This window comes from Rhipicephalus microplus, chromosome 8 (genome assembly GCF_043290135.1).
Source record: "Rhipicephalus microplus isolate Deutch F79 chromosome 8, USDA_Rmic, whole genome shotgun sequence".
Classification (NCBI taxonomy): domain Eukaryota; kingdom Metazoa; phylum Arthropoda; class Arachnida; order Ixodida; family Ixodidae; genus Rhipicephalus; species Rhipicephalus microplus.
The window spans coordinates 22,932,592-23,076,770 of NC_134707.1; the positions used below are offsets into that span (position 1 = coordinate 22,932,592).

Genomic DNA, 144,179 nt, shown 5'->3' on the forward strand with positions numbered 1-144,179 from the left:
GTGCTAATCTAAAACAAAACAATGTACGCGAGAAACATGTAGATTTGGGGAAAAAATAAAACATACACTAGAGAAAAACAAGCCACCCGCACCTTTTCACGGGGGGAACTCGAGTAAACACGTCGCAGAGTTGGGGTATCGAGAGAACCATGCGTAATTGAATATGGTTTGGGAATGCTTAGTAGTTATTTCGCATTTACTATTCTTATTTTTCGAATGAAGGAGAAGCGTCGCGTTCAGCGAGTGGTGGGACGCTGATGTTGGCTTGCGCCCCACTACTGGTTGAAGGCAGTGGTTGAAGATACTGTTGCTTCCATCGGATCTACTCGAGTCAAGTAAGGCGTCAAAGCAAGCGAAAGTCAAACAATGACCCTCTTGTATGAATTCCGAACGCGCGCTCCGCCGCTTCTACACACCACCCACGTTCGAGGAAGAGCAGTACGGGGAAGAGGTCCGCACCCCCGCTGCTTATGCTCGGCTTGCTGAAAGCTCGAAGTGTCTTATCCTTCAATGGTTCCTGGAGTGACACAGTTGTGCGGGTGTCTCTCTGGGCCGGCACGAGATGCGAGAATGCGCAGTGGGGGTGCAGACAACGCAAGAACACAATGACGGATTCAATGAATGTGCGGAAAGATCGTGCGTGCGTGCGTTAAACCAGTGTACTGGCTTAGCGAGAACATTCACCTAATTTGAAGCAGATACTATTTTATGCAGAAGCATATTGCAGCAGTGGTACGTAAGCTTCTGCGGTCTTAGCACACACCTCTGCACGTCTGCCTCCAATCAACGACGTATGCATCTGAAGTAGACCATAAATCTAATAAAATGGCCAGGACCACGACATCACATACAGCCTGTTCCAAACCCTGTCAAAGCTCTCATCAAAGACCAAACACCCACAATGGCGGCCTAGTGATTATGGGGTTCGGCGGCTATCCGGATGACCCAGGGTCGTATACCGGCCGCGGGGCCCGGGACTCCCTTAGATGGGGGCCCGTTACTAAAAGCCCGTTTGCTTAGATTTTAGACTCACGTTAAAGAAATCCGGCTGGTCAAATTTGTGGGGCCTTCTATTACGGCGTATATCACAGCCGTATTGAAGTTTCAGGACGTAGAACACCGACAATTATTGTTAAATCTGCACTAAATGAATATATCCAAATTGTCTTCATTACTTTAATGCTAATCTTCTTGGAGTTAATTATCCCGTATTCAGCTTCAGAGCTTCTGGGGCACCACACACTGATCGCCGACTGAGGAAAAGGGATATGGGTTAAAAATAAAAATAAAACGTGGCTGAATGAATCGTGCCTTTTCGCGCTTGTCGTTTATTGTGCTAAATTTCAACGACCCTTTAAAACACAACATTTTGGCCACTGGAACAGACGAGGTTACCTCAATCGCCGAAACGCTCCACTTTTGAGTTCGTGATGGCTCATCTGGAGCCAAAGGTAAACAATAAATAATGATATGAATTGAACTACCAGTTTCTCTCAACTGGTTGCGGAGATTATGATGGTGTGGCACGATTTATTGATGTCATGCAGGCTTTCCCATGTCACATCCTTCACACAACATTTGTACGAGCCATGTGAACACTAGCGCGCAGAACATTTAGTGCATAGACCCTTCTTGTCACTGCTGCTATCGAAAGATATCGAGTCAGCTGTGACCGTTCATCACGGCAGACAAGGCATCATTAAACGTCACCGGCCAAGTCCCAGCTGTTTGCACTGCAAAGTCGTATACTTGAAAACAGGTTGAGACCTAAAGCACAGCGCTATCACTCGAACGCTGTACATAGACCTGCATGTACTTTTCAGCTGACCTAGGTGTATTTTCTCTTGTTATTTTTAGTCTTTCATAACACCGCGGCAACTTTCTGTGTCAGCGTTGTTGCCAGACGCGTCACCGTGCGATAAATTAACGGGCTGCGTTTATGAGAGCGGATGTAGATAGTACGCCTTGCGCTATGAGAGTGAAAAAAAAAGTAGTAAAACCTGTGCAGAACAGCACCTGGAGTGTCTGGTGTCACGCGCACATTGCGCACGTTTTTCGTCGCATGATAACCAAGGTTCATGAAACCTGAGCACGGGGCAGTTTCAGCAAATTGCCGATGAACTTTGGGGAATGGTTATGCAATTTGGGGGCAAAAGATTCCTGTTTTGCCAATGGAAGCCCATCCGCTTAAATACGACGTGCGCTTATACACGTGTATTGTTCGCTTATTTTAAATTCCCTCACCTTAAGCCTTGCTTCTGTCCTGAGTGTGAGATTGAGTCTGTAACCATGCAGGTAATTCAGTTGTTAAAGCGAAGCCTCAGATTTCACATCACACGAAAATGGACCGCCGCCATCGGCGTCCTGCGGTGTCTGCGTCAACACGAGTAATGCAAAAAATCAAGTGATGTCACTACGACATCACATACAGTGACATCAAATTACAATGACGTCACACGACACCGTAAATGGTCATTGGCCAAAAATGGGTGGATCACGGAAGTAGTAAAGAATCACGTGAAGTGCAGAAAGTTTTCTGAGGGGGGCGAGGACGGGTCTGTACATCCACCGAGAAAGAAAAGAAGATGGCTTCGAGTGTGCCACTAGTGTAACGTGCCGGCATATATTTATTACGTGTCATGCATCTCCTGCACAAAGTTTTCTGTGCAAAAGTTTGTTCATTTACACTTCAGACTGGTTTTAGTGGTTGATTGGGCGTGTTGGTACGACATATTGGAAGGAAACAGCGCGAAAGGCGAGAGACCAAACAAAGAAGGACACATACACAGCGCTGACTTCCAACTAAAGTTTATTCTTCAAAGCACGCATACATACAACGCATTGGAACGGAAAAAAGAGAAACAAAAGTTATAGATAAAGATAAATGAAAATTGAACATGATAAAGTCATTATCAAATCGTGTTGAATCTTCCTTTTTCTGAGAGGGCAATGAGAAAGCTGCTTTTCTGTGAAACGTTTTATTGTCGTGCGAAGGGATTTTTCGCTAAAGTTGGGTCATCATCAAGTGCTGCTGGCGGAATCAGACAATACTTTTTTGGTATTCAAGGAACATCTATACGAACTTGAAACAATTGACAGCCAACCGTAGCACCGCCGTTCTTCACTTTGTAGTCGACAGTGATTGCCGTTGGTGCGCGCTGAAATAGATGGCAAAAACTGAGATATAAAAAAAATTCCAGAAGCCCGTTTCACAGTTTCTTTGTGTTGGTGAGCTCTTCAAGTAATTGGCGCCATTCACCTACGCTAGTAATACTTTTTAAACCTTGATGCTCCACATTACGTATGTAAAATTTCAGAAAATTTGATCTCTCTATGTCAAACAAACATTTAGTGTTGAGTAACTAATATTGGCCTCAGGTTTTGTTTTTATCTGGTTTGTAAGCAGGGCACGCATGCTTCTGTATACACTGAAAATGACAGCGCTGTTTCCTGAAATGGCCATAACTAAATGGTATACGACGCATATTTTCATAGAACATCTGCACCATGTTTTGATGATGCGCTGTTCAGCTATTTTCGATATCTAACAAAGTCGTTCAATGTTCTTTGTTTCAAATAATTTGTGCCTTTCATAATGGGAGAAACAAGAATTAGTTAGCCTTAGGTTCTAGTTAACCTTATGTTCTTCCTTATGAGTAAAACCCAATTGCAAGTTTTAACCTGTCCCGGTGAGCCGTCGTAGCCAGTGAAGCCCTGGAATAGGATCCCACCCGACATAACAATGAACAACGAAAATTTGAGAAAAAAAATTTATCCCTGTCTAGTCTCTCTATCTTCAACCAGGTGTTTTAATGTGGGAATAACAACTTCGAAATACGCCACTTATGCCAATAACAGCCTGTATTGTTGGGTGCAGCCGTGCGCTGGTGGACTCCCGAATTTCGGTCGAGGGAACCGGGCACTCGTTGTTCCACAACTGTCCGAGGAACTTCTCCTCGTTTCTGATTCCCCCACAAAGCCTGTATATGCTGCAATAGGGGAACGCGAAAGTTTCTTTCTCTGATAGTTGGAGCTCTTATATAGGACGTTCCGGTAAGGAGGTCACACGACACCCGTGTTCCAGAGAGCTGACGCAAACAGAAGAAATGTTTACAATCCGCTCTTCAGCGCACCCGTGTGTATCACTTGATATACGAACTTATCACGAAATTACTGAGTGAATTATATGATGCCTGCAATCAAATTCAGCGTATGCTCAACAGCATGATTAACTTGTTAATGGCATCGTAAGCTCGACAATGTTTAACACGAGCATACAACGGGCGGTAAAAGAAAGCATGAACAATATCATACCACGAGCCTCCCCGTTGAGGGCGGGAAACTTTCCTTCCATTCTGCTTGGCGACAGTCACTTCCAGTTTTGGTTAACCCACAAGTTTTTTAGCCATCATGAGAGTAAAATTCACTGTCATCTTTCTCCCGATTGTAGCATCTTCGACGGTGACGTCACTAAACCTAAACTTCTGGTCACCTGCAAAGTTTAAATATTTCCACACACAAGCACTGCCCGTTTCGGAAGCCATTCTCCCTTTAGGGATCATCATCATCATCACGCCCACCTCAGGGCAAAAGCCTTTCCCATGATCCGCCAATCAATCTGGTCTTGGGCTTTGTGTTGCCACGTTATACCTGCTAACTTTTTAATCTCATCGGCCCATTTAACTTTCTGTCTCACCTTCGTGCGTTCGCCTTGCCTGAAAATCCAGTAAGTTCCCCATATTGACCAGCGGTTATCCTGCCTACGTGCTACGTGCATAGCTCTTGTCCACTTCTTGTTCTTGATTTCACCTATGATATCCTTAACCACTGGTTTCTTTACTGACCTACTCTCGGTTGCTCTAAGGTTGCTCTAAGGTGTCTAGGTATTAGTAACCACAGAATCGTGGCACTTCCCTTTGTACTTCTTTTTGTACACGATAGATATAATGTACTTACTTGACTGACAGTCTGCTGGCTAACACGTCATGACGTGACGGTGCTGGCAAACACCCGAGCCTGTCAGCGCGTACAACGAAATGTGTAAGGAGCATTGCCTCTTAAATGTGCTGCCCCTGCCACAGTTCTCGCTATGCAGGGTCCAAGCTATCACTCTCAGGCATATACAAACAAGCATCTACCCGAACCCGGCAGCACTGCCCACACTATACTCCGAATGGTTTTCGGGGTACAAAGTCTGAGTCCGACTACGCATAACCACCGCACACCTATGTGGTGGTTAGGCGGACTTCGAGCATGTCCTGGTGGGCTTTCCCCAAATATAAAATTAAGCCCCTTGAGGCCCAGAACTTGTCCTCTGAAATCAGCCGTCCAGGGGCTCGCGTGAAGGATGTCAGGGTTAACTTGACGATTCTGAGTGGACCTAGCCAGGTGACAAAAAGCTTACTCGCGTCTATTGTGGACCAAATAAGACTGTTTCGCTCACTCACTCACTTACTTCGATCGGTGGCTTCCTTATGCAGCGTATGATTGGTTGATTGATATGTGAGATTTAACGTCCAAAACCACCGTATGGTTGTGAGAGACGCCGTAATGGAGGGCTCCGGAAATTTGCACCACCTGGGTTTCTTTAACGTGCACCTAAATCAGAGCACACGAGCCTACAGCGTTTTCGCCACCATAGAAAATGCAGCTGCCGCTGCCGGGATTCAATCCGGCGACCTGCGGGTCAGCAGCCAAGTGCCTGATACACTATACCACCACGGCGAGGCTATGCTGCGTACAAATACGTATGTATGTAGTGACCGGCAACTGAACTTTTTGTATTTCATGTACGGTTTCTCTTTATCGTCCGCGTGCTGTTTCTTGGAAACCAGCGTGTAAGGGATAACAACCAGACGAGGTAACTGCGGGATCCTTCCAGACAAGGCTGCTACTTTTTGCTATACTTTGCGTCAGTTTGGCTACTTTTGTAGGAGGTTGACGACCGAAAAAAATGTCTCGGTTGCTAGTCTAATCTTTTGTTACTTTCTTGTTCGCGCGATTTGAAGCAAATGACCGATATCTCGTCGTGGTGTCCCAGCCGGTGGAACTATAGTAGGCGGTGTCAAAATATGGCGTGTAACACGTGTTTCTGTCTACCAAACTTAATTTCGCGCTTTCGTAAAACAAAATGACAGACCTTTGAATATGTGGCATTGACTGGAGCTAAAGCTCTTCGATGGGTCGTCACAAGTCACACCATATATGACTGACTTTACACCTCAATTGGAAGTGAATTAGACAATGGAATGAGAATGCGCTTTGCATCTACGATGTACTGCGCTCATCGACACTGGACTTCGGATAGCAGCGGTGAACTGTCTCGTATTTCTCAGCACGAGGTACGGACTCGGGAATGTTAACTCCCTAGACTCTCTCTTCACGCGAGAAACTATTGTTAAAGTGGATACAGTATACGCTACGATAAAAAAAAAACTCTGATTCTGAGCATCGATATGTAATACTTTTTTTATTATTGCCGCAATGCCGATACTTTCAGTTCTTTTAAATTCTCGCAATACGTGCGAATAGATTGCCATTTCTTTATTGTCACCACAAACATCTTCATCCTGCTCAAATTACTGATGAATTCCGGCCGTCATGCTTTGTTCTCCGTATGCAGTGATAAGTTCTTAGTGTGCTTAATCCCATTTATACCAAGACGGTTCTTGCACTTAGCCACCCAAGTAAAAACGTCCCTGTAGCATTCAGACAGGCATGGCTAAGTTTGACAATTTTTCCTTCGTTCAGTCAGTTCAAAATGTTTTTGGAGCTACTTTGTCTTGCTTCTTGACTTTTTTCTGCCATTTTCATGAGTCACGAGTTATAAATTTTCTCGATAATCCCCTAATTCGCATGACATGATTCCAAAGCACTCACTGTTACATTCCAAGAAAGAAAATAAGGGAATGCTTTGATTTGAGTTGGCTTCAGTACTTAAATTTATTTGCGTAACTAAATATCTAGATATCCTGAAATCAGCCAGCTCCATATTTGAATAAAGAATAAAAAATTAGGCCTAAAATGCATGCAGAGTTTCTCATGTTAATTTCGTTTCGACAGAAGAAAAAAAAGTATTGACAATGGTCCTAGAACGTGGCACGTCGTACAATCGTCGAACACGGTAGTGTGTCGAGCAAAGGGATCCTCTGCAGCAATAAGCAGCCTAATGAAGTTAAATGATCGCTGGTTGTTCGCTAAGGAAGCCTGCACGATTGTGCAAGCTAAGTTTCAAGTCATTTCAAGAAACCCGCGGTGTGTCACGTGTCACTGAAGTTGTCGTGTACAAATGTACACATCATGATTGAAAGGTGGAGATGCGCTATAGTTACCCGTGTGACATATAGACCCCTTATCGGCGGCCGCCTCTCCTTGATATCAAATATTGTGGATCAAAGTTTCACACGAAATTTTATGCAACGGTAACTTTCTTTGTTGAGACTATTTAGAAACACACTCTCCTGAAGGATGCTGAGTGGTTTATTTTTGTCTAGTTCAAAGTCGAGATGCACGCGAATGCGACAGTTCAAGTGGATGACATGAAAGTCAAGGCATGTCCATATGCGACGACGAAATGAAGCAAGCAATGAGTTTGTTTCGCATGGCACTTATAACTGATTGCTAAGCCATGCGTCAAGTTTTTGCTCATTCCTCCAAACCAACAGCCTTCTCCTGCATGCCTCCGACTAGTTTCTGTTTACCGCGTCTTATCTCCACTTTAAATGACTGACAACCCACGGTTTTATTACCGTTAGTCACTTCAAATCGCATGGTAAACTTCGTTGGGGCAATCTGAAAGAAAGATAAAATGGTATGAACATTCATTTCAGCACAAAGATGCCAATAGCAACAAGGCCAAGCAAAAAACCAGGCTAAGAAAAAGAAGTGCTCTTGCATTCTATGCAACAGAAAAGTGATAGCTGAATACCACAACAAAGAATTTTAAAACATGTTATTTGGCCCCTACTTCGCAAGCTTATTTATTAGAACTTCATTGGTAGTGTTGTGAAAGGAAACCACGTCACAACATAGCTGTCATGGTCGAGCTTTTCTGTGTGTCGCAGATAAACCTCTCATCATCGTGAAACGATGTGTGGCGTGTTCATCCTCTTCAACGTGCCCCCACCATCGTCCTCGTCTTTCTCTTTTGGTTCGCTCCCACAACACGTACACAGATTTGTCCGTCGTGCCCTGATGATCGAGAGAACAAATACCGAGGGAAAGAAGGAAAGAAAGAGAAAGAGATAACGGTATTTTCGGTGAAAAAAATTGCTTGGCAAGACAAGATTTCAACCCCCCTACCCCCCAAAAAATCTGATTGCGCCCAAAATAATGGATGGGCTAATCAGGCACTCTGGCAGAGCATAGTAAAGTTTTTTTATATAGTAGTATAGCAAGGGGGCAAAAAAATTTTGATAGTGAGGGGAAATATGTGGGGGTGAGGAGGAAGGAAAGGAAATGTGGAAGGCAGAAAGTAAAGCACAGCATAAAAATGGTGAAGGGAGAAACACAGAAAGTGAAAAAAAGAAGGACAGCGGGAAAGAGAGATAATAAAAATACACAAAGAAATTGAGCAAGAGAAGGACATAAAATGAAAGAAAAAGTGAGAAATAGACAGAGATAAAGAAGGAGAGGGATGTTAAGATGAAGGCGAGTAGAAAGCGCACGTCATAAAATGAAATAGAGGAATAAAGAGATGATTCCAATAAAACTATGACAAAAAATAGAGCAAGCATAACCCTGTATGGTACAACACAACAAAGGGTGAGAAAGAGAGAGATGAGAGGGTGAAAACCTAGCGAAGACTGACCAGTTAGGTTACTACCAGATCTGCGGTGGCACAGCCAAGCGAGCTGCGATAATCTTTCTTTTGTTGTAATTCTTTTATGTCTATCTGGCACATGGTGAGTTCCTTGTCCGAGTTTCATTCTGTCATTTTGCTCTTCAAACAAAACTATGTCATTACAGGCTCTCTTTCAAGACATTGCGGCAATACATTTGCTTTTTTAAACAATTATTGATTGATTAATTGATTGATTGATTGATTGATTGATTGATTGATATGTGGGGTTTAACGTCCCAAAACGACCATATGATTATGAGAAACGCCATAGTGGGGAACTCCGGAAATTTCGACCACCTGGGGTTCTTTAACGTGCACCCAAATCTGAGCACACGGGCCTACAACATTTCCGCCTCCATCGGAAATGCAGCCGCCGCAGCCGGGATTCGATCCCGCGACCTGCGGGTCAGGAGACTAGTACTTTAGCCACTAGACCACCACGGTGGGGCGGCAACTCTGTCTGAGGCACTTCCACTGTTCCCCCAGATTATACCATTGCAACTTTTTTTTTGGTTATTCATGAATACATGATAACGTAGTTTAAAGAATGTATGTGTTCCATATAAAAAATATGTGGTTCGGCGTTCCAAGGCTAAGACATGCCTTTGAGGCACATCGTGATAGTATTATGTGAGATTTTACGTCCAAAGGCCATGATATGATTATGAGAGACGCGGAAATGGAGGGCTCCTTGAATTTCGACCATCTGGTGTTCTGTAACATGCACTGACATTGCAAAGCACACGGACGTCTAACATTTCGCCTCCATGGAAACGCGAATGCCATAGCCGGGATCGGACCCGTAACCTTCAGATCAGCAGCCTAGCACTTTTACCCCTGCTCTGTCGCACCGGGCAAGAGAAAAATCGTACGAAAGGCATCCCATATTAGGAAAACCCGGGGACCTTGTATCGACACATATGTATTTATAACTACTCGGAAGTTCTCGCTTCTATAGCTAGCTGCGAAATACAGCTTTGGTTTAGTTTCTTCCTGAGCTGACTATTCGTACAGTGCAGATAGCACATGAACGTCACCGTGGTAGAAAGCGCACCCGTACAACAATATGGGTTCTCGAATTATGTATATAATACGTTTGTGAATTTAAGAGTTTAACTGCTTTTATAGCAGAGGAAAGTAAAACTCTGAAAGATTGTTTGCTCATAAATATCGTCGTGTATCTGTGCAGTCATGCTCGTTATATATTTTTTTTCTGAGAAAAACAAGTAACTGTAAAGGTTATCTGCTTACGAATGGTGGGATGAGTTTGCGCATTTACGCTTTTAATCATTTGCATCACTCAAAAAACATGGAACGTTATACCGTTACCACCTCACGAAAATGTTATAGGTAAGTGCATTTACACCTGCTATCATTTGTATAACAGGAAAACTAAGAATCAGCTCACAAAAAAAATGATACAGTTATGCACTTACTCCTATGATCATTTGCATAGCCGGAAGTATTGGGAATTGTATTACTGGAGTCTCTTCGAAGGCAGGAACTGGACAACGGTTCCCCCACATTCTCGCTAAGGCTTGTTCCTGTTTGGTTGTTCCTTCACAGAGCTTATATGTGCTGAAAAGAATCGTTGTAGATAGGTGTCACCAGGGCAACATACGCTATATTCTAGATCGCTGATCGCGGTTACAAGCACGATCGTCCACTTTTAAAGGTATGCAAACCGCTATATTTTCAAACATGAATGATTTCGCACATGTTTTCTTGCACTGTCTTGGGTATCGTACACTTGCACTGCTTATTAGGATTCTGCTGTTGCAGTATTTAGCGCACTAGCGTGAAAGAGCTCGTTTCGCAGAAATTCTGGCGTCACTGTCAGCGTCGGTGTCGCGTTGGTGTCGGTGTCGGCGTGGGCATAGTTGTGAGTTAACAATCAAGAAATGTGTAAATAACTTAAAAAATGCGGATCGAGCTTAAGCCGTCTGTGTGGAAAACAGCTGTATCACCACAGAGAGACAACATTGGTTGAAGCTTGGTAGGAAAAGCACACTATATGAATGTCCTGTGCGGACGGAGTCTCAGCGTAGAGTCGTGCCGGGCTTCAAAAGATGTAAGTTGAGCCGGGTGGCTATTTACGGGTGGCTATTTTAAAAGCCCGCCCATTACAAAGAGCTCAGAAATACTTATTCATCATCAACAGCAGAACCATCCACAAAGTGAACAGCCGTGTATAGGTTCACGTGTTGCCCTATGAACGCTTAGTGGCCGCTTCATAGATTCACAAGATCAGTAAATATGGCCTATAGTCGGTACTCAACATCTCGGCTTAAAGTAGGCGTTCAATGATGCTTACAATGGTCACTGTTACGAGAACAGTTGTTCCTTTCTTGACAACATGGTTGAGACCTACACCATGGACCGAAGCAGCCTAGCAGTTCGGAAGGCAACACACACGAGGTCCGATAGCGCCATTGCGATCCACTCTTGAATGCGAACCTAAAGCGTCCTTCATTTTTTTAAACTGATCATAGAGGACGTGGCAGCGTTCTCGGCGAATCAGTCCCATTCGACAACAGCGCTGTTGTCGAATGTTGTATCCAAACCTCTTGACGCTTGTCACGATTGACGCCATGTTGCATCCAAACATCCACATACGTACGTTGATACAGATGTGGATGTTTGACATGAGGGCGGGAACTTTGTGTTTCTAGCTCTTTCATATTTGCTCCAGCTTTTTTGTGACGGGGCGAAAATTGCATTTAGAAAGATTATGTGTTAAAGTAAAATCGTAGAATGCTTGTCAGCGTCCTATATTCTCATGCACTAATCATCTACAACCTTTAATGGAGTATTCAGCATTTGGCGTGGTAAACAAGTTTAATCGACTGTTTTGTGGCAGATCAAAAGGCAGCGCACTTATTCTGACTACAAATAGAGTAAATTTATTCTCACTTGTGCAGTCTATATCAGGGTATCTATGCATCGACAAAATTTGCGTGGAACGGGCCGCGTGTTTATGAAAAAAAACTACTTAGGCAGATAAACTGGCGACTGCATTAGCTATGCTATCAAGCTTGCTCGAGTGTTGAACAATCACAATACCAAATGTTCACGTGAAAAAGAGTGTGTAAACAAAACCTGCCAATTCGTCGCTCAACTTGCAAATCGCAACTCAAAAGGAGAAAGGTGCAAACAAACGAAGTGTTCCTGTTCATGTGCATGTACTTCATTATTTTGGAGAAAAGTGGATTAGCTGCTAGTAAGTAATCATCAGCAAGTATGAGAAATTTCTCACTATACATCACTTGTATAACCATTATTTGAGCAAGTGGGATGCTTAAGTTGTTTGTAGCAGGAGCCAAGCTCGAAAGTGTGATATACTTTGACTGTATGTTTGGTTTCTGGCAAACAGACTTTTCAAGTTTGAGAAACAATTATGACTCCTGTTGTCGTTACTGCATTGCTGTTAGCTTACTGTGGTCACACCAAAGCTTTCAAACTGCTTTGGCAAGAGTGCGGGGACTTCTATAGTGTGAACCAGCTATGAATCCTCTATAATCTGGGTCACTCAATAGAGTGGCAATAACAATTAAGACGTGCATGTTTTGTTTTAAACAATTACAGAGAAAACTCTTATGAGATCACAACAACAGCCGACTTACGTGGTGTAGTTGTCCAATGTTACCTGTGTTCTTAGCCACTATCGAGCGAAATAAAAAGAAAAAGGCAGCTTCTACAAAGTCGCACGAAACTACATTTCAAGTAGAGCTGTTGAACACCTACCCTTTCCTGGATTGGCTGGGCTTTTATCCTCCAATCTCTCTATTCCCCATCCTTTCCTGCTGTATGCGATGCATGGCTATGCTTGTTGGCTTTTTCTTTCTTTGTCCGTTTATTTGCATTTATTTCTTTTATTTCTAATTTTATTCAAAGCATTTCCCTTCTTTATTTCCATCATCTCTTTGTTTTTTCTGTCCTTCTCTCTTTGTGTCTGTTAGTTCATTTTTTGTCTTTTTTATTTGTACTGCCATACTCTTTCCCCTCCTTGGTTTTCTCCTCCTCAGCGTTACTTCCCTTTCCCAGCTCATTACGATGCTATACTGTACAGTGCTACGCTCTGCTAGCCTGGCCGGATAGCCGATTTGTTAAGACGCTTGCCCTCGAATCTCTCCTCGCCAAAAAGAACACCAGAGTACCAGGAGACCCCAACTTCTGTTGATGCTTGCCACTTCGTAATATTGCACCCACATGATTACTTCTCTAATTCCATTCACAGTTTGTGGAACTTGAACAAATAAACTATCATAATTTTCCTTCGTGCACTTTCACAACATTTCACAATCGCATGAATTAGACTTTAGCATATGTGGTACAATCAGTGCGACTAGTGGCGATACATGCGGGAGCTTGGCGTCCTTTCAGATGTCATAAACACTTCTGCTGCGTAAATGACGTGTCAAAAAGGTGTTTCACAGAAAGTGTCATACCAACTGCCGTATCCAAGTAAGCAGGGAACTTTGATACCACTCTTTTTCCTCAATGTTAGTTTCAGTTTTGGTTTGTTTCCTAGTGGTTTTGTCAGTGTGAGCGTAAACCTGGCAGTCGTGAGTTGAGAAATGCTTGCGTCTGTGATGATGATATTGCTCACCCGGAAAGTCTGTAGTTCTGCAGGAAACAAGTAATAAAAAAGGAGTTATTAATGAAAAATAATCATGAAATTACACAACAGAAGCACTGTTTACATATCCGGAACATGATGGCATTAATCTGTGAGTAGCCAAACCAAGTGTATTCACATTTACAGTACTGTAGTACATATCACTATATTCAAACATGATGCAGTTAATTGTCTCTTTGAAAACACGTCCAAAGAAAACTATTCTGGTTTGCCGACAGACTGCACAACACATGCTGTTTCTGTGGGAACGGAAATACAATGCGTTGTCACCTACTTGACATACATTATACGAGCTTTGTGCATTAAGACCGCGCGAACTAACTGAAGTACTTCCATGTAAACCGGATGAATTTCTATGTATACTGGCACAGAATACACACAAGGTTAGAGTTCACGGGGTGGGAACGTTGTTTAACTTCCCTTCGTTGCTGGCTCGTCTCATCGACAGAACGCAACAAACGTTACACAAGGCCCCGCATATATGAGTATTACAAGATCATCAGCTTTGTTTTCAATAAGCGAGATTCGCTCGGTCAAGCCAGGAATCTCTAACCTCGTTCATGTTTTGTTGTTGCAATAGATGCGTAATTTATTCGTCGGCGGATGCAACTAAGTGGCCCGCGTATTAATGCTGCAACAAGGGTATGGAAATTTCAGGAATGTTTTTCATGTCGCAGTGAGTTTTTGTGTAATACCTATGAGCGATAAAACGACCCCCGCGTTACAAATATATATATTCTTTGTTGTGTACTTGTCATTTGTATCGTTCAGTATTGCCTGCATAAGTATGTACTAATACGTTTCAATGGTGCGCCTTATTGTTACATTGGTGATGTTCTCGTATATGTATTTAATTTGTTTTATTGATTCTGCTAAGCTTGCTACCGCACTGTATACCTTGATTTTTTTTTTTGCTTCCCTCCCACTGTAATGCCACTAGGCGCTGTAGGTTCGACATTAAATAATGAAAATACATAATTAATTATTCAAAGGCATAATACGAGTCTACCTTCTGGTCTAATATGCGATTGCACAACAACAACCTTCAAGTGCGAAAAAAAGGAACAATTTGTTGTAGCCCCATAACATTCATAACGATACTTTTCAAATTTTGCTCTCGCAAATGTCACCATGAAATCCTAATTGTTAGTGGATGTGAAGTCCAAAGATTTGGAAACTTCAGCTTCTCTTTTCTGGTTAGCTCTAAAATTTTGGACACTTCTGCTTTTCGCTTCTGGATAGCTATAATATATTCTTAAGTGCTTTTCTGGTGGTTTCCCAAAATGTGGACAGTAATGTTTGCTGAAGCCTGCCTTATGTCAGTATGGAAACTTTGTGATGCAGTGCGATTCATCTTAAGCGACAAGGTGTGACGTAGGCCTTAGCAGCCGCCATCAAAATTTATGCTGCCACGGTGTGTTTGTACGAGTACCTCAAGGTGACTTGATGACCTGTGTAATTTCTTTCTTCCATTGTCTCCCTTGTGAAGTGTCTATCAGAGCAAGATCGTTGTTCTTGGTGTTCTCAATAAGAAATTTTAATATTGCAACAATACCTCAATTCACCTTAAGGTACCGTCAGGGGGTCATATAGCGGTTTGCTTGAAACGCGACGTGCCCGCCGATTTCATTGATTCCTGTTTACATTTCCTATAATGGTGTTTCGCGTGCTATGGACACGCAGCCCTTTCAGGTTTCACCCTAGTTCTCAGTGACTGCGTGTTTCTGATTGAAAAGCATTCATCAAGTAGTTCCCTCCATTATAAATAAACAAAACTGTCCAAACATCACCGTTTTCCTCACTGGCACTTCACTTGGTTCGTCCGATGACAGACAACATGAACAGCGTCCACACCATTAAAATTCCTGCTTCTTGAAGATTAACAGAAAAAGAACTCTTTACCTGAGCACTCTTTTATCACGGGTCTCTGTGTCCACGCCCCGACCAGCAGTAAGCGCGCGAGGCATATATAAAACAATTCAGCATACATATCTCCAATGCTAACTTCAAGTTAGTGGTTGCTCTGTCAAGGTGCCGGTTATTCAAGGAAATGTTCGGCGCATCAGAGAACAGGCATTGCAGGCGACATAAAGATGTTTTTCATGAAGCAATGTATGCAATGGCTGAGGTTCACCTCTACTTCTGTCAAATTTAGTTTACTGAAAGCGCGACTCGCAGCTTCAATGTCATTTGAATTGAAAAGAGGCACAGTTAGTGGCCTTTTTTTTCTATTTATTGCTGACGCTTTCACAGCTGTTCGCTGCAATGCTACTGGGAACTAGGCATTGTTCTTTGTGGATAACACGCTACAATAAAGCGACAGTGAAAACTATTGCGCAATGAAATGTGGAATAAAAAAAACAATCGACTTGATATTTCCTGCTGACAATGAACTTGATAGCCATCGAAATCCCCGCTTCGCATTTTCACCTGCGTATACTTCACGGTGGTACAGTGATTGCGGTGCTCATGGTAATAAGGGCTGCAGCGCGAGCACGAAGGTGCTAGAAGAAACGTGAAATGAAAGGCGAGGCAAGGAAAGCAAAGAGGACAACACGAGCGCTCTTTGCTTTCCCTGCCTCGCCTTTCGTTTCACGTTTCTTCTAGTACCTTCGTGCTCGCGCTGCAGCCCTTATTACCATGAATTCAAACCAACTAGCCCAAATAGCCGTTCTTCTTCCATTACTCTGCTCGCCTGGTGACCCACGATCCAGGCCTCGGCGCTCACATTTCGGTGAAGGCAACATGCAAGAGACTTTTTGAACTCTGTGACATCCGTGCACGTTAACAAACGCCAGATGGTCGAAATTTCGGGACCCGTACACTCGTGTTTCGTGGGTTATGTTGACTCACCATACATTTAAAAGTGAGGAATCGTAGTTCCTGAGGGGAGGTGTGGGGGCGCTTTCCGCGAGATAGAAATAAAAGCTCATTTTACGGGCGAAGCTCTTTAGGGTGTGGGTTGTTCCCTTGCAATATGCTGCAGTAGGCATTTGTAATTAGTTTTAAGAATTCCTCACTAGATGGCGTTGTGTGCATACGTCCTTGGAAATAATCACCAGATGGTGCTAGTGGTTTTGGTATAGTGTAAGATTGAAGAGGATAGATAGCGTTGTTATATTAGGAAATTGGCAGCATATCTAAGGAGGGAATAGTCATGAGTGAGGTGAAGCATCTATTCGTCGGTCCGATGCGTGCTCTAGGGTGATAGGAGTGGATGGGCGGACGAACAGACAGACAGGTGACTAACGGACGGACAGACGCTTCGCCCTACTCATCATCAATGACTACGTGAATATGCTGTGAATTTTTTTAAACAGTTCTCGGCAATCCATGATGTCACCCTAAGGGGAAAGAGCTGCTTATTCTAGGAGTCCTTTGGCTTTGACTGCCTTCTTGACCCTGGTGGCCAATGGTCACTGGACTTTCAGATCTTCGATTGTACGAGTATTCTCCAGCATTTCGGTTGGGTGGTTTTCCTATGTTTTTCGTGTTGTTGCCTATCGCTGTTTGCATGATTGTAGTCAAAATTGTGCCGAGGTGTGCATTACGGTGGAAGTTGCAGAGGGGGAGGGCGGATAAGAGATTGCACATCAACACCTTATGAGCGTGTGCGAGGTTTCGTTTAGATTTCAACAGTAACTTTATTTTTAAGCATTCCCACCCTAAAGAGCACACTCTCGTGCTTTGTTTATGTATCATCAACATCTTCAGGATCACCCATTTTGTATATCGACTTTAAAAGACTAACATCCAGCGGTATCCCCTTCGTTGGTCACTCGAAACTCCACAGTTAGCCTCGTTGGAACCAACTGTGAGAAAACGGAGAAAATCAGAAGAAAAAGAAGCGTTCATTTCATGGCACAGTTAAGGGACAATGTTGAGCAAAAACGACTTCGTAGTAGAAGTTCTCCAGTTGGAATTTTCGGGGGCCTAAAATATGCATGCCTAATGTTCTTCATAAATGTTGGTCGCGTCATTTTTATTTATCCCGAGATTCCACGGGTGAAGAAAACTAGTTGTACGCATAGTTACGAACTTTAGTTAACAATGTATAAACTTAGCATTATTTAAGAAAGGAATGTCAAGCTTTTCACTTAGTGAAAAAAAATGTTGTATTTTGTTGAAAAAAAACATGTGCTTGTTTTTTATCTTTGTTTTAGTTATTACTTCTCATGACATGGAACTGATGAAGGGGAGGGGGATGTCGTCTAGTTGTAGAATTCGCCTTAATTGTCGTACATATAATCTCAGTACGACAAACTAATCTTTTGTTACTTTCAACAGAACGTTTACACAATGTAAGTATCTATATTGTTTTCATGCATCCTTGATCGAGAAATAGGACAGAAAGAAGTGTTCCTTTGAGGCACTGCTAAAAACATGGCTGATCCCTTTGTCACAGGAATCGGTATATAAAAAAAACGTGCCTTCACAAAAGTAGGTGAGCTTTTATTGTGCATTGTCTTGCGACAATGGCGAAGGAGTGAAAGCTATACCAACAAATAATAGGGAGTTTCAGAATAGCGCACCGCGAGCCCTTGCGGTGGTGTCGCTGCGCATGCTTCGTAACGCGAGTCCCCGTTCGAAAATCGGAAATAGCGGGAGGCGTGTGCGGCCGGCATGCGGCCCGCAAACGCTGGTGTCGAGGCTGTGTGCAGTTTCCGTGCATTTGAGTTTGCGGGGCAGCTAAAGTCCCTAGATTGTTCTCTAAGAGTGGCAAACATTCTGAAACTCATATGGTGCCCGCTATACCCGCAACGCTCGCAGCGCCTGCAAACGTTATTCTAGAACTTCCTAACAATGCCGTACAATGAACGGCAAGCAGCTCCAAACACACAACGCTCTGTTCAATAAGATATTGCCACGTTCGTTCTTCAAGTTTTCTTATCACCCCGTACTGTATCTTATCACCCGGTACTGCTGCAACTGTATAGAGACTATTGAACATCTCTTGTGCCACTGTGCCCAATTTGATGAAGATCGCCGGACTCTCCAGTGTGCCTTAAATAGACTCGATGACCGGCCATTTAATGAAGCAAAGATCTTAGGAGCCTGGTCGCGCAGCACATCAGCACAGAAAGCCACACGAGCCCTCCTGAGATACTTGTCAGCAACTTCATTGAGGGACCGCCTGTGAAACTCGGCATTGTGTGTGTGATGTGACATGTGTCTATCCTTCTCTCTCTCTTTTACTCCCCTCTCCCCTTCCCCATGTGTAGGGTAGCAAACTGGACGCATAGTCTAGTTAACCTCCCTACCTTTCCTACATTCCTTTTCTCTCTCTATCTCTCTTATCACCCCGTTATGCTGTATATGCGATTCTCACCGCAAACCGCGCCAACAGTGTTAGAGAAGCTTCAGGACTGCAGTAGATAATTTAGTTGAGATTAGGCCCACTTCGTGAACATTTCAGATTATTCAGGAACCTACGTCGCCCCTAGCGATAACGCTAGAATGTTCGATGGCACCCCGCCGCGGTGGTCTAGTGGCTAAGGTACTCGGCTGCTGACCTGCAGGTCGCGGGTTCGTATCCCCGCTTCGGCGGGTGCATTTCCGATGGAGGCGGAAATGTTGTAGGCTCGTGTGCTCAGATTTGGGTTCACGTTAAAGAACCCCAGGTGGTCGAAATTTCCGGAGTCCTCCACTACGGCGTCTCTCGTAATCATATGGTGGTTTTGGGACGTTAAACCCCACATATCAATCAATCAATCTCAGGCACCCATTCCTCACTCCTTACAGTGCACACTCCAGGCCACTTTGTCATCTGCTATTTTCACGACAAGTTACACTCTTGAAGAATTATCCTCGCTCCTAACGAAACTCCATGTTAATAAAAAAGGACATCGCCACATACCATGAACCGTGGCCAATGATTCATCCAATCTTTGAACCGTCCTTCCTTCGCATGCTCACTTTAACCCTCGGGTCTTCTCCCAGTTCGTTGTTGACTGCCAGTGTAAAGTTAACGGTCATTGTCTTCCCGACGATCGCGTCCGTGACGTTAATGTTGCTCAGCTCCACGTCTTTCACAGCTGCGTTATAAGCCTCGTTCCCCTCAATATGACAGAGGAGCATCGCATCGGACAGCTAGTGACGTACTTGTACGAACACTGACAATCCACTACAAGACGCATCGCACTGATTTGCAAAAAAAAAAGGGGGGGGGGGGTTCTGCCGGTCCGAGTTGAGACGCGGGCCGTAACCTACGAGGTTTGAAACCATCGTTAAATCTAGCGCAATAAAACCCCAAAAAGGCACACACGTGCACAGCGCTGTTCCTGTGTTTTCCGCTACATTTATTGATGCTATTCTACCAACTCACCGAGCATGATTCTCTCGTGTGAGATTGGAAAGGGTGGCCTCCGTGCATCTTTCGTTATAATCCGACAACACATGACGGCAGGGTAAGGGCATGTTCGGGAGAGAATGCGTTTCATGTAAATGACAACGCACCGCATTTCCTGTGCGTGCTTTCTAATGCGATGCGCTACAGTCGCATTCGTGCACACACAGCTATAGAGGACAGACGCAGAGCGCCAAGTGCTTTAGTTTCACACGCCATAACCATGACATTGTTATGAACCACCCGCCACTGTGGTGTTGAGGATAAATTTCAACCACTTAAAGTGCTCCTAAATTTAGGCACGCGTATGTTCTGACACACAGTTCCCATGAACCGAGTGTTGTCACGTTATGTGGTGCTTTGCAACGCGATCAAAAATTATCGGAGGCGCCCACTGCAAAATTACTCAGTTAAAGTTCGAACTATTCACAGATTCAACTCTCAACAGGGAGACAACTATAGGGGTAATTACGAAGTTGTTAGGATTGTAAATGTAATTAATTGGTCATGATTATTGGCTGGTAATAAAGCTCAAAGCTAACACAAGCATGAGTGAAGTAACCACCTAAGAAATCGTTCGTATCATCTGTTGCTTTGTGTTTTCTCTTAGCGCATATGAGAAAATAAACTAAATAAGAAATTAAAATAATGTTCTGGCAACGGTAATATTGTCCCAATAATGCTCAAAGATTACATGATATTTACCTGAGCCCGATTCAAGCGTAAGATTCTGCAGCCACACCCCAACTAAACTAAAGTAAGGGTGGCCGTGTTAAAAAGCAAAATCACGTTGAACATGTTTTCTCTGTTTCATATAGATACACAGTAGTGCCCAATCTTTTCAACACCAACTCTGCTAAACTACTTCAGCCAGTGGTATCATGATTCATTAAACCACTTCATCGTCTTGATGAAACAATACGAGTCAAGGTGGTTACTTTTGCATAACACTACAACATTTTTCACCGCGGTGTCGTTGTAACTTTTGCAGCTCACGGGAACGTGTGTCACGCATACCGCGAGTATGCATTACGCAGATCCACTGCAACTTGCTACCATAGTAACTGCCATGCTGACGTAATCAGATGAAAGAGTATTTGCGTCGTGCAAATGTGCGATGTCTGACGACAGCGGCGTCTCGTGTGAGCCAACCTATTACATAGTTTTAGTGTTGCGATGGCGAAATAAGCACTTACTGGCGTTCTTTCATGGCACTCCACTTGACCCAAAAACGGTGGCGAAACAGCTGAAAGCGAAAAAAGATGTGCCATCAGAACAGCAGGCTGAGCTCGTTGTGGAGTACAGTATACCGCCAAGAAGGAAACATTGGAGAGACAGAGATAAAGATGAGGGAAAGGCAGATGAATTGACCAAAGAAGACTCCGGTTTGCTACCCTTTGTTTGGGAACTGAAAAAGAGCGTAAAAGATGAAAGGGAAGAATACTTAAGGACAATAGGAAAAAAAATGTAGTGACGGGAGCACTGTCCGAACACTGTATACAAAGCGACGTTGTCCACGAAGTCACAGTTTGTCTCTAAGGCCGGCTGCTTGCAGGAACCACAGCAACGCCCTTATAGAGCAGCTCGTGATGCAGATCGGAAAGCCAGGGGCCCCATGATCTGGTTCTTTGTCAGGGGGTGGTTGTCCAGCTGTGCTAGTGCGGTTTACAGGGTTGCTCTTTCGCAGTTAAAGCGGGTTAAGTCACAGAACAGGCACGCTACAGTTTCGCTGCGCCCACATACTTCATATGATGGGATGTCAGACAATCCAATCGTAAATGAATAGGCATGAACGCCACTTCAAGTCACGAGTGAGCTAGCAAGGTAGTGTCACGTTGCTATAGGCTGAGTGGGAGACGTAGCTAGAGGTCAGGGTCCAAAGTATGTTGCCATGCACTTGTGAAAGTCGGTGAATGCCATAAGTCTAACGTTAGACGATGGGCTAGCACAAGAAATCATTTTGCGGCGTCAGATCTTGAGGGCAGAATGGCAACACTGCTGACAATGTCGATGGCGGATCGGGCAGCTCCGTCAGCTTTGTCATTGCCCTGAACGCCACAATCACTAGACAGCCACTGGAATACCAATTTGTGCCCTTCTTCAATGAAACCGTGGAGTATAACCATGAAATACAGAACCTGCATGCTTTTTTCTTCTATTGACTGTGTTTACTTTCCGTGGGGGTCCTTCGAGAACACTATGAAAGTTGGTCACCAGTCCACAAGGCGTCAAAGGCCATTTTATTGAGAAGGCCTTAGGTTCCTCACGAAACGTGAAAACTCATCGGTGTCTCATGTCAGCGGTGTTTTCAAATTCCCATTCATTCATGCATTAATACTGCTAGCCCTCAAGAGGGCTGTTACAGGGCGTAAGGTACAAGTAGGTTTCAGGCAAAATTTGCAACAAAAGGTCACCTTGAAGAGTCGATTACAGCAGCAGCAAAAATACACAAAAGAAATAACAAAATCAGACTAAAGAGTACGAATAAAGAGAAGAATTAGGTACATCGTGCAGCCCACGAGTGAATAAAATAGACAATAGAACAATAAAAAATTATCTGTTACGTCATAAAAAAAAAACTTTCATTTTCATGATGCGCACGCGTGCATCCCGTTCTTATTTCGCACAAGAACCATGCAAATTTAACACTTTTTGCCATGCTTAAACCTTGTTCCTAATTGAAATCGGGGCCAAACTTCCTGCTTGTCACTGCCCCCTAATCCGAATGACAAAATCCTGAAAGGAAAAAGAGCGGCCATAAATATTCTCCTGTGAAATAGCTGCAAGACACGAAGGCGAACAGCTCATTGGCAGTGAATGAAAGCGCAAGCCAAGCTCTCAAAACCATTCCGGACGAGCGCCAGAGGGAGCTCTGCCTCCCTAAAGCAGCCCGGAGGGAACGAAAACACCCCCTCCCTCTCATACTCTCCGCTTCTGCTTCCAGATTACATGCACGCAAATGTCCAAGACAGTGGCTGAGGCAATGTCAGTCGTCATATAGCTTGAATGGTGAATCATCATACGTATAACCTAATTGTTCTTAGTTTTGATTGATTGACATGAGAGGTTTAACGTCCCAAAACCACCATATGATTCTGAAAGACGCCGTAGTGGAGGACTCCGGAAATTTCTACCACCTGGGGTTCCTTTAACGTGCACCCAAATCTGAGCACACGGCCATACAACGTTTCCGCCTCCGTCGTAAGTGCAGCCATCGCAGCCGGGATACGATCCCGCGACCTAAATGTTCTTGCTTTGGACCCCACCGATGGTAAAAGTGTTTTTAGTCTGCTTTAATCAGTTTCATTTATGTGATAAATATTGAGCCAGAGTTAAAAAGTTGGCAGTGACATAGCTTGGCTACGCCAGGATATACGTAACGTTGGCAACGAACGAACGAACGGACAGCCGGACGGACGCGCGGATTGATGGATGGACGAACGATCGGATGAAAGTACGGATGGACGGACAAGGCTATGCAGTAGGAGTCACGACCATTGTGCTCATAGCAGCGTCTGTGAGCATTGTAGCGTCTGTGACGTCACGCGTTTGACGGAAGTGAGCCCACGATCCCTGCTACGTCATCCTGCCACAGCACGGCATGTACGCTGAAGGGCAACCGGTGATGAAAAGGGCGCGTTCTAAAATGACGAAACAAAGGAGGATGGGTGAGGTGCGCTACACCTGGCGAGCATCGGAGGAAGCGCGTCCTATATGGGAGCCCTGTCTGCTTCCGTATTGTAGGTGAATGTTGTGCCATCTGGAACACAGCTGGTGCAACGGAAGAGAGAACCGGGTGAGAGAGTGCACGAAGAGAAAGACATGACGTCAACATGCCACATGTTGCCACCTGTGGCAAGGAGGGCCTCATACTGTAGTGGATAGCATTCTATCGTTTTCAAAAGCCTATTGACCGTAGTTAGAATTAGGGCATCGCGGGACCTCTTCCTTGTGGGTGGTCTTCCTACAGATATATAATACATTTGCCCATCTGTCCACTACGTGTGCATGAGAACATTTCTGCAGAGAGAAAGAGAAAGAATAAACTAAGAAAAAGGCAGGGGGGTTAACCGGAATTGTAGCATCCGGTTTGCTACCCTGCAACGCCAGTTCAGAAGGTTGTGCTGTGACGTAACGCGGTTGTAGATGTTGTCAGAGCGGGTAAACTGACGCACCATGCTTTATTTGACACCAACACGTGTCGGTACACTTGTCGAGTAACCGAATATGTGTCCCTGTTTGGAACTCGTGAGGCTGTAGCGTGCCCATGCTAAAATTAAAAATAGAAACAATGAAGGACGCGAAGATGACAGGCCAGCTTTAGAAGTCAGTAAAGAGTTATTTTATTGGTACTCCATCAAAGATTTGTGGACATTGTTCCAGTTGACGAGGCTTTTCATCGCAGCATTCCTCAGCCTGTAATAAAAGGAGATAGTTTTCAGACATATTCACCACTGGTTCATGTAAAAGCTACCGCCATAAACTTATAGATAATTGATTTTTAAGAAATGAAAAATAGCCTCCAGATACCCCATTCCAAACTGAGTACTCAGAAATTAGTGCAGGAAAATTGAAAGCTAGTTGCTTTGTAGGGCTATGTACCGTTCTCCAAGAAAGCTAAGAATGCCAGATATAACTAGAGGTGGTGTACAGTTAACAACCCATTATCGTTGCAACTACGTAGATGAGCAAACCGGCAGAGCTATCAAGTCTATGGAGGACATACGGCACCATGTACTTATTGTCAAACGCCGAAGTTAGTACGTTTCATGTTTGAAGTCAAAACCGTAAACTCCAGCTCATCAATGCGTAAATTAGGTGAATAGGTAGGAGCACGAGAGCTGGCGCTAAGTACGGCAGGCACTAACCAGATCAGTTAGCTCTAATTTATATCGTTATTTGTAAGTTGTAGCACGGGGGTTTAGCCAGTGTGGAAAGACTCACCCGCAATGTAAGGCAGTGGCGCGACGTACGGGTAGGCTGCAACCACAGGATGATGCACCTTGTGCGAGTACTGGTACGAAACGGCAGAGGGCGCCGCCAAAACGGGAGCAGGGGCGGCCAACACGGGGGCTGCAACCGCCGGTGCAGGGGCCACGAGTGGTGCAACAGCTCCGGCACGAACCGACACGGCGCAACAGGCGGCCAAAATGGTGAAGACAAGGATCAGGGACTTCTGGAAGAATACGAAACCGTGAACACGAGAAATGTAAAATGATAGCATGCGTTACAGGCACCGCAAGTCGCTTCTGCGAAAATCGATAAGAGAAAGTAAACTTTACAGAAAACTTGAAGCAAGTTTAGGCTTCGCATTGACATCAAGAGCACCAGCTTAAGAGCACCGAATGGGGACTACGTCCCCTTTCTTTAGCTTGAGTCAACCGAGCCATCGTTGCGATTTAGATGCCTGCATGATGTTCACGTTTCGGAAACCGTCCGTTCCATTGCCACCCTGACCCTTATTTACTCGATTTCCGTAGTGACATAATCACCTAAACTTGCCTGCACGAACTGCCCTGAGGAATGTCGCGAAAGTTTCAGCCTTTATTGCCTATCCAAAATCTTCATTTTGTGCATCCACAGGTGTGTTCTTTTTCGCACACAGACAATGACGTCGATGACATTGAACTGGTTGGCGTATGAAGCACTTAACCTTAAAAGGCAAAATTGTTAAGTGCCCGTTTGTAGCACAAACCTACGAGATAAGCTCCTACGGATTTATCTAGAAATAAAGGTGGAGATTAGAAAATAAAGTTTGTCCTAGTACGTGGTATGAATCTATAGTTTCAAAGTAATTTCGATGAGGTCGTTTTAGGATGCAGCCTGAACTTGCCAATCCGCCATGCAAAAGCAAATCGCTGGAAACCTTCAAGCAGGTACATCGCATCTTTCTAAAATGTTATGCGAAAGCCCTAAAGGTGAAAGATGGTTGAGAAAAACGATAAAATTTTTTACTCAACCGTTTGTTGCACAAAGTCATCAAGCGAAATTAGGCAAGCTTCAAAGAAAGAAACATGATTTTCAGGATGTTTCGTTGCTTAACATTGTAATCGCTGACCGAAAAGATACAATACCTTCCCTATCAATACTTTTTTGCAGACTAGTTGGTTCATACTTGAAAAATTGAATTGGTGCACAAACTTGAAGGAAAACAAGGGAGACAGGAAAGAGCGCAGTTTCGCGCTCTTTCCTGTCTCCCTTGTTTTCCGTCAAGCTTGTGCAGCAATTCAATTTTTCAATCCTTCCCTATCATTTCATTTTGGTTTCGGTTCTGTTTACGGTGAATTTCTTACTGCGTGTAGCCAGACGCGCCATTGCTTAAGCCATCCGCAAGAATGCCGTATTTTAGAAAAAAAAAAATAAGGTACAGCTATGTTCTATGTGGTGGAATATTGTAGAAATTTGCGACGTTGTCATACGAGTATTAGGATAAACAACATGGTTTGTCAACTTTCTAAATCTAATACTTGGCTACGCTGTAGATTAACTTACCATTTTGATTTGGGTGAACGAAGTACTCGGTTACGTCACGGAAGGTGCGATGGCACTGAAGATCGAGCGATGCTTCTTCCAAACGTGGCGGCTCCCGTTATATATACCCGAGAAGACACCTTCTCAGACACCTCCTCCCTGACGACCCCTCGTCACTTTTTCACCCAATACCACACCGGCGTTCAGGCTGACCGCGCAATTAGGAAAGAAACTACGAAAGGAAGAAAAAGTCTCCACGGACGCAGCTACTGGGTGACACCTTCCGCGGTGTCATCGGGGGTGGGAGGTCACGCTGTCTCGCTCATCCAGGTTCGCGTCAGTTACAGCCGCCGTTTCGTAATCACCGGGTGGCAGTAGTTTCACACCTTAACTCCTACGTACAAGATATTCAAGTGCACAATGGCTCCGCAGGGCATAAATGTTTTTTTTTTTTGCTCTCTTTTAAACGACGAAGTGATTAGTCCGGCATGGTCTGTGTCAAGGTAAATGAGCTTGTGTAGGGACTAGTTGGAACATACTGCATAATAAAGGCAGTGCTGTTTTTTGTGTTTCGAACTTTGCAACACCGCCTTTTTCATCCTGCGTCAAAATAGGGTAACCTAAAGATTTCGGACAAACTTCTGCACAACAACAAAAAAAAAATTGAAATTGGTCTGGTTGCTACGACATTTATGTACTCAATGATACGTTTGCCGCTCTCACGTTGCAACTGAGCTTAGCTTTGGGAAGATTGATGCCAGTGCGTGTGCGCAGAACACGACGAATTCATACATCGGCCTAGCGGGAGCACCAATCAAGCCAGTGTCCTTTTGAAACGGCTGCTGGAACGTGTCGCTCAAGTTAAAAAAAATTCCTTCCTTTCTATGGGTCATATTTTCGCCAGTTTACGTGCATGCAGTCTGGTATTGACTTCCTCCTGAAACATTTTACCACCGGGGCGAGCATTGTGTCAACTAGTTGCATTATGGATATACTTTTTTATGTATTCTGGTGATTTCTTTAGGGACACTCATGTTGCCAGATATGGCATGTGTCGTCGTTCCTGTCTTTTCTTTATTTGCCTCCATGTTTTATTCATGGCGAACATATGAACCACATGCACTCAAGGCGTGTTCGTGTCCACTCCCACATAGAATTTCTTTACGCTACATTATAACTAATCGTCTGTCTTCTTGAAAATTCACTATATTTTTCTGTGCACGCGTGCGCAACACTTGTGACTAGTCGAATAATGACAGTTCGACACGGCTCTTCCGCTTATGTCTGTACAGCGCATGTACGATGCACGCCCTTTAGTATCACTCTTTTTTCTTTGAAGGCCTCTATTGAAATAAAACGAGATTAATGTTCGTTACTTCTGCCTCGTGTGACTCCGTTACCATTAATTGTCAAGCCACGGAGCCAAGAATGTAATCCCTTCGCGCGTACGACACCGTGTCGCCGTTGAGCATTACGTCACGGGCTAGCGGTCACGGCTGACGGCTCACAGGGAGTCAACGGGGAGCAAAACGCGCGTCATATAACTCTTCCTGGGGCGTCCGCATTTGGCTTGCGTAACGAATGCCGGTGGCTTTCGCACGTAATCTACACGGAATAAATCACACGCGTGTTGAAAGCCAGGTCACGATGAAAGCAAAAGCGAAATGCTAAGCGCGTTACTTATGTCTGCCGCGCTACAGCGTTGAACGGAATAGAACCAAAAAACGCGTGACATGAGAAGGTCATTTGAAAGTCGACGTTGCGGGCATGCGTGTGTGCGTGCGTTCGGGCCGCAGAAGCAGCTAGAAGACACGTGCAATCTGAAGTCACAGGAGACTCGGCATTGCCGCCTGGAAATATTTTGAAACAGTTGCGGAATGTGCAAAAGAATTGCGTTGCTTAAACCCGTTGCTTCAAGGTGAGTACCGATCTGTTATGCGTAGTGTGCGACGACTGTTTAAAAGCCACCTTTCGCAAATGCAAACGTCTTCCGAGAGCACTTACCGATTACGCAAAATCGCTGTCTCTCTGAATCAAGTTTGGTTAGGTTACGCTTCCGGGTATTTGCAAATTCAAGTTTTACTACGGCTGGCTAGCGAGCTTTTTAACGCGACATCGTTTAAAGAGCACATCTTGCAGAAATTCTGGTGTCGGTGACGTTGGTTTTGAGCGAGAAGTTACTCACTCTCCGTGGTTCAGAATCGCGACCGATGCAGATAACGGAGACCTTAAGAATTGGGGCCCCAAGTTACTTTGCGAGTCACCAGGACATATGAGCAGAAAGGAAGCTGAAGGCTTGCACTTTTGCGATCGTGTTGTTACTGTAGATAGCTTGCACCTGACGTCATGGTCGCAGGTCCATAAAGTACTGGCTCATCAACGTGGTGGCCTTGAGGACGTAGATGAAGCAATATCACACCACGCTTGACTTGCTTCAATATAACAACATTGTGGCCAGAACTCCATTATCATGTATCCGTCAATAACCAAAAAAAAGTTGCAATGGTATAATCCGGGTGAACAGTGTAAGTGCCTCAGACAGACTGGCCGCCCCACCATGGTCATACTCGGCTGCTGACCCGCAGGTTGCGGGATCGAATCCCGGCTGCGGCGGCTGCATTTCCGATGGAGGCGGAAATGTTGTAGGCCCGTGTGCTCAGATTTGGGTGCACGTTAAAGAACCCCAGGAGGTCGACATTTCCGGAGCCCTCCACTACGGCGTCTCTCATAATCATATGGTGGTTCTAGGACGTTAAACCCCACACATCGATCATCAAGACAGACTGGCCGACGTTTCGATAGGTGGACCTTTCATTTTCAAAGGTGACGTGTCATCCTTGGCGTGTTTGTTTTTGAAGAGGTTAGTAGTGACGTCATCTCGTGGTGGTGGCGCGTGTCCCTGCTTATAATCGCCGTCTGAAAAGAAAAAAAGAAACCCATAAAGCAGAGCAGTGCAGTCCTCGCTTCATTTCAAGTTTTTCATCTTTTTTTTTTCTTTTTCAGATGGTCATTATCAGCAGAGACACGCGTCAACACTAAGGACACTACTAACACCATTAAAACTGCCACGCCAAGGATGACATAGCGCCTTTGAGAAAGATAGGTCCTCCTATCGGAACGTCGGCCAGCCTGTCTGAGGCACTTCCACTGTTCACCCTGAATTATCTCACTACATGGCTCCTTTAAAAAAGTGGCAAGGAATATTACACTGAAATTAACGCGCGACGTTGCAAACCTTTCGCGTGTCACGCCGTTCACCAGCATGGTGGTTTGAGTATAGCGTCAGTACAAGCAATCTGCACCCGAAAATTGAGAATCAGCGTTGGTCCGTTGCCAGGCGTGTTTGTTTGCCAGCAGAACAACGCAGATGCAGTGCGGGCCACAACGCAGCATGACTCCTGTTTCGCATGATATTATGGCTTTCACTGGTAGATCTGGAGTAACTTTTTTTCTTATTATTTTGCTCCGCAGCGACGAATCCGAATCTCGCTGGTAGATTTAGAGTGGGGCCACGCTTTTCACTGTTAGTTTCCGAGCAACTCGCTCCTAGCCGGATGGAGCTCACTGCTCCGCCGCTAAGTTGAGGATTCGGGCGCAAGTACGACGAGCAGCATACGTCACTTCCGTCATTGTGTGTGGGCTTACAGCTTTGCGAAAATGTCTGCGTTCGCTGCATGCTGCGAAGGAACTGCTGTCTAGCGTTGAGCGCGCGCCCAGCAACAGCCGACGCACAGACGGAGAGATTTCCTGGTGCTCGTGTGTATATTTGTCCGCGCAACACAAGAACAGTTTACCGCTAAGGTTAAGTAGCGCAGTTTTTAACAAGCACAAGATGGATAAGAAGGGCACGACACTTGCTATACACGCGCAGCTAAATTTATTGCGGAACGGCCTCCCGCGAGGTGCTAGTGCGTTTCACTGGCAGATTGGACTTGGCGCAATCAGACCTCCCAATCCGGGATTTCATTGGCCCCGCCAGATCTCCCAGTGAAAAAACGACACTCCCGTGTGGCACCGCGTGTGTTTGAGCCCCACGCAGCCCGCGTTTGACCCAGTTCTCAAACTCTGCTGATCCTCCGAACGAAAGAGCACCCTACCCAATGCAGCTTGGTCCCCCCAGCGTCTCGGACTCGTGGTCCGCCAATTGTCTCTCTTAAACTGCGCGAGAAGACGAAGACACAAGCAAGAAAATGACTAGAACACTGCTACTACATTGGTGCTCTCACTGTTCTCTTACCCGTGTCTTATTCTGCAGAATCCCAAATAATAAAGAACCGGCTGTTAGAGCCGGCGTGAAATTACCATTGTCTTTTACCTATTCGCCTAAGGAGACCCGAATGTAATTCATTCTTCCGTGTTTCGCTTTTATTCCCAGTCGACGGTATCGATAACTGCGCCTTCGAAGTATTTCTGCGCCTATAGCCTAGTTCGGCAAGTGCTCCGACAGCGGTAGCAGTGCAAGCTTTCTGGTTTTCGGTGTCTCTGAAATCGGCCCATCTATATATGTGACCGAGCCATGATGTAACGTGACAACGTCTGCATGGGAAGTCGTAGCGACGTCGTTAAATGACGATGTTTTTGTATCATTCGTCTTGACGCCATGAATCACTTTTCGCGTTTGATCACTCATCATCTAAGGCCGGAGTCGGTAACTTTTTGAGGCGCAGGGCCAAGTTGCATGAAGCCTACAGGACGGAGGCAAGAAGGTACATCCTGACACTGGGGTGGTGTCCTGAAGGCAAAGAGAAAGAATTCAGGAAATTGTTATTAGTGCACAAGGAACGTTAATAATAGATATCATGCTTATTTTACTCTTTTCCTGTATGACCTTAATTTTATTCTCGACTGACATGAGGTTTTTCAGTTAAGAAAAAACAGGCACCATGCGGCTTGCGCATCGCATGGTGCCCTTGTGATATGTGGTTTTCACCTTAATAGGAGTGAGGCTTGCTTGCATTCATTCAATACATGTTGATGAACGACACACGAAGAAAGCAATTATTCGCATGTCATGACTCCTACTTCTGCTACAAAAAAAACATTGTAAATAGATGGGCGACTAACAATATGGTATATTATCACGGTCATTCACCTACCGGCAGACCACCCTGTCTACCACTAGTACTTTTTTTTTCTTTCGTGAAAGCTGTGGAAAAAAAAAAGCACTCCATTTCTCGAAAAGAGCTGCTGCGTTTACTTTATTGCACGAATAGGAAAGTTCAAGAGTCACTCTTTCTTGAGTTTCATGCGAATGACGTAGCACGCCAGGCATTCGTAGCCCTCGTGAAGTTGCGCTTGAACGGTGAGAAAGCCTGTCCTCTGAAAATTTGTGACAAATATATTAAAACTGCTAGCGTTGGCCATTTCGTGAGGAGAAAGAAGAAGTGGTGGAGGAAAAGCAGAGAGGTTAACCAGTCCTGGAAAATCCGTTTGCTACCCTACACGTAGAAGCGGGAACGGGGAGATGGGAAGAGAGAAAGAAAAGAGTGGAAAGAGAGAGTAACGATAGCGCATAACACATCACACACACACTATAATGCAATTAGTCTTACGTCCTTCACGCACCCGTGATAGACATGCTGGGATTTGATTCGCCAGAACAACGACGTCATTACCATGCAGGCTGTAATCGAAGCCTCTGGATTAACTTCACCTACCATGGATTATTCATAGGGGTATTCACACGATTATGAGATATCGTAAAAGGTATGCTTTTGGTTCCCTAGGTTTTGCACTCTCTAACGTTTTCCAAACACCAGAGCCGGGAAATGCGAATAAAACTTCATATTTAGATTTTGAAGATTCAGTCAGCCAGAATCTAGAAGCCGGCCCAAACGCAATGGGCATTGTCACGACGAGTAAACACAGAATTGTAGAAAGGTTGATAGGTGGGCTAGGTGGTATATATTCATGATGAAATATAGGGAGCGCGAACTAACGGGACACAAGAGAGGAGACAAACGTGCGCAGACTGAAACCCGGTTTATTCATCGAAGATAATATATACCAGAAAGGCGAGAGAAAGAGAGATACCGCCTTCTCTCTTGTGGCAGGTTATATATTGGGAAGACTAGGCGCTGCCTGAACGTTGGCCTGCGAGAACGCTACAATGCGCTAAAGTCGGCCCCTGGTGTACATATGTCCGCCCATTGCCCGAAGTGTGGCTGCGCACCTGCACTTTCTCGCACGTATATATTATACACCCATCGTGACACAAAAACTAGAGAGATTGCGGAAGCCTTTTTCTTAAAAAGAAAGAATGTTGATTGTTGTATCAGCTCAGCGTCTGTATCACTGTTACATTGTGAAATATCGTTTCTGTATGACACTTGATCATGGTGGAACCTTCTCGCTTGTATTTCCCTTTACCTTGTCTTTCTGGTATTTATTGTCTTCGTTGAATAAACCAAGTTTCAGTCGGCGCACGTTTGTCTCCTCTCTTGTGCCCCGTCAGTTCGTGCTACCAATATTCTATTATAAGTAAACACAGTTTCACCGAGTTTTCGAACTCTCTGATTTGCACGCAGCCTCAATCGCAGAGATCTGCGTTGGTTTCACTGGACGATAATGAATTCATCATTGTTTACGTCTGCCACGAAGACATGACAAATCTGCCGCTAATACGCTGCTGGTTGCTGCCTCGTCGCGGTATCACTCTGCCATGACACGTTGCTGAATAGCAGGCCCCTCACTATCCAAATAGAAAATGTTTATTCAATGCAGCGCTCTTAAACTTATATTTCTACATTTCCAAGCATCACAGTACCTTTTTTTTCCTCGGTCACAGTGATTTTATTCAGAGCGACAATGGAATAATGAAAAATCGTGTCAGTACTCTTTTAAGGTGCACCTCAGTGTCGCCAGTTACCAAGCAAACAAGCGTATACTCTTCCCAAAAGAAGTCCAACAAAAAAAAAAGCAGAAACGTCAGGAATTGTCTTATTCTCGGAAATATTTTTAAATATAAATAAATGTACAAATGACAGTTAAAAATTACCTTATAGTTGCGTATAGCGAAAATATGCGCAACCATCAACAAAAGCACTTAGTTACTTTTTAACACTGTTAACTGGAGCGAGATAAAACAATGCTGGTTGACCTCCTTGTCTTTCTTTCAGTTTATTATGTCTCACCTGTACGCAGTCTCCATTCGAGTAAAGGCACGTTTTGCCAACTTATAATCAACGTCACTTGTTTATTCTCTGAACGTAAGTTTGGTTTCAATATTTCACAATAGGCGTGTGCATGGTAGTGTGGGGTTGGAGGGGGGGGGGGGGCTAACATCGGCCTTGTACATTGACTATGTAGCATGAGGGGAAGCGCTCCTATGAACTTTAGGCCTCCTGGATAGGCAACCCTGCAAACGCCTACACACTGAACTACTCAATGCCATCGACAAACACGCTACTATGAATTACAAAGCGGATTGGTGAACGTGATGACCACAAAGATAACTATGTTTGCTGGGAAAACATAAGTAGGCTAAAGAAAACGTAACGAGTGACTCGACGAATTCACAATAGACTCGAAGAAAAAAAGAGAACATCACATCATATCGACGGTGTGAATGGTGATGACTGATGAGTGGGGCAAAGCGCTCTTACGTCCGTGCATGCGTCCGTCTGTCCATGCGTGCGTTGGTCTTTCTGTTTGTCTGACTGCCTGTCTGTTTGTCTGACTGTTTGTGTGTCTGGCGACTAGCACGAGATTCCGCGTCCAACACTTCACTTCGTCCATGTCCCGCCGACAATCTCACACGCACGACGATGGTCCAGTAGACTAAGAGAGGCACTTGTTCCCCGCACACCCACGCACAGCCCGCGCAGCAGCAAATGGAAGAGTAGCGGTAGAGTGCCGTCTAGAATATCCTCAAGCAACTGCGATTTGTATGTGCTTCTATGAGACAGTGCCAGCTGTTATTACTTTTCGGGAGATACTATCGATCCCGCGTGACGTGGGACAAGGTTAAGACAAAGAGGTGCTGTGCTTCTAAAAAAGCCAAATACGCTTATCATAAGCAGAACTGGCCCCTTTAGTACACCTACATCTTATCACACACGTGTTTCTTCCATTTGTGAATAAGTACGCCGAAGGTTGCGGAGTAGTTCCGATAACGATGCTTCATGGTCTTTCTTCAGCATTGTTCGCGATAAACAAGTCGTCCCATGCCAGAATGGCCGTGAAAGTTGCAGCCCTTAAAAACTTCAAGCACTCTCAGAAGTATGCATACAGAATAGAACTATGTTTATCGAATCGGTATTTCACAGCATTGCCGAAATACGCACCGTTTTTTGGTTTTCAAGTGCTTGCCTAATCGAGTAGGAAAACTCGTAGTGGTATCTTCCAGGAGCTAAGGGACATCTCCCTCCCCACATTTTTGTAAGCCGGAGCTCCTGCGGCGTTTCCGGGTCGCACAACTTGAACGTGCTTCGAAAGAGAAAGAATATATATAAAAATAAATTTTAGACGCAGGCATACCAGTCTCGGCCACTGATTACTTCACAGACAGCGTTGCTGAGAAAATCAATCGGGACACTTTTCAACACTGCTCGGAATCATCATCGTTTCTGTTGATTCCTCGTATCCGAAAATTTGACTAAAAGCACGAATGTGGCGCAGGTCGCATATTGGAAATGAGAATCTCTTTTTCTGGCCAAGAGGCGTTGAGGTTTTGGAACCCTTGCAAAAACTATACTGGTTTGGATGTGGAGACCCGCATAGGAGCAGCGAAATAATCATTCAGCGATGTTGTTCCTCTTGATGTATTGACAAGATGAATTTCTATGATAAATTGTAACACTGCATAAAACAGACGCATGTACAACACTGTTTCTGTGTCCATTTGCACTTCGCTTTCACATGCATTCACACATATTCATGGCGTGCCACGCTCGTCCACGCTCTCACAATTGTTAAAGTCTTTCTTTGGACACTTGAACGCATAAAGTTTGACTTGTTAGTCTGTCTTTCTGTCACACTATTCAGAAACCTGGTCAAAGTTTGAGCACTTGCTGAACGCCCACTTATCTTGAACTGGTGGCTGCGTTCTCACTTATGAGCATTTTCTGTCAAAAAGGAAATATTACTCATATCTGAGGCGCAACATCAGTACGTATTTGCTGGTGTGTTCCTTTACTAGAAAATACCTAGATACGTAATTCTAAAGAACTAATTCTAAAGAATTCGATTTTTTCATCGCTTCATTTGGGTTCTTACGCAACGATTAAGCGCTCTGCGCATAGGCGCGCTTAGAGAGAGGCTGCGAGGTGAACTTGAGGGCGGGGAGTGGCCGCAGACCCTAGTCATCTAAAAGGGATGCCAATTTTGTCCTATGTTTTTTTTTTCAAACGCCATTTTAGTTGCACAGAGTTATGCCTACCCCCGTAAAGACTTGTGTGTATCCGTGTACTGCTCTTATTTGTGTTTTACCTCCCTTTTTACCTCCCTTTTTACCTCCCAGTACAGAATAGCATACCGGACACTAGAATCTGGTTAACCTACCTGCCTTCCTTTTTTCTCGTTTCTCTCTCTCTCTCTCCTCATGCAGTAGTGAATTAACTGTTTACACCTCGCCTTTACCCAGCAAAGCTGGGAACTGATGAGACGCCTCCGTAACAACCAGAATACCGTTTTATCTACAGAAGTGTTCACTGTTAAGGAGAACACCTGAGTGCATAGCATGTTTGTTCACTGTCTTACGGAAGCACAGTAGCTTAGATATGCATGACTACTGGTGATTGAATTTTTTCAGTCTTTTTCACACACTGGTGATGTGCGTGCACATTGTTTTCATAATCTTTTACCGGCCAGCAACACTGATGGTGTGCATTCGAGTCTTCCCTTTAAAAGTAATGGTACTTTACACTACCACTTCCATTGCGAAGTTCAGTTTCTTGGGACTCGGGGGTGTGTGGAGGGGGAGGCGGCATTCAAACTTACTCCCCTATCGTTGATCCCCACACACGTCAACGCAAGCAAGGTTGACACTAATATGGAGGCAGCTAAACTTGCCGACAAGTTTGAGCTTCATAGGATAAAGCTTGGGCAGACATTTTCAACGCGCCAAGTTCTCTGGTCCTTTGCACTACCCATCCTGGAATACGCAAGCATGTTTATTCCTAGTGTTATGACCGTCGTCAGTAGGCGCCATGCTGTCACTGAGAAACGAAGCCGGGAAGTGCTCCAAAGCCCGGAACCCCAGTTCTCTCGGAACCAGTGTTTAGCGGCGGGGAGCGACAAAGGGATTATAAGACGGTCCGTGAGCCAATGTCCCCGCAAGCAATTCCTCCGGGCCGGCTTGTTTAGCGAGACGGCGAAGCAGACCGACCGCACAGGTAGTGTCTCCCCGATTCAAGTGTCTACTCCTTGGCTGCCCTTTCAGGAAAAGATGGAAGAAGCAACCCAACCGCCAAATTGTTCCGTGAGAGAACCCCATTTCCCCTCGCCTCAGAGCATTGCGCCAAGAGGTGCAATAACTATTCGGCGGACCGTGTGTTACTGACTGATGCCCTGCGGGTGGTGTCTTGTGTGTGTGATTGGCGTTCCACAATCAAGGAGGAGGAGGAGCCCGACAGGGTATACAACGATGCTGCGAAGTGCGGGACGGCACTCTGAACCACGTAATGGTTCAACCACCGCGCTCGTGATTTGTGAAACTCCCAACCTCTCTATGCTATAAATAAGTGTAGATAGTGCCATAAACCTGTTTTGTTTTTCGTATCCCCATCTTGTCAGCGTTTGTTTCCTCCACCCAAAGTCACACCACGTTACCACAAGAGACCGGGTAGACCCCGGTCCGCAACAACTGGTGATCAGCGCTGGTATTCTAAGCTACTTCTGGTGAACAGTGCTGAGATCCACAACACTAGTTATAAGCCAATCCTTGACCTCTCTTGGTCCTTTGTGCGAGTCATGAAACGCTTATTTTTGTGTCACGCGTCTTTTTACCTGCTTCTAGGGGTTCTTCGCAAACGGGCAGTTTCAAGCAAAAGCGATTTAGTCAACAAAGTTGCTTGACAGGTGCACTGAGGTGTTCTGGTGCCATGAAGTGTTTCCATGACTTCGCCAATGTAAGCTGAGGAAAGCGTGTAAGCTACACCTTCGTTCTGCCAGTATACGCATACACATCCAGTGGAAGATCTTTTGCGGTACTTCGACTCCATTACAAGCGTTAGTTGCTCCCCTTGTAACGCATGACGAGTATAATTGGATGGCTGTTTTTGCAAGCTCAATGTCTGCTACAGTATGAAGCATCTAGTTGGAGTCCGTAATAAGTTACAGCGTGAATGCTGCTTTATCTAAACTGTTCCCAACTGCCACCTATTCTGGCAGGGTGCACGTACCATCTTAAATTGTGGCTCGGTTCTTGTGTGGCGTGCATGAATTTTTTTCCCGCACCTATTAAAACTTGAGCTTCTGTTCTCAAGACCGCATGGTGAACCGGCGGATTTCTATCAAGTGTGTTTCGCGGTTCTCGACCACGCCGCAACTCACCACGACCTTCTGTTCCAGCACTGGTAGCTGAACGTCTCCATGTCCGTTACATAGAAATGGAGCAGTGGATTTTTGCGTAAGTATTGCGTGAGATTAAGGTAGACGCTGATGTTCCGGTAGGGGTCCGTGAAGCGTTCCGAAAGGACGTTCACATGAAAGAAGGAGATGTATGCTTTGTTTCGTACGGGCGGATCGAAACCTGCGCAAGCAGAAACCACGTATTTGTAACGACATATTGCAATTCTTTCATCACTTCGGCACTTTCGTTCCACTTAATGTTTCGCATATTATAGATGGACCAAGACTTTCACCTCAACGTATTCAAAACGATGGTGGTGTTTGAATTCTCATAGTTAGCTGCTGCGCACATGTGACGTCGTTTTAAGCACTTACCCCAGCACTTCCTTGCCCCTGCACACACCTCCTGCCTTGCTTCTACGCGTTCGACGCGACCAGAAATCTCTGCACATTTCTCGCGACCCGCGGCCATGGTCACTATGGTTATTTAGCGGTTATGGTGCGTTACCAAATCTGGGTGCATTTCTGTGGAAGCAAAATCTCAAAGGCTCGCTTGCTTCGATTTAAGTGCCCGATGAAGAAGCCTCGGCGGTCTAGGAGCCATCCACTTCGGCGTCGGTCACAAGCAAGTCGTCGTTTAGAGACGCAGAATTCCCGAAACTATTGTTTTGCCGAATACCAGGCGCCGGCATCGTTGGCTGTGAGCGAAAGAGGAGCGTCGTTCGAGAGTGAAAAACTGATAACTAAACATGCTAAAAAAGATAAATACGAAAAATCAAGAAAAAAACGATGAAGTACACTATATCTAATAGAAAAGATGAGTCGACTAGTTCACTTGTGACTGCAAGATATCATGTGCGACAATGAATACTGATCACGAGAAGCGGACATTATGAGCGTTTCCACTTATGCGAGCACAATGTGCCAATTATTTCATCTGCATACGCTCATGCAGTGAAAGAGGGAGAGGATAAGACGGCAAATAACTGCCTTCTTGAGAGCACAACGCTCTCCAGGTGGCATATTAGTGCACAAATATGTGCATGCTGAGCGCGTTGGTGCATGTATGGCATGTTAAAGAACCCCAACTTGACGAAATTTCCGGGTCTCTCCATTATACGGTGATCCTCTTAACTAAGTCGTGCATTTGGGAAGTTAAACCCCAACAATTTGTTGAAAGGTACAGAGTAGCCCCGCCATGGTGATCTAGTGGCTAAGGTACTCAGCTGCTGACCCACAGGTCGCGGGTTCGAATCCCGGCTGCGGCGGCTGCATTTCCGATGGAGGCGGAAATGTTGTAGGCCCGTGTGCTCAGATTTGTGTGCACGTTAAAGAACCCCAGGTGGTCGAAATTTCCGGAGCCCTCCACTACGGCGTCTCTCATAATCATATGGCGGTTTTGGGACGTTAAACCCCACATATCACATAGAAAGGTACAGAGTAGCCATGTTGTCAGCGTTCAGACATCATCAGAGTTCCGACAGGACGCGTACCTTGACAATCAAGCACGGTTGCGCCTTTCTTGCGCAACGCCTCTTCTTCGTCCAAGCTGGTTATCACTGGCACGTCGTTAAGCGCGGACTCATTCCGGGCTGAGCCGTAGTCCTGTTTCGCAGAGATAAAGACGAGTGACCCGAAAAGCAATGCTACACAAGTCCTCATTCTGCGGGACGTTGTCTGAGCGCTTCGTGAATCGCTTGCCTCGAGCGCTTTTGCAAAAGACCTGCCTCGCTTTTTAACTGCCGGCCGAGTCACGCCGAACACCGTGGTAACAGATGTGTGCTTTATTGCGATATGCAGCAAACTCGTTTCTTTTCGTCGTGTTCTGTTTGGTTGCCGACATAAAAGAAGGGATCCAGAAAATTAAGTGCTTGGAATTGCAGTTCAGCTTTGCTGACCACCGACACAATGATAACGACGATATTGCTTGAGCTAAATACGTAAATGGCTCGTCGTAATGTTAAAATACTAAGACTTAGTGATTGCATTTTTATTCAACTGAGCTGCGAGTAACTCTCAAGAAAAGTGTCACCGCGACTGCTATAGGTGGAACACGGAGAAATCCACTGTATTCTGTGCCACATGGAGGACTGCTGCAGGCTTTTGGAGATAGGGTTCAGGATTATGGTGAACTTCAGTTCTCAGGTGAAGCAGGTGTTTCTGCTGATGACTTTGTTAGACTCTTAGAGTTCTATTTGTCTTCTACTGTTGTGAATTTTGATGACAAGTTTCATGTTCAAAGAAAGGGCGTATGTATTGGTTCAGCTGTGGCTCCTGTGTTGTGTGATTTTTTCTTGTCGGTCTTTGGTTGCCGCATTCAGGATAAATTGCAAATACCACAGGTTGTCAAGATCTTTAGGTATGTGGATGATTTTCTAGTAGTTTTGAATGATGTTGATGGCCTTCACATAGTCATCCATGATGTTTTGCATGTGTTTCAGAGTGAAAGTCAAGGCCTGAAATTTACGCATGAAAAGCCTGATAAGCAAGAGTTGCAATTTCTCGACATTAGCTTGCTTTTTGGCGATAATCACATCTGTTGGAAGTATAATCCTAGATCCAAGAAGCCCTTGTTACGTCATGACAGCGCCCATTCGAAGCTTGTTAAGCGAGGCATTGCAGTGAACTGTCTGCAATCAGCCCTAAATAAGTCGTGTGTACATGCCATTTCATCTAGCTTTAATGCACAGGTTACCAGATTGAAGCAGGTGGGTTACCCTATTGAATTAATTTCTGCGATGTGTGAGACCCTGCTACGGAACACGAAACGCGATCAAACAAGGCAAAATGATAGTACCAAAAAGAAGAAGCATGTGCAAGTTATCCCTTATGTTTACAAATTCTCGCATAACTTGAAGAGAATTGCATCGAAGCATGACGTGCCCATGACCGTGCGCGAGGTATCGCTCACCGCGGCGGTCCCGGCGGATTCGCAGGCGGGGACGCCGGAAGATACAGGGACTCGCTACTCACTTTCCACGAGATCATGACTCATTATCATCTATCTCGGAGGACTTTTCCACTTCCTCATCCTAAACTTACGCGACCGCAATCATCGGCGTACAGGATGCTCCAAACGGGGTCTTTCCCTTCGCGAGGCCGGTTCAGCCATTTTTCGCCCAACATCGAGCCGCATTGTCCAGACTGCGGTGAGGCGTATTGCTCATTACCTCATATGCTCTGGCAATGTCCTGCGTTACGTGACGCAGAGTTGAACAAAGAAGAGGACTGGGAGGAAGCCCTTCACAGCGGCGACCTCCTGGTTCAACTTCGGGCTGTCCAGAGGGCCTGCGAGAGGGCGGAGGGCCACGGTCTTCCGGTCCCTACGTGGGAGCGGCCCGCGACTGCTACGGATTCCCTTTAAACGGGGCCGTTACTACGCAGTTCCTCAGGACCTGAATAAAGTTCTTTGTCTGTCTGTCTGTCTGTCTGTCTGTCTGCAGGTTGTACTGTCCGCGCTCTTCAAACTCTCGAGGTTATGTGGCATGGCCTACAGAGGAACACGGCCTGGGTGTGCAACCCAACACAGGGACAAGTTCACAGATTGTATTTCCAATGTAGTTTATAGGTTTCTTTTAAGTTGTGGACTTGAGTACATTGGTCAAACTGGCAGGTGTTTTAATGAAAGGGCGAAGGAGCTTGACTATACTGTACGCAATACGACCAGTGGTTTTCCGGCTGACCATTGCAGGCGTTGTGGCTGCTCTCTTGACTTTCGTAGTACTCGGTTTTTTAAAATGGGGAGGGATAAGATAGAGCGCGACATTGTTCAGGCTTTCTTAATTCATGAAGCAGGTGAGAAGTGCGCGAGCAGGCCTTCCATATCCTTGTCTGACGCTGAAATTAGTTATCGTAGAGGCTTTCTTTGGTTTTCCGTGTCATTTGCTTTATCTTGACCTGATGCATTCCTCTCATCACGCCTGCGCGAGTTCCTTTGAAGACTTTATGGTTTGCAGTTTTTTATCGCTGGTTAGAACCAGCCTTCTTTTCTTGCTTCTAAACCTCCTCTCATTCACATTTTAGGCACATATATGCACCGGTGATGGCAATAAAATTTCAGTTGTTAGTCAGTGCTCTGTCTCTACTGTCCTTCTTTCTTCCCGAGTTTTTGCGCTGCCCTTTTTATGTGAGCACTATGAACCAACTAGCCCAATCCAAAGTACTTCTCGAGCACTTACATCTGTTACTCACAGCAAGCCTCGCTTTACGAACAGTTGAACCCATTACGAAACATCGCCAGACACGGGCCGTCAACAAGCTTCTTTATTTTGCACTTAGTATAGTCGAGTGCAGTACGGAGCCATAAATCGCGACATGATTATCCACAATCGAAGGGTGGTTACCGCGTCGTGGCATCGCAGTTATCGAGTCGTAATGCTATTTTTCGGGTCTGACCGTCGCAGACACACGGAAGCAGCCGATGAGATCATCATCTTCCACCACATTTACCCTTACGATCACTGCACGGTCCTGCAAACGCACAGAAAATATTGATTACTGAAATATTAAAGCAAATCGTCGCAACATAACTCATGAGTGTACTCTGACTGGACGGCTTGTTGGTTTCGAGCCATCCAGCAGGTCCGCTAGGGGGTGGTGTGGCATGGCCCCGACGCCCCCATGGGGGACACCTAAGGCCCCGTTGGCAAAGTCACTGCAGGGCTACCTATACAGTGTTTACCAACCAATCAGTAACTGAGCCATTGAATTTGGAGAGTGAGAGAGAAGGAGGAGAAACAAGAGATAAAGAAAGGCTGGAATGCTAATCAGTCTGGAACGACTCGTCTTTCGTTCTTTCTTTCTTTCTTTCTTTCTTTCTTTCTTTCTTTCTTTCTTTCTTTTTTTCATTCTTTTTTTTTCTTTCTTTTTTTCATTCTTTCTTTCTTTCTTTCTTTCTTTCTTTTTTTCTTTCTTTCTTTATCTGCGAGCTAGCGCAGCTGCAAGTGAATTTCTATGTGCATTGCAGTCGCAGAAGTGGTGTTCTAATGTCTCCTCGCTACCACAGTTGTCAGAGAAGAAGTTGCCAGCAGCCATTTTGTTAAGAAATGAGAAGGACTTCCTGAGAGCCACTCTTAACCATAAACTACACAGTGACATCATTTAGGCGTAGTGCAGAAGGCATCTGTAGTCTTAAAGTGTTGAGCTGTAGTGGAGTTCATTATGCGGTCTGCTTGTATTCCAAGGTGAGATAGTAATTTTCTATGTGGCCACTCGAAGTTGGCTAGTTGTGTCAGCCATTGATAAATGTATTGCCTGAAGTATGTTGCCTTGAAGCACTGATCGAGCAGCATTGTCAGCGTGTACATTGCCTATCACGCCGTTGGGCCTTGGCAGCCCCTGAAATATGACGTGGTGACCTTTCCGAAACCCAGTACTGGGAATGGAAAAAAAAGGGGGGTTGGTTGTTCAAGAAGTGGGAGAGAAGTAGATGGTCAATAGCTAAGTTTTCATGGAAATAGCACTATCTCAAGACAACATACGAATGTAATTACTCGCTGAGCTTTCACAATGTGCCGTTCAGTCCTGTTTCTTGAAGACGCAGCAGCAACGTTCTCATTGTGGCTCGTATTCCCGTTGGAGAAGGCGAGTACCCGAGAATTTTGTTTCCTTTCAGAGGGAGCAGGAAAGGATAATTAGGCACGTTGAGACGACACAGCGAAAATGAAATAGCAGAAACAGCGCATCTTTCCGTTATGCCATAGGGAGATGGTCCAGGCGACCCAGTGCGACTGAGGGGACTAATCATTCGGGTTTAAAACCATATTTGGTCGAACGAATGTCAGGCTGTATCTTTCTCGGTGTTGCCATGTCATATCTCGAATTAACAGCCTTGTAGCGTGCGAAAAGTGGCAATGTACTCTGTGGTATTGTAAACGCATCGTCACTTCGCCAGCGTTGTACTTTGCTGTTCTCCATATTTCGCTAACATTTACTATTTTATCCTTTGTTTAGTAGAGTTCCTTAGATGAAAAATCTAAGATGAAACAATAATTTGGGGTCGTCTTTGTCAAATTCATTACATGCACTTCTAATGGCAGGCTGCCTGGCTAGCCATCTCTACCCGACTAACCTAGATTGAGCATAATTATGCATCATCATCCCCATCGTCATCAGCCTGGATGACTACGCCTGACGGACAAAAAATTTTCCCATGTTTCGCCAATCGACCCAGTTTTGTGCTGGCTGCAGTCCCGTTTTTCCCGAAAACTTCGTAATCTCATCAGCCCCACTTACCTCCTGCCTCTCTTTCGTTTACTTGCCTCTTCTTGGAATCCTGTCTCTCAATCTTACTGACCAGTGGTTGTCGTCCTCGCGCTACGTGTCTTGCCCATACCCATTTCTTCGTGATTTCTACACAGGTGTTCTGAACAATTGTTTGTCACCCTAGCCCACTCTGCTTTCTTTTCCTTTATTGTCTTCATTTAATTTCATTTGCACTGTACTGTTGCATATGAACGCTTTGGAGAGCTATGTGCAACACTGAGAGCAATTTTAAATACCGTATATAATTTTTCTATACCCGAGATGAATATCACCAAAAATAAACTTGCATGTTATTTCTAGCCTGATGTTTTATTGTATTTACATCAAAGCTTAGCATGAATAACTTCAGGATAAGTACATAATTATTTACAGTACACATGAATTCACATACCATGAAATTGTTTTTGTTGCTGTATAATACCGAGTGTCTTGAAATAAAATTTGATTGGTTTGGTGCATTTAGAGGTAATTCTTTATAGGTGTAGTCAGAAAGGGTCAAGGCCACACATCTAATTTTTTTTTTCAAAGGCTGGCTATGTCATCCTCAATATAGGTCGTCAGCCTCCAGGTTTTTTCCCCACACACGTGTACCACTGACATGCAGCTGTTATATGCTTTTATTTTGGGAAATACTGCAAACAATCATTGAGTTTGTCTTGGTTAACCTCCTGGTCTTTCTCTCGCTTTTCTCTCTGTCTCTCTACGAGAACGTCAACCATTTGTGGCTATATAGAGGTCTTTCATTATTTGTTGTAACAAGTGAGATCGCATAAATGTCTAAAGCAGCCCTAGAAAACTTTTTCAGCAAGGTCAGAAAACATATCCGATCGGCCGTTGAGGGTCCTGAGAATACTCAAGATAAATAATATAGCCCTGAACGCCACCTGCAATGTACAATATATTCTCAAAGTCGGCGAAAATCTCCCTTTTCCTTCTCGTCAAGTGATGTTGAATACTAAAGAATCATTGCACCACAGGCCCAAGTATCACGCCAATGGCTGGTTCAAGCATGGCGCGCGTGGTAGTTACTGGGGCCTACGCGAGAGGGCGCGATATGTCCACGCGTGCGGGCGCGATCGCACTGACAAGCCACGCGTTCAAAGAAAAGAAAGAGAGAAAAAGTTCTGAAGATCACGACGAACGCATCGCGTATTTCCTTCCCCCGAGCCATCTCTCTTGCCTTAGCTTCCAGTGCTTTTGTCGAGACGAGTGAAAAGAGGAAGCATTTGTGGTCTGCGACAAATCTTCGTAACTCCGATCGCACTGGACATGCTCCTAAAGTTTTGCAGCGGTCAATTCACGAGGCGATAAGCTCATTTAGTGAATTCATTTCGTGGCTACTTGAAGAAGAAAAAAAATTGCAGGGTCCGTTTAAGAATACCCAAAATGTTCTATATTAGCTCACCTTCAGAGTATTCCAGGCGGTTGTACTCAGCTTATGGCTGAAGTGACCCGTGAAAAGACCTTGCGGTGGAGGGCACTCGTTTCCCCAAGGGCTGCCGATTTGCACCTCCATGGAGTTTCTGGCGTTGCAAAGACTGTATGCGCTGTAGTGCGTGTGGCAAGCAGGAAATCAATCACGAGAGTCATGCATAAATTCATCTGTGCATCCTCTTTCAGAACAGACCACACACAAACGAAAAAGGCTGACTAATTTTATTTCATTGAACGAGGGTCTCGTACTGGCAGACTTGGTGTGTTTAGGTTGTATAAGAGGGACAATTAATCAGCTGCCCGCTCATAAGTTCACGTGCTACGTGACGCCAAACATGCGCATAAGAGTGTTTTCACACTCGTTTTGGCTCATAGATGGCGCTTACTGTTATTCCTACTTCTAAATTCACATATAAACCCAAAAATGTGGATGGAGGGAAGGCCGCTGTGGTAGCTCAGTGTTTAGAGCATCGAACGCGTTATTCGAAGGTCGTAGGTTCGATTCCTGCTCACAGCTGGTTATTTTTAAATCCACTTTTCTTTCTTCTTATTTACATTCCATTGGTTCTAATAACTTCCCCTGTACATTCCTTGGCATTACTGTCTGTTAGATCTCATATATATATATATATATATATTGACTATCTCTACTGCCAATGTTGCGTCTGTGGCCCGGCATATAGAACAGAAGCCATTCCGCCTAGCGAGATTTCCTCTGCCTGATCTAAGCCAGGATATGAAGAAATCACAAATCCAGTTGTCCACAGTACAAATGGTCCAAACAGCGAAATGCTCTCGTGCCAACTTTAGTCGCCACTCACGGCAACCGGCTTGTTCCTCAGGCATAAGAGAAGCCTTGTCCCTCTTCGGTGAATGTATTGGCACCGTTAAACCCCCGTTGTTGTACCCGTAGCCGGTCACGACTTCTCCACCACACCTTTCCTCCCCACGCCCAGCGCGGATTCGCATTGCTTATGGCCTCTCCGGCGCGCATCTTTGGCCAATGTCATTTAAAAATACGCTTCGTCTAAGATAGGGTGCCTTGATGCCCGTGGGCTCCGCTGAGGGTGAGGACAGCCGCGTCGTCTGCTACGACCGCCGCCATTGCGCCTCCCCACCACAACTCGACCGTATGCGAAGCCCGCTACGCAACGCTCGTGTGGTGCCCTGATACGCCCGGAAACATGTGCAAGCTAGCGAGCTTTTCTTCTTATTGAAGCTTGGACATCTTTTAGAGTTAATTTTGCCTGTATGCATGCAGGGAGCGCATATTTCATGTAAGCTGACGGCTTGCGCATGATTTATGCGCTAGAGGCAGACGCTGACTCTTGCATGTTGAAAACAAATCCCTACGCCGGTTACCACAGAGGGGATTCTAAATCTATATCGGTGGTGTCGTTTATATGCTTTCTTTGTTAGTGTTAATTATTATCTGAGGCTTTTACGTTCTAAAATGACGCCTGATTGCAGGACTGCAGCAATTTTGACAATCAGTTTTTTTTTTGCCTGCGCTGACACAGTACATGGGTGTCCTCTGGTGTTTTACGTTATTCAAAATGAGACCGCCGTGGCCTAGATCGAAAGCGTGAGCCTCGCGTCAGCAACCGAGCACCGTGCCCACGGTACCACTGAGGCGGACGCCTTTATTATTGCATTAACTATTTCTCCACAATCTTTTCATCGCACAACTTGACTTGTTTTTTTTGCGACATAGCTTGTTCATTCTACACAGCGGTGCCCCGTCTTGTCTTTATGCATCTTCTTTGTATAGACGCTTCGCGAGTACAGTTTGCATAAGCACTTGCGTATGATCCCTGATAGCTCACAGTATTAATAAATAAATTATTTACTTAAATAGTAATGCGTGCTGAAAGAGTTTAAATACTGACGGTGTGTGTGTGTGTGCGTGTGTACACGCCTGCCGTTTTCCCTATTATCATCCAGTGTAGAAATAATTTATTTTTGCGCATTAATGCAGCGCTGCCAGAAGCAATTCAAATTATACGCTCCATGGCAGAATTCACTGAGTACTGTCACTAGTTGCTTCGCAGTGGTCGTAAATGATTAAAAAAAAACAACATCAATTGCGTAATGATTCGAGACAGGACGAAAAGAAAACTTGAAGTACAGGAACAATGAAAAAATTTGAACGGCACACATTCTTACAAGGGTCATCACACCAGCATAGAAGGCGTACCTAAACCGAGGAAAAGATCGTAGAAAAAAATAAACTGTGTGGCTTTGTAATGGTTTGGGCGCTCGAACGGTCGGTAATCGAATTCCGGCAGCAGTGGCCCCACTTCGATGGAGATGAAATGCCAGAGTTCTTAAACTTAGGTGCAAGTTACGTAAAAACACCTGTTCAAAATTTCCGAAGTCCTCCAATGTATACCGCGTCTCTCGTGATCATATGGTGATTCCGGAACGTACACACACTCTTTAAACTTCAGTGGGTACGACACCACCGCTGCGCAAAGCTTTATTCCCACAAATGAATGCTACGAAAAAAAAAAAAACAAGGATATCATCTGCAAAGAAACACGTGTAATGTATATTTAATAATAAAGTTCTCATCGCACATAGTGAAACCAAGAATGAAGGGCAGATACAGTACCAACCAAGAGCACCAAGCAATGTTTACGAAGTGAAATACGCGATTCATGCACACGAGAATCAAGCATACAGCCGTCAGCGTGTCTGTTGCTTACACGAAATTGGTGCCGGTAGAAATTATGCATGCGGAATACCGGCTGGAAACTTACGCTGTGAATGGATGATCTGTTTCTCGGATGCCACTTGTCATATTTGATTTTCACTGTTGAAAAGGCCTTCATTTCGGGTCTCTTAGGAAACGATACAGCTTCCAGAGTTTTTGCAATGATTAGAGCCCTGCGGCACGCAATACTCGCTACGGTGACGGTTGCGAGCGCATTAAACCGGAGAAAAGCGAGCGCCAGCACAATTATTCGGGCGCAGCGAACACGCAGAAGTGACTGAGTGGAGTCAAAACGGCGGCCATGCCGCCGCTAAGGCCGAGGAGGCGGCACCTGCCCTTACAAAGGCTGACACCACTCTAAGCGGGGGCGCGCGCATCGAGGCACTCTAGTCTAAGACCAAGGCGTACGCCATCTGTGGGTGTTTGTGGAAACTTGAGATCGACAGGTGCCGCAGACAGCCCTCTGTCATGAGGTCGAGACCAAGAACAGCTCCGCTCCTGAAAGTACATAGACATCACATTCCTTGAAGGGCAACTCACCGGGCCCCATACCGAATTTTAGTTAGACCATGAAAGTTGTTGGGTGTCCGATGAGGAACATTTTGCCACAAAAATTTTTTGAATCGGTTCATCATGGGTGGAGAAAACAGGTTTTTGAAGCGGCGAGAAACGAGGATCAGAGGAGGCGAGCTCAAAACCCTTGCCGCTCCTCCGCGTAGCCTTCGCAAGCCGAATCTTTGCCCCACCCTCTCCAGCAACCGACCATGAGGTGACGTGCGCATGACGTACCCAAACAATTCCAACCTCCGAGCCCCACCGCGGTGGTCTAGTGGCTAAGGTACTCGGCTGCTGAACCGCAGGTCGCGGGTTCAAATCCCGGTGCGGTGGCTGCATTTCCGATGGAGGCGTAAATGTTGTAGGCCCGTGTGCTCGGATTTGGGTGCACGTCAACGAACCCCAGGTGGTCGAAATTTCCGGAGCCCTCCACTACGGCGTCTCTCATAATCATATGGTGGTTTTGGGACATTAAACCCCACATATCAATCAATCAATTCCAACCTCCGAGCACGCGAGCAACGTTACTTTGTTGACCAGCGCTATTTTGTGGTCATCTGCCTGTTTTTGCGGGATGGTTTGGAAACGCGGCAAAGTAGATGAGCACAATCAGTGCGCGAACGTGTAGGAGCATCCCACGGCAGTCGTCTGCTCAATGCGCTCACCGCGGGGACACGAACGCATGCGAAACGCTGGCACATGAGCCCCGCATCTCGTAGCATTTCACGGGGGAAAATGAAAGAAAAACGCGCACAATTTTTTATTGCGTGTCATTATTTATTTCAAGTTTTATTATTCTCTTAAAGCAACAAATACAAAAACTACGCATGTTGTGTTAAATAATTTTTGCCCTGTCACATGGTATACTGTTGACAACGTCAGAGCAGAGTCGTCTACGTAGAGGACCAACGTCATTGCATTGCCGTGTACGTAGGGCCATTCATACGCCCGCGTCATGCCCTCATTCTTAAGGCGTGCGCCGGCAGAGGGGAGAGGGAGCAGCGTTCATCTTGAAATTTGACTCATTCTCGCGACGAGTAGCGTTACAAATTTTGGCAGACGTGATCATGAACGCCTCGTCTACGCATTGCGCTTGTCAGCTCAAAATTGACAAACCTGGTGAGTGACCCTTTAACTGACCCATAGGGCCTTTTTACATGCTTGCTCTTTACGCTAGCCTCAGAGGCACGCCAACGCCTTACCACGATCCGATGTAATCGATGCACGGAATGTGAGGCCCATTGGCTACAGACATGACAATTTCAACGTATGGATACCCCATCAGCTTCCTCGTAAACTCGATGCTGTAGTTCACCGACGTGACCATATTCACTGTGGCGTTATCGACCACAACGTTTGCCAGGTATAGCGTCTCCTTATCTGGAAGAGAGTGATTACAAGCTGCGTCTAAATGACTTTCCAGAAGTGACCTTAATCGGCATTTCATGTGGGTTACCATGCGAGTATTGAGCTGTGTGTGATTGAGGCCACCCTGGACTTCTCAGTCGGTCACTTTCTTTCTCTAACAATTTATTCCACCAAAAAACCCTCGCCTGTCGCCATAGATATTTTACATGAATCAATTAACCATTGGTTCCTCTCAGTACAGTGCATCGTCATATATTGGCACTTAATGATGCTTGCATACATGTAATAAATGCTCACCGATTAAGTCCACCCTACAGATCTTCGCAATTGCGCCTTTTTCCGTTACCATTTCTTAAATATAAATGCACCAAAATTTCTTAGAAATTCTACTGCAGACAGCTAACAGATAGTCCATTTTTATACGGTGCATCTTAATATATTGGCAGTAATTACATTTTAGCAACCGTAAGAGTATGATTAGATGCGTTCTCCCAATGATTTTTTACGATGTACCCTTTTCCTTCACCATTAGCTGCAAAACAAATGTGCTTCCACCTAGCTCCCAGGCACAAGCTCCTTGAGTTCGGGTCTGGAGATTAGATGAGTGAACACTCAGCACTTCCTGTGAATTTTACGTTGTGTGCAACCATATAGTCATTTTCCTTTTGTCAGTAGGTGCAAAGTCGATCACGAATATTTCACATGAAACCTTCATCACGTAGGCCATCTGCATACCCTGTATCGCCATAAATCATACTTGAATTCAGCTTGCCATACAAGCGATAAATGATCGCAGGTTCGGCCCATCACAAACATCAGCTTGTTTTTTTCAACGATGACACACATTATTACCAGTTATGAAAGCCTTTCGTAAATAATTCTCAGGAAGACCTGATCCATTTTCATAGGATGTACCTCCGTAAAGTGTCCGGCATGACAACTTACCCGAACAGTAGTTAACCTTCAGCGATTGTCTCCACCCATCACATAATCTGAACAGAATGAGAACGTAGAGTCCTTCGGTACGCATTTTCTGGGGTGCTGGTGTAGTCAAGCACGTTCCGCCTTTGTGCTGCCTTCGGCATTTACAGGCTTAGCAGACTACACGGTCGTAAAAAGGGTGAATACGAGCATCAAGTTTTTATGACAACGATGTCTTGGATAATGTTATTGTGCGTGCAAATGGCAACGTGTTAGTTTCAGTGTGCATGCACTAGCATATCTCTACAAGTTTTTAGAGAGGCTGATTCCATCCGTTCTTTTCTTGCATCGCTCTTTCCGCTGTTCGGCGATCGTTATTACCGTCATCTTCAACATCATGACTAACCTGACTACGCCCACGCCTGGTCAAAGGCGTCTCTGATCTCCAGCCGATGAACGTGGTCCTGTGCTTGGTGCAGTGTTGTTACATCTTAAACTTCTTAACCTTGTCGGCCAACTCAACTTCATGCCTCTCTTTAGTGTTATCGCCTTCTTTTGGAATTCTCTTGGGGAATAGTGGTTAGATTCTCTTCTCGATACGGGCCGATGTCTATTCCTTCCTATTAATCTAAACGAAGGGGTCTTTAAACGATGTTTCTTACCTGACCAGCTCTGCTCTCTAATTTGCTCTTAAGTTTACATCTCATGATTTTCTTTTCAAGACTCGTGGCTTGTGGCATCGTTCTCAATTCTACTCTCACCCGCTTTATAAGCCTCCGGGTTTCTGTGAAGTAAGTACCGGTAAGGTCCTGCTCTTTTATACGTTTCTCTTGTTTGATACTGATGAGCTATTACTAAGTATGAACTGAGAATGCCTGCCAATTGCACTCCACCGCATTCCTATTCATACAGTTAATTCAGTGGCATAGTTGGATCTGGAGGCATGGTTGTGCCCAAGCAGAAATATAATTTTGCCACTTCCAGTTCATCGCTATTTGTCGCAAAGCGATGTTCTCTTACGAGGTACGAAGTTACACAAAATGACGTAAACTTCTTCACCATACTTCTCAAAAGACGTCTTGAAGCGTTGACGGTGTCTTTAGCGCAGAGTGACATGTGCTTTCGGTCACAACTTGTTCAACCATCGACTAGTCAACAACTATGAATGATCAGCGTTGTTAGGGGGTGGTAGGTGGGCTTGCACCAGGCCAACGTGCAAAATGCGTTGTGTTTGGGACTATGCGAGTGCTGTAGAGCCACAATACTGCATACTCTTTAAAAGAAGTACCCTCTCTAACATGTGCTCTTTACTAGTACCTGTGTGCTGAGAAGAGCCGAAATTGGCTGTGACAGTAGTGCTTGAACTTGCAACAGCCCCACTTGGCTTCTGGAGGTGCGCCAGAGTACAATGAGATTACAGCAGCACGACTCAAAGAAACAAAAACCATATTTGCATAGCTCCTGCTGGAATAGTCTGCCGAAGGTAACGGCAATAATGGTGCCCGAGTAAGAAGTGGCAGTGCAATGCCATCCGAGTTGTCATACAGACGTTTCTGGAACTCCACCAACTCAACTTGATAGTCTTGAATGTAAACATTCGATAAATGTCTGGTTGGGTATGAAAATTGGGAAATGATTTAAACTTCAACCAAAAGTTTTGAAAAAACCCGACATTTCGGAACTGACTTGGTTCATTCCTCAGGGGAAACTGGGACTACGTAGAGAGGCGTCTTCAAAGCACTCGCGGGGTGGTTATTGACCTCTCTCTCTCTCTTCATTTGCAGTGGAGCACAGTTCATGTGTATACACTGGGGAAGGGTTCCAAGAGAGTGGTCGATGTTTTGGGCCGTTTGCTGTATATGCCACGACTACTCGAGTCGTGGCATATACATTAATATATTCACTGAAACTTCAAGGCAAAAATTGTCGCTGTCGTATCTCACTCGCCGTTAGTGGCTCTGGTAACCGGAACTGCTTTTTTTGGGGGTGTCCATTCGAAGAATAATTCAAAAAGATAATGGAGTGTTTCAGTGTTCAAGAGTATTTATATTCAATGACTATCAGCTTTGTCTCACTCAGACATTTCACAGAAATTTTTCTTCCTCGGGTTCTCTTCGAATCATCAAGTCTGTGATCACGTAAGCCATATCGGCACTCTGTCATTCCGATTTTGATGACTTTTTTTCACCTGCAGCAAATGTGTCCACTTTATTTTTCGTGTTAGCGAAAATGTTAGCGGCCTCACAGACCGAGCATGTCACTCCGGCATTTCTCTTGCGTCATTTCTGTAAAGCTGCAACATTTACCGCCATGGTCTTCGTCACCTTGCAAAAACACCTGATGACATTTTTTTTCGTAAAGCTCTACTTTGGACGAACAGTGCATTTCGTCACCAGAGTGTTTGTAGGTAACCAGCTCATGCGCTCTGTTTTCGCTCGCTCAAATAGTGACACATCCTGAACATTCACAATAGTGAAAATACGGCGAGCAACAGAAAGCAAAAAGGCCCGACTTGCGCGCACCCTATATACTTCAGTGTGTGTTTGTTCCATCCTCAAACTGTCACACCCTAAAAGGTTAGCAAAGCATTTCCATATTTCAAAATTTGGCTTATTGATGATGCCACCATTTAGCAAACTTCACAGATGCTTTTTCAGAGTGTCAATGAAGCAGAAAGTACAAATAAAGAGCAGTCCTTGCTTGGGAAAGTTTGAAGTTTGATTAGCTTTATTTCTTCAAATGCACCGGGGTGTTACACATATCTCAGTTCACTAAGCGTGTACACTTTTTGCTGTAATTGCACCATAAAACGTGTCGAACAATGATAACTATGTACTTATAACAAAACTACGTATGCAACTATTTTATTGGCCGTTCACCTCCGCTGCGAATATTTTTTTTTTCGGAGAGACACCGCAACTTGGCGAAACGGGCGATGTACTCTGCTTGGCAGTCCAAAATTTTCTATGAGATGACACCTTAAAAGTAACGTAAAGTAAAAATGCTACTGACATAAATGAATGACAAATACAAAAAATAAGAGCGAATGGGCCAAAAAAAGCGCCCTACTCACTACTTTTCTGCTCTTGAAAAACTACAGTTGATACATTGTTGGTGAATAACAAACCATAGTTTTAAAAATATTTTTTAACAGTGATAGCCTTATTATTGGCAAAATCAATTTTTCTGGTATATTCACGCCGACTACGTAAGCTGAAACAGTGGCTTCTATTTTGAAAAGACACTGATTACCTTTCTCGCGAAAACGAACTTTAGTCAATAAAATGGAGGTCCCGTCTGAGAAATCTCATATATAATGTTTCGTTGTTTCTGACATATTTTGCAACGCTCAGCCGATAATCATTGTTCATTCTTGTAAAACCACTTCCCGTTGTGCCAAAACTAAGGTCTTCTTTGAGCGTCACTGTGCGCAGCCCTGATAAAAACAAGGCATACTGTATTTTTAATGCAAATCGCAGACGTGAAGGCTGACTTCCTACGTTTCCGATTGGCATGGCAGCTGCAACCAGAGAAAATACATAAACAGATAGTTTCGGTACCATGGCGTCATCGGGAAAATCATAACATTATGTAAAGACTTGATGAAATTGGGGTGACTAGGAAGGTAAACGCTGCTTGAGAGCTTAGTCTTCCGATCTTCATCTGCTTGCTCAGTGAAAGCAGACACTGTTCGTCGCGGGGAATCCCAAGGATTAAAAATGGCATGATAAGAAATATATGAACATAAAATACGAGACCTTTGCCGAATTATTAAGACGAACGCCTTTAAATTCTTCTTCAAATGTGAAAACTGACCATCGGCGTCACGTCAACGCGATGAATGCGCAAAAAACTGCCCGTGATGACGTCAGCAATGGCGTCAGCGTGACGTGGGAAATTTATATAACTTGTGACGGCATGATGAAGTCACCGTGAGTTCATGTAGCGCGACGTCATCTTATGACGTCAACGCATGACACCGTTGCTTGGTTGAAGTTGGGCTGATCACGGAGGCCATGGCTAACAAAGCAGGTGCAGAGAGCTTTGAATAGTTTCTATCCTGGAGGCAGTGCAAAATCGCAGTTACACTGTAAACAAGTCATCACTCTCAAGGGTGTTTTTCGTGTCTATAACTAACACCCTACAATAGGAGTGTTTTAAATTGTACCTTTAAGCGTGCTTTGCTGTGTCTACAGCTAGCACCCATAACAAGGATGTTTTGGTCTTTCAAAACACCCTTATCGTAGGGTGTTAGTCATAGAAACGGCAAGCCTCCTTAAGGGTGCAAACTGGCTTATGGTGTAGGTACAGAAATCTCTTGGAAAGTGATGAGGAGGCTCAACACATGAATTCAGAAGAATAATAAGAAGACATCTCTCACCCTCGAGTCGTCTGCAGAAAGGAGCATGCAAGTTCCTTTGAGTTGCACTGCATAAAGGACTACGTGGGTTATTGACAATAGAACCACGAAAGTAGTGCAGATTTCGTTTCCACAACTGCATACTACACCTGATGGTAGTTTTCGCTCCTTTACATCAACTTGGGAGTCGCAGTTTGAACACCGTTAGTTAAAAGGTGCAGTGAAGTCTGAGTGTTTCAGCACCTAATCTCTTTTTACACAATTAAGCGTGTGCTTGCGACAAACTTCTTTCACGCTCATTTTCGTGACCTCTACTGACATCGCAATGTAAACAGAGAAACAGTGAGAATCCACGACGCATGCAAGGCTGTAAGCGCAGAAGCGAATGAGCCTGCCATGGGCGGAATGTCGACGGGGAAGGACACAAAGCCAGTGACATTGCCACCATCCTTGAAGGTGAAGTTGAAGGTCTTCATCGTATTCTGAAATGTGGAAACACAAGAAACGTTTATCAGTGCTCAGTATTTTATGAATGTGGTATTCAAGACTGCCCTATAGGGCAGCCACTCCTGGACATGTTATGCCGAAGTAAAGATTGAACAGCACCAAAGCCAGGCTGTGCGCCTACTTCATTCATTTGGTAACTGTAGTCTGCTATTCTAATCGTGCACTGGTTTTTGCTAAATAGTGGTGTAAAATCAGAGGAGGTCCTTCTATATAAAGCCCACTCTTCAATAGTCTTGGTCAAAAAAGTGCATTTGCAATCGTAAGGCTTTCCAAGCAGTGTGACCTGAACGTTTGCGGGAGTGGAGACTACCTATAATTTTGCCCGAATCTTCTGCAACAAATTTATGTTCATCTTTTTATTAGAATAGCTATTCTATTTACACTTGCTTTGCATTTTCGCCGGGCGAAAATGCACAGCGAAGGTGCAAAAAAGCGAACGTCATGGCGAAATTCGCTATCACGTTCCGTATAAAGGCTGCATAAATGTGCGTGTGAATGAAAGTTTAAAAACCTGGTGGTGGACACGGCTTCTAGAGATATGATACGCGCCATTGTGTCCACAACTGTGACATAGCACCGCTTGTCGCGCGTTAAATGTGTGAGTGAAAACTTACGAATGTTACCAACGGACACAGCTGAACAAACCGTTAAGGGTTACTGGATGTTCCACACGAAGTCCAAAACGATAACATCTCCCAACGCGTCTAAACGTTCAATTTGCGAATGAAACTTACGAAGGCAGCCAATAGGCGTCACTTCAGCGGAGATGAAACGCGCCGGCCGGCTACTTGAGTGGAATGAGAATGGAGGGTGCCAGTGAAAGGAGGAGGGAAAGCTGGGTTGTAGCTGCGATTTTTCATCACATGGGTGTAGTCGCGCGTGCACTATCTCGACACAGATTAGCACATTGACCTTATCTTCATAAGGTATGAGCTCTCACCGCTAATTTTGCGTTGAAGTAAAGGCACCTGCTTTGCTCGCTGTAGCGGCAATATTTACTCAAGCCAGCACTTGGTACAATGGCGCTAGCCAGCATTATGGAGAACTTCACTGCTAACCTGATTTCGTATAACATTGCAGATCATTGCTATTGCGTTAATTACTTTGGCACTGTTACTTTTAATTCTACTCGTAAATTCGCGTAAATAAGTACATCAACTCACTCCTGAAGTCAGGTACTTGTTTTTCGCAAGGTCCAGCGTCATATTGACAGGGTACTTTCCAACTGGAATGGGGCATGTGTTATTCCATGCCTTTGTCACCTCCTTCTCCATGGTAGAGTTGCCATCGCAGAGGTGGTACAGGCTTAAAATCGAAATAACAAAGATTTCATTATCTTCGAAAAAAATAGGTAGGAACATGCTGGCACACAAAACGTAGACAACATCCTAGATTACGTGGGCCCCCCATGCTTTACAGGCGTCTGCTGAAATCTCAGGAACTGGCACATCTGACGAGTAATGTGACGCTGGGAATTTCCACGCGTGAGGTGCCCTTCCGCTGGCACCGTTAAAATATCTATATAGTCACCTCATTCTTCATATTTTTATAGCACTGCAAATATTTATAGCACTGGAAAACGGCTTTAATGGGCGTGATACTCAATACTACTTGTAAAATTGTTTTTTATGAATCATCTAGAATACAGAAAACTGAGCGTATCGTTAATTGCTGATATGGAAGCACCCAGCGCTGTTACCGGTATAGTGGTCACCGACCAACACAAACCAATAAAATAAGAATCATCCTCAGATTACAGCCACCTTCTGTATAACACCACGCGTCAAAGAGCATTAATAAGAACTCCACTCGGAATATATGACTAGCGAATCGAAGCGTTTCCTATCTACCCTTACCAAGAACCAATGTCGTCAAGGCACGGTATCGAGGACTCCACTCCGTTCTCAGTAATATTCACACCGAGCGTTGGATGAGTTTTCAACGACATGGTAACGTCGATGTGGAACGACACGTTGAGGGTGTTCTTTCCGGGATCGCTGGCCACGGTGACGTTGAATACGGTCACTTCGTTGCTGATGGTCACATTCTGGCTACCTGTGAGAGAGAAGTTGTATTTTAGCCTTGTATTATGTCACTTTCAACTCAATTTCGATTTTTATTTCCCCAATAATGGTGGAATCCTCGACCCGAAAAAGGGTGTTATTTTCACTAGATGAACGTTCGGACCCCCGATTGCAAGACGTACAAGGAGGAAAATAATAAGGTCATGTAAGTATGTATGACTTGCAGCAAGGGAGCGCGTGGCCTTATTTGTTCAAATGTCGCGCATGGTTATGACTTGTTAGTATTTCAACAATTTATTATTAGTTTCTCATTTGGGATTATACTCGAATGAGAAAAAAAGAGTTTAGTATTGAAGATAAGGTCTAGTGAAAGCCACGAACTCGTGAAGCCGCGCGCACCCTTGTTGCGATTGATATTGAGCGCGACTGTGCATATGGCATACTCACTGTGACTTGCAACACGATGGCGCTTCAAATACTGAAAATAGGTTATTTGCATGTGGTAATTAAAACTAGTATGAGCGCTACACAAAAAAGAAAGAATCAACACGAATTCAATGCGATAGTTTCGCAATAATTCCGGTGTTGGCGTCGTTGGTTGTGAGCGAAAAATCATCATTTTTCGTGACCGAAAAATCGAGAGAGATGCAAATAATAAACGAAAAGAAAATCTGGGTCTCACTGGGGATTCGCCGGGTTGTTCGCGAGGCAAGCGAGTATGTTACAAAACACTAACGCCTCTGCTTGTGAAAGTAGGGCTTGAAGTACGCATTAAAAACAGAATATTGCTTTCACGTAAACACAAAGCTTAAGGGTCCCCGATTTTGGAAAAATAAAAAAAAAATTTCGTAAAAGTGGGCTGTAACAGGTAAATTTGTCTCGGTGTTAAATCAGTTCGTAATCAGTCATTTTATACAATTAGTATACTGCGCACAATCGCTTACACCGTTATTTCTTAGTTATGTCAATTGCTGGTTAATGGAGCGTACTTGACAATACTGGAAACATATATCCAACGCTTTGTCTATCAAATTTGTTCTTTGAAAAAAGGTGCTTGCCTATACTCATTGTTGTACGTGGGTACGGGGTGCTTTCGTACGCAATCAATATTTATTAATATCCAATCGCTCACTTTACAACTCTGCCACAGGCAAGGTTAACGGAACAAGCTTGCGTGGGTGAACTCGTTCGTAATTATCACCCTTACTGGTACTCGCTTTATTGTTTGGTACACTATTAAGTGTTCTGTTGCGTTTGAATAAATCTATAGACCTGATATTCAAAACTTCATCACCCTGAAATATCCTGCATTATTTGCCCATGCGGGTTTCAAAGTGCGCATTCCATAGGGGTCCCGGTTTCTTTTTCAATCACTATTGCATTAAAATGAACAATCTTGAAGCGTTAAAATGACAGTGTACTAAGGCGGATAAACTGACACGTCATTATTTAAGCGTTTCACCCGCTTTGGTGATGCAATACCTTCTGGTCCAAACAACAGCCCTACTCAGTTACACTGCAGGAAATAAGATTTTTCGAGTACCATAAGATCCCAAGAAAGCAACCAATCCTCTTTCCTTTGGCCATTTTTACTGTTGTTATGCACTTGTCGAAGGCTAATGAAAATATGCATCTTATATACAGCATTTCATTGGACGCACAAGTGTACATGCATGGCTAAGTATCAGCGGCAGTTCCGCCGCCATTTCAAACTTTTATCAGTGACCAACTCCCTCCGAACAGTGTTGGATTATCTTTCACAGCAGGGCGTGCTTGTGCTTGATGGGGTGTTTACGGTACGATTGATTTCATTTCTCGTAGCCACTAACACTCCTAGATAACAAATGTCTCATCCATCGCCCTTCTAAGGATTTCTTTGTTTGCCGATCTTAGTTACCCACGCGGTTTAGTGCGCATTGAGCTTGCTGAAATAGACTGACTGTATTGTCGCGAGAGCAAAGTTTCGCGGAAAACGTTCTTTTACGGCTCACAAGCGGAGCAGTCAAGGTCGCCCCCGTTCGGGATTAGAAGGGGAAAGCTTACTCGGAAAAGCGTCTAGCAAGAGGCAGGTCCGGCGCCACCGTCTGAGTCTAAGCCATTGTTAACAGGCACGCGTGTCATTGAGAATGACATGGGGACGCGACCACTTAGCCTGACCGAGACATAGTGGCGGCAGGTAAACGGCCATATTCTCCCGCGCTGTTGTTAGGATGTCGGGGCGCCTCGCTGTCGCATGTACACCTGGTAAGCGGACGGAGCCCAATGGTGTACCCATCGCTTTTAAGGACGCTTCTAGGAAGCAACAATTAACGAAAGAACTGACGGGGCTCGAGCGTGAGAACGGCCGCCGACTGAAGTCGGCCGAGGGAGGTAGCACGAGTAATGTTGAACAGCACGGCCTGGCATGGGAGAGAGTGTCCCATGCGGAGAACCTATCCCTTTGCGTGTTTCATTTGGTAAGGAGGTTTTTACAAATGTAGTGCCTTTTATGAAAGTGTTTCTGTGATTGGTTGTGATGATGCGAGTCCCAACATGTGATTGGTTTTTGTGAAGACTCTTTGTTCGACCAAGGGTTAAAAAGAGGATGTTTGAATTTGAAAAGTGAGCGGAGTCGGGGTCAACAGCGGATCTCACCACCGGAGACCAGCTATGCAGGCCGAGGGGTATGCCACCACTTTCTATGTTTTGTCTTTTTGACCCAGTGCATTTTGTAAATTGAAGTTGTGTTAGCTAAATAAACCCCCAATGAGTGCTCCCCGAAATCATCGTGTCGACTTCTTATCGATTGCCTCCGCGAAGTTTCACCCACACTTATTCGTATCCCTGGTCGTCCGATGCGCCTAACTTTGAACAACCCCGACGTTTCGCTACAGTATTTTAATAGGACGGGCACGAACTCGTATTCCAACTCAAATAAATGAGGCTTAAAATATGAGCTGATTGGGCATGACGATTAAGGTACGTGTCGTACAGCGGAAGCTTTCGCAGTGACAATGTCTCGTTTCCTACCTCGAAGCTCTCTACTGCTACGTCCGCCAAGGCTTTATAGATTTACTAAATCTTCAAGTGCATTATATACATAACAAAAAAATATTGCCCGCAGCTTCTCTCGGGGGAACACTGAGGAGGATGCGGAGCGTAACTCACGCTAGCCGAGGGAGCTCGACCGGCAATCAACGACTGCTTGCACGTAGCACACACGACGTAGTCGGCATAGTCGGTGCCCTTTCCAAACGTATCGCAAAGAACCGACAACGCTTTGGAGTTGTTCTGAATGTTGCCGATCCGAGTTAAGTTGTTATCGAACCAAAGACGATCACACACCTTGCAGGTGTGGCCGAAGCTTCGGTCGAGGAAGTCGCGCTTGAAGCGAGCATTGGGCGTGGCATACTGCTTGGCGCGCCACACCGCTACCTCGGCGCGCTTGCGCTCGTGGGCAGCATCGGGATCGGCCTCTCGTCGCCGACGCTTGCACTCGGCTTCCCGTTTTCGAAAGTCCGGGTCCTCTTGTCGACGCTTACGTTTCAAAGCGGCCGAATCCGGTGCTACTGCTCGACGCTGACGTCTCTCAGCGGCTTCACGTTCTCTAAGTTGAGCATCTTCCGCTCGATGCCGACGTTTACGTTCGGCATCGCGAGCTCTTCTCCGCGCTGCCTTGTCTTCGGACGACGACTTGGTTGCGGTTCTGCCAACACTTTGGCCGGCGCTGGTCGAAGGGACGTCGATCATTGCGACCTCGGATGTCGACGCGCCGTACAAACCAACCGACGAGCGGCAACTGAGCGAGCGAGCACCGACCTTGAGTATATATACAGCGCGACGGCGCATGCACTGTCAGCTGTCGAATGTTCGAGAAGGGGGAGAAGCGCAACGGCGCATGCGCGCGCGTCAGCTGCCGATGTTCTCGAAGCGCGACGGCGCATGCGCGCGCGTCAGCTGCCGATGTTCTCGAAGCGTGACGGCGCATGGGCGCTACATTATACAGCTAGCGAATGTTCGTGAAGAGGAGAAGCGCACGCGGTGTGTAGAGGAGGAAGGGTGCACAGATGGTGGAGGAGTGAAGCGCGCGCGGTGTGTAGAGGAGGAAGGGATGCACAGATGGTGGAAGGAGGAGGAGGAAGCTTGCGGACGGCGCCGTACTACAAGCCTCGAGTATTAGATGCTCCGCATCTAAAATGCGTGAGTTCCGCTATTACTAGTTGGATGCATTATTAGGAGGTATTTCGAGTGATACAAGTCAGTTTGACATATTACGAACGGCGTGTCGTCCACCTCCTCAGGTTATACGTTTCCGCTTGTGCAGAATTAAAAATAAATTAAAACCCCAGAATGTGTCCAAATTTTTCTGAAGGGTCCAATGGAGCTCTCGGAAGCATACTTGGTTAATGAATACGAAGGCCGTCGAAGACGGCTGCCACCTGCTCAGTTCCCAAAAACAGTATAGCAGAGACCCAAAAGTCAAGAGAATCGAAGAACCACACTGATAAAGTCGCATATAAATAGCGCAACGGGATTACCTGTAAGACACCAAGTTGTTTGGGCAAAAAAGTTAGCAGTGGCTTAGCTCAGCTATTTCGGGGTATACGAAGCGGGGGCTACGGACAGACGGATGGATGGACGGATGAGCGCACGATCGGTCGGACGGACGGACGGATGGATTGACGCACGGTTTAGCAAGCGGCTCACGCGGATCAAGCAATAGCCCACTAGTGAGACGTAAATCCGGGCGATTCCAGACTTTCTATGGCCCGCGAATTGTGCGCCTTGTGACGTCACTGCTCCTGGCGCATGCGCATAGCTGCTCTCGATAAGTCGTGCGCAACTGCTGAACCTCGGCCAGTGTAGTGTACATTACAATATACGATTTCTAAGTTAACCATCTCAAGCCATTTTGCTGTCCTACTTTGAATTTTTTTCAGACGCAGCGTGTTCTTAAGTGGCATTGAGAAAGAGCATCCTGTGACTTTCTGTTCCATCCAGCCACTTCCTGTTCCGAGTGCTTGAGTCAACCTGCATTCAACCACCTGTTGGAGCGACACTTGAAATCGCATATAGGATTTTATTTGACTCAAGCTAAAAACATCTTATGTGGGCCAGTTCATCTGCATTCTCAACACATTCTGAAGCTGAATGCATCACCGTTCATATTTGTTAATTCTTTACTTGAACATAACGCCAATAGCGGCTCAAATAATACACATACTTTTCTAAAGAAAGTGTAGGGTTCAACGTTTAGCTAACACGAACCCTAAGGTGTCAAACGAAACTCGCAGCTGGGCAATATTATCGCAGTAGCGTTAAAGAGCTCGTTTTGATGAAATCGCTGTGTCCGTGGTTGTGACCAGAAAATGAGCGTTGTCCGTGACGGGGAATAGAGAAAGATGCTGAAAAATAAATTATCGAAACACTTGGTTTGAGTAAGCACCGAAGCCGGGATTCCTACGTGACAATCATGTGTTCTATCACATCACCCGACTGCTCGGAACTGCTTCGGAAACACTTACTACATGGATGTCATGTATTGGGAGGAGTCTGCTTTGTGCACGTAGTGTTGATTTTATTGACTGATTTGTAGGGTTTAACGTCCCGAAACCACCACCTGATTATGAGAGACGCTGTAGTGGAGAGCTCCGAAAATTTTGACCTCCTGGGGTTCTTTAAGGTGCACCCGAATCTGAGCACACGGGCCTACAACGTTTCCGCCTCCATCGGAGTACGCATGTAAAACTGCGTGGCCGAAACGTAGAATAATGCCAGATGTCAACACGGGTGAATCGCCCAAAGAGTAAGCTTTTTTTTAAAGGGCGACAAATTTTAAAGCACGCAGACATGCTTAGCCATCACCACGACCAACAGCAGCAGCAGCAAGAGCATCAACAAAGTGAGCTGTTCCCGTGTACCGTTCTTCTGTGCCGTTTTGCTGTTCCCGTGTTGCCTGCCGCTTAGTGGACCTTTCGGTGATCAGCAAAAGTAATAAATATGGCAAATGGGGCCCTGCGCAACTGCGCTTACGGTATAGGCATTCTAGGAACGTTTTAAACAGCCAATGTTCCGCGCACAGGCGCTCGTTTCCTCGTGGCCTGGTTGAGAAACGCACAAAAGATTGACGGTTTACGCTACGATTGAGCGAGAGCGGTGCACAGAGGGCGGCCACACCTCCTAGTCCTCTGAGGGTAGTGCCAATCTGCCCCAGACCTTTGCCCAGTGAAACCTGTTCACTGAAATCTTATGCAGTGGGGTTAAGGAGACTCAGACTTGTCGTTATATTGCGACCGAGAGCCCTTGATGTTGCATTCCGAGAACATCTGACTTCCTACATTGACCCTGTTGGAAACTCTGCATGGTGTGGACGTATAGACGTGGATAGACGAAGACGAGTAGTAGAGTAGATGTTTGTCTAGTTGAGGACTGTTATTTTTTTCGTACGTGATGGACGGTATTGCGCTTAGCGCGAATAGGCGCTGCGGTGGGATTTTCCACGCCACCTTTGGTGTGGAAACTTGGGACTGTACTCACTTTTTTCTTCAGGGTAGGATGGTGGCTCGTTCTTTTTTCAGACCCTCCGAAAGGCAAAGCCATTTATTTATTTATTTTTTTATTTATTCATTTATTTATTTATTTAACTATTTATTTATTTATTTATTTATTTATCAAATACTGCAGACACGTAGTCCAAGCAGGGAGGGCAAACAAAATTTTAGTGGGTAGGCCGTTCTTACATAGAGCTTAACGCGTCAGTTTAATTTTTTTTTCAGGCTTCTTTTTTTTTGTCAGACCTCACCAACCACCAAGGGAGTGGTGAGGGGAGCTCTGGTGGAATCGGCACCCTCACCCTTGATGATTTCACGCATTTGAGTTTTGTATCATGAAACCACCACACCTTCTTAAACACCAGTTCTTCGATGATATCGCGTTAGAACGTTAGCACAATTGGCCGTTTCACATGCCACTCACCCATACGCATAGTCAGCATGGGAACCTGTAGGCTGGATGCCGAAGTCGCTCTTGAAGCAAAAACAAAGGCGCACACCAGGGCTAGCAACATCACGATTTGCGATTTCGACTTTCACGGTTCATAAAATCATCAAAAAACGAGCACAAAGAACCATTCAGTTCCTATGAAGACGGGCTGATCGCTGTAGGAAACTGGAAAACGTGTGGCGAATGGCTGATTCCACGACCAAGACCTGACTTTGCCTAACTGCGCATGCGCACACAGGTGTTTTCAAGTGCGCCATAAATCAGTCTGTTTCCGGCCCTTCCGATGACTCACAAGCTCGCACATGCCGACGAGCACATGCAAGCTATTTGGTGGGCCTACAGCGCATACTGGAATGCTAGACAAGGCTGCAGCTGGATTCATCTCCAGCAAAGTAATCCTAGTGGGCTTTTTTTTTTGTTTTGAAAAATGTCATTTTCTGCACTATGTATCATGCGGACAAAAGTAATAAAGAAGAGACAATGAGATCATGGCTGAGCTGTAATACGGAAAACAAAATTCCGCTGGGCCATGCACATGGTATTCATCAGAGAGTTATACACATCCAAGAGCAAACCTGAACTGAAATTCTAAAGAAAACGAGTTACGAAGGGACCGAAAGCGGCAGCAAGGCGCAATTCAATGTTGATACAAAGTGGTGCAACATGTTTTGAATGGCCCCAACTTTATGGCCCCTGCCGGAAAACCCCTCTTTATTTCATAATTTTGCTGTGTTTTTTTTGAGACCGTGCTTTGCATAGCCACACAGATGTAATATTGGCATTGCCAGTGATTGTGTAATGCAGGCATTCGATTACTTAAAAAGAAATCACGTATTCAATGTGTTAAAGGGACACTTAACAGCTCCATTAACGTGATATCTCGAACGGTGCGAATCACCAGTGTTCCCCACAAGTACTCGTAAATAGTGATAAAGGCACAGCGTCTTCTCATTCCATGAACAACGTCGCAGATATCGCCTAGAATCCATCACAGACATCGTCCCTCACTGTAAAATAACATTTCTTGCATCAACGCGCCGCCTTCTTTGCCACAAGAAGCAGTATGCCTATTGCGTCGTCCAAACGTGCCAAAATTAAACTTGTCTGAAATGAAACCGTTTATTTTGCCGAAATTGTGGTGGCACAGATAGCGGCGAACAGAGCGTCGGCTGTCTATCAACTAACAAGAGGCGAAGCGCGTCAGCATTTATACATGTGCCGTCGAATATTCCAGCCTTATCACTGGTCGTCCCGCATGCTCTGGAATAATATCGTGTGTTCGCGTCTTGCGCGTAGTCTTAACAGAACAATCTACACTAATAATCATAGATAGATAGATATGTGGGGTTTAACGTCCCAAAACCACCATATGATTATGAGAGACACCGTAGTGGAGGGCTCCGGAAATTTCGACCACCTGGGGTTCTTTAACGTGCATCCAAATCTGAGCAGACGGGCCTACAACATATTTGCCTCCTTCAGTGCTTCAGGCTTCAGTGCATCCACTAACTGAAGTGCACTCTTTGCAGCCGGACTGTCAACGCTAGTGAGGAGCATACGAATGGTATTCATAAGGGCCTTTACCATGGCTACGATTTCTTTGTCGCGACTATCACCGCATTCTCGTTCCGAAGTGATTGTAGACGAGCGATGCGGTGGCTCAGACGGTGGGTCTATCGTTGGCAGCGCTGGCCATGCTTCAGGCGAGCCGGTGATGCTCTTATCTTGCTTGAAGGATTTGTTGTCGGCATGTCTGGACGCTTGAGGTGGTATGCCGGTGGTCGTTTGGTGAGGTTCAATCCTTGCTTCAGCACTGGGTCTCCTCGGGGGCCTCCGGCGACGAGACCGCCGGCGCCGTACTTGGGCAGCGGCCTCCCTGTGAGTTGAGCCATCCCGGACCATTTGCCTCAACACTTGCATTTCCTTTTAGGGGCGAAGCTCCTTAGGGCGTGGGCTGTGCGTCCCCTGTAGCCTGTATGTAGCCACCTCTAGTTTAGTTCTTGCAGTGTTCACTAGATGGCGGTACCGTCCCCTGTATGCAGCCACCTCTAGTTTAGTTTTTGCAGAGTTCACTAGATGGCGGTACCGTCTCCTGTATGTAGCCACCTCTCGTTTAGTTCTTGTAGTGTTTACTAGATGGTGGTACTTGTAGCTGATGATGAAAAGATGCAAGATGTTATAAACTAGAAAGCGGTACTTGTAGTTGATGAAAGACGCGAGATCTTATAAAATAGGAATGATGTCACATATGGCGCGTGTCATTGGTTGAAGACAATCGTTCGATTTAGTGCGGCGACGTACGCTAGGGGGAGCGTTGTAATAAAATCCGTTCGCTGTTGGCGCGCGCTCGGAGTCGCCGGATGGATAAGGCTGCACAGCGGAGAGAGCGCAAGGCGGCAGCAGCGCGCGCTCGCAGACAGAATCCCGATGTGCGAGCGCGCGAGGCAAGGGACATCGCAAGCCATCCATCGTCTAAGAACAAATAAAAGTTGATTTGTGTATATACACACACAGCGTTTCTCACGTCTTTACATGATGATCGACTGGGCGAATTACACGGAAGAGTCACAGTTTACCGATGAATCCCTCCGGAGCTTCGCCCATTCATCATCATTCACCCCGTGAATATGCCGTAATTTTTTTTTCATGATTGGGCAATCTTTCGACGATGCTTCGTGAGGGCCATGACAGTTTCGACATTTTCGAAGTTCTGCCTGGCAAGCGTCTGCGCTATGTGATTCTGAGCATAGCGAGCACACAGCCAGGTTTGTACAAACAGCACTGACATGTCCCAATCTATAACATTTCCGGCATTGAAGGGGCTTCGGTACGAAGGGTCGCACTGTGTGTCGAAAATGGCCGACCTTGACTTGCGATGGAAGGCTGTCACCCTTGAACACGAGCTTCACGCAGCGTGATTTGCCAATGCGACGAGCTTGCAGTATAGTAGGTTCTGCAGACACCGGTTTGATGAGAGCAGCAAAGTCACTTTCGCTGATGGAAATGTCGACGTCGTAAATGACGCCTGCCGTAGAGTCGCGGCCATCAGGTATATATGAGCGAACATTGATGTTATCCAACATCTTGACATTGCTCAGCACTTCCAATGTGCTTCGTTGAGTGACGTCTACGGCGAGGATATTCTTACGGCCATTGATCCGCACGTCCGCGATCTCTCCCTGGGCGAGTTCCTCAAGAAACCTAGACGTGACTTGACGATTGAGCCGGTTGAGGCTATGAGCCGCATCGACCGGCACAAACAGAATTGTGTATATCGTGTGCTCTCGCGTCGTCGTCACATTCTTACTTGTTGTTGGAGACGGCATCACTAGTCTTCTTTTTCGCTGCCGCCTTGTCACAGGCACGAAGTAGGCTTCATCGGAGCTCTCGTCGCTGGCCGTAGAGTAAATCAGCGTGTCTTCGCTGTCGGCATCACTCGGGTGGCCCGTACGCTTTCTCGTGGTAGCTGCGGACGACGTCGATGGTTGCGGTGGAAGCCCAGGCGTATCCACGTCCACGGCCGCAGTCACTGGAACGGTGTCTTCCACAGAGTCGCAGAAAAACTTTGAAGAATTACAAATAGTGACAGCAGTGACGCATAGGTTTTCTATTTGTCCAAGCGGGAGGGAGGATTTCTTGATTCGTAATGATCGTTCAGTTAACAGACCACGCAACAACGCCTACCATGCGTATTACGTATTCTCTATTATGATGCAAAACATGCCATAAAAGTTATGAACAACGGAAATTACTATTGCTGAAATTATTACTAGCGTCACTTAATAATGCAATTTGCACGTATCGATGATACAGCAACGAAGAATCAGATTCCCTGGACCCTTGCCAGAACTTGGGGTTTCCTAAAGATTTTGGCGCAGGTATGAAGTGAAAGCAGCAAGCATGGGGCCGAGTTGAATGGCGGAACATGGGAGAGGCCTTTGTTCTGCAGTGTGTGTCGTAAGGATGATGATGGTGATGATGATAATGTTGTTGATGATGAATTTTTCCAACACCGTTTTGAAGCATATAAAGAGACATTCAGATGTTCCAATAGCACTCTGCGTATTTTTCATTGCCTTTATTTCCCTTCAGATTTTTTATTGTATGAAGAAAAGCTCCTAAATATAATGAAGCAGCTGAACTAACACAATTCTATCGACAGCAAATGCTGTGCATTCAAGCATTGCAATACAGGCAGATTATTGATTTACTCTTTTTATCTGTCTCACCACTGGTGAAACGCCATATAATTTTTTTTCTTCAAGCTTCTTCGAGAACAACATTAAACTTGATGCAGCCAAGGTCATCTTCTGAATCAACATACTCGACCTTGATTTGCAGGTCGGGTCCCTGAAAAAAAAACAAGCAAAAAGAAGGACTGCATTCGGACATATACACAAAACATGCTAAAGACCCGTCGTTAAGGTAAAGAATCCGAGGTGGTTGATATGTCCGGAACCCGTTACGGCGGCATCCCTCACAATCACGCCGTGATTTTAGAACGTACAGCGCTAATAATTATTTTCGAAAGGGGGGTCGAGGCACTGCAGCGCGTAAAGCTTTTTTCTCTTCAACACATGAGCACGCGTGAACTAAACTGCTCAACACAGGTAACTTGTGATGCTAGTTTGGCACGCATGTAGTGGCGTTAAGTTATTTATGAAATGCCAAAGAAGCGTTCATTTTCCGACACATCAACTTGGACAAAAAATACGGCAACTTTCCGCCATGAAGGAGATGTTAAAACGATAACAAGTTGGAATGTGTTACGAACATGGTGGTTACGAGGTAAGGAAAGCGGCTCTTCACTTTAGGAAACGAAGCCACTGCCGTGAGCGCTTACCTCAAGAAACTGTTTTGCATCGGCCGGAATCGTGAGGTTGAGATAGGTATAATAGCTGCCAGCTGGAATGGGACACGTGTTGTTCCAAGGAGCACCCATTCTCTTCTCCACCTCCGTTGTTCCATGGCATAGGCTGTAGATGCTGAAATCCCATAAACAAAAAATTAGCCCCGTATCTGCATGTTTCACTGCAAATTGCGTTGAAAGAATATAGTCTTGCGTGTGGAGAGGGTGAAAAAAACGTTTATTTGATGTTCTGCGTGAGGAAATCGGTGAATTGTATTCGCGAAGCGCTGCGTTAGAGAGTCTCGATCCGTGCAGCGAAGGCGAATGAGTACATTAAGGCACGTTAGACACGAGCGCCATCTGGCAGTTATCTTCGAAAACGAAAGAAGGCGTGCGCGCCCACGGAGAAAGAGGCGTGCCTGTTTTGGAGGCGATAAGGAGTAGAGTGCGAAGCGACGGGCAGGTGCCACCACTGTGTCGTCTTAGCAAAGCGTTGGAAACACTTGCATTTTTGAGCATCGCGTTGCACTGTCAGCGCAGCGTGATAAACGCTACAATCCTTAGAATTACTTGCGTGTGCTTTTTCTAGTATAAATCACACATACAAAACAACGAAGTGTTGTTATGGTGCCTCAGATATGTGCAATAATTGCTTTTTAATTGGCGATCGCACAAGTATGAACGCTCAAACTTGAGCAATAGTGGTTGGCACTGCGTGCAGGGTTGGCCGTTTGAGGTATCGTTTGGTGCCATTAGGGGGATCGTTACCACGGACCAACAGACAGGCAGACCAAAATTCGAAGGTCCCCAAGAAAAACTATTGTCTTTAAAATAGAGTATCGTCACCAACCGGACTGCGCCTCTTTTACGATTTGTAAATCAGCCCAGTTACGTACTCCCTGAGGACACACTATTTCCTCAAGCTTTTGTCATCTACCAAGTACTGTTTGCGATCATTGTGGCAGCAATGAAATAATAGAGCACATAGTGTCCTTGCTCCCACTACAGCGCGCACAGAATAGCGCCAGCTGCTGCGTTGGCCCACCTTGTTTGACAAACCCTTGTCATAACACTCAGTGCTCGAAGGCCGGCACGATCCGTCTTCGCACAGAGAATCACTCAACGCCTTATTGACCTTTTCGCGTGGTAATGGCCTACTGAATAGGCTATAGCACCCCCGCCCTTCTTTCTTCGCGCGTATACTTTGCTTTTTCCTTTCATTCTCATCTTTCTTCCCCCTTCTCTTATGTGCACGGTATACCAAACCGGATGCTACAATTCTGGTTGACCTCTCTGCCTTTTTCTCAATGAAATCTGCCCATCAAATTTCCACGCTTTATATCGCCCACTTGCCTTATCTGGGAATCCAGTCTGGTACAGTTAAAGGGGTCGTGAATAGAATATGAAGCGGCCCGGCTGTAAGTTTCACTGCTTCGATAAGCATCGAGCTTACAGCTTGCGTAATGTTTCGGTGCAATATTAAGGCAGTATTTTTGAAGCCCGATTGCAATCTTGCAATTCTTGCGATCCTAAAACGAAAATAGATCAAACCGGCTGCTATATCCACTAGCGAGGTGATGTAATCTTAAGACATTTTAAATCGTAAACGTATTCTAAAATTTGCTTGCTCGGAAATAATAAGCATGTACAGTGTTCAAGAAAACCAGAACTAAAATACCAAGTCCGCACGATAGATTAATAAAAACATTACTTGGTCGCTCTCTTCGTGCACAGTTGTAACGTGAAATGAATACTTCGGTTTGCAGGCCACCACTCGAGCACGTGCCAATGCCTCGTTTATTTTGAAAAAAAAAAAACAACGACACATGGTAAAGAGATACCCATGAGGCTGCTGCAAAGTAAATGCGCCGAGGAAAGCAGCACACCACTGCACAGATCACGCAGAAATGACGTGCACGTGGTTTCAGTGTCCGACGAATGTTTATGACACACGTGTATTACCGCAGTAAGGAGATACAAAAAAAATTTATCGCAGCGCAAAGTTATCTAAGAAGTTTGACAGTCACACCTCCTCTGCAACCAACGCTTTACTTGAGCGCCTACCTGAAGCGTACGTGTGCGTAAGCTACAGTTCGGCAGTGCGAAAGGGCGCACCTCCAGCAGCAGCCGTCCAGGTGAGTTTAACTCCAACAATCTGTTTTCCTTGATATGTGGCCGCACGGTGAGGTTCGCTGATCGTTCAGTGCTGGATGACGAATGAAACGACCCCAGTTTCTGTGTTTGAAAGCGATGCCAACGGCTGCAGCTTTGCCTCTCAGAGACGCTATAGCTGACGATTCTCTGACTGCGCCCAACAAAAATATGGCGGATGAACCCAGTGTGATGTGAGCCCCAAGAATTACGAACATCCCCTATTTTCAACTAATATGTGTATGACGGCTGTATATCTGGCCATTTCGTGCCCGTCACCGATTGTATTGTCAAGCAGTGTACAATTGTCTGTGACAATTCCAATGCTTTGACATCCCGTAACTGACCACGCGCGGCTACATCAGTCCCATGGAACACTGCTCTTGAAATCTGAAGCGTGAAAGAAAGCATTTTGAAATGGGCCCTTAAAAAAACGCCCGGCCCGCGCGGAACGCTTAGCACAATCAGAACGAAAGCTAGAAGAGTGGCCTTTCAGAGCACACTGCAGGGTACTCACTGTGCCATAAATAATCATAATTCTTGTGTAGTAGGCTACCATTCACTATGCTATCCTTCGTCATTCTTTGGAGAAACGTTGCATCTGCTACACACTTGTTAAGAATTTTGTGCAATTTTTTATGCAGTGTCTGACGACGGTTAAGAATTATGCCTGAACTGGGTAAGCGCCACAGTTAAGTGATCACAAGCAAGTTTTCTAATGGATCGAAACATTGGGCCACCCACTCGTTACGCAATTCACATTGTGTGACGCCTGGCTGCTCCTTTGATGTTCTAAAACGCTTTATTACTCATAGTAACGCGACTCCTTTCCCGACATCAATCCTGCCTTAGCCAAGCACTGCCATGGCTCAGTGGTAGAATTCTGGGTTGGCACGCAGTGGACCCGGGCTCTAACTCCACTTTGTCATCGGTGTTTTTTATTTACTTAAGTTTTTTGTTATTCTGGTTACGGACACCGGCAGCGGCGGCGGACAACTACGGCACCACGCGAGACCCGTGTTCTGATCTCATAACAGATTTCGCTGTAAAAAAATGCGCAGCTTCTACTAGTGGTTTCCAGGAGAAAACAGGGCTAATAAGACGGGTTGACGAAGGGAAACAGACGACGGCGCTGACCGAACAACCTACTGTAATTTATTCTTGCATACAGCATATATATACCAACGTCCATACCTCCACCACTATCTCAATCAAACAGAAAAAAAAACAAAAAATGGAGGCTCTACCTGCGTAGAGGCAATAAAGATCCCCAATTGGACAGAAATGCTTAATCCTCCGGCAGGACACACATCGAGGAAAGGCTTGCAACAGCGTCACCGCCGTTGTAGATGTGATACGCTTCAGAAACGAGAACGCGGGCTGTCATCATGGTATTTCAGTGGCAAATACCACGTGACAAACCCGCTCGCGCGCCTGTGCCCACGATGATTCTAGTGCTCACTAACGTTCCGCGTATACGAATGACCGCAGCATTTGCCCGATTGGGCTGTCTCGGCCACAAAAGCGATAACCGCTGTGACTGCTTATCGCTGTCATGAATTGGTGCGAGGGAAGCGTATCGTTCGTAGGCAGAACGTTAGACAGCACCAGATTCACGGCGTGTGTGTGCACGCCAGTGGGTCTGTCACGTGGAATTTTTTTTTATTTCGCGGGCATTTGTAGTCAATGGAAAATCACTAATAATTAGCAAATATAGAGTGCCAAACTGTCTAATCAGATGTTTTGCAAGCGATCTACAACTTTCTCATTGAAATTTTTTATCTATTTTCGTTCCTTCAAAAGTTAGTTAATTAAAGGTATCTAATTAAACAATATCTTAGAACACAAAAAAATTGTCTGACAAACTCCAGGCAACGGTCAGCAACATGCATTTGGTCGCGTCGCGATTGCGTGTGTCGAGATGTTCTTAAACTGTGACTAAATATATCTAAGCACCCATTGTTTTGCCCGTGTTACTCTAGCCGGGGCACACGATGGCGTCCGGGAGCCGAGGCCCCTTAAGGGCCGTTCCAAGCGCTTCCCGCACAGCCGCAACGCACGTGCCGGGACCCCTACCGCACGCAAGCGGGGGACAAATAATCCAATGGGCGACGCTCTTTCACCCTCCACAGCGTCGCCAATTGGCTTATTTGTCCCCCACTTGCGTGCGGCAGGGGTCCCGGCACGTGTGTTGCGGCTGTGCGGGAAGCGCGTGGAACGGCTTTAAGGGCTCCACACCCAGTATCATCATCAAGGTGCTCAAATAAGAAGAGTGAGAAGCCCTCTCCTGGGTGCGAGCGTGCTCAGCATACCACACATGAAAATGTGCTATACGCGGTTCCACCTGTGTTACAGGATGCGACAACGCCAGCATAGGACAGCCTTGGTCCCTAAACTGTACCGCACTTAAAAATGTATCTACAAAACTATGGCTGTGTAGCGTTGGTTGCATGCCCCGCCGCGGTTGTCTTGTGGCTAAGGTACTCGGCTGCTGACCCGCAGGTCACGGGATCGAATACAGGCTGCGACAGCTGCATTTTCGATGGAGGCGAAAATGCCGCCAGCCTGTGTGCTCAGATTTGGGCCCACGTTAAACAACCCCAGGTCGTCGAAATTTCTGGGACGTTAAACCCCACATATCAATCAATCAAGCGTTGGTTGCACTTCGTGGAACAAGGCTAACATTTTCGTGCTAACCTGAAACAATATAACAAGGACGTCTATGAAAATATGTCTAATTCAAATACATATTGTCACTCAACTGCATCAAAATGGTGTTAAAATTGTGCTCTACTTATTATAAAATTCTCATTGCAAATTTTTACTCACGGATCCAAACTTGGCAAACTAGCTTGGTTCTAAAAATCAAGACGCTTCTCGTACACGTGTACATTTTTGTATCTTTTCGGTTTATGAAAGTCAATTCAATCTTTATTCACTTCAAAGTACTCCTTTACGCGTCTGCATTATTTATGAAGAATGATAACTTTTTGGTTCATAACCGGATTTACTCAGCAATCTTCTTAGCCTTATGCCTTTTTGCAAGCTTACCATGATCCGATGTTCTCGTAGCACGGCACTCCGCCCCCTTCGGCCGTCATTGAGAATAAGGCTAATGGGTCGTCATCCACCTCCCGGCTTACTTCTAGAGTGTATTCAAAGGACATCTCTTCGCCGATCGCCGCGTTGTAGATTGTGAGGTCTTTCATGGTGATGACGTCCTCCGAGTTTCCTGTTCATTGAGCAGGCATGAAACAAAGCACCATAGACGTGTTGAAAAAAAAAAGAATTTGTTGCTGCGCCATCTGTACATGTGCACAAAAAACAGCCAATGTCCGCCATTGTGCATGAGCAGCAAGCTTAGTACTTGGATCACAAAGAATGCTCATATAGAAGTGAAACGCCTATCTAACGTTCATACTTTTCTCTTGCACGAGTGGCGTGTACTTCCTTGTTCTTTGCATTTGTTTTCATGCACAAAGGTGGCTCAGCCCAGCGTTGCTTGAACACTTCGGGGCTTTTTCCAGCATTGCTGGCGTTTATGCAGCTCGTCAATTAGAGCAGTGAGACCTGCTACTTGGACTGACACTGGTAAACACTTTTTCGATGAAAGACAGGCTGCATCGCATATAGGGAGTCGTTAATAAACTCTGCAAGGTGTTCTTGTAGAGACATGTTTTTTTTAAATGGCGCACCGGGAAGAACGTCAAAACTACCTTTGCAACGCAGTTATGAATCCAAGGGGCCATTAAGTAAAATATAATCATCGCTGCCAAAAGCCTGACTAACTATTATACAATAATCAATTTTTTCTAGTGACTGCAGCAAGGGGGCACGTTTCTAGTGATAAGATGTCGGCAATTACATATCTACGAAGTTCCAGAGGGGTCCTGAAGCACAGAGGTGTCCAACCATCTAGAGCGACCCGAGGTATCATCATTTTCCTTTCTTCAGATCCCCACACACAACCTCCTCACATGTTTCTTTCATGAATGAATAAAGTTGTTTGCCTACTGATCACTTAGAAGAATCATTCTAGCATGTCTGCGCATTGAACCATTTTGTTGCAAATGGTGATCGCGATTTCAATGAAAACGCATGCAAATCGGTGAGGGTTGGCGCAATTCTTCCTTCGTGTGAGGAGCAGTCATTGCTGCCTACCACCAACCGGTGGTAAAAGGGTAGCTGTTCTCACCTTCGTGTATACCTTCGATCAAATTGTGAGATTAAACGGCACATGAAATTCCTGCGCGACATCGGGGACGAGCTTTGCACCAGTGCTCAGTTTTCAATTGCAGCTGGATATCCCGAGTCGCCGACGCACTAGAACTAAAGGAATTCTCGCAAGTGGAAATGTGTGGAAACGCTGCCTCCGAGTTTTCAATTCAAACGTGCCCCTTTGCTACAGCTTCTCTAAAGTTAATAGTTCAACCAGGGACTGATGCGGCAGGACAAATTTACTTGCTGGCTCGAGATCTTACTCGCACGTTTGGGTCGTCCACCAGCTTCCAACGGTGTCACTTATATCAATTGGATAGTTCGCTCAAGCTGCCATCGCAACTTTCCTCCTCCCATGCGACACTGTTACTCTGCCTTTGGTTGAGTGTTGCAATCACAAAGGCGTACTTGTTTCACATTGGTATGGCGCGCACCCCTACATGGGACTCCATCGGAGCTCAAGAGACCATCGAAAACGTCCTGTACAGCTGCGACACCCAGTGATGCCATCTCCGGATGATTTTGAACCAACTGCACTCTAGACCATTTTCTGGTGCAGGAAATTCAGGGATCTTAATAATAAGCGACCAAAGCGCTAGTGCAATACCTAAACACAACAAATATGAGCGACCGCTTGTAGACTGCGATTGCTCCTCCGAGTGTGCTCATGATTGTATGTACCTTTCTTCTGTCTCTCTCCTATCTCGTTTCTCCCATTTATTAATTTCTCTTAGTGCAGGATTGCAAACCGGACATGCGTCTGGTTAATTAACCTCCCTGCCTTTCCTTGCTTCTTTATCTTTCTCTCTCTCAGAGCTAATGTGGTGGCTGACAGCGATAATTATTCTCCCGCTTTACGTCCCCCTGGGCCCATAACTGCTTAGGTGGTTTCCTCGTATCTCACAGTGCTGCATTTCAAGAAAACTATAACTCTTCGTTTTTGACACATCTTAAGACAGTAATTATGAGCAAGCTGTGAAGGGGCGACAGATTCATACAAATGGCACTCAGATGACCTGGTAGGAAAGATGTAAGCAAGCAGCATAAACTCCCCAGTGAGAAAGAAAAAAAATCGAAAAGAGGAAAGCAGGAAGGTTAGCCTGTGCGAATTTCATTCTTAGAGGAACATACCTGAGCAGTACGTGGCATTTGGAGTTTGCGTTGACCCTGCCACAAGTTTCAGCAGAGCTAAAACAAAGGCACCAGTAATCATACTGAACATAAGTGTTGCGGAATCTGTTTACCGCGCCAGTAAAACAACGTTTCAGCTGCCAGTGATTTCCGCGGTCTTCGTCACACAATTTATACACGGCAGCACATCCGTTGCTGAAAGCGTTCGTCTGCATTGCACAATTTTCCACAGGATGTACCGTTCGAGTAACGACATCAACCTTCTCAACATTCATGCGCGCACCTCTTTACCCTGCATATGCATACACGTTAATGGGGTCATGACACCCAACTTTCGACCGTAATCTGTGCAGTGTGGATTGGTCCGTGTACGTTCACAAACAATCTGGCGAAATTTCAGCGCATCCGGCCGTGCCGGTAGTTTATAATTAAATATTTTTATAAACGAGCGAGCGGCCTGGTGGTCGGACAACACTGGCGCGCTCGCTAGCCGTGACGTAACAAACTGCTTGCTCTGCGAGCTTCTGCATGGTGTGCAGTACGGAGGGCGATTGTGTTTCATGGGTAGCTGTGCTTGCAATCGAGTTGTTTCAGCGTTGTGCACTGTGCCACTGGAACTGAATGACTTGCAGTGGTTGAAGCAATGCTACCACGTCGTCCATGCTGCTTTGTGGAATGCCATAGTGTACAGAGCTGAAATTGTACTAGCGTCGCACTGAGTGCATGCCGTTCACTTCAGATAATGTTTTGAATATTCAGAACAAATGCAAAAGCAATGGTCAGTACGTGCAGCATTGTTACCACCACTTATTAAGTCGGGCGTGCACGTATTGAAGCAAACAAAAATATGCCCCCTTTACCAATTCCATTGCGCAAAGAGTGCTCGCGAATGCAGTGTCTCCTAGTCGTTAAGCTCGCTTATCAACCTGACACGCTTGAGATAAAGCTGCTTACCATTGCGGAAGGCCGTCAGCAACGTCTGCCACAACAGCGAGGTCGTTTGCATCTGGGTTTGCCCCATCTTCGACGCTTTGTTCGTCGCTCAAGCTCGTAACGATATGGTCGAAATCAAAATGGGTAGCGTACACGGTATCATCGTCGCTTTTGCTGCTCGATGAATCATTGCCCGAATCTTCAGCTGATGGTGGTGCCGACGACATGGCGATGGTACCGGTACCACTTCGCAACACTTGCGACACGTGCGGGCCACGTGGCAAGCAACACTCGCAACACAGGGAACACACTGACCGCGTGCCGAAGGCCCGAAGGTGGCGTTTGGTAGCAGACTACGGTACTGCTACCATCGATTTGTGACGTCACGCACATCACGGCAAAATGGCAGTCACCGGTGGCGGGCGAAGTTTACAGCCGAAGACTTCCACGGCTTCTTTTAGAATTAATCTTTCACACTCCAGTTTCCACACGTGTACAAGCAAATTTGACCCTCTACCTTCGTTTTTCGCCGAAAACAGCTAATTGTTGAGTGATGACCTCTTTAAGAAAGAAGTGCACACAGTAGATAACTCCACAGTATAAATGGTGTACATGTCTGCCCTGTAAAGAACCAAAGCTTTTGTGAATGAGCAAGCGGTACGTGTGGTTATCTTCATAAAATCAAAATTTAAAGTTCCGGTTTCATCACGGCAAGTTTTGGCTACTTCGGGCCAGCTCTTAAATATTATGAGCTGGTGCCCACAGATATCATCAATCAATTAACAAACGATTCAGTCAACTTATTTACCATGTCAAAAAGTAGAGGGCCCTAAATATATCTTTTGAGCTTGACTAAACTTCCCAGTAGATTACCAAAAGGAATACACTGTTTAAGAGGTTACTGTGACCCTGCGACCTCTCTGTGAATAAACGTTTTAGGGGCGCCCCACCGCGGTGGTCTAGTGACTAAGGTACTCGGCAGCTGACCCGCAGGTCGCGGGTTCGAATCCCGGCTGCGGCGGCTGCATTTCTGATGCAGGCGGAAATGTTGTAGGCTCGTGTGCTCAGATTTGGGTGCACGTTAAAGAACCTCAGGTGGTCGAAATTTCCGGAGCCTCCACTACGGCGTTTCTCATAATCATATGGTGGTTTTGGGACGTTAAACCTCACATATCAATCGAATCAATCCATCAATCAATGTTTTAGGGGTGAAGCTCCTTAGGGTGCGGGTCGGTCCCTGCTCTCTCATAGTATGTGTTAGTGGCCACTTCTAGTTAGTTTCAAGAACTGCTTACTAGATGGCGCGGTGTGTATATGTCCTTGAATATAATATCACTGGATGACGTTAGTTGTTTTAGTATAGTTGACGAATAAAGAGGATAGATGGCACTGTTATAATAAGAAATCAGCATATCCACGGAGTGAATGATGATGATAGGGGCGAAACGCCCATCCATCCGTCCGCTAGCGTTCCGATAGTGCTACGGCCCTTCCTCTACTCCGATGTGTGCTCTAGTGTGATAGGAGTGGATGGATGGATGGACGGACAGACAGACAGACAGACAGACAGACAGACAGACACGAACAGACGGAAGCTTCGCCCCACTCATCATCATTCACTCCATGGATATGCTGTGAATTTTCACACACACACACACACACACACACACACACACACACACACACACACACACACACACACACACACACACACACACACACACACACACACACACACACACACACACACACACACACACACACACACACACACACACACACACACACACACACACACACACACTCTCTCTCTCTCTCTCTCTCTCGACCTCGCGGTGAGAGCTCGCGAGACCGAAGACGCCAGCATTGGCAGCAACTAGTCAGTCAGTCCCAGCATCGATTCGGAGGCGGCGGCAGCATCGAAGGCTCGCGCAACTGAAGCTAACCGAGCTTGTCAACAAGCGTACGCCGAAGGGAGAGCCCGAGAAGCAGAGACGGCACGCAAGCAGCCGCAAGAGTACCTCGAATAATTGACCATTAAAAGAGCGAGGGATTGCAGAATGCACCGTCTGCTACCGGCTTCCGGTTCGAGAAGAATACACGACGGCAAACCGCTTCGCCGCAAGCCTCAGATTATTCAGGATTCGCGCGTGCGGTCGCCCGTTTACCTTCGTCCTGATAAACCATGGTCGGTTGTTCAGCCGTTGGCTGCTCCAACTCGAGCGTGCAAGGCCAACGCAGGGATCAGTTCTGATGTAATAAAGACAGAAAAACGAGCTGGGCTGCCACTGTGTTGAAAGCCACAGCGACAGCTAGGTAGCCTTTGAGTACGAAACTTTGAAGCCAGAGTGTGCGAAAACCATTTTATCACAGGTACGTGTGTATTCCACACTAAAAAAAGCATACGCATGAGTTTTCTGTGAATATCATATTGAGAAATAAATTGTCGCGCAGGTGCGCCTAGCAAAGATATTATGGAAGCGAACGGGCAAAATCTACCTGTCATACGAGATTAGCGCCGGTCATTGCACCCATATATATGACAAAAAAACGCGAAAGCTTCCCTCAACACTAAGTTTAGATGAAGCGTTGGACGAGTTCATTTGCAATTATCGTGGTAAAATTGTGCGCCAGGACGGCACCTAAAGGAAGAAGTGTGTTAAACAAGCGCAGGGTTTCGATTATTCGGCGCCGTCTATGTCTGACTGTATTCTTTATGTGCCGCCGTGTCGCGCAGCTTGACGAAAATCAGCGTTCAAATAAGCATCTGGCTTTGACTAAAGAATGCATCTTATAACGTGCTGAAGGCTAGAAAAATATATCTCAACGCGCTCAATAAGTGCTGCGCTTCATGCCGATCGACTGGCGATGTCGGCCGAAGCAGCGATCCCGAAATGAACTTTTAGCACACTGCTACAGTCATCCCCATCCCTTGAGATCTTTACAAGGGTGACTTTTTATCTGCAGTAACTTATCTCACAACGAAAACTGTTTTTTCTATCGACTGATCTGTTAGTCAAACTGACAGTACCTACGAGCAGCATAAAAGCATGACAGATCGTTTTAGAGCGATAAAAAAAAAGTTTCCTGACCGTTCATGGCTTTCCTAGCTTGTAATCGTCACAGTCACGGTACACAAAAACAACAAAAAAAACTTCTAAAGCATTGCATGGAGAGGTTCTTTTTTTAACGGATCAGTACAAAAATGCGTGCGTACTGCTTGCTGGCCCGTGTGGAGCGTCGAACCGGTAGCTGTCGTATCCCACAGTTCTCTGCGATTGCCCATTTTACCGGTCGCCCATTGGAGCGGGCGTGGGAAGCAATGGTCAAGCGCCGGAAGCGATAACTAAAGCTCTGACCACACGTACCTGTTGCAGCGCGTCGGCGCGTGGCTTTCTTGATTGATTAATTGATTGATTGATTGATATGTGGGGTTTAACGTCCCAGAACCACCATTTGATTATGAGAGACGCCGTAGTGGAGGGCTCCGGAAATTTCGACCACCTGGGGTTCTTTAACGTGCGTTTAACGTGCTCCCCCCACGTAGGGAGAGAGCACGCTGCAGCACTGCGCCAAAAAGTCACGTGACCCTCTGCAACCGGTACGTGTGGTCAGGCCATAACTGAGCTTGGTGGCGCCGACGCGCGCTTCAAGCGCAACTTACTTGATCACTCGTTCGGCCACAGCTATAAGGTATGCGACCACTTGTGGTTTGACAACAACCTCACTCTGTTGTATTAACCCAAAACTGAGTGCGAAACTCTCCCACTAATTCCCTCGCCACCCAGAGACGTCACATCAGCGTTTTCGATTGAACGTGGCATACACGAACCGCTACATGTACCGCTTGGGGCGTACCACAAGCCGATGTTGTGATAACTGTGGCAGCATAGGTCCCAACGTCAGACTGAGCGGAGTGCGTGACCCAGTCACGTTCCGCCGGACCAAAGTAAAGTTACTTTACTTTCTTCCTTCTTTCCTTGGCAACAACCTCTCCAGCATCGCCTCCATCCGCGACGACCAGTCCCGTGCCAACGCTGCAACTTCGCAGGATCATCTCGCCACCTACTTCCCCCACCACAAAATTGTAATCTTCAAAAAAAAAAAAACGCACCCCCCTGCTTTGTAATCATTGGTGTAGTCCTTGAATATAATTTCATCGATATACAAATCAATAAATACCCTGTGATATGAGTGTGCATAATCACACCGATATGTAAAAAATAAACGTCTAGTATAGAAGTGTATGTATGGTCAACCCTATATCGGCATCTCGACACTTTCTATGATGCAGCTTATAATTGCAGCATCGCCCCACTCATCATCATTTACTTCACGAAGATGGCGGGATTTTTTGGCTTATCTTTCTTTTTTGGCGATCTTTTTTTTTTCTTTTCGACCTGGTCAGTGTATTCGGTCTAAATACATACGTTTTTCTCTGCGCCAACTGTTCCTACAAGCGCTGTAAATGCCCAGCTGCTATTTTGCAGAAAAGCAAGGTCGTGACGGTGGCCTTGGTGAAGGCCTAATAATATCAGGACAGTTGTAGAATCGTCAAGTCTAAACGAAAGTTCATCGCACGTGGATCAATGTGAACGAATATATAACTACAAAATGTTAATCATACCGGCTCCGAACATTCATATGTCAGTGCCGTTTTTTAACAACAAAAAACCACCATGCATGCACGCAATTCGCAGCATAGTCGCAGCTAAAGCTGGACCTATCAGACCGATTCCTAAACGCTCTTTGAGCAACTACTGTAAGCACACTCGTAGGGTACCCACTACGCCACAAATCTTCATAACTTTTGTGTAGTAGGGAGTTATTAGTGATTACTCTCTATCCTGTCGTCAGTTGATTCATAGCACCGTCTCTTCGAAATCTGGGTTTTTGAATATCAGAATCAGTTGTTCTTTTTTTTTTGGCGCCTCTATTCTGGGCCAGAGTCAAAGGGATGTTTTCTACGCCATAGAGCAATTCATCAGTCAGTCGAAAAGTATATCTAGCTCAATTTTTCATCCTTTATATATTTCATTACTAAAATTTCGTACTTAAGTTTGTGATATTACTTATTTTTAGCTTACATTAGTAGTATGCCAAAGAAAATACTGAAAAAATTCACCTACTACTTGGCCAATCTCCTCTATTGGGTATGAGTCGTAAGAGGATGAGAAGAAGAATCTTCGTCATTTCTCTGAAGAAGCGTGGTACCTGCTACACAATTGCAAGTGATTTTGTACAATATTTATTATCCTGTGACTGACAATGATAAATAATTTATGTGGAGCTTAAGTAATGGGTTGGAGCATACGACGACCCACTTGGTATGCAATTCGCATTGTTTGACACCTGAGTGTTCCTTGGCGGTTCTAAAACGCTCTATTACTCATAATAACTCGATTCCTTTGTCGACATCAAACCTGCTCAAGGTTTGATGTCGGGAGTTTTAAACACTTAAGTGGATCAGTAGTTTCAAGCACTTAGTGGCTCAGTTTCAAGCTGCTGTATGGGTGGCACGGCACAGTCAGGCAATTTTCACCTTTTTCCATGTCTCCTTGGACAATTTTGTAATTGTTCTTCATAAACTAAAAAGAAAGAAAGACAGAAAGAAAGAAAGACAGAAAGAAAGACAGAAAGAAAGAAAGAAAGGAAGGAAGGAAGGAAGGAAGGAAGGAAGAGGGAAGGAAGGAAGGAAGGAAGGAAGGAAGGAAGGAAGGAAGGAAGGAAGGAAGAGAGAAAGAAGTAGTAGTAGTAGAACACTGGGCTGGCACTCAGACGACCTGATGTGAAATATCATCAAGACCTTGGTGTTTTTCATTCTATTCTTTATTTTTCACTTCGCGTGATTGTGACTGCGTACACCGGCGCCAGCGGACAACTACGGCACACGTGACCCTTGCTTTGATCTCATAACAGCTTTCGCTGTCAAAATAGGGGGGAGAAAAACCCCAGAGGCACTAAGATGAGACACCCGACTCATGTACATCACATCACATTTTTGTGCCTAACTGGTTCGTTACTGCCGCGCGATTTGATGTGTGCCGCATGTCAGTACAGTCGTGAAAAAAACTAAACACGAAGCGTGGTATGCAAATCATCGATTACGAAACTATATACCCGTGTAACAGGTACCTGAATGTAATAAAACTTAGAAGTAACCAGAAATTGTACACCTTTGTGCACTCTCGCTGTTCGAAACGATAGCGCATCCTCGACTTATACAACCACAAGCACTCCTTCCGTTTCCTACAAACAGGAACATATCCTTCACCGGCAGTTTATGCAAGATTCACAAGCGAACTAAGGCCGCGGGATGCACCCGAGGCGGTACATCGCGATGCATCTTACAACACACGCTGTGGCAATGCCCCGAGTTGCGCGTGTCCGACGGGTGTCCAACCACAGAAAAGGACTGTCCCCACAAGGACGACCAGTTCTGGGCCGTCCAGAGGGCTCATGACCTGAACGTCGAGTTAAAAAACTCCCGGTCCCATCATGGGCACGGACCGCTCACGAGGCCCCTTAAGGTGCGATCGCCTTCTCAGGACCAAATAAACTTAACAGTCACCCCACCGCGGTGGTCTAGTGACTAAGGTACTCGGCTTCTGACCCGCAGGTCACGGGATCGAATCCCGGCTGCGGTGGCTGAATGCCCGATGGAGGCGGAAACGTTGTAGGCTTGTGTGCTCAGATTTGGGTGCACGTTAAAGAACCCCAGGTGGTCTAAATTTCCGGAGCCCTCCACTACGGCGTCTCTCATAATCATATTCGTGGTTTTGGGACGTTAAACCCCACAAATCAATCAAATAATCAAACCTGTTCAGTCAGCCAGTCAGTTTTCTGTTCAATTATGAAGTAATGTAAGCTTTATATGAAAATAATAAACTGAAACCCAAACCTTAATATAATTCGTCAATTGCGTTTCTCATAATCATATAGTGGTTTTGGGACGTTAAACCCCACATATCAATCAATCATCAATAATTTGTCAATTCAAACATTTATTAATGAACATGTTTCTTGCTTCGGGACAGGATGTGTTGCGTAGGAGTTTTTATGATTGCTTGCTGCATTAATGGTACTTGGTACTAAGTATTCCACTTACTCTGCCATTACTAGATGTTATTATGTTATTTCTGTATTTAGTGATCGTGTTCTAAATGCACTGGTGATTATGTTCTTGTGGATTGATTACGATCCAGTTAAATTCTAACTTTCAAATCCGCTGTCTGAGCAGTCCCAGCAAGGTGAAGCGTAGACAGGAGGTTGAAGTCCTTTTGCCTTACCTCACGAGTAAAACCTACGTGTGTTATGCCCTAATAAAGTTTATTCATTGAAAAAAAAATACTGAAATGGTACTGCGCACTGAATCGCAGAAATACCTCGCGCGCAGAGCACAACATTTTTGTGGCATAATCTGTAGAAATGAGAAAGACCGCTGCTTTAAGCGAAAAGCTACAATGTTTTGCTTCTAACGCAGTGAGACTGTAATACCAAAGTAATTAACACATATTCCGCCGTTCGTCCTTAATTGAAAAACAGAGATATATCTCGAAAGTATACCTATATGCTCATTATAGAAAGAATCACAGTCGTGAGACTACTGGCACGTTGTGATAAAATACGCGGTCAGAACTAAATTAACCACATTGTTATTCACTCTCCAAAGAATTTTTTTTGAATGGTTCTCATTAAATCAACCTTGGATTTTTTTCCTCCGCCGTGGTGGTGTAGCAGTTAAGGTGCTGACGCCAAGGTCGCGGGTTCGACACCGGCCGTGGCGGATGCATTTTTGACGGAGGCCGGTAGAAGCCCACGTGGTGCGTGACGTCAGCGCACGTCAAAAAACGCCAGATGGTCAAAACTTTCCCGAGTCCTGCACAATGGCCTCTCTCATAACCGCATCGTAAAGTTTGGGACACAAAACCCCAGGTATTATCATTGCCTCCGAGATGCTGGGCTCGCGCCGTCTTTCTCTCCGGCCGTCCATATCGCAGCACTCCACAACAGGAATCGAACCCACGAACATTCCGCGTGGCAGAGAAGTGCTCCACCACAGAACGACGCCAGGTTTCGAAACTACTTCGGAAAAGGGCCCTGCGCAGGCTTAAGTTTGGCGAAACGTCAATTGTGGTCGCAATGCTGGGCATTTCAATTTATGAACATTACATATGTACTCCTATGGAACACGCTTCACGTCGGGTTAGCGTCCATTGTTTCTTAGTGCCATCTGATGAAGTTGGTCAACGTAGCACAATCCAGGACTACCATCCCCACTACCGCGAGCGCTACCTACTAGCTTATTATACTACATACCAGCTGCTGGTGCTTTTAATACCCATGTTGCTGTGGGGATCTTTACGCAACTGTGATTGATTATATGCTTATGTTCACCATATGTTTGCACATACATTTGTAGGTATATTTAGTACCGCCTTGTAACGCATTGCTCCATAAAAAATATTCACATGGTGGTTTTGGGACGTTAAACCCCACATATCAATCAAATTACTTTTACGCGTATGCGAATGCAGACATGCGAATCGTAGCGCGATAGATAACTTGACGATCGGCTCACTGATAACACGATTATTAGTAGCCACTGCAGCGCGTTCAGGAAAGAAACCAGACCGCGGGAATATTGATGCATGAAAGTGCAGCGAGCACTATCTTCCGCACCCTTGACCTTGTTTGTTATCTAGAAGACATTGGTCGCCAGGCACACATTTGTTGCTACTGCACCTCACACAGCACATTGTTTCTGCAAAAACCGACGCAAAGCACTCTGCGTTACGACTATCGTCTTTCGAGGTCCTCTGTAGTGAAGCATGTATTTAAGAGACCATTCTTTTTCTTTCCTTCCCGTTTGCTGACTCTTGTCAATATAACCGTAATTTTTTTTTCCGGTTCTGTGCCTGAGGGCGATCGGCCGGTCTAGTAACATTCTTTCTTCTAAAGTGACGTTGTCTTAACGCCCCCACCATGGCTGTTTCAAGTGTTGTTACACATTTAAACTCGGAAACGTTACAGCGCCACCTGCGATGATTTATACAACTTCGAGCAAACGCTCACACCCAGTTCTGAATGCCGTGACGATCAATAATTCCAGAGGCGACATCCCAACAAGCCCCACGTGTCCCAATAAATCCATGAAACAGTTCTTTCTCTTCTGCATGCCTCAAAATGATACAAAAGTGCAACACTTAATGGATCAGCTCATATTGACAAATTGCACTCTGAGAGCTCTAATGTCGTTCATTTCACTACAGTGGGTTTATTATGGAGGAAAAGAGCGAGGTCGAAGCATTATGTTTTAAATTTCGCGCCAAAATTTTCACACGTGACGTCACGGATTTCAAATTGTTCTTTTATTATTTTGGCGACATTGGTCCCTGTGAAATTTACAAAATGTGGTATGTGAATGTTATATAAAGTCTGTAAACTACTTAAAGGACTTCATTTTTACCGATTAGTAAGTACATATGACCTAGTAGGTGCAGTCAATATCGCTGACGTCACAGCATTCGTTGCGAGAATTTGAAGGTGGCGTCGCTACCCACGCTTTTCTTTTCGTGCGTATCCTCGCTTGACGAACTTATTCTCGCGGTACGAGTGGCGCTATTGATATTGTGAAACTGTAATTTAATAATACAACAAAATCGTGTTTCTCTTTAGCGTCCCTTTAGGCAGAGTCGTGAGTTGGCCTAGTTGGTGGAAGTTCTTCGTGGTATAGCAATTACCGCAATGCAGTCCAGAAACAAATCTCACACACATAGATTTAAGGCACTAGCCATTTTTTATTTTTATCTTTTTTTTTTTTCAAAGTACATCATCGTTTCATGTTATTCACGCAATCACTCCACAGAATGATGTCAGCAGTCACACGCATCATCACGTAGATCTGGGCAGCTTCAAACACATAACAAATTGTCGCACTTCAGAAAAATTAGTTGCACTTAAAAAATAGGAAGCGCACAATACTCGAGACACATTTTTAACGATGAGCAGGACATTAAAGAGGTACTAAATGCGAAGATTATTCTAATGCATTGGTTAACGAGTCCTCTCTCATAGCAAATGAACTTCCGCTTCTTTAACAAAAGTCCTGGTAAAAGCACAAAAACTGATAAAACATTAAACACGCATTGCAATGCCAGCAGTTTTTGCACGGTGTTATCACGTACCATGGCGCAACTATCAATATAAGCAATTGTTCTTTGGTATGTAAAAACTATGCTGTGTTAAATGATCTCCTTAGAAAACCTACTCTCCACCCGTAAATTCCTATATTGTCGTATGCCTACAGTCACTGTAAACTCTCTTGCAATCGTTACAGCTTAAGTATTTTTATATTACAAGTAGAGCCTGAAATTTTATAATGAATGATAAAGAAATCTTACATTTGACAAGACGGCAAGTAACCGTTCCACAGAACTGGCTTAATAGCCTCAAAAAGACTAAAGCGGCACGGGTGGAACATAGGTTCTTGGTTTTGTGAGGTAAATCTCGGTAGAACCATTCGTGCAACCTTCTTTCCGTCAACTTTTTGCCTTGTGAGAAGGGAGGCCGTAATTGTTTGTAAGTACGCTTACTTTGCATAGCATTCAAAACAGTCTGCATCAAAATCAACAAATACAAACAATTTCCCGGGGTTGTGGTAGCACAATCTAGGACAGTTCTAGGACAGCACATGCTCAAATACACAACCTCAACTATGATTTTGCGACATAATCACATCTCTTGAGTTCGCAAAATCAGGCTAAATTATCATAATTTTTCCTTGCCATCATTAAGTACCTTCAGCACGTATCCTTCAAGGTCACATTCATACAACAAGTTACCTTCCTCCATGCATAGTTTAACCTTTTCTAGAGAACAAACACAATTCATAATGTGAAAAAATTATATTGAAGTTCTCAATAACATGCAACATCAAATTTTCCCTTTATTGTCTCCTAAAACGTGTGGTTTTGTGCACCTACATCATTATTTTCTCACTTTTACAAACTATTGCTGCTTGTGCATGAATCTGCAAACTTCATTTCAATGTAGCAACATGTTATATCACACATTCTTATTTATTTTGAATTGCACATGCAAACAGAAATTTTAGACTAAAAAGAAATACCTGCGTAATGTTCATAACAAGTCATTTTTTTTCTGGGATTAAACTCATGAAGTAAACAAAATTCATGAAGTTGAACTCAGTGTGAGCTACGTGTAAACAGATTTGACTAAATAATGTAGATTGAGCAGAAATGACTATTTTCTCAAAAATACCAAAAATTCAGTCCCAAGCCTGCCAAGGTAACTTCTACTTACTACTTGCGCAAGATGAGGAGTGTGCAAGTACGTACTACGCATCCTTCACAACAAGTTAAAAAAAAGCCCTGATTCACGAACGCTCAAAAGTACAACACGCATATATAACACAGCACTGAACACCTAAATGCATTTTTACGTACAGAAGTCACGTACATGACAAAACGGCAAAACTGTGTGCCCTGTACAAATGAAAAAGTGCATATATTATTATCAACTGACTAGAGAACAACCTGTTCAGAGCAAGTAAACATCAAAACTGCGTATTTCCGCCTTAGAGGAGATGGGAAAGAATACACCTACATTTAGGTTTATGAATATGCACATTAACACGTGTGCCAAAAATCGCAAGCGCCTTCGCATCACTTATGGACCATTGTGAAGGGGGCCTTTGGTTCACTGATTGAGAGCATGTATTTTCACACGAGATACAAAAGCTAAGTCGGGTTTTTCAAACTCAAGTACTCGGTGCGAGTTCCTCAAAAGAAATGGTTCTTGGAGTTCAGCCAATATTCAGTCCCCTGATTTGTGACGGCTAGATTTTTCTCAATGACACCTAAGGACACTGCACTTTCTCGCCTGCCGCTCCAGAACTATAGTGACATTCTCCCGTCATTACTTTTAACAGAAAGGAGATACAGGATTATTGAACTGCGGTTGTAGTTTCCAAGAGCTTTCTCTCTGTTCATAGTATCCAATCCTGCTGCCACACACCGCCTCATATAGGACACACAATTTATGTTTTAAAAAAACGTGGCATACGAAAGCACTAGCACTTCCCAAGTCTACGAAAAATGTTGATCTAGATCCACAAAGACATTAGTAAAGAAGTGCATGCACTCACCACTGTATTGACACAGGCAACCAAACCAATAACACAGAGTGATCTTTCTGCAGAGATTCAAGCTGCTGTTATACTGTGTCACTTATTTTTCCACGAGGGCCGCATCCCAAGTTTGAACTTTGTTTGATCGCAACGAACAGTAACAACAGAGAATTGAAGCACTAATGCTGTCCCATTCATGTCCATGTGCAATGCGCAGGCACGAACCTCACGTGTGCAGACATGACACATCAAAATTGTGAAATATATAAAAGTACATGATAAGAAGCACTAGTCGTATTTCAATCGTCACGTAATGCGTTGTCGCTTGTGCATGACACGTACGACTTGGCACAATATTTTGTATTTTATTTCTTGTGGCAGTATTGTGGTTGATCATTAAAAATGTTGCCGATTTGTTTGAGGTCGAACTTTAATGGCAAAGTAAATAAAAACGAGACAGCAGTCAAAGTGCATGAAAACTGATTGCTGGTGCACTGAATGAAATGCACACCAAGATAATGCTATCATCGCACATGAGAAAAATTTTTTGAATAGTGAAAACTTCGAGGACACACCGTAGCAATCTAAAACAAAATCATGGCAAAATCCCGAGGTACTGCAGAACACCGGGGAAAACATCAATCTGTTTACTGTGTACTAATCTGTGACCTAAAATGTTCATCAGTGCTCATCGCCGAAATCACGAAAAATGGGTTTGTGCTGCCCAAGGCTTTCTGAACACTACTGGTGCTTGGGTGTTATATTTGTGAGCAGCTGGCCATCTCTCATGATTTTACTGTCATCCTAATAAGACAACTTCCATACATACTCACCTGATAGCAAGCACTTACAATAAACGCATCACAACAATGACTATAGTGAACAGAATAAAGTGACAAAAACAACATCAAAAGTGCATATAACATCGTGCATGGTCTTGTCAGTGCGCATTCGAAGAGTGATTAGCAATAAGCACATCGCCTCCCTTCAAACATGATGATAGCCATTGAAAATCACAGAAGACAAAAAAAACTTGCAGTGTTCATAAAATAACGGGTGATGAGTGCGTTGACAATGAACTCATTCACGTGCGGGCAGAGCAAGAGGCGTGAGCACTAGTAAAATCCCTTCACGTTCTAGGGTAAATTGCATGTTTGTCTGTGAGCTATAAAGACATATTCAAGACAATGGCTAATACCCCTGACACGTGGGCAAAAGTACTCTGTATTAAACTCCTTTTTCCTACTCTGCCAGAATGTTTGCAGAAAGAAGTTGCTCCGGTGACACACGACATGGGACTAAGTACTTCGGGTGGTTCGTGGTCTCCATTATTAGCTCTGGTTTCTATAGTGAGCCCCCACGAATAGGTAAAAAAAAAAAGAGGCATTACCCATTAAATCAGCAAGAGAGCTGGTTTTATGAAATCACACAGTCGTAGAAGGGGCTTTTGATGGCGGCACCCACTGCGCACCCAGTAATACACGACGCTATCGATAACGCAGATGACACTGCCAGAATTCAACGTGGCAACGCTAGGGACAATATGCAGGCGTACAAGGAGTGACGTCACTGATCGGCAGTGCATTTTTGGGGATAAATCATACCTACAACATCACAGCGGGGATTAGGCGGCACTAATGAAGCCTTTGTTGAGGGCTCTATTGTTGAGTTGTACACGCTGTGTGTGAAAAAAAAAATATTTACCTTGAAATAGCAGAGGCCTGGTCTGCTTTCCCATAGAGTAACATTGTCGGGATGGAGATATTTCATTGTCATGTGTCACAGCGCATCAACAATTTCCTGGAAGATATCCCCTTACATAAACGACTCCACAGTGCCCGCGTGTCAGGGGTAGACTAAGGCCCACTCCCCGTCCTTGCGAAAGGAGTGGGTGCCTAGACTAGATGAGAATGGACGCGTGTTCACATCACACGTTTCTTGCTGCATTATTTTCGTCAGGTACAATCTCGAGATTGTGATGCAGAGTGGGTGGATGTAAAGTGTTGAGCACGGGTCACGGCTGCTGTGCGCTAGTGTGTGGGAACACCACCGACGAATCTAAATGACATCTTCCAAAGACTTGAGACGATATTGCGATGAAGAGTTGACCGCAAAAGACTTTTTTTTCTCTGGTATGATTCATGTGCGTGAGCAAATTACTTGCAGACAACTCTGGTCGCGTACAACCACCTAAGAACGAGTGACCAGGAAGAATATTAATGTGGAACGCTTTTGGCCCACTATCCTAAAACCAAATACTCAACCTCTTTATCAGCGAACTCCTGAAGCTTACAGCTTCATCAAACCAAAACATGAACTGAGATTATTCGGACAGCGGCAGACTTCATCTACACTTTAAAAGAAAATTTTCGTCAGTTATGCATTTCTACATGCTTTGTGAATGTTCTTGCTATTAGTTACCCTCAACAAAATTTAGTTCTGTGATGCAACGCAGAAGTTCGAAAGATGAAGGCTTCAAGAGATGAACATTCTTCAAGAGTGGATCTACCATTTACAATGACATTCAATTACAAGTACATTACAGTAATTTACATTCAATTACAGTAATTACAAGTTCAATTACAAGTACATTCACAATTGAAATCCGCAAAAGCACGTCAGATGTCGCGACAGTCAGCATAGTTTTCCGATAATCACGACTACGGATGCCAAATTTAAATCTTGTTGTGTGTCAGCTCCTGCATAACAGAGGCTCTGTGCGAATTTGTGGCCGCAAGGTATATACGAAGTGAGCGGCCACAATTCAAATGACATCAAAAAAAGAAAATTGATGTCAAGCGCTTATTGCCACTCATGCTGCCCCTGAATGTCGCTGAATGAGTAAATTCTCGTAATAGCCCTGATGGAAGGATGTCAAATTTCAGGCGGCATTAAACTGTTACATAAAAGGCATTCCCCCTTTTGGACACTTTCCGATGAACGTTTCAAATATGTAACACATATTTTAAAACATCATGGATTTTCTTCTAGATGCCGTAGGTCGAGTGTGGCCAATGGGCACAACCTTGCTGCATTCTTCCAAAACAAGCACGAATAAATATTACAAAGGAATTCTTGATTGTGGCACGTCAGTGCCTAGAATCTGTGGTCATCTTAATACGGAAAATAAATCGAGTGAAGTGTGTATTGCCAGACAATGTCGCTGCTATCGTGACAAGCACATATCGAGCTACATGTCTGTCTCACGGCCTCTTTCCTTCGTTGTCGGGGACGTTGAAGTAACATGCATCAAAACATTGCTGATTGCATAGCCGACAGTGCATTATTCAGCTGTGCTGCTCACTGTTAGATTCGAACTTCTCGAGTACTTCTTGGCACTAACATCTTTTTCCCACCATTATCCAAAGGTATAGAAGACTGTCAATGGCTTGTTTGCAACAATTAGTGTCATCACAACAACAGTGACAATATTAAGAATAGAAAGCTAATAATAATGAAAAGCTGAGAACCTTCTATGCTACGCATTCTTGTGGTTGGAACCTACAAATAGATTGATTTCACTTCCTTGTACTTGTCATTGCTATTTTGTCCATATAAAAAAAACATGCTGATAATTCTTGTCAGATCAGCATATTGCATGCCTAATATGCCTCAAAACTTTATATTTGTCTTCTACGGATTAACTTATGATATTTGATCCACCATCATTCCCTTTAACCATTCATGTGCGCCCACCCTTGACAATGTGTATCCTGAAATCTATTACGACTGGTTAAACTGGCATGCCAGGAAGACTAATTGCTGTGTTCATTATCCCAATAATGTTGACGGCATTCCCTGCTTCAATATTTCTTAAATATGTGGAACAAAATGTGATAAGCTGTTTGCACTCATAATGAAAAGTGGTGTATTGCTTCACCACATAGTATCGAACCCTTAGAAATGTGCAAGTGCAGCATACTTCTAGTTTTATATTGCTCGCAGCTTTACTTATTTTGCATATCACATGTGCATAGCTTCAATGTATATGCCGATAAGGGTACTAATGCGGACTTATTCAGAGACTGACTTTGAACATAGCAGAGCAGGAGGCAAGGACACCAGTCGAAACAACTTACATGAACTAAAAGAGTTTCTTATGTGTCTCTGCTTCCTACTCCTTTCTGCTCGAAGACATGCAGTTCAATATGGTGATAAACCTCAATGAAGTGAAAGTTTTAAAACGAAGTATATGCTACGAGTTTTTTATCCAGCTTGTTATCTGTACAGCGCCGTTTCAGAGTCACAACAATAAATAAAACACATATAAATCTCTGTTAAGTGGAGAGTGCATGAATAGTAAAATTCCTCAAACGAATAAAAAAACAGTTTAACTAAGTGCGGTCTCATATCCACCCAATAAAATTCAGTACGACTTTTGTTTGTCAGCCTCCACATGACAGAAACGCAGACCAGTAGTAAAACTAATCTCAAATTTTCTCGCAAGCAACGCCATGAGGAAGTCCACTTACTGAGCTGCTCTTCACTGAGCGAAAATTGAAGGGTTTGCAAATTTCCCATCTTTCGCTTAATGGCCGACGTACATGACCAGTAGATCAAATTCTGTCTATGCTCTGTAACTTTAGTAGACCCTGCCTGCAATATCGGTCATTGTCTGGGAACTTCGAATTATGAACTCTCAACAAAACTTTCAGCCCATGACACCATTACCTCACTCTAGAAATGCAAGCACGTGCGAAATTTACATTTCCGAATTCTTCGTTCAAGTCCCGAATCGCAAGCTTCCGATTGCCCATTTTCGTGATCAATGGGAAATTCTATCTTGCCGAAATCTATCCTGACTCCAACACAACAAAACACTTATCTTTGATTCTTGTTAGAAAACTTCTAAGTATCTATGTATCCCCACTTACAGAGAAAAAATTAAAAAAAACGATACGAACAATGCCACAGACGTGGAGACCGAGCCGACAGTGTGACGTCTTTTTTCACTTGCGCCCTCCAGCGGGGTCGTTCGCCTTTGCAGCGATGCCCTTGGCACCGGCGAAGAAGACCCGGTCGAGCAGCGACTGCTTGGAGCGCCTCCTGTGGGCGTAGACGTCGCGGCAGAGGTCGGCGAACGCCTGCGCCACCTGGTGCACCTGCTCGGAGGCCGTGAGCTCGATGAAACCATCATCTGCATCCTTGGCCAGGATCTCGCCTTCCTCCGTGCTCACCTATCAAGACGAAATCAAGGACCGTCATACGCTACGTAGTGGTGTAAAGTTTCTGTGTAACAGAGAGCTATATGCGATGCCTATATGTATAACCTAAGAAGTTACACTTTTCATTTTATGCAAGAGGCATCGCCGTGCAAACTTCAAGACAATTGCGGTAAAGGTGAATATTCCGGAATATCTGCCACAATGGCTGAAGCGTGCCACACGACTGCCTATCTGGTTAAAGAAATAGTCTCACTCGTGTTCGTTCGTAAGTGTGTACATTTCGATGGCACCCTCACCTGCCTGAGGTGGATGAGATCGGCCTTGTTGGCCACGATGCAGACTGGCGCCGGCACCGGTGTCTGCTGCGTCTGCGGCTGGTGGGCGCCACCACCACCCCCCGCACCTGCAGGGCCACCGCCCGTGTTGGATAGCGTGACCGCCCTGTGCAGGTTCGGCAGCGTGTTGTTCAGGTGGCGTCGCAGAAGGCCCAGGTAACGGAAGCTGGCCCGGTCCACGATGGAGTAGACGAGCATGAAGCCATCCGCCCACTGTAGGATCTCGTCCCGGGGAAGCTCGTCCTCACTCTGAAGAGGCACCAAATATATGCAGCACTTCATCATAAAGGAATCAATTAGGCTGAACTTACAACTCCCTCAAAGCACTCCTTGGCCACTCTTTCTGCTAAGTGGTGCCAACTACTAAGGCCTAAATTATTCATCAAACAAGAAAAATGTCCGTCGGAAGCACCAGGGCTAGCGTGAACTGATGCAAAAAAAATATATATGTCATTGCGTGATGACGTCGGCATGTGACTTCGTCACAGTGTCACAGGTCGCTCAAATTTGTGATGTCATGATATGACGTCACCACACCACATATACACTTGGTCTAATTGCGGCTGGTCTAAACGTAGTGCTAATGAATGACGTGAAGTTTCAAATGCTTTTGTGGTAAGGGGGTGGCAGTCAATGCAATCGACTAATAATGTAAAGACAAGATTAATTAGATAAATAAAATGGCATTCGCGATTCGGTTGTCCCACGCGAATGCATAAAGGACCTGTAAATCTTTATCTGCATGCGGATATGTCCGTGAAGGAGAGTCTGTTGTGTGTAGTTATTTTACTATTGCGGCTTGCCGGCTAGCCCGACAGCAAGTTCCAGTCAGACTATAGTGTACTACAATATGTACTATATGTACCCACATTCTAGTACACTATAGTCAGACAGAGGGGAACTAGTTCCATGTTGTGACGTTGTTTCCGTGCTCGAGTCATAGGCAAGCCAGGCGCATAGCTGAAAAAAATACCCATTCATTGGGCGAACATGCCCCTTGAAAAAAACATAAGAGAGCCAGAGACCAGACGATACGCCTACAGCACATTTTATTCACCGAAATCCGGTCCCCGTGTTCAAATTTCGGGTCCCCGAATTCAAATTGCTGCATATCAACCCCTTTTTCAGCCTCCACACCAGTGTAATCGCCGGTCCGCGTGCAACTCGCAAAAGCATAAGGGTGCGAAGGCCTAACAAGGTGCTCCCGCTCCTGTTGGTAATCAACTCCAGCAATACGAATGACAATACATAATACATCATAAATTTCATACCAAAGCAATGTAACATAAGTAGTATAAAAATATTCACATAACGACAAACATAACAGCCTAAATCAAACCAAGCTGGACAAGTATTCCGAAATATAAAAGAAATATGTGCATTATACAATAACTAAACACAGTTTTTTTTTAAATTATCTGGATTGTTTTCTTCACCTGCGATAGAAAATAGCATACGAAACGCAAGTGAATACCATTATTCGATTTGTGTTTCGCCTTTTTGCCCAGTTTGATCGTACATGCATTTGCCCTAACCAACTGATCTACAGATTTCTTAGAAAACGAACTACAAACTGGGAACAACACTGCATTTTATTTAAGTCAGCTTAGGCTGGTTTGTACATAATTACGAGATGTTACAGTGAGACAAACACACAGGAGAAAGAAAAACGATGGAAACGAGCGCTGGAATTGCATTAATTCTATTTACATTGCTTGTTGCATTGTATTTATTTGCTCTGTATAGACCCTTACATCATCGACAAAGTTCCGAATCACATTGTTAGGGGTACTCTTTTGTTCCACCATAAAGCGATGCAGGGACTTGTTCAAACATTGTGTAAATAAAAAAATGCGCAGTTTGTAATTATTTCATTTTTTTTCTGAGTTTTTTTTCCTAAAAGGTATAAGGAGGAAAGACTGTCCAAAAAAGAAATGGGGATTAATGTCAACAGATGAACCTTTCCGCAATGTCGCTTAATCCCTCAGCAAGCTCCTTTGTGTGGTTCCACACGCTGTCACTTTTCTTGCTCCTTTCACCAACTACAGCAGCACTATACTGCCTGTCCTTAAAGCGCCTTACAAAGAACGATTCTGCTCTTCTTAATCTCCTTTCTTGATTCCATGGCGTTCGTTGAAGAGAACTCGGGAACGAACCATGGGGTTTTCGAAAAACCCAGGTCATCCTCGTTATTTGGCCGAGGATTTGAAATCAAGGAGAAGAGAGCTTTGAGAAGATTAGCGGCGGATTCCAAACCACGAGCGGAGAACGGAGAAATCTCATCGCTTTTTTACTTTTTAAAAGTTTCTTTCCCCTCATATATTCTTTTTGAGCACAAAGATAAGAAAGATTTAGGTGGATTTCAGTCATCGAAAGAATTAAGAGTGAAAGCTGCCCACGCTTCGTGAAAAAACGCGATGACATATGAAAAAGTTTTTTTTGTTCTTTTTTTACGAAGTTCTCATTCGAAAAAAGGCGATCTAGTGTACTTCAATTCGGTAGCGTCAAAGAGCTCGAGCCGCTAAAACGCGGTGTCCTTTAGTGGAATATGTCCATGTTCGCGAAAAATAGCAATTAAGACCCAAGCTGGAGTTGAACCGAGATCTTCTGTGAGGCACTTGAGTACTCCACCTCAGAGCAGTGCCAGTATTTCCCCGTGCCGCTATGTCCGCCCCTTTAAACAAAAAATCGATGGTGTATTTTCAGAATGAATGAAAACAGTATGGAACCGCAGGCGTATCTGTGTATGTTTTGAGAAAAATCCTGCCACCGAAAAATGTCATATGAGCTTATCTGATATACCTCTATGGAGTCGCGTAGAAAAGGCACATATAAGTTTCCTTTGGATAATGCACTGCTGCTATTTACTCACCCTTGGGCAGGTGTCCAGTATTTCAAATAGAACAGGCTCGCCATCCACCATCATCTCACTTTTGTACCTGTTTTCTGCACAGAATAAAAAAAAAAGGTGGATACATTGATTGAGAGACATGCACACGCATCAATATTTCATAAACCAGGATTAACAAACTTACCAGTCGGGATAGGGCTAATATTCAAGATTTTGAGTGTTAATAACCATCAATATTTTTCATGTTTGGTGTCTTATATTTTGCTTGCTATTTTCATCCACTGCAATATGCTTCCGTATGGCACCTAACAATAAATTCAAATTTCAGACTCTATGAATACTTGCCTAAAACCCCGCTGTTTAAGACAGCCACGAACATTTCCCATTGAAACTCGCCTATCAGCATCAAAATTTTCGAGTTTGAATTTGCACTCTGCGACCAGAGAGCACAATCATCGTATTGCTCTCCCATAGTGTACATCGGGCTCTAAATCGCCGAAAATTTCTTCTAAACACAGTCATCACCTATTTGGTGGAAGTGATGCTAAATGAAGTCTAGTGGAGCGTGAAATTCTCGAACCTTATCAGCATATCATTAGGTAGTTGCATCAGGTTTTCTTCCATTCACTTGATGCAGAGTGAAGTAATCTCCCTATTGGTTAGCTGCAGGCTAGTTCATCTATCTCGCTATCTGTATTCACGGTGTTTGTCAGGTCTGCTGAGCTGTGCACGCTCGACCTGCCTTTCTAGGAGATGGGTGCCTTCAATCTATAGTTATTGCTGTGCTTGTGTTTGTTTCCCGTCTCATCTATACATTGTCTTTAGACTGGTTCAAACTTCTCGAGAGCGTGTGCCAAATGACATCGATTATAGTTCCATCGATAGCTGTTTTATGCGCGGTAACGCTATCCTTCCCTGAAACGTGGATAGCTTACCTGTTTGGTGGTCATATTCTCCTATGTACCTCTTCGTCAGGAACCGTACGACGAGTGCTGAAAAGAAGACAACCGGCGTATCAAGACACGCTTACTTCATAACAACTGATTGGCTAAAGAATCCGTCCCTTTAGAACAGAATTCAGTTTTTCCTACAGGACAAAGCTTCAGCGGAACAACATGATGTGCAATAGAGGCTCTGGATCCGGTAGGGTTGGCTAATTCCAGGTACATTTCATAATGTTAACTATTCAGATTGAGAGAAAAATTGAAATAGTAAATATGTAGCCCAATTTAAACATAATCTTCAAATCTAAAATGAGCATTTGTTAGTGTTTCATAAGCTCGCAAACCGTGGTATGATTATGAGAGGCACCCAGTGACGGGCTCCGGAAATTTTGACGACCTGGAGTTCTTAAATGTTCACCTGAATACAAGCCCACAAATTTCTTTACCAAAATCCGGCCGCCGTGGCCGGGTTTCGATCACATGACCTCCACGCGAGCACTCAAGCAGTACATTCACTATAGTGCGCCGCGGCGGGTTAGTCTTGAAGTCTAATCAACACTGAAGCGTCGTGGAGTGTGGATCTGCGCCTACTGAACTGTTACTACTGAAAGATGCCATATGAATCAGGGGTTCAGGCCTCGCCAGGGCTGGCTGTTTCAAGGTACACCTAAAATTGCCAAATAAAGTTACAGAGAAAGATCCTGCCCCAGTGTCGTTTTCATGTGTGTTTTGGTGTAGTTCTAAATCCCACGCTTAATGCAGCTGCCCTACAACGAAAATTGAAGGAGCCCGGGACACCCAGTGATCCGCCAGGGCGCTTGACAGGAGCTCGTCAAACGCGCGCTTGCCACGACAGTTGCGCCCTCTCTTGCGTGGCGCAAGTACCAGCCGCGTGTCCCAGAATCGCTTTTCGCAGTTTTAAGGCAAATACTGCAATTTATTCCGCGCTAATAGGGTCTTTTCTATCACTTCAGACATTCTTATTCTATGTTGCATTCGTTTTGAGCTTAGCGTCATTTTAGGCCTAGATCAACCACTGCGTGACCATGTCACACGAGGTGATGGACGGCAAGATGGACCCCTAAAATGTTATGAACTTAAAAAAATAAGCAATTCGTGTTTAGGCTGCATAATACACACACCCAGACACGGAAACTATATCAAAGAACGCAAACACCTCGAGCGCGTTCTTTTGTGTTTCAAACATATATATAAAAGCGTCGAAAACCAATATGCAAGTGCTACTGGATTGAAGTACAATCCTGTAATCTAAGTGACGCTGAAGCGTCTTTGATCTGGTGGTTCGGTCTAAAATAGTTCCATGGCGGCCTTGTATCATTTTCTTTGTAGTTTAAAGCAATGCGAGAATATATAGGAAACAAACTCAAGCACGAAATAAAAGAAGCCATAGAGATCCAGAAAGAAGGTAGCACGTGCGTCAGTGCAGCGTCAGTGATTCTGACAAGAAAAGAAGCTTGATATATCACCCTCACATGGAGAAAGCCACTTCGTGGAAACGACGCTAGGTGCCAACCACTGCTAGATATCTGTTGGTGGTCACCAAAGCAAGTGCGTGTTTTGTAATTCATATAGCTGCACACACAGAAATAAAAATTATCATTTGCTGGTATACAACGATGCTCTTGTCTTTTTCTTTACCCTCGTTTAAAGTTCCCGCGCTGTTCAAACCAATGCTCCCTATAGAACAACTAGCTTTGGCGAACACCATTTCAGGGCCCTCGATGCGACACTTCAGTGAATCTGCCAAGTCTTACGACCCTCACATCCCGCCAAGATCATCGCGCCCTTTATTGAGCAAGAAAAGGGGTGCGGGCGCGACACAACGAGGCTTGGTATAGTGCCAGGCGTGCTACGTCATAGCGGGCGTTGCGTGACGCTATTGTTTTCGCCACCAAAACAAAGGCCGTTCCCCTTATTCACTACCCCCCCTTAATTACGCAAGCAGTTTGCTTTCGCAACTACGCCTCGCACTCTGGTTGTTACTCTCCTTGCACCTTACTGAAAGCACGGAGTCCAGGTGGCGACGTCGCTTGTAGCGCAAATTTGATGAATCCCTGACACTACGTTCAATTATAATATGAAGCAGCTTGTTTTACGATGAAAAGCTGTTGTGAGATCACAACCCCCAGGGAGAGGGTGATTTTTAAATAGGAAAAATAAAAAGTGAACCCCACAACTGTCTGCATCAAAGGTTGACACCTCAGCAGTATAGCTCACAAGGGAAGGGATATAAGGAGGGGTTAAAAGAGAGTGTGGTGAAGGTTGACAGAAGAGTAAAAGATTGTGAGATGGTTAGAGAAGCCTGTGGACGGGGCCCCGATCGGTGCATGCGGTCATCGAAGAGAGGTAATCGCGGACGAGGCAACCGTCAGCCACGAAATCCTCCGAGCATCTCCCATCGGAACAACCAAGTCCGCCGCTGTCACCGCCACCTCCACTGTTTGTAAGCGCTTTCTCATATGCAATGTGAAAAAAGTTTGGAGGACACTTTGTACATTCCAAAGTGTGTCAGTGCAAAGCTTCTGCCCATATTGAGACAGAGTCGGTCCGAATGGAACGCGATGCTAGCGTCTCCCTTCTTGCATCAGTAGAGATACAAGGGAGACGCTTGCACGTCGAAGTCGTGTGCAATTGACTCTACAGCAGATAAACGGGGAAAAAAAATCTGTGAATTGATCAAGATCTCAAAAACTTGAAAAGGAGTCATGATTATTTTCTAAAATATTTTCAGCACGCATTCACTGGGTTGCACTTCATAAAAACGACGGGTAGAAGCAAAAGAAAAAAAAAATTCAGTGCACTTTTGGTGCTGAACATTCCGACTCGCAGATTTCTACATCAAGGTTCCTCAACGATAGACGCAGAATCTCGTGGAAGCGCTCGTCGGTCAGTCTGAAACGCAAGTATATCTGACAACTTCCGTCTCGAGAAAGACTTCGCAAAGGCATGTACTACCGAACACCGTTAGCATGGCTGCTGGCTGTTATCACGACTGCTGAGCTCCGTGAAGGGCTGGTGATTTTCATTCATTTTATTTTGATTTTCTCCTTTCGTGCAAAAGGGGTTACAGACAACGGCGCCGGACAGATACCGTTTTATCTCGTAAAACTGTTTTAGATGCGGAGCATCTAATACTCGAGGCTTGTAGTGCGGCGCCGTCCGCAAGCTTCCTCCTCCTTCTTCCACCATCTGTGCATCCCTTCCTCCTCTACACACCGCGCGCGCTTCACTCCTCCACCATCTGTGCACCCTTCCTCCTCTACACACCGCGTGCGCTTCTCCTCTTCACGAACATTCGCTAGCTCTATAATGTAGCGCGCATGCGCCGTCACGCTTCGAGAACATCGGCAACTGACGCGCGCGCATGCGCCGTCGCACTACGAGAACATCGGCAGCTGACGCGCGCGCATGCGCCGTTGCGCTTCTCCCCCTTCTCGAACATTCGACAGCTGACAGTGCATGCGCCGTCGCGCTGTATATATACTCAAGGTCGGCGCTCGCTCAGTTGCCGCTCGTCGGTTGGTTTGTACGGCGCGTCGACGTCCAAGGTCGCGGTGAAATGAATTCCAACGAATCCACAAACACAATGATCGACGTCCCTTCGACCAGCGCCGCCCTTTCGCGTACGTGTGTACGTGTTCACTCATTTAACACCCCCTCCTACAACCACGTTAACCAATTTAGCCATCGACCCAAGTAAGTCGCAATTTAACACCCCATTTCACAACCACGTTAACCAATTTAGCCATCGACCCAAGTAAGTCGCACTTTAACACCCCGTTAACCAATTATATGCTCCGCATCCTCCTCAGTGTTCCCCCGAGGGAAGCTGCGGCAATTTTTTTTATCTCATAAAAGTTTTCGCTGTAAAATAGACAAAAGAGCCCACCATGCGTGAAATTCCACAGGCGCAGTCGATGGAGGGACTCATACAGTTAGCACCGGCGGCAGGCAACTATGGCACCAAAAACGACTGTTTTCGTCTCACAGCAACTTTCCTTATGAAATTACAAAAAAAGAATGGCGAAGCTTTCACTAAACCACGCAATGCTTGAAGCAGCAAAACAGAACGATTTCGAAGACTAATGCTGTTGCTTCTAGGTCGTTTCTAGGCGCTTGACGCAGGTTGTTTCTAGGCTCTAGGTCATCATTGACGTAGGCATCCTTAGCATCGGGGTCGCCTCACAGCAGCTGCTGCATTTCCCGTTCCCAAGCATTCTCTCATACGTACCTGAAATCTCCGGCTCGCAGCCATCACTTCGCAGCAGGTTTTGTTGGGCTAACTGTTGGCGTCTTCATTTTTAGTGACAAGTGATGAGCATAGTGACGTAGTTTTCCCCCAATTCATACGGCACATGCCAGTTTACGATAATGTTAGTGTCTGCGTTTGCTGGACCACGGCCGGACGAAGAATGTGTGTAGGAAAAGTGGTTAACGATTTAGAGTACTTGGTACTTTACTATATGGGAGTGCATAGAGCCATCCCGCGGGCGTCGAGACCTTATAGGTACGACGGATCTCACTCAGGCGACAATGTGTGTTCAGTAAAAGTTGTCAATTTGGAGTACTTGGGAGAGCATAAAGCCGTCGACTTAGAGTACTATGGGAGAGCATAAAGCCGTCCCGTGACAGGTCAAGCCAAGATGCGCCATCCTCCGTGTCAACTGACATCATGTTTGTTTAGAAAAAAAAATGATTGACGATTATGTGTTATGGAGAAAAAAATGTTTAACGATTTCGAGTACTTTGGGAGAGCACTATGGGAGAGCACTAAGCCATCCCGCTAAAAGTAAGTTTTCACGAGTGGCTATACATTCTGCTTTCAACAGGAGTACTCTAAGGCTTCCAAGCTCGCCCACCGATTCATTGTTACGATCAGTACAAATGTGGTACGGTGATGGTCCACTGAATCTCATACCGAAACCTCCGTAATGACACAACCTATATCCGAGAATGATTTCTTTTTAGCTATTTTTGTGACGTGCATAACAAGTGCATGATATCCAAAAATAGTAATACACTACACGCAGCGCCAAGCTTTTGAACGAACAACCCGAAAATGCTATCACAAGCCCTAGACGATATTTTGTAGGCTCACAGAAGACGTGCGACGTTGTGGAGCTTGCTTAAACAATAATTTTCGGGGTTTCGCGTCTCTAGACCACCATATTACTTTTGAGGAATGCCGTAATGTAAGACTAAAAAAAAATATGATCATCTGGTGTTTTTTGCCATGCACCTAAATCTAGACACACAGACCTATAGCGATTCGCCTCCATCGAGATGGGGTGGCCATATGCGGGATTCAACTTGGCGACCCTCGAGGCAAACATCTTGAACCAGGACCACTAGACCACTACGGCAGGTGTGTTTGAAGTGGTGTTGTATGCAACAATCCTGCATGCAAGAAATTTTCCCTTATTCGGGAATGTTCAACTTCAACAGAGGGAGAAAAGGAATTCCTTGCTACATGCAGAGAGCTTGACATTTGTGAAGTCAATGCTAAATATTATACGAGTGAGCCTATTAAATAGAACTCATTAACGAAACACGACTTTCTGTGGATGGCCTCCGAGTCCATAGAAGTAGTCTAAAGACTGATTGCGAAGATAAATTTTGGAGCAAAGCAATCACTACTCCTCGGCAGATAATCTAAAGCCAGCATCTATCTCCTGTTGTGATCCACGCTTACAAGATGTGGTACTTTGTTCTACTGTTGTAAAGGTTGGGTATTTCTAGAATACTATAATGCTGCTCACGAAATCAATACGCCCAGGTATGTATCGATGATCCGATCGCTACTGAAAGTTCCTGAGACTAGGTCTCCTAACAAACATACTCCTGGCAAGTTTCAAGGAGGCCAAACGCACTTGAAATTTTGCAATCTTACATGCGTGTATATACATGCACGCAAACACATGCACCCGCTCAACCCCCTCTGAAAAATATTTCTGGCTATGCATGCACCTGCACAACACATCCTCACAAGACAGCCCCCTTGGCAAATTTAAATGCAGTACTTGAAGCAGGTTACTATACTGGCTAATATGCGACACGCTGTCAAACAACGGCACAACTAAATGACCCTTTATGCACCAATAAAGGGGTTAATCCTCCTTATCATGAGAACGCCATCGCATCAGGTTACCCGGCTGCGCAACCTTCGCAGCAGCGCACGAAACGCGAACTAGACATGCTAATGTGCAACAAGCGCTCGAGGAACGGTACAACCAACAGCCTTCATACACCCGCAAAGGGTTTATTCTATTTCTATTTCGTAGCAGGGGACCTCTTCACGAGACAGCAGCAGCATTTGGTCGACATACTGCACAACGAAACCACCCCTTCGTTCACAAATATGGATATACTATTCCCTCCTCACCCAGACCACACGCGGTTAGGAATCAACCACACGCGGTTACGGTTAGGAATCAACCACACGCGGAAACAACCACACGCGGTTAGGAATCGGTAGAGCCGAAACACTCAATTCACTCTCGTAAAGGTGTTCATCCACTCCTCTCGTACTAAAGAACACAAGACAGCTCCATTTCCCACTTCATCACTATCACATTAGTGCAGGAATTAAAAGTGCCGTACTCGTCCACATTCAACACACGGCCGAGGGACACTACAACCTGAACAGCCTTCGTAGTCCCATAGAGGTGGTGTTTTCCAGCTACACTGCCGCACCAAGAACGTGCCAGAAAACAGCAACTGTTTCGGGAAACAGCATCGAAACAGCAAGTTGCTGTTTCGATGAAAGTGGTACCATTCGTCGACCACGAACAAAATACCACGAATGGTGTTTGTTCGTTTCTCCCATGATGACGAGATCTGATAAAGGAGACAGCAGCAACAACTGGTCGAGGAACGGTGCAATCAAAACACCCTATGTACACTCATAAAGAAATAAAAATGTTGCATCTGTAAAAAATATTAGATGAATTCATTACGTTTTGTATGCAAAGCTAAAGCAGTTACAAGGTTGCTTATGAGATAGATGTTTTTAACATGTTACGTATGCTAAGCTAACAAGTCTTCTCAACGGTTGTCTCCTGCCTGTAAATTGGTGTGTGTTACCAGAAATTCGAAAACAAGGGGTTGAGAGCGGGGGCTGACGTTCCGACAAGAGGGCTTGTCTTTTTTAAGACTCCAACTAATCTGCCTTGAACAAAAAAAAAAAAAAGACAAGTCCGCTTGCCGAAATGTCGGCTTCGATACCCACCCACCCTCTGTTTTCGAATTTCTCTTCGAAGCTTTAATCTTTGCCTTCTTATTGTTCTTTTTGATTCATACCGGCACTGAGCTAAGGATCCCGATGATTTAAAGGCGATAGTCTTTCTTGAGGACCTCCGACGCAAAAATTTTGTTTTGTCTGTCTGTTTGTCCACCCTTAACGATACCCCAAAACAATACCCCAAACGGCCGACCCCATCTGCAGCGCCCACCAATATTGCTCCAGTTTCGGCGTTCGTAATTGTGCGATTGTCAATCAAAAAAGCAACTATTGTGCATATATGAGGCACCATAACAACACGTCAATATTCTGTATGTATGTCTTTTTACTAGCAAATGCATACCTAAGTAATTCTAAAGATCGTAGCGTTTATCACGCTGCGCTGACAATTCAACGCTTGCACGAAAAGGCGCTTCCAACGCTTTGTCAAGACGACACGGTGGTGGCACCTACCGGTCGCCTTGCGTTCTACACCCTATCGCCTCCGATACGGGCGCGCACACCACGCGCTTCGTTTTCCCAGATAACTGTGAGATGGCGCTCAATGTCTCACGTGTGATGTGACTTGATGCGCTCGTTCGCCTCCGCTGCACACTTGAGGCACTCTAACGCAGAGCCTCCAGAACACCATTCACAAATTTTCTTGCGCAGAACATCAAATAAAAGTTTTGTTCACTATCTCCAGACGCAATACTATCTTAGAAGTGTGGCAGCTTGGGTTAGTTGGTACGGCATGACGATAGTTATAGCGCGAGAAAAGAAGGACACGAAAGACACGAGCGCTAACTTCCAACTGAGTTTATTGCGCAGAGCACGAAAATATATAGGGGAGACAGTAACCATGTGACAAAAACCATATGGCACAAAGAGCAGAACATGAGTGAGAGAAAAAAAAACAGAAGCACAGAAAAACGGCAAAGGAAAATCTATAAGAAAACGAAACAGAAAAGTAAAGATGTCGTCAAAAGGCAATACCTTTTGACGACATTTGCAGTGTAACATGCAGATACGGGGCTAATTTTCAACATTCTCTTGCTTTACAGTGTTTCCTTTCATAAAGTTCAATTGACTATATCTGCCTTACCGTTGCGAGATACCAATTTCTTAGGCTTCGCCACTTTATTTGCGCTGCACTGAACACAAACCGAGACTCTCAAAAACGTGCAGCTCGCAGTCGAGGAACGCAAACGCCCGCGGCATGCAGCGAAGCGCGCCTCGATCCTCTCTCCCATACTCGAAGGAGCGGATATATTTAAAGTGCGGGGCCTCCGACGCGACGCCCCGAACACGGCGGGGGGGGGGGGGGGGGGGCGTCACCGACGACTGACGCGTCGTAGAGAAGGTTCGGGGCAGACGTGCATGGCGAAATACACCAAGGTGTAGAGGCGCGCCAACGCTCTCGTCTTCTGGTTATAAGCTGCTCGTTAGTTCGAACTTTTTTTCGTTTCGTTCCAAGCTGTGTTGCAGCACGAGCATTTCACGCTACGTTAGTTGGCGAGCCTTCAACATATGGTTTTGCGAGTTAGTATCGCGCTAACAAGCCTCTTTCATTTGCGCAATGTGAATTATCTCAAATAGCGGTCGTACGAAACCTATTCATCACATACGCAACTGTTTCGCCGTTTCGAGATGGCCTGCCAGGTGTGTGAAAATGTTATGCGAGTATTGGTGTACCGTTAAATACCAAGCGCTAGCATGAAACATCAATTACCTAAATAACTATCGTGGTTTCACGTGCTAAAACCACGGCAGGACTATTGGCATCGACCGATAGGGATATTTCACCTTAAATTGGGCTGATTGGCATTTCCTAACGTACACCCGTGAGCAAAAGTACACGAACCAAAAGTGCGCTTGTCGATATAAGTGTGATCGCCATTGATTGGCAATCCTTCGGTTTCGAGAGCAGTAAAGAGGATTTAAAATATGCTCGTGAGCGTATACAGACGTCTCGCGTTCTGGCGATGCCGACGGCAGAAGTGAATTGACGGCAATGGCCCGTTTGTTTTGCTCACGGATGTACATCTAATTTAAATAGAAGTTGATTAATCATTTCAAAATTTTCAACAAAAAAAAAACTTGCGCTGCGGATCATATACGCATCGTCGCGCTTATGTCAGCACAAGATCATTACCATCTTGAAGTCACCATGGCAGGTGCCAGTTTACTATGCGAACAGAGACATGGCTCGACAAGACAGTGGGCAGAATACTTAGCTGTCGTATATAGCCCTCGAACTGAATATTCTACAGAAGATGACGATCATTTTCGCAGCTTATGGTGGCTTCAAGACGCACAGCTCTAACCGTTGGAGTATTTCAGCCACGACATGCTCTGACGGGCCAACTCGTGACGTTTCAAAAAGAATGGTGGCGGTGAAATAAATAAATAAATAAATAAAGAACCATCATGAGCTTTTCTTCCACGACTCGTTTAATATGGAACCTGCCACGTCAAGCCAAGAGCTGTCACAAGAAAAAAAAAAAAGGGAACTTGGCATATGCGTGTTTGATAGACGTGTCTGGGAAAGTTTCCATCTTTTTCTTTTATTTAGTTACTGTCTTTTCACTCTCTGCGGTACGACCCGTCAATCTAGCGAAGACACGTGCAGCCGACTGTGACATGAGGCGCCATGGGATTTGCGTAGGCGACGAAAAAATGGCGGGGGTTTGACACCCTCTTTGGAAGGGTGCAAATCGGTTTCATACTCCACGGAAAGACATTCACCTCTATGGCACCCAAAATTCGTCCTTCATTACACGTTTATCACGAGAGGAATGTGTGGACAGAAACTAACACTTGTGTCGTGAAATCGCACCATACATTTATTATCATCACGTGCTGCTTTCTTGATGTCCAATTGTAAGTTTGAATCCTTCATTTCTTGCTGTCAATTACACGCATGCTTGTTCCAGTATATATTTCTACGTATTTGTAAATGTGCCCACGACTAGCCTTCGGCAAAAGGGCAGTGTTTTCGAATCTTTCGCATTCTCTTATGTGAATGGACTTGAAATATGAATGCCTGGGTTTAAATGAAATGATATCTTACTTCTGCACAGTGTACAAATGAACGCTGAAAAAAAAAAACGCCAGATTTGCGCGCAATGTGCAGCACAGTCACAGAGAAACCTGAAAAATTATCCTTTCAAATGCTTTGTTCAAGATTCTTTTGGAAACTGCTGTAGGCACACGTGCGGGGCGCCCACTGCGCCATTAATTATAATGTTTGTGCCGTACGGAGGAGCTTGCTATGCCATCTTTCACAATTCTTCAGAGAAGCGTGGTACCGGCTAGCTACACAGTCGCAACGAATTGTGTGCAGTGTTGACCATGGAGAGTTAAGCCTGAAGATTTTGTAGTGGGGTTGGAGCATTCGACAACCCATTCGTCACGCAATTCGCATTGTGTGATGCCTGGTTATTATGATTTTTTTGCTGTTCTAAAACAATTTCTTGCACACATTGCCCGGCCACGGTGGTCTAGTGGCCAAGGCGCTCGGCTATAGACCCGTAGGTCGCGGGATCGAATTCCTGCTGCGGCGGCTGCATTTTCAATGGAGGCGGAAATGGTGTAGGCCCATGTGCTCAGATTTGGGTGCGCGTTAAAGAACCCCTGGTCGCCTAAATTTCCAGAGCCCTCTACTACAGTGTTTCTCATAATCGTATGGTGGTTTTTGGGATGTTAAACACCATATATCAATCAATATCAATCTTGCTCACATTAACGCGATTCCTTTAACCGCATCAAGCCTGCCAAAGTCCAGTTTGCAACAGAGTGTCAAGCACCGGTATTATTTCCATGCATTACAGAAATAGAAAGCACCAGCGTAGCTCCGTTAATAAAGAAAAAAAACCCAGCGTAGCTCCACGGTAGAATACTGGGATGGCACCCAGGGGACCCGTGTTCGAATTCCATCGTAATCCGTGGTGTTTTTTTTTATTCACACTTTTCAACTTACTTTGCGCGATAGTGGTTACGGACACCGGCGGCGGCGGCAGACAACTACAGCGCACACAACTCTTGTTGCGACCTCATAAGCCATCGCTGTAAAAAAAAAAAAAAAAGACCACCAGGCCTGCGGAAGAGCGGCCTTTCAGAGCCTTTTTAATACTCTTTGGGTAGCTGCATGCTGCAAGCACATTTGCAGGGTATCCGCTACGCCATCGATCATTGTGTAGTAGGTAGGCATTCCCTATGCCATCCTTCGTTATTCTCAGAAGAACCGTGGTACTCGCTGCCCACTGGCAGGAAATTTCGTGCATTTTTTTTTATGGTATGGCTAACGACGATAAAAAATTATGCGAGAAGCTTTTGTATGCGCGGCCGTCCGGGACTATATTGATGAAATTATTAGGTCGACTCATTAATCTATTTCATTATCCTAACGTGTCTACAAAATTATAAACGTATAAAAATCAGATTATTGCTCTATTCTAGGAATAATGTGTTTCATTATTTAAATAATTGTATGGATTAGATCAAGCACCACACTTTCCTAGGTTATCGGCAATCTTTCTATTATATCTCCGTTATTCTAAATCTGAACAAAAATTTCTAATACCACTCGATTCTCAGCCGATCCCCCACAGTGGGTATGCGCCACGATCAATAGTTGAACAAGAACAAGAGGTTTTGTAATCTAGAAAACAATCCCCCCACAGTGGGTATGCGCCAAAGTTTATAGGTGATCAACAACGAGCTTTTGTAATGCGTTGGAGCAACCGACGATCCGCTTGTTTCTAATCAGCACTGTGTGACGCCTGGTTCTTCCTTTGCTGTTCGAAAACGCTTGGTTACTCATATTAACGCGATTCCTTTCTCGACATCAAGCCTGCATGCCTAAGACCAGTTTTCACAGGAGTCTGAAGCACCAGCGTGACTTAGTGGTAAAATACTGAGCTGGCACGAAAGGGGCCTGGGTTCGAATGTCCTTAATGTTCTTATTTACCGAGTTTTTTTTTTCGTGCGATACTGGTTACGGACACCGTCGGCGGTGGTGGAAAACTACGGTGCCACACGTTATCCTTGTGATGATCTCATAACAGATTTCGATGTAAAACAACGTCTCCACCAAAACGGTTAGGGTACTGAAGTCAAGCCAACACGACTTCGACGGACGCTCGTCTGATAGGGAAGAAAAATAGAATCATATAAGGAGGACTCCCACCACAAGAGAATCAAAATGTATGGACGTTTGGGCACCCAGAACAGAAGACTTGTTCACAATTAAACACATTATTTTATTGGGACAAAGGCTACCGTTCCGGGTGCTGAAATGTGAATGCCATTTTGTTCTCTCTCAGTCAGCATGCTTGTCATCGTATTCTGTTTGTTACTACGTTCTTTCATTCCTACATCGTATGAGGAAGTTCACGTCAGTACTAAATTACGCAATCTAGTTCATGTAACTAGTTATGTATCAATAGATTCTTGGTCCAAAAAGGTACCTCCAACCCCCTCTGCGGGTTTCCGGAAAAGACCACTGACTCTTCGATTAAAACTCAATCGGGAACAGAACGCACGAAAATGCTTAAACTTACACTTTACAATCGAAGCGTTTAGCTTACTGTAATTCCTTCATTCCGGCATGCACTCAGCCCGTTCGCGTACGTAGAGAATCAGGCTATAGCAATTTGTTGTTGTTGTTGTTCTCCTATTGTTAGTGGCGCATACCCACTGTGGGGGATTGGCCAGGAATCGAGTGGTTTCTCAGGTCCTTCCGCGGCCAATCGAATCGCAATTTCCGACCGTAAGTCTTGGTCGAGAAAGCTGGCTCGAACCCTCTACACCTCCCGTTATGTTTAAAGTGCCACCACTCGCAAAGTGGGGTAACATATATACGCACGCTTCCTGCGTCCCACTCGCGGTGCAAGACGTGTAAGCTCGTTCCACTGACCCATTCGTTCACAACGCTCGCACCAGATCCGAAATTTTCCGACTGGCCGCCCGCTCTCTGAGGTTATTTATAGACTACACGTTAAGACCACGCACAGACGGGACAAGAAAACGAAAAGGATTGAGTGAGCACCGAGGACTGCTCCTCTCTGAAACATCGCTGCTGAATTTATCCTCCCTGAAACATCCAATATCGCATTTGTAAATGAGCGAGTGAATACAAAAAGCACAAAAGATATTTCTGCAAATAAACGTCTCAGTGGCAGCTTTTTTTTCTAGACACTATATTCTCCGAGCAGAAAACAAGGGAAAGCAAATCAACTCCTGCAACTTCCTTATTATAGCACGTATTTGCACATTTTTTTCGGCAGCACCTTCACAAATCAAAGGTACACATATTTCTCTCTTGATAAAAATTTTAGGGGCGAAGCTCCTTAAGGCGTGGGTCGGTCGTCACCTGTATGTGTCCATGTGTGTATAACCACCTCAGCATATCCACGAAGTGAAAGATGATGAGTGGGGGGGGGGGGGGAAGGGAGTACTGCGGAGGGTTTTAACGGCAAACCATGAATCATCCGCTGGCCGCACCCGTCCGTCGTCTGTCTGTCTGTTTGACGCACAGACGGACGGACGAATGCACGGACGAACGCACGGATAGACGCACGAACGGACGCACGGACGGACCGACGCACGGACGGAATGACGGACGCTGCACTCGTCATCATTCACTGCGTGGATATGCCGTGATTGTTTGGGGACCTCGGGGTTCTTTACTGACCCTTTGAAAACAAAGCTTTACTGCACTTTCACGCGGAAGTCGCCGAAAAACTTCACATGGCTCAATTAACAGAGTACATTAAAAAAACAAGTGGTGGTGGCAAACAGTTTATTCAAGTTAACAGGAGAGTCCCTAGCTGTAGGCCTGAGTGCCAGCCCCTAAAGGCCGGTACGCCATTAGAGATGGCCGCTGCGAACAGCTAACCAACCAATCAGCCAGCGACCATTAGGCGAGGCACTCACCACATCACTTCAGCGAACAAAGTTGGGAACCACCAGTGGGGTTTCTGGGTCAACGACTGTTAATTACTTTTCCCTTAATTTTTGTTTCAGATAGCTTCCTCAACACCCTAGGGCTACATTCCCATTTCGTGCTATAGCGCCGAGAGATATGTGGAGAGAGAGAGAGAGAAAGAGAGAGAGTGGTGTTAGATATTGCTCAGGCGGAAACACTCTCCATCCGTGAGTCGACGCGCATAAGCACGCTGGTAATGATTTCGCTATTCCTCACCGCTCGGAGTGCACGTCGCCTCCGGCAACCGACCAGAGCGCAGTCGGGCGTTACAAATACCGTCAGCGTAGGTGGGAGAGCGGGCCGACGCCCAGCCACGTTAGCTGGCAACGTCGAATGTTCCCGCGCGCTGCACGTAATAACCAGTGCTTATTTCGGCCGGTTGGTACACGTCGATGGAAAACAGGGTCGTAGCCAGATTTTTCTTTGTGCAGGGAGGAAAGAGGCTATAGGTGGTTCAACTGCCCATTGTGCATGTTCGTCCATGTGCGTTAGCGTGTGAGTTTGCGTCCACACGCGCAAAAAATTAAAATTTTCGGTGGGGGGTGGGGGCAACATTAATGATCCCATTCTCTCTGGCTATACTAGAGATGAAATAAGGAAAAAAAACAGCGTAAATCATGGTTCTTTTGTCGATCTCTGTCGCCCTTCTTTTCGCGTTGTTTCTGTTTCATCTGTACAGATGGACTCACACTTGTCTAGAGTACCCAGCCCACCGCTATAGCTCCCGCCATCTGCAGAGGTATGCAAAGGCTGACGCCTTAACGATACCTCATAACATAGACACACTGCCAGGTTAAGTCCTTCTGCTACACTATATGATACAGGCAGGAACGTAAGATGGTAGGTATAACGTGACGTAACAGCTCCACACAACAACGTCTACATCCACGAGCTCTACACAAGTGTGATTGAGTCTGTACGCAATAAAATACGTCGTCAAGAAACTGTGTGTTTGCGTGGAAAGGGCTTCCACGTCGATCTAAATCGCACTTTGCGCCAAGCCCTCACCAGACCAAAATAAACACCGTAACGAGAATGATCACGCACAGAAGCTACTTACATGATGCAGGTTTTCAAGTAAACCGGAAGATATAGCGTTCTTTATACAACAGACTCGACGCACCAAATGCAGTCAGCATGACGACACAGCACACTACCATTCCGGTATGGGACTCATTTATGTACCAAATGTTTACACCAGTCAACCGACCAAAGTGGCCCCAAAATGGGGAATGCTAATCTCTTCTGCGTGTCTACCTTGATTTTATCGGGTTAGGTTAGGTGGAGAGAAGAAACAGGCCTCTGTGTACTACAAAAATAATGGTGATAAAATTGATGAAGCTTTGTACCAAGTCGCGCAAGCCTTTAAACAGTCATACTCGACGGTTCTAAAGACTAATACGGCTACGCTTCTTCGTTGCTTATAGACTTTGCATTGGCAATGCCGGTTATAGGTTGTTTTTATGTTGATTATCAGCGCAGAGAGGGCTTCGAGTTAAAAGAGAGATAGTCGCAGACACGACACGGCCGCGTCATTATAGGCGTAAGCCCTCCGTTGCTGTGGGGCCTTCTCGCAGCCGCGCCGTTGCCTTTCTCGTTCCCTAGTATCATCTCGTTGCACCTACACTCGGGCACTTGGGCATGCTGCCACCGCTTCGCAGCTATTTCTTGGGCTAACTGCTTGGTGTCTTCCGTTTTTTTCCCCCCCAAGATTTCCGTCAGGTTGTCCCGTTTAAGGACTTCCGCATTATCCGAAGGCCGCAGGTTTGATGAACGCCGGCGGCAACAGTTGAATTTTCATCCAATTCAATTCATTTCCACTTGAATCATTGGAAGCGCAAACCAACGGGACACAAGAGAAGAGACAAACAAGGCCACAAGCTCTTGTGTCCCGTTGGTTTGCGCTTCCAATTATTCCATTATGAATTTGTACCAACTAGCCCGCCTGTCAACCCTTCTGCAATTCATTTCCACTTATTTACCGATTATTACACTACAGCGACAGAACTTTATCAATAAAGTCTCTTGCACTTTCCTTGTCTGGTGGTCCTGGAATATCTTTATGTGTCTTTGTTATTTTCCCCTATTATTTATTTCATCTCTCTTTCTCGCTCTCTCACTCTTTATTTCCAATCTCATAGTATCCCAGGCAGTGTACGGAAGCAATAAGGATCTGGCCGACCTCCAAGCCCTCTATTTCTCTCTCTTGTCTGTTTTTCTTTTATTGCACTGGGCCGAACAAAAAACACATCACCATTGCTTCGTTATAGCGTACTGATTTCTGAACCATGCAACGTAATTATTAGATTTTAGCGTCCCAAGAGTTCGTTATGATTACGAGGGACGCCGTGACGCCTTACCGGAGGGCTCCGCCATTTTCGATCGCGTGGTTGTTGTTGTTTAGATGTTTAGAAGTACCACGGCCCCTGCCGTTTTCACTTCTACCGATAATACGACCGCCTCGGGCGGGATTCAATCCCGAAATTTTCGGCTAGCATTGGAGCATCATAGACACTAGAGCACCGTCGTGGGTTCGATTGCCCCTACCAGATCAAATCGGACGCCTCTACGTATGACTTCAAGGCATCAGTGTTTGTCATCGTCATCGACGAGAACCATCGCTGTTCAAAAAATTCGCGCGGGAAAATGTTGCAAGGCACCCGTCAGAAACGTTGGCCTTGAGCCAGTGTTAATTAAAGGCGCAACCTACAAGGCGAAGGCGAAGCGGCCCCGCAGCGATGCCGATGCCCAAACCCCAGGTGTTTTCAAGCGGTTCCCGGCCAGCTCTGCTCCATACTGGAAACATCGATTTCTTAACCTCCGCTCTCTGCTTATGGCGCAACAGCTAGCGTTGCCCAACGCAAGGCGCGGCGAGCTTTACGTTCCTGAAACGCGACTAATGCATCCGCTTTTAGAAGAGAAGCGTTTCTTTGCGAACCAAACGCAATTTGACCATGTCGTGTATGTATACCTATCTGATCACTTACGCTTGAGAAAAAAAAAACAATAAGCGCAAATGTTAATGAGAACTGACAAACAATGATGCCAAAGTCACTAAAAAGTTATGTTGCTAGAATCAGTTGCAATATACATGCGAAGAAAGAAAATCGGATGAAAAGATTCCCGGCCGCTGTCAGGGACAAAACCTGCGACCTTCGAATAACGCGTGTGATGCTCTATACCACTGAATTACGGAGGTGATCATCCCTCCATCTATTTTTATACAGCATATTTGTGCACTTGAACGCGGGAGTGCCAGTCAGCGCCGCCCATAGCCACTACAGCGAGTGTGGAACAATCTTTCTCTTGCCTGTTGACATCACGTAGCACGTCATCTTATTACGAGCTGGCAGCTGACCAATACTCCCTCGCATACACCTGCAGGCATCAAGTCTGCCAGAACGAGAACATCCCTATGAATGAAGCAAAGAAGTGTAAATTCAAGGGTTTGATTTTTTTGTTAGACCCAATATTCGTGAGAAGTGACAGACAATAATGTCACGTGCATTTTATTAGAATTAATTGTGATCTAAATGGGAAAAAAACAAAAGTGGACTATAAGTATCAAGAAAATATAACATGTTTTCATTGACACACTTGTGGTCGCCTTCTTAATTTTGTATATATATATCTAATTCGCAGAGCAAAGACTGAGTGCATGTCCACCCGTAATTCGAAGGTTCAGTGTTTTGATCCTACCCACAGTAGCAGTTCTTTACCCGCTTTAATTATTCCAATTAGGTTCACAACTATTACTCCCTCGTGAAGCCGACTAATATCGCGTGTGCTTTTCTTGGTTTCTGCAATAGATCCGCTTGGTTCTGTGTAAAGAAAAATTCGGCAGATCCCACGTACCTGGGAGTCGGACGTTATGCGAAGCATGCGGAGAGAAGGTGACCGTGTTGCAATTTTTTATTGTGTGACACGCCATTAAATGACGCTAAATATACGTACAAACGTTGCACGCACAGGCATATGTTGAAGAGTTGTAGGTGTTTATATAACTAGTTATTTGCACTTGCGCAACGATGCCAACTGGAACATACGTATTAGCAACACCAGAAGCTGATATGAAACGCTGATGCTAGCGAGGATGCTGGCCCTGAACACTGCCACACAAATCCACTTCAGCGCATGGCAACTAACCACAATTTACGTTAACCCGACGTGACGGATGTATGAAAGGAGCACATGTGTAATGATTACAAAATTGGGTAGGCAGCATTGCAAATACTATTGACGTTTCACGAAGATTAACGACTATTTGAAAAGTAGTTCAGAGACCTGGCGTAAATCTGTGGTAAAATGCTTCATTGCCATGCAGAATGCTTGGGTTCGATTCCAGCTGGGACCCTGACATTTATTCTTTGCATTCGTCGGGTTGACGCTACCGATTTCGATTATTTCTTAACGCTCGCACGTTTAAACTTCCCATGTGTGTTCTCGTCGGTCCTGGGTAGATACTAAAAGTGTCAATGACCTGTTGCACATACCCTCACACCAGCGGTACATACCCGCCCGTGGGTATGTGCCACAGTCTGGCGGGACATGTTTGACGGCGTACGTGACGGGATTGTGACATTATTGAGGTCTTCAGCAGCGGGTCATATTTGTCAAACCATCTTACCATCCCATGCTAATTTTGGTTCACGCCAAGTTAAGGGGGTGATCACGAGAGCCCCCAAACGTAAGCGGATAGATAGATAGATAGATAGATAGATAGATAGATAGATAGATAGATAGATAGATAGATAGATAGATAGATAGATACGCTCAAAGTTGCCGAAGTTCACTAAAAAACGCTTCCCATTTAAAAAACGAGCACATCGGTAACTTCCCTTCTATCAACTGACAAGTCATCACATCAGTAATGTCCCTGTCACATTCGTCATAAAACATTTTTCACAAGTGAAAAGTGGAGCATTGCCCGCATACCACAGCCGGTAGGCGCCACACGTGACTGACAGTTTCAAAACAGCGAAAATAGGCATTGAAGAAATTTATGAGCCCCCCTGCGTGGATTACACTGGAGACATGTCACTCGTTAGAGGTGGCGATGCCAATGGAGCTTATAAATCTGGAGAAACCTGCCGCTACCGATTTAAACAGATCGCGAATGAGTGTATCACGTCAGTGCTTTACAACAATGTGCTATCACATTAGCCCATGACTCTGCAAGCTTCGGTCTGTCACGATTCGTGACTGCCAATCCAGACTGCTTACACTACGTTTCGATACCAATGACTTCCGTCACGGACGTGTGACGTCACACCGTGAGCTAATTTTTAGACTCCTAAAGATTAGCTGTACCTGGTAGGACTCTCGGACATACAGGGTTGCTCCGATTGTGCAAAGAAGCCAATCCACCTTGTAAGCCATGGCTAAAAAGGCGCCAAACGCAGCTAATCCCCGCGGTTGCTGCGTTTGAAACTGATTCTCACAACACATGCGGTCTGCCAAAGCTTTTTTTTTTTCGTTTCTTTATTCTAGAAGTTGAAGTGCCGGAAAATCATATTTTGCGAACGAAAGGAAATACGTATCAAGGTCCTTACTGTAAACTTTACGAAGAAGCCAACGCTGCGTTTTGAAGATAGCATTTGGGGAAAATTTATAACTGTCAATAGGAAGAGCGTTTAGCTGAGTGAAGGGCTAGTCGGCGAAATGCACTCCACAATGGCATGTACACGTGCGGACAAACGCAACACTGTCTTCGCGTAGCACATTATGTCGTCACGACCCTATTTTTACAACGTATGGCCTGCTTCACGCAAAGCGAATCCCCGAACCTAATATTCTCCAAAGATATGCGCACATATAGAGTCGTCCACCTCTCAACTCACCAAGTACACGCGCCGAATGTCATCTACGAAAGAGTTTAGCGAGGACACCCGCAGATAAGCGCTCGTGATGGAACACGTGTTGTGATGAACTATATATGCACTGATATATACGGAAATGTGTGTTATTCCGTGCGCAGAACTAGAAATGTATGCGCGTGATGCATTGTGAACGTTCCACTATATTGAAAGTCATGTTGAAATCACCCTTGCCAAAACGTTGGTTTTGTACTTGTTTTCAGTATTATGTTTATATTTGCTAGTTCCGTTTTCATCCGTGGTCATAAATTTTTGCGTTGTTTTCGCTATAGAGATCGCTAAATGAAGTAGCTGAGTTGACATAGCTCAACCTTTCGACAGTAAGCTAGTTAAAAAAAGAACATTCGAGCTTCATGGAATCCACTTGCATTTTCCAAATTTTCTTTTGCCCACGTTTCACGAAAGAACCAATAGGACTATGCTACTACTCATCAGGATTGCGCGCAGACGCGATCATCGTGCAAGAGTGTTGAGCGATCCCCTCGAAGTGCGAAATCTAGCGCGCGTATTCGCGGGTAAGCCTAAACCCGCCGACGAAGCTCACCGCTCTTTCCTACGCCCGACGCTCCCAGTACGGCTATCTTCACTTCGGAGAGCGTCGATTTCTTGCGTCGGATGCCCCGGATGGCGTTGGAACTCATCTCTGGTGCTTTCTTCGAGTACAATTCACCGCATCATTCCACAGATTCTGACCACACGCAAGCACGCACACTCTCGGAGCACTTCCACAGACACCACCACCGACCGAAGAAACGAAAGAAAAGGAAAGGATAAGAGTGACTGAAAGAGACCGCCGCCACCGCCGCCAGCCACACACGCGCACACCGCGCAAATGCTCCGTGTGCCACGCCGTCGTCTGCTGCGCCGACGTCGAAATAGCGGGAGGAGATGGATGGAGAGGAAGGATGCTGAGCGCATTCTTTCTTTTTTCTTTATGTCGTCTCTCCTTTCTCGCGTGGCATGAGTGAGACCGGATGCGGAGGAGGAGCTGATGTCACTTCCGCTCGCTGCGTCCCTCATCTGAGGGAGCAGTAATAGAGGAGGCAGAGCGGAGGCGGCTTGGCGGATGGTTTTCCTATATAGCGCAGCCGCGGCAAAGCGCGCCACAGCAGTAGTGCGCAATAACGGTTCCCTGGTGGAGCACCACTCTCATATCAATGCTTACAACAGCAACAAGTCGGAGTAACCGCAAACCGTTCGGCTTGCTGTCGTTGTTAGTGGCTGTTTTTAATTCCGAAAAAATCTTAAGTGCAAAGGGGAGTTCACTTTATTCATTTTTTACAGCAAGAATATCCGAAACTGTGTAAGTAGCACATATTGCTACTTTCTAACATCGTCTCCAGGGTAGTTTCCTTTAGGTTATTTGTACGTTCCCCAAATGCATGATTAACGTTGCCTGTTGATTTCCCCAACGTATGTAGTGAATATGAGAAGCTGCGCAAGGTACTGTGCGAAAAGCGCGAAAAACTAACTTTACTGCTACGCCGCTGTGACAGAGCACAACACCGAGCTCGCCTGCTGGCCTAAAAGTCTCCATCTCGACCACGGAGGTCTCACTCCGACAGAGGCCGAATGCATTTCAACCGCGCGATGCGGGCGCACATTATGGTCTAAATTACAGGGGCCCTCCATGCGGGCTCCGGAATAAGTGCCTTGAGGGTAGGAATACATGACGATAGTGATAGCGCGAGCGACGACACAGAGACAAGACTGTGTCGTCGTTTTGTTCTCGCGCTATAACTATCGTCATGCCATACCAACTAGCCCAAGCTGGCACACTTCTAAGGTAGGAATACAACGTGGCCCCAACCCAATCATTCTTGTGCAATCATTTACAGTAAATCAATGGTTAGTAAAGTTGTTAGTAAATGTTTTGATCTCCACCACCTTCACTGCTGCAAACATACTATAATCACGAAGTGGTTTTCGCATCTTGCAAACATGGCACTCTGTTTCCTTCCACTATTCGAGTGTTGACGTTCGACGCCCTATTGAATGAAATCTGTGTGGTGTACGTACCCGAACGCCTTCAATCAATCTTATCGATTGCCCACTTATCCCACTTATCCGACCGACCCAATAAGGGAAACTCTTTCCTTACGCACGCCGTCGCGGACCCCTCCCGCCACCGCGGCGACAATCTTCGGGGGCCCGACACGCGTAGAGAACTCGCCAGCACACGATGAGAACTGGATGTGGACTTACACCCACATTTGGATGTGCACAGACTGGTTTCCGGTTCAGCGTTCACAGTTTTCATTTTAGTTTTCTCTCTTTCTCGCAAACATCTTTCAAGTTGAGAGGGACGCGGCAGCAACGTCTATGTTTGCATAACTCATCCCCTGACGAAGGGAGGACTCCTCCTGAAACTGTTGGGAAATAAATATATTTATGCTTGTTGACAACGCTCCAGTTGTGCCGTATATATATATATATATATATATATATATATATATATATATATATATATATATATATATATATGAGAGTAGTGCAATACAGAAAGCAAAACAATAGTTTATTTATAGCCTAACAGTTTTGGCTGGTGCACCAGCCTCCTTCGGAGCATCTAAGCGAAATGATAAATGTTCCCGTAGCTGAGGGCCACCCTCACCGTTCGGAGGCCCCGAAAATGAAAAGAAAAACGAAAAAAAAACGATACAAACGAAAAAAACGGGCTAACGAGGCAAGCGACAGACAAGAAGAAAGGGGCGACGGCGAGCCGCTGAAAGCGGGTGTAATTGCAACTAAAGGTAGATAAGAGGCGCCGCCAGCGGAGGCCACCAAGGAAAAGGGTAAAAGTAAAACATATTTCCGCTTACTCGCATCCCACACATGGATTGAGTTAAAGATCACGTGGTTCGTCGGCTGGCCCGTGGCGTCGGGCCACACACACACACACAAGAAACATACGACCCGCTTTAGCCTCAGAAAAACATTGGCCACGATGCAGAGTTAAATCTGCCCTCTCTTGCAGAAAAGTGTATAACCAGTCATACTTAAAATAAATGAATGGATATTCTAAGAGATGAACAAAGTAAACGCCGTCGAAGCGGTACTCTCTCCTACATCGATCACGCCTTTGAAAGGCTTCCGCCTGGCCGGGTTCTGGCGGCTGATGGTATACATCCAAGTTTTGAAGGTGTTGCCTTCATCGCCAGCTGCCTTAAATATCTGCTTCTGCGAAATATGGTGAGGTCGCCATCAACCTGGCCGGACCATGCACCATTATAGGTCTGCCTAGTCCACCGAGGCAACATTTCACTTCCCGGCGCGAGTTCCCCAGCATCGCGAAGCAAGCGGGAACCAGAGCCGACGATCTTCACCACGAGTGCCGAGGGGTGCTCCTCATAGATCAAGGAGCAACTGCCCCTACAACACGACTCGGGGCCACGCTGGGGCTGCCGGTGTTCTTCCCCACGCAGGGACTGACTCAACAACCAATCAGGTACGGCCTGCTCCAGCAGATGTTGCTCTCGCGATTTCATGGCCTTCAGAAAAAATGTTAATAAGCGCGCGAGGTTTGAAATGCATGCTTCAAACCGGGAAACGTATATTTCATCGGGAATCGCACCAAAGGGTCTCACTGTTCATTGAAGTGTGGCAGCTTGGGCTAGTTGGTATGGCATGACGATGCTCACGTCATGTCACGACGTGTCTTTCGTGTCCTTCTTGTCCCTGTGTCGTCGTTTTGTTTTCGCGCTATAACTGTCGTCATCCTCACTGTTCAGCTACAACCCGCAATGAATAACTTCAACAAAAATGAGCAGCGGCAGCGGAGCAATATCTTAAGAGATGCATCTACTAGACTTACGCAGATCGTAATACAACACAGTAGACGTAGGGCGGCGGAACTTAAAGAGGAAAAACAGAGCTGGCTAAAACAGTCAAGTTTGACGCAGTAAGAAACAGAAGAGCTTGCCAATTACGAAGAAAAAAAAAGAGATTAACAATTCCGGGCAAGAAAGACAAGAAATTGAAGTGAGACGGTGCGCGGCTGGCATTGAAAAACTCCGCCAGAAATTCTCCCACAACGTATGCAAATTGAACTGTAACCTTTCGTCAATCTCCTCAAAATAGCACTGATGTCACCAATGTGGTTAACCTTTCTAGCAAATCTTTGACACCTGCGCAAACAAAGCTGCCGTATCAAAAGGTTTACCTTTCTGTCCCACCTCTGACAAAATTTGTGAGTTTAAACTTTACCAAGATTTTGACAACTTTCCCAGAACCTTGCGTCTAAAATAATATCTTCATGGTCGATGCCACACGCAAAAAAAATAAATTTTCAGTTAAATCTTGGACTCCAGGGGAACAACGAGACATATATCTAGACATGTACATTTTAGCCGTTTAAGATATGATATAATCAGGGAACATGAAAAGCACCAACCCATTCGCAACAATCTATCCAAGGAGGAGCGGGAGGCTTTGCGCGGTTTGAGTGACAGCCAGGACATCATTATCAAACCAGCTGATAAGGGTGGTGCTGCGGTTGTACCCAACAGGACTGACTACATCAAAGAAGGGCTTCGCCAACTGGCAGATGAAAATTTCTATAAACAACTCCCTTGTGATCCGAGGAATATGAAAGTACAATTATTGTCTCATTATTATCATTACGTAAGAGCGGTAAGATAACGCATCCTATGCTTAAAATGATGTCACCTGGCAACTCGTCTCCTGGGCGCTTCTATTTATACCCAAAATTCACAAGATTAACAATCCCGGCCGACCTATAGTTTCCAGTTACGGCACTGCTACTGAAAAAAAAATATCTAGTTTCATTGACTCTCTCTTAAGCACATCCCACAATCATTCACATCATACATTAATGATACCAGCCACTTCCTTTGAGAAGTTCTAAAACATGTAGTACCTCTAGAATGCTATTTGGTCACCATGGATGTCTCATCACTGTACACAAACATTCCCCGTTGACCGAAGGAATCGCCGCCACAAACGTCGCCTATGGAAAACGTAAATCGTTAATTGAGTTCGACGAAAGTGCTTTAGAGGTGCTCCTAAATCTTGTACTTAAACATATTAACTTTGAATTTGACCAAAAACATTTTCTACAAGTAACCGGAACTGACATGGGAACCAAAATGGCCCGAAATTACGCAAATATTTTCATGGCCTTTTTGGAGATTCCTTTCCTTGAAGATTCTCCATTCAAACCGATATTATACCAACGCTTCCTCGGTGATATATTCTTCGTGTGGGCTGATGGTGAGCATAATCTTTCCAAGTTCATTTCCGATTTCAACTCCCTGCATCGTTCGATAACATTCACGCACACGTATTCGCAGAAGAGTCTTCACTTCCTGGATGTCACTGGATCTCTCAATGACACCATCATATCTACTTCCTTGTATCAAAAGACCAAGTGACCGCCACCAGTCTCTTCATTTCCACAGCAGCCACCCTCAACACTGCAAAACAGGTGTTCCTTACTCTCAAGCCCACAGATACACAAGAATTTGCTCTGAAATTAAGCAATTTGACACCTACGCACTTGAATTGAGAGCAGCCTTCTTGCGCCAAAAGTACCCCGAAAAAATGATTGACAATGCAATTGAGCACACTCGCTCTTTGGACCGAGAATTAACAATGAGAGAAAAGGGTGGAAATAAATATATAACTTCAAGGGCAAATTTAATTCTCACATTCTCCGCCGCCGCCCCTCGGGTGAATTCTATACTAAACCCCCACTTCAACATACTTAAACAGAGTAGTCGCTTCTCTACCGTTTTTCAGACTCCGCCCAAGGTGGTTTACCGAAGAAATAAAAACCTGAAAGTCTTAATGGTCAGGGCGCAAACACACAACCTCGCTGCAGGGTGTGCGCACCCATGGTGACTACACATACGGCCGCAGCCTCCTGTTCAGGCTTTGTGTACAAGAATTAAAGACGATCTTAACTATGACTCAGCCAATGTGGTATACAAAATTCACCGTGAGGTGTGCAAACAGTAATATATTGGACACACGGAAACCGCGTTCCGTTTGCGCTTCAACAACCACAGGGCACGCGTAAAGGACCTCCCCAATTTTCCGTTCTCCAAACATACCAGCCTCCATGGCCACTCTTTCGAACGCGTAAGTGTCATACTCCTACAATCCGGCTTCCAGAACTCACACGGAAACGCGAACAGCGGGAGTCATACTTCATTAAGAAATTCAGATCATTTACCCACGGAATCAACGAGAGCCCTGGGCGACTGACGTGCCTCCGCGAAGTTTCGTGAAACGCAGAAAGTGAATTACTCAATTAATTTATATAGACATACGTGAAGTTGCACACATAGGATGATCAATTAACGCGTGAAAATAAACGAATTCGATGCTACGTGCATCAACCGGCGCGTGTTTAGATTTTATTTTTATAATTTTCAATCTTCCTATTCTTTTTGTTTTTAATTTTTATTCTTTTTGTTTTTACTATTAGTACTTTTTATTCTTTTGTTTGTTAATCTATTAAACAATATCCATTCCTTTATTTTGATTATGACTGAGTATACACTTTTCTGCAAGAGAGTGCAGATAAGGGGATGGGGGGAGAGGGCACATTTCACTTTGCATCGTGGCCAATGTTTTCCTATAGCTGGAGCGGGTTGTATGTTTCTTGTGTGTGTGGCCGGACGCCGTGGGCCAGCCGCCGAACCACGTGAACTTTAACTCCATCCATGTGTGTTTTTATTACGGTAACCAGAAGAAACATTATACTTAGCACCTTTATTTCTAAAAACCTCACCTATACTTTTCTTGGCATCACTGTCTGTTACTTCTCATAACTACATCATGAAACATAAATATTAAGCACTCATGCATGAGCACATTCATGAAGTAATCATAGCCGGCGACAACACGCTTTACTAGTTTATTTGTAAAACACGCTAACTATAACTATATCTTTCTAAATGTAACTGATATCAAAGTACAATCTGATTTGGTTAAGTCATCAGTTATGTCGAGCAGTACGGCGCAACTGATGGAATTCACTGAACCACCAACCGTCATTCAAAATCTTTCCATTGCACCAAAAATGAATTGCCTCCTGCCTTTTACTCAGTTTATTACCATAATTGCCGTAATTTCAAGGATTTCATTACCGCACGCGGTCTGGTAGAACGGTGGAATCTCGTCGATAACCACAAATTACCTCGTATTATGCAAAAAACATATTAACAAAATATACGGAAACTCTATTAGCAGCTCACTCTTACTGAGCAACATTGAACTAGTCAGTTACTCTACACTATCTATAGCTAAACATTTTGAGATCATAAACAAATTCTTTTATATAGCAAGGCAACACTCGTTCCATGGCCGACCTCCATGGTTACAGTGTACCGATGGTGGGTTGCACCAAGTTAACAAGGGTCAATGAACCGACCAACATTGAGCACCATTTTCTTTTCGCCATTGGATGGACGCAGTAGCCTCGCCTGGAAGCGATGAGAAAAAGAGGCTGCTGCAGCCTCAGCGGTTATGCAACGCGCACATTGCACTTTGTTGAAGAGCAGCTTGATAGCATGTCCAATTAACGATGATGTGATGACATTAAGCGCATGAAAGTAATATATCTCCAAGAAACGTTGACCGAGTATATATTCGTAACCCCCCTTTGTCCACTCAGCAGAAGCCAGGGTCTGAGCCTTTTGCTTCTGCCCATTGCAGCCCCCCTCTCGGTAAAACTTCATCATAGATTTTCTTTTTTGCGCAAAACTTTTCTATAAGTCCTCTGGGATGCTTTTAGCGACTTTCAACAATCAGGAATAGAAGTGCAAACATTACTCTCCGAGCACCTGCGGTGGCTCTTCTCCGGCACCATGCAAGTTTCCTCGCCAGTCCACCCTTATGCCGCCCAAGTGTGATTATGGGATCAACTAGCAGCCAATTTTCCAAAATACGGTAATCCAAAGTATCGATCTGTGGAACTGACTGTAAAACTTCTTGCTACATTCTTAAATATGTGTTTGTGTTCAAGAGGGGCAAAAATTACTTTTTTATTATGATATATTATATGCACACGCCCCGCTATCTATCTATCTATCTATCTATCTATCTATCTATCTATCTATCTATCTATCTATCTATCTATCGATAGATAGATGTATGGTTGTAGATGGTATCTATACATCTATCTATACACCTGCATCCATCTACAACCATCTATCTATCTATCTATCTATCTATCTATCTATCTATCTATCTATCTATCTATCTATCTATCTATCTATCTATCTATAGATGGATAGATAGATGTATGGTTGTAGATGTAGATGGATGTAGGTGTATAGATAGATGTATAGATATCTATAGATAGATAGCGGTGGTCTAGTTGCTAAGGTACTCGGCTGCACACCAGCAGGTCGCGGGATCGAATCCCGGCGGCGGCGGCTGCATTTTAGCTTGGTGTGAAAATGCTGTAGGTGCGTGTGCTCCGATTTGGGTGCACGTTAAAATACCTTAGGTGGTTGAAATTTCCGGAGCCCTCCACTACGGCGTCTCTTTAGTCATATGGTGGCTTTGGGACGTTAAATCCCACATATCATTATAATTGAAGCTGCAAACATAACACGTGAACACTTGCGTAACCAAACCATCAATAGCTGTCTGATAAGGAGCTAGCATTGTTAAGGTGGGACTGATATACACGGGTATTTTATCTGTTTTGTTATTTTGGTCTGCGAATTTGTCTTATCATGTGTGCTTACGAAGTGTTTTATCTGTCAGTACATACGTCACAGCTTTCCGATTAAACTTTCAGTTGGTAGTAAGCGCCTGTACCTGTCTATCCTGTCTGCGTCCACGTATATAGCGCTCTTATTCAAGCAATCATGAATCACCAGTTCGCCCAGTCGGCGCGTTCAGAAGAGCCCGGACGAAGCACTACCCGAGAAAAGGGGCGCCACAGAGCCTACCAGGGCCATCTCGGCGTCGAAGCGCGCACACCCCCAAGCCATGGCATCTGGCGTCGAGGAACCCCCGGCAAAGACGGCTCAACTGCGGCGGTCTTTCATTCGACCTCGCGCCGCGTTCCGTACGTCTGATAGGCTGGGCGGTAACGCCGAAACTGTAAGTCAAGTTCACCTACTTGCGCCGGATGGTTGTAACGGTGATGGCGTCGTCTAGCCACGTGCTAGACGTGAGGGGTAAGTACCCTGTGCTGCTGGTTTCTTTTGCCTTTAGTAAAAATGGTCCCTGCATGTCCGTCAAAAGTCGCTACCCTGAGTGTTAGAGAACTGGGAGAAAAAAAGAAAGCAAGGCCAGCTTTACTGACTTAACGGAACGCGATATAGATGTGCTGGCAGGGCAGGAAACAAAGGTCAATGGCGACGCAGAGACCAGCAGCATGAGACCAGCAGCATGACCAGCAGCAGAGACCAGTGGCAGGTTGTGTACTTTTTGCGAAAACGTTGTCGGGGCTCCAGGTCCCGACAACGTTTTCGTGTCCGGCAGGCCGGTGCGTGGTTGGCGACTTTTATTCAAGCAATGAGGAGTGGGCTATCGTCTTTATTTACGCGACAAACAAGCTCGAAAAAAGTGCCCATTTGTTTTTTTTTTTTTTCACGGTCTTGAGCAACGGCGATGTGCGGAAACGACGACGATATTGAACGCACGTTTGGACATCTGCTGCGAGATGTGAATAACCACACCTGGCTGGACATCGCTAAACTCCGACTCTTTTCCGAGGTATGAAGTTTGTTAATTTGTTTTGTTACTTCTAATCTAAAATAACATTTTATCGCAGGCTGTGCATTCCAAAGGGGCGCCGTTGCATAACTGTTGGGGCTTCATCGACGGGACAACGCGAGCCATTTGCCGTCCATCGAAGGACCAGAAGCGGTTCTTTTCAGGGCATAAGCGCTTTCACGCCCTTAAATATCAGTCCATTATGTGTCCTAATGGAATCATTTGCCAACTGAACGGTCCGTACGTCGGCAGCCGCCATGACGCAGGCAAGTTGTTTTTGTTATACTGAGCCCCGTCCTATTTGTCCAACTTCAAAAAAAAAAAAAAAGCATCATCGCGCCTATCTGCGGGAATGCTCTGTGCTACTTCAGCAAACAAGCTATCACTTCGTAGTAATGTTGTGAAGTACACTCAGTCTGGGACAACTAATTGTGGTTACAGCAGAAAGCAGCATATTATTCAAATTTAATGGTGTTGCAAAGAGAACCTGAAAAAATTGTGAACTGTTTCTTTCGAGAATAAGGTGCAAGCTAAAATGATAAATGCATGCCCCAGTTACCATTATAATGCTGTGTCCAAGTTTTCTTTGTTACTCTGCAACAAGTCTTCAGTCATAACTCGTCACAGGTAATGTCATGCAGGTTATATTTATAAATGCATTATAAATGTTTTACTACATAGCACTGTGTAGAAACCTTCCTACTTGGATAGGCATCAAAGCTTTTTATTTTTTTTATTTGGAAAGAGTGCATTGTGAACTGTTTCTTTCGAGAATAAGGTGCAAGCTAAAATGATAAATGCATGCCCCAGTTACCATTATAATGCTGTGGCCAAGTTTTCTTTGTTACTCTGCAACAAGTCTTCAGTCATAACTCGTCACAGGTAATGTCATGCAGGTTATATTTATAAATGCATTATAAATGTTTTACTACATAGCACTGTGTAGAAACCTTCCTACTTGGATAGGCATCAAAGCTTTTTCTTTTTTTTATTTGGAAAGAGTACATCTAAAAAGTGCACACTACAGAGTCCACTTAACATTTGTGTAAATTTATTGGGAAGTGGCAAGAATTTTATGAAGCATTCAGTGTCGCATATCATGTGGCAATATGTTTTCATGTGCTCCTGTATTTCCAGGTATCCTTCGAAAGAGCAACACCTATCGCAAGCTAGAGAAGCTTGCCAAAGGCCACAGCGTTTGTTTGTATGGTGATCCTGCCTATCCACTGCGACCTCTGCTGCCGAAATTTTATGGCGGGAACGTGACTGTGCAGCAGCGGGCATTCAACAAGAGAATGCGTTCCGTTAGACAAGCAGTCAAATGGGGTTTCGGAAAGATTGCAGGCTTGTTTGCTTTTCTGGATTTTCGTAAAAATCAGACTCAAACGGCAGAACGTGTCACGCATGTACAAAGTTGGCACAATACTTGCTAATTGCCACACTTGTATGTATAGCTCACAGGTATCTCAATACTTTCAAGTTGAACCTCCTCAGCTGGAAGAATATTTGAGACCAAAGAACTGAGCGGATTCCTTCGACACAGTTTTTTTTATTCGTGTAGGCTAGTAATTTTTTTTTCTAATTGATCAAGCTTGTTGTTTATTTCCTGGAGAATTTCAGTAGAATTCTGGCGCTGAGCCTCCATTTTCAAGCGCTCTTCCTCCAATGTTAGTTTTCTTTCTGCTATTGTCGTACGACGTTCCTCGAGGTCCAGCCGTCGGTGTTCTAGCTCCATTTCCTTCTGCCGGAGAAGGAACTCATTCTCTTCCCTTTTCAGAAGCAGCTGCAGTCCAAGGGCCTGGAGGCCTCTGATTCCTATAAAATGAAGTAGAACACAAATGACGTACTTCTAAAGTGTTACAGCTCATAACTAATTTACTCTGGGATCAACGCCATCTTATCACATTCGGGTATGACGAATGCCAAGCCTTGAATTGGCATTGAAAAAACAAGCAAACGAATCACATGTAGTGCATGAGTGTTATTTCAATGCAATGAGAGCTATGCATCATCTGGTGCAACTTGAAAAATCATGCAAGTTTGATTTGCAATACCTGTCGGAACAGCAGACTGTCTGTAACGCCGCTGTTCCGGCGCACGAAGGGGCCCTTGAGCGTCCTGGTCAGCGTTGCTGTCCTCTATTGTATCTGTTTCCAAGGTATCCTGTGCTACAAGGGCATGAATGATCATCAGAAGTTAGGCACTGAGCATATTAGCTAAGGCATTGTGTATATCACTTTTTAATTTATGTTTTGTAGTATTTTGCACAATGATTACACGGTGCAACTTGCCTTGCAGCATCGTGCATAAACACTTTCATGTGCGAGTTTCTGCTAGTAGTAGTATTAAAGAATATACATTTGCATAGTAGTAAGGGTGCACTTGCTTCTCATGTGTTTCTTGCCTACGAACATTTGTTTAATGTGCCTTGTTGTACACGTTGTGAATAAGTAAATAAAGATATTGTCACGTTACAATGTAACTGTAAGCTGCATATAATGACACACAAGGACGTCAAACTGATTCGAACAACGGCTGTATGACTATTGTTTTTCTCTGCACGTGCATCTTTGTCCTCTTCTGAAGAGCGGCACATACAAGCATGCCAGCATCTGTGTAAATAATACTTGTAGAACTTGTACTAGTGGCATTACCCCCCCTTCCTAAAGGACATCGTCCCAATGTCATAACATAATTCCCAGATGAAAAGACGTACGATAAGCAGTACACAAGAGGGTGTTCACAATCACTGTAAGTCTACTCAAGGGAGTGTGACGAATAGTCAGCGTTGGTAAAATGGTTTCATCCTCGAAACATGGACGACGTGTCGCTGTTGTGAACGGCAGGATTGACGAGCCATGTTCTCGTCAAGAACCTTGTAGTTCACTTCGCTGAGACGACGGAAAACTCTATAGGGACCAAAATAGCGGCGTAACAACTTTTCCGACCGGCCCCGTTGTCGAATAGGAGTCCACAACCATACTCGTTCTCCGGGTTGGTAAGAGACATCGCGACGACGAGCGTTGTACCGCAGCGAGTCGATGCATTGTTGCTTATGGATTCGTTCGACTGCAAGCTTACGAGCCGCGTCTGCCAGTCTGATAAATTCGTTCGTCTTGACACTAATCTGGTGTCTGTCTGGTAGAAGCATGGCATCCAGCATTATAGTGACCTCCCTGCCGTGAAGCAACCAGAATGGTGTGAATCCAGTTGTTTCTTGTACAGCAGTGTTGTAAGCGAATGTGACGTAAGGGAGGATGTCATCCCAGTTTTTGTGGTCTTGATCAACGTACATGGATAGCATGTCGGCGATCGTCTTGTTTAGTCACTCTGTAAGGCCGTTGCATTGTGGGTGGTATGCAGTAGTTTTTCGATGTACTGTGCCGCTAAGTTGCATGACGTCTTGTATCATCCGGGCGGTAAAAGCTGTGCCACGATCAGTTATGACAACTGCTGGTGCTCCATGTCGGAGGACGATGTTTTTCATAAAAAAGTGGGCAGTCTCAATGGCGGTGCCACGTTGTAATGCCTTCGTTTCGCAGTAGCCCGTCATGTAATCAGTAGCAACTACAATCCAGCGGTTGCCGTCACGAGACTTGGGAAAAGGTCCGAGTAGATCCATGCCAATTTGTTGGAACGGTTGTGTCGGAGGAGCGACGGGCTTCAAAAAGCCGGCTGGGCGCTGATGTGGAGCTTTACGACGCTGGCACTCGTGACACGTCTTCACGTAATGCTTCACGTCTCGACTGAGCTTAGGCCAGTAGTAGTGTTGGCGAATCCGGGCCAAGGTACGTGTGAATCCCAAGTGGCCTGAGGAAGGCTCATCGTGACAGGCGGACAAGACATCGGCTCGTAACGCTGGCGGGACAACGAGCAGGTACTCAGTCGCATAAGGGTCTAAGTTTCTTTTATAGAGGATATTTCTGCGGACGCAGAACGATGATGACGAGCGGGCGAATGCTGGTGGTGGATGCGGCGTACGGCCTTCGAGATATTCGATCAATTCGCCTCCGCAGATGATAAAATCCGACTCGCATAAGCAATAGGGCGTTCGACGCCGCCTTGCCACTGGACGAGAACTGCACCAAGGCCGATGTTACTGGCGTCTGTGTGTAGTTCAGTGTCGGCATATTCGTCGTAGTGTCCGAGTAAGGGCTCAGACTGGAGACGCTGCTGGAGCTAGGAGAAAGCGCGTGTTTGCTCAAGGCCCCACACGAAGGGAACGTCGTCTTTTGTCAGACGAGTGAGGGGTTCGGCAATGTTTGCGAAATTTTGCACAAAGCGTCTGTAGTATGCGCAGAGGCCTAAAAATCGACGCACATCACGTTTGTTGGTAGGCGGTGGAAAATCTGCGACAGCCAATGTTTTGTCTGGGTCAGGCCGAATACCATCAGGGCTAACAAGGTGACCGAGGAACTTTAATTTGTTGTAACCAAAATGACATTTTTCTGGTTTCAGTGATAGGCTTGCCGTGCGAATTGTAGCAAACACAGATCTAAGTCGCTGCAAATGCTGCTCAAACGATTGGGAGAAGACAACGACGTCGTCTAAGTAAACAAGGCATGCTTCCCACTTGAGACCGGAGATCACTGGCATCCTCTGGAATGTCGCAGGGGCAGAACACAGACCGAAGGGCAGCACCTTGAATTCGTACAGACCATCGGGCGTTATGAATGCTGTTTTCTCTCGGTCGCGTTCATCAACTTCGATCTGCCAGTAGCCACTGCGTAAATCCATAGAGGAGAAGTATCTGGCGCGTCGGAGGCGGTCTAGTGAGTCGTCGATGCGCGGAAGTGGATAAACGTCTTTCTTTGTGACTGTTGAGTTTGCGGTAATCGACGCAAAATCGGAGAGTGCCGTCCTTCTTTCTTACTAGTACGACGGGGGACGACCATGGACTGTTCGAGGGTTGAATTACGCCATCTTCGAGCATCTGCTTCACTTGAGAATGTATAGCCTCTTGTTCCTTTTGTGATACTCGGTAGGCGTGCTGACGTATGGGTCGCTCAGCATTGTCAGTGACAATGCGGTGCTTTACGGTTGGCGTTTGTTTTATCTTGGATGTAGACGCGAAACAGTCGCTAAACATGCGGAGGATACAGCGGATTTGCTCTTTCTGCGCACATGACAGGTTCGGATTGACATCGACTGCATCGGCTACCGCGGTGCCACTTTCAACGGCTGCAGAAATTGGGGATATCGTCGTACACGCTTCATCGTCAATGGATTCGAAATGAGCGATAGTTAATCGCTTGGCCAAATGTTGGTATGCTCCACTAAAATTGGTGACCAAATACTCAGTCATCCCACGTTTAATTTGAATTATTCCGCGGGCAACGCAGATTTGCTGAGACAAGAGCACCGAAAGGTTGGCTTCAGCGATATCACTACTGTCATGGTCTATGTCCCCCTGTACTGTAACAAACATACTGGTGCGTGGCAGAAGTGTGACGGTGTCGTCGACAATGCGAAGCGCAGTCTTCTGCGGATTGGTATCTCTAGGCTTCAGGCCATAGTCGTCAGCAAACGTTACGAGGCAGTCTCGAAGATTTATAACAGCGCCGTGCTCACGAAGGAAATCCATGCCAAGGATAACTTTCCGGGAGCATTCGGGAAGCACAATGAAAGAAGCAATGAACGTCGACTCACAGATTTGCAGCCTTGCGGTGCATCTCCCGATTGGTGTCAAGAGATGACCACCGGCTGTCCGAAGGTTTGGTCCATGCCCCCAAGGAGTCGTGACTTTCCTGAGTTCAGCCACAAGTTCAGCGCTGATAACTGAATAGTTGGCGCCGGTGTCGACCAGAGCAGTCACTGGATGGTTGTCGACACGAACGGCAATGTCAGCAGAAACGGGTTCGTCAGCGATGCGAGGTGTCGGCTGGAAGGAATCGTCGAAGGTCGGTGGATGGGTCGGAGGAGGCTGTTTTGATGATAGCTTAACAGCGGTCCCACCCCCGGAGGCCGCTGATTCTAGTTTCCCCGGCGTGGACTTGGGGACCTAGCGGATCGTCCCGCAACAACATCGGCGAAAGTGGAGTATTGATTCGCGGACGTAGAGCGTCGAGGAGACGGAGAGCGTGATTGGCGTCGCTGAAGATTCGGAGATGGTAGACTTGCCAAGTATTCTGCGATGGCGCGGGGTCGTTCACCGTCCCTGGGCCGACGAGCGTCTCGCCAAAATCCAGGTAGGCCCATCTGTCTGTACGAGCACTCCCGGTACAAGTGACCTGGCTCATCACAGTGGTAGCATAGTGGCCGATTGTCGGAAGCGCGCCACACGCTAGATTTCCGCAAATTAGGCCGCGAATTCTTATAGTGTGGTGGGGCCGAGAAGTACTGCGGCATCTGCAGGCAAGTCGGTCGTTGGTTTTCATAGCGTGGCCCGCCCGAGAAGTGCTGTGGTGTCTGCAGGCTAGTCGGTCGGGGGAAATAGCTGGCTGCCGGTGCAGGAGTACGTACAGCTTCCGCATACGTTAGCAGAGGAGCTTCGGTTGAAGGTGGCGCTAATGGTCGTACCAGCTGCCGCACCTCTTCACGGACGTCTGTCAGAGCAGCCACTTGAGGCTGTGAAGGCACTGCGTGAAGCTTTTGCAGCTCGTCACGTACAATGCTACGGACTAGCTCAGCAAGGTCTCTCACGCTCGTGACATCGGGTGTTACCAAGGGTGCTGACAGACATGCAAGGTTGTCGGACCGTTCATACTGCGAAGACCGCTGTCTTAGCATTCTCTCCATGGTCGTAGCTTCACGGAGGAATTCTGCCACGGTAGCTGGTGGGTTTCGCACAAGTCCTGCAAACAGCTGCTCTTTGACACCCCGCATCAGAATGCGTACTTTCTTGTCTTCCGTCATTGCAGAATCCGCTCGACGGAACAGACGAGACATTTCCTAAACGAACATGGCCACGCTTTCATTGGGTCTTTGATTGCGAGAATTGAGGAGACGTTCGGCTTGTTCTTTCCGGTCAGTGCTACCATACGTGTTCCGCAACTGAGTGCAAAACACCGGCCAGGTTGTCAGGGCGGCCTCGTGATTCTCGAACCAAATACGCGCCGAATCCTCCAGGTAAAAATAGACATACCGCAGTTTCCGGTGCTCGTCCCACTCGTTGGCGACGGCGACTCGATCGTATTGGTCCAGCCAGTCTTCAACGTCTTCGTAGGGCTCCCCATGGAAGGGCTTTGGCGTTCGAGAGGCTGGTAGCCATGGTGCTGGCGGAGTCGCGGTCGGTTCAGTCTGGCTTGCAGTTGTCGCATATGCCATGGTTCTGGAGCATTTCGGAAGAGGGCTGAATTGGGGTGGTAGGCCTAGTTGCCGCCGACTGCGTCGAAGGTTGGCTGTTTCTAGTAAGGCGTCGATGTTGGGACCGAGATCTTCCTCGTGGGAACAGTGCATAGACTATTACCCAGCGCCTCCACCAGTGTCACGTTACAACGTAACTGTAAGCTGCAGATAATGACACACAAGGACGTCAAACTGATTCGAACAACGGCTGTATGACTATTGTTTTTCTCTGCACGCACATCTTTGTCCTCTTCTGAAGAGCGGCACATACAAGCATGCCAGCATCTGTGTAAATAATACTTGTAGAACTTGTACTAGTGGCAATATATTTTGCGTCTAATGTACTTTGCACATACCTGGTGCAGCAGCCGGCACGCCTGGTGCAGCAGCCAGCACCTCTCCAGCTGGGCTGGTCGTGATTCTGTCGCCTGCTGTCCCGTCACCTCTATATGGTGGCTGACTGAGCTCATTCTCATAGATTGCCAACAGCATATTTGTTGCTGTTGCCTCAACTGCACATAGAAAACGAGGCACATGAATGAGAATGTCATTAGTAATACTATAGGACCCCTGAAGAAATAATTCACACAGAATAAAAACTATACCTTTCTTCCCTATATCTGTCAAAATAGATATTTGTTTTCCCAGTTAATGAGCTTAATTCACAAATATGTTCACTGAAGTTATGAGAAACATTCAGCAAGCTGAAACAAAGCATTATATTATTTTTAAATTCAGTCATTTCTCAATGAGTGCCGATTAAGTACATCACACATCCACAACAGGGGAATGTGGTATATTGACTGCCTGAGGATCAATGCCATATAACGAACAGGCACAGTGGCCAGCATATTACTGAATAATGTAATATTTATAGTGAAAACTTTCCAGCTAAGTAACCTGTCTGACTACTGTGTCACAACAATTGATTCTGTGAACACTGCCATTGAAATACATGCCGTCACTCCCGATACAGATATCGCCAAGATGAACACTTCACAGTTTTCATAGTACAAGTTTAGGGGTGGGTTGCTGTTACCCTCCACTCCAGATTGCTTGCCATTTTTCTGTCCGTCGTCTGAGGCCCGGACAGCGGGTAAAGATACCATTGCAGCATCCCTAATTAGCAGAGCCTGGGCTCTCCGCGCCTTGGACGATGCTAATTGTTGAGCGGGCTGTCGTGGCCCCACGCCGTTTTTTTTCGACAGCCCCATGCCGTTTGCCTTCCGCGGCACGGTTCTCGGGGCATAATCGACCTACCTCATGAGGTCCGATACGTCCTGAAGCAGCTGCTCCCGCTCTCCATATTGTTCTTCGGTGCCGGACCTACGGAGCAATCAAGCACGTTACGATGCGACTGTTTCATCTACAGCACTTGAACAGCGTTTACTAATAAAGTAAGAAAGCACTCACTTCCTCAGGTTCACTGTGTCCTGCTGTCGAAAATATGGACGCACTGCACAACAGCACCAGATACTTTTCTTCAAACCTTGTTCCACCTTTTTTTTTTCGAAGCTTGTTTCACAGCGTTGAACTACGTTTTGCAAGACACAAACGCCAAAAGTACAGGTGGCACACAATAAGATACAGAGCCCACAAGAGACAGGTAAAAAAAATTAAAGAATGAACAGTGATATTTACAGGCACATACAATCACTCCTAAACTATTGGTGGCACTTATTGTAATTAGAAATTACTTTTCAGCAATTAGTAATTACAACAACAGAACCTGGTTGGCAGCTCTAACCGCCAGCTGGAATTGTAACCATAGTTAATTTTACCAGACCGTTAACTACGGAGGTTTCGTGCAATTTGTTGCAGTTCTTTGCACAGCGTCTAACCACCTTTCCATGACACACAGGCCAACAGGATGGAGGGCACACTGAAAAAAAAAATAGCAGGCCACAAAAGTGACAGGTTGACGTCAAATGATAAATGTTCACAAGCCCTGAGCACCGCACCGGTGGAAGATGAAATGTCCAGCTACTTATACACTCAGCCCGATAGTCTCTGGCACAGCTAATGTAATCGTCAAAAAGCTTTCACTAAGAAGAGCCAGCTGAAGAAACTTGGAGAAAGGTCTTGTATTATACAGCATTTTATTAGTTTCAATATCCATGTGTTTTAGTGCAGCCAGTTACAGCGGCCACCTGAAAACAAGAAAAAATGTAATAGTTTCAACAGCAGCATCAGCAACACAAACACTGTCACTTACCACGCGATCTCCGACGACAGCGCAGCTCTGGCTAACTGTTCTCGCCCTATGCCATCTCCTGCCGCCGACAAGAGCTCTCGCCGAGTGGTGCCCCGTACTCGGACTCCTGCGAACATGTCCATCTTTGCTATCTCCTCTTTACTTCCGTCGTTTTCTGTTCTTCGCTGTCCCTGCGCTTTCTCTCTCCTTCCTCTCTCTCTATCTCTTTATACTTTCGCAGTAGATTACCTAAAATTGTGCCTGAGCCTCAAGTTAGCACCGTTACTGATAAATAGATTCCCCCCACCCATAAAAATGCTCGTCTTTTCGATATAAGCATCTACTGCTTCAGGATACTTGTGAAACAACTGTCATTTTATTAAAGCGATTCCTAACGAGGGGGGGAGGGTGATAAAGAATGATTACCTGTTGTACTTTTGTAAAAAGAGCGGGTGTGTCATCCCAAATACTATTTCTGTGCCATGCTCTTCTAAGGATATGAAGTTCGAGCCTACACCTGCACGATTGGTCGTACAAAGAGAACTCCATCAGCACCCATTGTGCTAAGTGATTGTGACCAACTCGAACCTATTGGGCCACTGGTCAACTTCCGCAGTTGGTGCAGGTCTACCTTGTGCACTTCTGTATTGATCTCTTTCTCATGGGGACATTGCAATGATGTGGAGGATATCCTTCAGTTAAGTCAGTCTTGAAGAGTCTTCTACAGACTGTCCTGCAATACACAAAAACATGTGAGAACGTCCAGCTATCCTGGCTTGAGCAAAAATAATGGTCGACGGCAAAGGAGTATCGCCGACATATGCAATTTCCACTTCAGCTGTTCTTTTTTCTTCTGGCAATGAAAAGGCAGCTCTTTATAAAGTTTGTCTGTACTGCAATTTTCGACAAGGAATTGACAGTTATTTACGACTTTCACCACTACACCATTTAAGCAAGCTCTCTATTGATGACCCTATATTTCTCACACATAAGGACATGTTTTCTTTGGTATGAGACAAGGTTTCTCAGAAGTCCTCTGATGTTCCACTGTAGCATTTGTGTCATTTTAGTGTTCCGTGGTGCTGATCGCTTTCCTTGTTACTCCTTTTTTATTTCCTTACAGCTTTCGACGCACAAAAACAGCAGAATCCTGAACGCTATTTCAAAAGGTTGAAGTCTAAACAATAATGAATGACAAAGACACAATTTTAAATTGTAGCAATTTTTCAAGTGTGCCGTCACTGACGCTCCATTGTGCACTCTGCCTTTGACTTTGGTGACGTCTCAGATTTTTTTTTTCTCTTCCAACAAACTCCCAGCTTGCGGGAAAATCAGGTAAAACATTTTCGTTTTGTCAACCTTTTCACTGAAGAGAATTTTTCAGATTTCATTTCAAGCAAGATGAAGTACAGGTAGACCATCCATAAGGTAACTTTGCAATCGTCTCTACTACTGTTTAGCCTTTGTTGATTGGGAGATGACTGTCAACATTGAAGGCACTCATCTGTCAGTCATTTTCAAAGCGTTGTATAAGTCGCCAAACACTCCCAACAGATGGAAATGAATAGAGCCAACGCACGTCGTCAAGGTTCACTTTTGCCAAAACCAGAATGTCGAGCCAGTGCATTTGGGGCTTTCTTCCACGTCGCTAACACGCACCGCTGCAAATGCCTTGTTATGCCGGTGACACAGCATATGTAAAATATTTTCTCAATCCTTTTAAAGGCTTCAGAGTTGCCCTTAACTTTGAAGAGAGATAAGCAAACAGGAACTGCACATGGGCATTCACACGATCCACCTTTGCGGAAAACAATGCCTGGAAGACACAACAGGCATAACGTTATTGCAGGCTCCTTTGCGTCATTACGTCTCCAAATTTCACTGTAGCAATTGGCTTCTGACGACAATGAATGTCACATCGAAGATATTCATCAGATTTTTGAGCGCACAGGAAAACACAGCGGCATTCACAAAATCCGCCTTTGCAAGGAACACACTGCCTGGAAAATACAACAGGCATAGTTATTGCGGACTCTTGTCACGACGTCTCGAAATTCGATTCGAGCAATTTCCGCTGGATGAGGAACACATGGGAGATATATTTGGTCCAACACTCCGGAGAGAAATGAGCAAAAGGGGACAGCACACAGGTGTTCACAAGATCCATCTCTGCAAGAAACCCGATGCCTGGAAGATACAACAGGCATAGCTATTGCGGGCTGCACATGGGCATTCACAATATCCTCCTTGGCAGAAAACACAATGCCTGTAAAACACAACAGGCATAATGTTATTGCAGGCTCCTTTGAGTTATTACGTCTCCAAACTTCCTTGTAGCAATTGGCTTTTGCTGACAATGAATGTCACATCGAAGATATTCATCAGATTTTTGAGCGCACAGGAAATGCACAGTGGCATTCACAAATTCCGCCTTCGCAAGGAACACAATGCCTGGAAAATACAACAGGCATAGTTATTGCGGACTCTTGTCACGACGTCTCGAAATTCGATTCGAGCAATTTCCGCTGGATGAGGAACACATGGGAGATATATTTGGTCCAACACTCCGGAGAGAAATGAGCAAAAGGGGACAGCACACAGGTGTTCACAAGATCCATCTCTGCAAGAAACCCGATGCCTGGAAGATACAACAGGCATAGCTATTGCGGGCTGCACATGGGCATTCACAAGATCCACCTTGGCAGAAAACACAATGCCTGGAAGACACAACAGGCATAACGTAATTGCAGGCTCCTTCGAGTTATTACGTCTCCAAATTTCACTGTAGCAATTGGCTTTTGACGACAATGAATTTCACATCGAAGATATTCGTCAGATTCTTGAGCGAACAGGAAATGCACACAGGCGTTCACAAAATCCGCCTTTGCAAGGAACACAATGCCTGGAAAGTACAACAGGCATAGTTATTGCGGACTCTTGTCACGACGTCTCGAAATTCGACTCGAGCAACTTCCGCTGAATCAAGAACACATGGCAGACATGTTTGGTCCAACACTCCGGAGAGAAATGAGCAAAAGGGGACAGCACACAGGTGTTCACAAGATCCATCTTTGCAAGAAACTCGATGCCTGGAAGATACAAGAGGCATAGCTATTGCGGGCTGCACAAGGGCATTCACAAGATCCACCTTTGCAGAAAACACAATGCCTAGAAGACACAACAGGCATAACGTTATTGCAGGTTCTTTTGAGTTATTGCGTCTCCAAATTTCACTGTAGCAATTGGCTTTTGGCGACAATGAATATCACATCGAAGATATTCATCAGATTTTTGAGCGCAGAAGAAATGCACTGTGGTGTTCACAAAATCCGCCTTTGCAAGGAACACAATGCCTGGAAAATACAACAGGCATAGTTATTGCGGACTCTTGTCTTGACGTCTCGAAATTCGACTCGAGGAATTTCCGCTGGATGAGGAACACATCGCAGATATATTCAATCCAACACTCGGAAGAGAAATGAGCAAAACGGGACAGCACACAGGCGTTCACAAGATCCATCTTTGCAAGAAACTTGATGCCTGGAAGATACAACAGACATAGCTATTGCAGGCTGCAATCGCAATGTCTCGAAAGTTTTCCTGTGCAATGCTCCTCTAAGCATATGAAGTCTGAGCATACGCCTTCATGATTGGTCGTAGGAGGTAAACTTCATTTGCACCCATTGTTATAAGCGATCGTGACAAACGTGAACCTATTGGGCCGCTGGTCATCTTTATCAGCTGGTGCAAGTCTTCCTTTGTTTTCAAGAACAAGTGCACTTCTTTGTCGATCTTTTTCTCACTGGGACATCGTAGATGTAGAGAATACCCTCCAGTTCGTCATTCTTGAAAAGTCTTCTACGGACTGTCCTGCACTTTCTATTCACAAAAACTTTTGAGAACGTCCAGCAATGTTCAATAGAACAAACAGAATAGTCGACGGCAAAGGAGTATCGCCGACATATGCAATTCTCCCTTCAGCTGTTCTCTTTTCCTCCGACGGTGAAAATGGCAGTTCTTAATAAAGTTGGTCTGTACTGCAATTTTCGGCAATTTTTTTACTTTCATCTGTACACCATTTCAGCAAGCTGTCTATCGTTGGCCCTATATTCCTGACTGACAAGGATATGTTTCCTTTGGTCCGAGACAAGGTTTGTGGGAGGTAGTGGGAGGTGTGCATGTGGGAGGTAGTCGCCAGATACTGCACCAGGGTGGCCAATCCTGCTCTGGTGAGAACCCCTTCCCCCACCCCGTTAGCTCGGGTCCGTGGTGTCGCTACACACCAAACGCCTGCATACACAGACGCCCCTGCGGGTCCTTTGAGTTACTATGCCTCCAGATTTCACTGTAGGAATTGGCGTTTGATGACAATGAAAATCACATCCAAGATATTGATCAGATAATTGAGCAAACAGGAACAGCTCACAGGCGATCAGAAAATCCTTCTTTGCAAGGAACACAATGCCTGAAATATACAACAGGCATAATTTTTGCGGACTGTAGTCAGGATGTCTCGGCATTCCGCTTGAGCAATTTGCGCTTGATGAGGAACACATCAGAGATATTCATGATCCACAACTCTGTGGAAAATTGAGCAACGAGAACAGCACACGGGCGTTCACAAGATCCACGTTTACAAGGAACAGAATGCTTGGAAGATACAGCATGCATAGGTACTGCAGGTTCTAGTCGTGGCGTCTCGAGATTCTAATCCAGCAGTTGGTGCTCGATGTCAAATACGTTGAAGATATTCATGATTCACAACTCCGGAAAGAAACGAGCAATAGGGAACAGCAGATGGGTGTTCCAAGAACCACCTTTGCACAGAACATGATGCCTGGAAAATACAACATGCATAGTGTTATTGTGGGCATCTGACCTCAGTCTCGAAATTACACTGCAGCAATTGGCGCTCAATGACGAACTCATCGGAGATATTTACAATCCACTACTACGGAAAGAAATCAGCAATAGAGAACAGCACATGAGTGTTCGCAAGATCCACCTTTGCAAGGAACACAATGCCCGAAGAATACTACAGGCAAAGCGTTATTGTGGGCTCTCCGAATTAAATCTCAAAATTCCACTGTAAAATAGGTGTTTGATGACCAACACATCGTAGATATTCATGATCCACAACTCCATAGAGAAATGAGCAAACAGGAACACCACATGCACATTAACAAGATCTACCTGTGCAGGTTTCTGAATGGCTGACGTGG

At 45.2% G+C, this 144,179-nt stretch overlaps 4 protein-coding genes and 2 long non-coding RNA genes across 8 annotated transcripts; 1 reads left to right on the forward strand and 5 right to left on the reverse strand.

Moving 5' to 3' along the window:
- Positions 1–7,461: 7,461 nt before the first annotated feature.
- Positions 7,462–15,678, reverse strand: LOC119165740 (uncharacterized). The gene is made up of 4 exons (XR_012885277.1): positions 15,384–15,678; positions 13,291–13,468; positions 10,279–10,420; positions 7,462–7,791 (listed from the first exon to the last, which is right to left on the reverse strand). It is a non-coding gene; the product is annotated as an uncharacterized LOC119165740 (long non-coding RNA).
- Positions 15,679–24,146: 8,468 nt separating this feature from the next.
- Positions 24,147–26,477, reverse strand: LOC119165741 (uncharacterized). The gene is made up of 3 exons (XM_037417821.2): positions 26,320–26,477; positions 24,772–25,003; positions 24,147–24,243 (listed from the first exon to the last, which is right to left on the reverse strand). Exons 1-3 carry the CDS (start codon positions 26,320–26,322, stop codon positions 24,239–24,241), a joined length of 240 nt encoding a protein of 79 aa, XP_037273718.2. The 5' UTR covers positions 26,323–26,477; the 3' UTR covers positions 24,147–24,238.
- A 27,295-nt stretch (positions 26,478–53,772) lies between these two features.
- On the reverse strand, positions 53,773–65,163 carry LOC119165742 (uncharacterized). Of its 2 annotated transcripts, none has more exons than XM_075871310.1 (4): positions 64,909–65,163; positions 57,791–57,985; positions 57,098–57,239; positions 53,773–55,909 (listed from the first exon to the last, which is right to left on the reverse strand). In XM_075871310.1, exons 1-4 carry the CDS (start codon positions 65,001–65,003, stop codon positions 55,739–55,741), a joined length of 603 nt encoding a protein of 200 aa, XP_075727425.1. In that variant the 5' UTR covers positions 65,004–65,163; the 3' UTR covers positions 53,773–55,738. The 2 variants fall into 2 exon arrangements, with proteins under 2 accessions (XP_075727425.1, XP_075727424.1); XM_075871309.1 differs by having other exon boundaries at positions 57,791–57,989; positions 64,913–65,161.
- Positions 65,164–69,002: 3,839 nt separating this feature from the next.
- Positions 69,003–77,482, reverse strand: LOC119165743 (uncharacterized). The gene is made up of 4 exons (XM_037417822.2): positions 77,289–77,482; positions 74,991–75,171; positions 69,783–69,924; positions 69,003–69,289 (listed from the first exon to the last, which is right to left on the reverse strand). The coding sequence occupies exons 1-4, from the start codon at positions 77,377–77,379 to the stop codon at positions 69,200–69,202; spliced, it is 504 nt and encodes a 167-aa protein (XP_037273719.2). The 5' UTR covers positions 77,380–77,482; the 3' UTR covers positions 69,003–69,199.
- LOC142768871 (uncharacterized) lies at positions 71,813–95,795 on the forward strand. Its single transcript, XR_012885510.1, has 2 exons — positions 71,813–71,923; positions 95,339–95,795. It is a non-coding gene; the product is annotated as an uncharacterized LOC142768871 (long non-coding RNA).
- On the reverse strand, positions 95,172–120,563 carry LOC119185760 (ras-related and estrogen-regulated growth inhibitor). Of its 2 annotated transcripts, none has more exons than XM_037434652.2 (5): positions 120,319–120,563; positions 99,659–99,715; positions 98,745–98,818; positions 95,834–96,121; positions 95,172–95,549 (listed from the first exon to the last, which is right to left on the reverse strand). In XM_037434652.2, exons 1-5 carry the CDS (start codon positions 120,413–120,415, stop codon positions 95,322–95,324), a joined length of 744 nt encoding a protein of 247 aa, XP_037290549.2. In that variant the 5' UTR covers positions 120,416–120,563; the 3' UTR covers positions 95,172–95,321. The 2 variants fall into 2 exon arrangements, with proteins under 2 accessions (XP_037290549.2, XP_075727426.1); XM_075871311.1 differs by lacking the exon at positions 120,319–120,563 and adding an exon at positions 104,948–105,058.
- Positions 120,564–144,179: the final 23,616 nt, after the last annotated feature.

Coding starts and splice junctions, on each gene's coding strand:
- LOC119185760 (XM_037434652.2), bottom strand. CDS start 120,415: ATGAGTTCCAACGCCATCCGGGGCATCCGACGCAAGAAATCGACGCTC. Junction 99,716..120,318: donor GTCGGGCGTAGGAAAGAGCG/GTGAGCTTCGTC, acceptor TCTTCTTTTCAG/CACTCGTCGTACGGTTCCTG. Junction 96,122..98,744: donor TACTGGACACCTGCCCAAGG/GTGAGTAAATAG, acceptor GTGCCTCTTCAG/AGTGAGGACGAGCTTCCCCG.
- LOC119165742 (XM_075871310.1), bottom strand. CDS start 65,003: ATGTTGCTAGCCCTGGTGTGCGCCTTTGTTTTTGCTTCAAGAGCGACT. Junction 57,240..57,790: donor CTTGACGACATTGGTTCTTG/GTAAGGGTAGAT, acceptor TTCGATTTTAAG/CCTGTACCACCTCTGCGATG. Junction 55,910..57,097: donor ACAAGTACCTGACTTCAGGA/GTGAGTTGATGT, acceptor TCCACATTTCAG/AATACGATGAAGACCTTCAA.
- LOC119165743 (XM_037417822.2), bottom strand. CDS start 77,379: ATGTTCAGTATGATTACTGGTGCCTTTGTTTTAGCTCTGCTGAAACTT. Junction 69,925..74,990: donor TACGAGAACATCGGATCATG/GTAAGCTTGCAA, acceptor ATGGGATTTCAG/CATCTACAGCCTATGCCATG. Junction 69,290..69,782: donor ATGCAAAACAGTTTCTTGAG/GTAAGCGCTCAC, acceptor TTTTTTTTTCAG/GGACCCGACCTGCAAATCAA.